The sequence below is a fragment of the Liolophura sinensis genome, chromosome 6, assembly GCF_032854445.1.
Source record: "Liolophura sinensis isolate JHLJ2023 chromosome 6, CUHK_Ljap_v2, whole genome shotgun sequence".
NCBI classification, from domain to species: Eukaryota; Metazoa; Mollusca; class Polyplacophora; order Chitonida; family Chitonidae; genus Liolophura; species Liolophura sinensis.
Window position 1 is genome coordinate 45,750,878 of NC_088300.1, and position 126,252 is coordinate 45,877,129.

At 43.1% G+C, this 126,252-nt stretch overlaps 4 protein-coding genes across 5 annotated transcripts in view; 3 read left to right on the forward strand and 1 right to left on the reverse strand.

Moving 5' to 3' along the window:
- Window positions 1-13,381, forward strand: part of LOC135468031 (uncharacterized) — a 21,978-nt gene extending 8,597 nt beyond the window's left edge. Inside the window, exons 2-6 of the mRNA XM_064746039.1 lie at window positions 6,238-7,552; window positions 8,309-8,388; window positions 9,108-9,242; window positions 9,710-9,992; window positions 10,785-13,381. Coding sequence (XP_064602109.1) covers window positions 6,238-7,552; window positions 8,309-8,388; window positions 9,108-9,242; window positions 9,710-9,992; window positions 10,785-11,050 — 2,079 coding nt within the window. The 3' untranslated portion in view covers window positions 11,051-13,381. The remainder of the gene's footprint in view (window positions 1-6,237; window positions 7,553-8,308; window positions 8,389-9,107; window positions 9,243-9,709; window positions 9,993-10,784) is intronic.
- Window positions 13,382-19,142: 5,761 nt separating this feature from the next.
- LOC135469119 (uncharacterized) lies at window positions 19,143-26,811 on the forward strand. The gene is made up of 3 exons (XM_064747650.1): window positions 19,143-19,413; window positions 25,304-25,513; window positions 26,347-26,811. Exons 1-3 carry the CDS (start codon window positions 19,356-19,358, stop codon window positions 26,535-26,537), a joined length of 459 nt encoding a protein of 152 aa, XP_064603720.1. The 5' UTR covers window positions 19,143-19,355; the 3' UTR covers window positions 26,538-26,811.
- Window positions 26,812-40,349: 13,538 nt separating this feature from the next.
- LOC135468468 (arylsulfatase B-like) lies at window positions 40,350-51,407 on the forward strand. The gene is made up of 14 exons (XM_064746747.1): window positions 40,350-40,460; window positions 41,173-41,284; window positions 41,743-41,794; window positions 42,132-42,235; window positions 43,669-43,775; window positions 44,525-44,598; window positions 45,023-45,127; window positions 46,212-46,275; window positions 46,605-46,702; window positions 47,138-47,277; window positions 48,035-48,084; window positions 48,616-48,739; window positions 49,419-49,591; window positions 50,654-51,407. Exons 1-14 carry the CDS (start codon window positions 40,355-40,357, stop codon window positions 50,824-50,826), a joined length of 1,482 nt encoding a protein of 493 aa, XP_064602817.1. The 5' UTR covers window positions 40,350-40,354; the 3' UTR covers window positions 50,827-51,407.
- An 8,086-nt stretch (window positions 51,408-59,493) lies between these two features.
- Window positions 59,494-104,159, reverse strand: LOC135467908 (probable methyltransferase-like protein 24). 2 transcript variants are annotated; one of them, XM_064745832.1, is made up of 7 exons: window positions 104,052-104,159; window positions 100,536-100,624; window positions 99,296-99,424; window positions 98,693-98,767; window positions 67,631-67,769; window positions 65,754-65,790; window positions 59,494-59,761 (listed from the first exon to the last, which is right to left on the reverse strand). In XM_064745832.1, exons 1-7 carry the CDS (start codon window positions 104,133-104,135, stop codon window positions 59,631-59,633), a joined length of 684 nt encoding a protein of 227 aa, XP_064601902.1. In that variant the 5' UTR covers window positions 104,136-104,159; the 3' UTR covers window positions 59,494-59,630. The 2 variants fall into 2 exon arrangements, with proteins under 2 accessions (XP_064601902.1, XP_064601901.1); XM_064745831.1 differs by lacking the exon at window positions 59,494-59,761 and having other exon boundaries at window positions 64,746-65,790.
- Between the last annotated feature and the right edge of the window lie 22,093 nt (window positions 104,160-126,252).

The window sequence follows — 126,252 nt, forward strand, 5'->3', positions numbered from 1 at the left end:
TCAAGGTATCGACAAGTTTGTGTATCCTTTGGTCAGATGAAAGTATGGACAAGTCTGCGTATCCTTCGATCAGATCAAATTATATACTGGTTTGTGTATCATTTGGAGAGATGAAAGTATGAACAATTTGGTGTATCCTTCGGTCCGATCAAGGTACATACTGGCTTGTGTATCCATCGCTCAGATGAAAGTATGGACAGGTTTGTGTATCCTTCGGCCAGATCAAAGTATATACTGGTTTGTGTTTCCATCGGTCAGATCAAGATATCGACAAGTTTGTGTATCCTTCGGCCAGATGAAAGTATGGACAAGTCTGTGTATCCTTCGATCAGATCAAAGTATATACTGTTTTGTGTATCATTAGGTGATATGAAGGTATGGACGAATTTGTGCATTCTTAGGTCAGATCAAAGTATATACTGGTTTGTGTATCCTTTGGTGAGATCAAAGTATATACTGGTTTGTGTATCCTTTGGTCAGATGAAAGTATGGACAAGTTTATGTATCATTTGGTGAGATGAAAGTATGGACGAATTTGTGCATTCTTCGGTCAGATCAAGGTATCGACCAGTTTGTGTATCCTTTGGTCAGATCAAAGTATGGACGAATTTGTGCATTCTTCGGTGAGATCAAAGTACATACTGGTTTGTGTATCCTTTGATTAGATCAAAGTATATATTGGTTTGTGTATTCTTCGGTCAGATCAAAGTATATAGTGATTTGTGTATCCTTCGGTCAGATCAAAGTATATATTGGTTTGTGTATCATTTGGTCAGATGGAAGTTTGGTTAGATTAGTGTTTTCGTCGATGAGGTGAAAAGCATGGATAGGTTTGTGTATCCTTTGGTGAGGTGAAAAGTATGGACAGGTTTGTGTATCCTTTGGTGAGAGGAAAATATGGACAGGTTTGTGTATACTTTGGTGAGAGGAAAAGTATGAACATGTCAGTGTATTCTTATTGTTGAGATGAAAATATTGGCAAGTTTGCTTTTCGTTATTGATGAGAGGAGAAGTAGAGAGAGGTTTGCGCATTCTTTGATGAGATAAACGTATGGACACGTCTGTGTATCTTTTTGTGAGATGAGTTTTATGTATCATTTGATGAGATGAAAGTACTGACTGGTTTGCGTATCCGTATTGGCGACATTAAGTTATCTACTGGGTTAGGCACCCTTGGGGTGAGCTGAACTTACGGACAGGTTTTGCTAGAGTATCTCTGGAACAGCATTAAGTTATGGACTGAGTTAGGCACCCTTTTGATACGATGACGTTATGGGCAGGTTTAGGAGTTGTGTCTCTGGAACACGATTAAGTTGTGGCCGGGGTTAGACACCCTTGGGATGGGATGAAGTTACGGACAGGTAACTCTTGATGAGATAAAGATACGGAGGAGTTTAGGTGTGGTATCTCTGGAACACGATTATGTTCTAAACTGGCTGGCCATCCTTAGGATGACATGAATTTATGGACAGGCTGGTTTTTTAGAAAGATGAAGTTAAATTAAGAACTGGTTGTGTACCCTTGTCATAAGACGGAAATGGGACCAATCGGTGTACCCTTAGAGTTGGGTTAAGTAGGCATATACGTTTAAGCTTACATGTTAGAATAATCATGGTGAAATGTACACATATGTTTAAAATGTGACCAAGTTGAAAGATTGGATTTACCAAATACAACTTAAGTTTGTTGTAGGATGATGATGTACGCATAGCTATGTGTCCTTGAATTTGTTTGGAATGAAGGTGAAATGAAAATGAATGATGTATCTTTGAATTTGTATGGAATGGTGGTGAAATGAAATGTGTGATGTATCCTTGAATTTGTATGGAATGAAGGTGAAATGAAATGTATAATGTTTCCTTGAATTTGTATGGAATGAAGGTGAAATGAAATGTATGATGTGTCCTTGAATTTGTGTGGAATGAAGGTGAAATGAAATGTATGATGTGTCCTTGAATTGGTGTGAAATGAAAATGAAAACAAATTGTGGAGACTGAAGCAAAATGAAAACTAAATACTTTGTGTGGATTGAAAATGGAAGCAATGTTAAAGATTCTCCATGTTGTAGATTAAAAATGTGTTCAGATTTATGTTTAACTTCATGTGTAGTATGTGGTGGTAACATATGATGTTCATGTTATCATGATTTCATGAAGGATAGGTTTCATCAAACGCGATGTATCGCGGGTAGCAAAATGGAGGATGTTTCTCTGTGATATGAAAACGTGTGACATATTGACACAGTCCGTCTACACCAAACTCGTTCTAGTCGGACTTTGTCTCCACCACGGATACATGCAGATAACGTTCGTGCAGGAGGACGGTGCAATTCGTGACATTTAAGCACATTTAAGGTGACGTGAACTCCACGAACTAAAATCAATACCAGTGAATACATCAATCCAAAGTTTCCCAGACACCGACGGAGTACGATAATAGGGGGGAAATTACTGGGTCGTGGTGCGCCGGCATGCAGTCTCCCTAATACCTGAGCGACAGCCCAATTTACCTGTCGCTCGCTGGCTTATTGCGTCTCTGATGCATCTAGTGACATGAACTGCTGCATCGTGTGCAATTTGCTTAGTTTTGCTGCTTCAATCCCTGAATGCTCCGACCTGCTTCCGCTTTACTCCGTGAGTAAATGTCGGGTAGCCTTACTGACCTAGAGTTTGACATCTGACTTCTTGAGCCACATCGGATTCCGCTCGGGGAACCTGCTGGGTGCATGACGAGTGTCAGAGAATCTGTCAGGGGCAGGAGCTGTCCACATCGGAAGCGGGATGGAGTGCATGTGCACTATAACAAAAAGTCAAGCATTAGAAAATGGCTATACAGGATGAACCAGTTGAGACTAGTTATTACATTAAGTTACGCTATTATATTCAGTAATCGACACTGGTGTGATTTTCAAATAAACAGGCATCTCGACGAGACTGACACTCAGATGCCCCACCCTCCCTTCCTCCCCATCACAGTCTTGGTTGTAGTTAATTTTTTTTTACAATTAACCCAGGATATTTTTCAAACCGCCCCAAACACTCGTCTTTTTACACCGTCCACGGCTGCAGTTCAATCATCTGTTTTTTCAACGGCAGTTGGATTATATCTCTATTATATCGTGATAACTACATGTTTGTAGCATTTCTCCACATCTGACTAATTATATTATCTTGTGATAGCTAGGATTTGCTCACAGCTGACTGACTATATTATTTCGTCGTAACTAGGGGTCGTCTACAGCCTACTGATTATATATTATCTTATGATAACTAGGGATCGTCTACAGCTCTATGATTATATTATGTCGTGATAACTATGGATGGGTCTATAAATGACTGATTACATTATCTCGTGATAACTAGGGATCGTCTTCAGCTGACTTATTATAGTATCTCTTGTTACCTAGGGATCGTCCACAGCTGACTGATATTATCTCGTGATAACTAGGGATCGTCTACAGCTGACTGTATTATCTCGCGATAACTAGGATTGTAATCATAATACAGTAACTGGGATTCGCCCATTACTGTCCTCGTTATGACCAGGATTCATCTCCGAAAGTTCATTTATATCACCTTTCTGTGATAGCACTCCGATTATACACTCCTAAGGTAACTAGAGGGTTATTCCGATTGAAGTTGCAGTGAGAAAGAGTTCCCCTTTCAAGTTCCATTCCAACGCTTAAGCGTTTCTGGTTTGTTTGATTCGCTCCTTTACTCTGCATTCTCTTTTTTTAACCTAGGTGTTACGTAAGAGAGTAATATTTGATCCCAGCTTAACTTGAATGCGTTATCAGCTAGCACAGGCAACCCGTTAGAAAACTGGTGAGCAGTGCGCACGCGCGACACTAATGTGGAGAAGATTTCTCATATCGTTATGTTGGATTTTCGACTTGCTCCCCCCCTCCCTCCCCCGCCATGTTAACACTAATTTAATTTCCACCTATGTCAGGGATTGAGTTTATATAACCTACACACAGCCTAAATGGTATTGCTTTTTTAAAAAAAAAACACTATAAGATAAAGAAAACAACGCTGTGCAAACATTTGCTTCGGTTAACAAATGTTAACCATAAACTAATTTTGCGTACTTTTTTAAACACTTTAAAAATGATACTTATTGCTGCCTCACTTGGCGCTCAGCGCTGAGAGGTCAAAGCAAGGACGCTGGACTGGTTGGCAAGGTATTAGTATAATGTGACTGGGTAGGGTGTCATGTCTGGTGTCTTCGGCATCACTTTGGCGGCATGGACCCGCCCTGCCACAAGAAAACACAGCATATGTACGCTAGCCTTCTTCATGTGACTGAAATATTGTTAAACCGACGTTAAAACCGAGGATATACCGCGTTTGATAAAATCGTTTTGAAAACATAGTAACCACAGCTTAATATGTTATCACAACATCCCACACGTGTCTTTTGAATTTTTGAAATATATTTAACAGAATGCTGCAAAGACAAAATACATTCTAGCACTCATTCTGTTATTCTGTTAAATTTCACACATTGTTTTTGAAAGTACATGTGCATATGTGCGTGCTGCATAGTCATCATACTCGCGCATATTATTTTTCTTCCAGTAAAACTGTCAAGGTCCCCTAGAACCGCTTATATCTGGTAATACAGTGAGCACTTATTTGCCATCTAGCACATTTCTAACGAAAAGCATAAGGACTAGTGTATTGGGCCTGTAGTTTTCGTCTGCTTCAGCCTTCACCTTTCATCATCATTATTTTTCCCTCATGGAAGTCATAAGTTGTCTGCATTAATACAAATCCAATGCCTGGACCTTATTACCTCCCCTGTTCTAACGAAACATGTCAATCGAATCAAGCGTCTGGACTACGTTAATACCAGCTATTATACCGTGACTATACTGTGCCAGGATAAAGCTTGATTTCCGGTGCCTTCGGCATGGCCCTTCAGGGGAACACCACTGTGCACATATGTTGTTGCTGAAACCCGCATATAGAAAGGAAACAATTTTATTTGGCTGGGATGATTATGGTTGATTATGGTTGATAACAAATAACAAATCAAAGCATCCTGCATGAAATTAGATATCCTGCATATCCTAGATAATGCGACTGCTTGCATTACGGATCTTCATGGTGTGGCGATTCCTATTGGGTTTTGTACTGAACTGACTTCTTTGCACATATCGAAAAACTTCCCAAGAAGGGTCGCGTGAATTGCTACTATTAAAGTATTTACATGATCATTTAGAATAAAACCCTAACGGAAGTAATTTCACAAACAGGTCATATTTCACCGGTTGCGTGTGGTCATTTGTCAATTATAACTCTGTCGTCGCTGGTCTTGTTTTATTGTCTATACTGTAAGTCTTTTATTATATACGTATGTGAAAATTGCATGAGTGGGTGTAAGATTGTTTTGTCATATTTTGACATTATATGGATTTATGATTTTAACATTCCATGAAGCACAGGTCTGGAGGATAATGATAACAGATAACCTTGTCCCGGTTTCTGCTTGTACTATGATTTCTTGTGTTGTCATTTGCTGTGTAACAGTGTTGTATCGTGAATTTCCCCTTGTGCCTACGCTGTAAATTTATATTTAAAACCCCAACATTTTCCTTCTGAGTCCCTTCTGAGTCCTGAGTCTGACGCTAATGTTATCACACAATATACCCTGGCCTAACTATATTTTGTAATTTTTTTCACGTCCTGCAACTTTTTAAACAGTTTATTCGTCATGTATTTTATAGGACAAAGCATATTTCAGGTAACTGGCCATAGTCGACCACGAACTTCCAGTCGTTCTATAAGTTCTATAATACATGACAGGAATGGATAATAACTGATTTCCTCAGGATGCCTGTCAACGCAGTATGCGGATTCAAGAACTTTTTTGGCCTTCAGTGTTGGTGATCACTTAAACGTATTAAGGGATATGGGTGAAACTGTGGCAGGGAAACTCATTGCTCTACTTCAGATCGCTCAGAGCATAATGTGGCATGTCCCATTAAAAACATACCATGGCAGTACGGAAATCCTGAGGAATACAACGACATACTGTTGTGATAATCATTGAAATAAATGTCAAAAGTGATGTAAAACAAGAAACGAGGCAAGTCGCTCATCTCAAATATGACATCATAATGAATACGGTTTTCCAGCTTTACAAACTAAGCGATGGTATTACTGCAAGCCAGTTTTTGTGATAACTAATTTATTTTTTTCTAAAATAAGGGCTGTGTCATGTGTGTTTCAGACATGTGTAGTGTGCCGCCCTGCTTCAGATGACGCCACAGACTTCGTTATTGACGATGCTCCTGTGGCGGAGTCAGGCTCTGGTGGTGCCGAAAAGACACTCCCTAGTGCCATTCATCCAGTCATGCTTGCCCCGGGGTCGGGCGAGGAGGGCACGGGAGCGGGCAGCGGTGACGAAGATGGGGAGGATGACGTGGCCTCTTCTGGAGAGGAGCTAACAAGCGGGTCAGCCTCAGGTGCCCCGGGTATCGATGTAGAAATTGCACCAACAGGCAATAAGTCAACACCTGGATTTACAACTCTCCGAAAGGACATTCCATCTTCGACGACTGCCCGTTCAGATGCGTCCTCAACCAGTGACCTTGTAGGCACGTCATCAACGACTGACCTTTCAGGTGCGTCATCAACGACTGGCCGTGAAGTTGCGTCATCAACGACTGACCGTGAAGCTGCATCATCAACGACTATCCGTGAAGCTGTGTCATCAACGACTGTCCGTTCAGATGCGGCCTCAACCACTGACCTTGCAGGTGGGCCATCAACGATTGACATTGCAGGTGCGTCATCAACGACTGGCCGTAAAGCTGCGTCATCAATGACTGATCGTGAAGCTGCGTCATCAACGACTGACCGTGAAGCTGCGTCATCAACGCCTGTCCGTGAAACTACATCATCAACGACTTTCCGTGAAACTGTGCCATCAACGACTAGCCTTGCGAACGCATCTACCACGACTGACCGCTCACCGCCGTCCACTTTACGTGGAACGTTTATCAATCTGGAGGATGAAAGTGGCAGTGGGGTTGAAGACGACCCTGAGCCAGAATCTACCACTGAGTTCCCTGAAGATGTGGTATCAGGATCGGGCATCGGCTGGCCTCAGGAAGAGCCTACTGACCGGCTCACATCTGAACGCCCGTCTGACGGGCTTAACGCCACAGATATTCCCACTTTGTCGCCAGAACTAGAAATCAACGAGGGCCTGGAACTTAACACCACAGATATTCCCACTCTGTCGCCTGAACTAGAAATCAGCGAGGGTCTGATTCCTGTCACAGTGGCAAAGACACCAGTACCTACTCACGTAAACAGGACGATGATGATTAGTTCCATGCCCACGACCACATTTCATTCCACTTCTAAAGAGGCGACCTTGCCCACTTCAACCACGTCATTGCGTATAGATGAGAACTCAGGGGAGACAACTCCTGAAAGCGGGAGCAGCACAGACTTACCGGTGCTAGATGCTGACAAAACCACTGAAGGGCAGGCTTACAGTTCTACACATGCCCAGAACCACACCAGGCATATTGAAGGTAAATGAGAGATCAACAACATTCATTAAATAGAAAGCCTTTTATTAGATTTAGTCGCAAAAAGCAGGAACATTTCCAACAAAGCTTCCTGTCAGTACTTGCATTTTAGTGATTTCGTGATTTAGTTTAGTTTTTTACTGGATTAACCATGTATACGATCTCCAAATGTTTGCTTGTTGTTCGTAATGTTCCATTCTTCTTTTTAATGTAACTCTGGCGCCTGCGTGGTTAAACTGAATGATACCAATGTGGTTTATTTATTTGTTTATTTGATTGTTGTTTAACACAATACCCAGTACTTTTTCACTTTATCGGCAGTATTATATCGGTGGGGGAAACCGGAACGATGGCGTTAAACCACCGACCTTTGGTAGGTTATTGACGAACTTTCCCTCATGTGACGAACAGACATATAAGTCATACTGGTGGAAGCCAAGTGGTCTTCAACGAACGTTAGATTGAAAATATATTCATTTAAGTATTCCTATTGGCAAGCCTTAGATACAGAGAAAGTAAGGACAGGACAAGTGGGAAGTGAAGCTATTCCTAACAGCTGGCACGCTAGATGCAAGCTCATTCCCATGCATGGACAAAAAAGTTGTACATTTCAGAATTATCAGAAGCTTTCAACATTTTATTGTGACCAGTCCCTCAAAAGCAGAAAGAGCGAGAGAGTAGCTGACTAATGTAAGCTTTAGACCGTGCCTTCAGTGTTATTAAAATGATATTAATCGTCAAGATTTGTTACCTCTTCAGGTCGCAGAAGGCGCCCCGGTCATCACAGCACTACTCCTGAAATTGGTTATGAAGACGTCTCCGTGGCGGAGGCCAAGAATGTAATTTGACTTTGTAAAACATGTTCTAACTGTTTCACAAATTATAGATATTTGATCATTATCATTCCAGATACATGAAGGCTCTTCGTGGCTTTGTTATTCTGTATTTCTGAGAACGTCTATATTTATTTATTTGATTGGTGTTTTACCCCGTACTCAAGAATATTTTATTTATTCGACGATGGCCAGCAAACTGGTGGGAGGAAACCGGGTAGAGCCCCGGGGAAACCCACGACCATCCGCTGCCAGACCTTCTCACGTAAGAGCATGAGCTGGATTTGAACTTACAGTAATTTGAGAGAGACGTATACAGGGCAGTATAAGTATACACCTGTAGCTGATACCATCATCCGGAGTAATTGTGTTATTACTTTATTTATTTATTTTTATTTCGCTTAATTTTAAGTTTAGAGTGGTTTATACTTCACTCCCACGTCGCCAGATCGAGGTAAATCGCTGAAGGCCTAAATGTTTCAATTGCCATCATAGACTTGCCTCACGCTTTAAATAGTGAAAGGGAAGTGTGGATTTTCTGGCATCGCTCTCCAAGGCGACTGATTTAATGGGAAAGTAAAATGGTCAGGGTCGCCGTGTCAACTAAACCATGAAGTTCACTGCTAATTTAGGATGATGCATTGTCTGCCATGACCTTAAGTGCCGTAGCCGTTGGCGATTTTTTTGATAACCAGAATTCAGTTTTGTACCTTTGTTTTTTCCAGGAAGATGACGATGGCAAGAAAGTCTCGTACTTTGCCGTCATAGCAGCAGCCCTTATATCAGCGATAGTATTTTTTGCACTAGGATATTTGGCTAGCATAATCAAAGATAAACGTCGAAAGCTCACCTTGCCGTGGGTAAGTACACTCACAAAATTCTAACATTGCCATGAATATGTTTCTAGAGCATTTACTGTGAAACTCTAACAAAGATGTGTACATCTAAAACATCGACTGAATTACATTTGGTAATATGTTGTAATCGATTGTGATTTCGTGCTACTGATATACATATTGCCATGTATGCCGTATTAAAAACTTTAAATGAAGTTATCTGTTGTCTCCTATTGGTCTGAATTTTTTTTCTGATTTTTGAGGAGACTTCTGTTTCTTTGTGACGAGTCATTTCTATGTGATGGGTATAGAAAGTGCACATGGGCTATGGTTAAAGTTGATAAGCCTAATTAGTAATACTGATGCCTTCGTGAATCTTCAGGCTGCATATCGCCTTCAAAAAACATTCCAGGATGTGACAAGCTTAACCTTCCGTAGTTATCAGAATTAATATATTAAAACCATTGTTTTCGTTGGTAATATTGTTACAGAAGAAGGATCGGGTAACTCTGGAGATATCGACCCGTGACACTGGCAATGGCAGCGCCACCCAGGTCTACCGGGACACTAACCCCGACCGACTCACTTCAGTGTATGACCCAGTAGACTCTGGCAGCCGCAGACCCAAACAGAACGGCTCTACGGAGAGAATGCCCACAAACGACCTGGCGGAAGTTCACCCGAAACCCACACACCTGGCCGAGCCCGATACTGATCACGTGGCGAACGAGGCATCCCCTAAGATCTCGACACCTTCCGAAGAGGTAGCACCAGGTAAGTGCTAGCTTAGATATGATGTTTATAACATCGGGCTACGAGATCATCCACACTTGCTGAGATACTAAGTGATGTTAGGTCAGATGACGTTCAAAGAAAATGGCTTCTGTTTACTGGTACCAAACAGTTAAATAACGGTGCACATCTGTAGACGTCATATCAGGTACTAAATACAAATCATTGGCCATAAGGTCGTTCCAGGTCAATAATCGCAAGACCAATCTCCAAATCTTTCAAAAACATGTCACCAAAGAAATAAGAAAGCGTAGAGTAAGAAATTAGGACGGAGTCATGTCAAGAGAATCAACCAACATGCCGAAAAGACCGCAACGTTAGCATTCCACACCATGTATACACCGCTCCAAACCCTGCCATGGCTAATTGTGAATCACACATTTTCACTTTGACATCTTGTCACCAATTTTGAAGGTCGCTTGTGGTCTGAGACTTACAGCCATGGGATAATAAAGGCAGCTCTGAAGTACTAAAAAACTAAAAAGTACTAAAAATGTTATATATTACTGAAATATAATGATGAAATTATATTCACTCTTAAAACCAGCCGCCTTCAAACATACACACACACACATGTGAAAATTCTTAAGCACATCGTTAAACGAAATACTAACTAAAGTCGCTTTTAACATTGGACAATCGTTCAACGAAAAACTAAACAAAGTTGCTTTTAATGTTGTACACTCGTTGAACGCAATACTAAATAACGATGCTTTTGGCTATTTCACTTATTAAACGAAAGACTAAATGACGTTATTTCTGACTGTTGCGCAGCTCCTTCTTCCCAGAACACCGCAGATGAAATGAAGTACATAGACGAGACGGACGACGACATGGAGGCTTCCGCGGCCTCTACCCCGCTCCTGCCCGGCCAGTCTCAGGAGGAAGGAGAACGCGGAGATCTGGCCACTCAAGTCCTCAGCACAGTCGACAAGAATCTAAACACTGACTCGGAGACTAAGGCCCCACTGCTAACGGATTCGACTAAAGACAGTGCTTCTAAGTCCGCAGGTTCCCAGGGAAATCCGCCACCTGTTTAAATTCACCAAACCTGAAAAAAAATAGTTTAGGGTATTCGGTCGGAAGGAAATGGGTTCAGGGAATTGTGGGAAAACATGGATGCCCAGGCACTTGTACCCCGAAGTGCTGGAAGGTGAACCAACTTGTGACATTCCAGATGAAGTGCTAGTTAATCAGCGTATATGCATAATTTAGCATCGATGAGTTACATTTGTGGTAAAGACAACTTATTGTCAGTATTACTCGAGCTGTTTAGACTGACGGATTATAATTGATGGCAAGATTTTCAGAACGCTGTTCAAGTAGTAAGAAAAGAGATTGGTAGACAATATGGTGTATTATTGACCCATGTGTTGTTTGTCAGCTTCTATAAGGGTTATATATACACAGAGAGAGGGAGAAAGAGAGAGAGAAAAAAAGGATATGCATGTTTCAGTGGAAGTATTTTTGTTGATTTGAGAGTGTGTGCAGCAGATTTTTATTTTATGGTTGTAGATGCACCGTTTACGATTATACCGTGGGCTGAATTTGTCATGCACATTGGCACTATTTTCTAGGGTTGAAACCTCGCAAAAACATCGTGAGTAAGAGAGGAATATGTTTTGGCTGAGTATTTATGAACTGTCGATTTTCATCGTCCGTGTGCTTCATTTTCTTTTTTATTTTCGCTACTCTCTTAACATGCTAAATTGTCAACATTGTTAAAATAATACATGTTAAATCCTGTAAAAAAATACGAGGGCCATTATTCTAAAATATGTTACGCACCTATATAATAATTGAATGTGTGCAAGTTTTTTAACATTTATAATGTGGAACACATCACTTAATGCGACTTAAAAAATTGACCTTCGCTTGTTCTTTGGCACAGTCGAGCGCTTTGGACCTTACACAGCAGTCGGGTTGAGTTGAGCTCACTTCAACTCTCGTGTTCGCTGAGCTTTAGATATTCCCGATTGTTCCCCTTATGCAATTGAACGGCAATTGATCGGAATACAGAAATGTCAGGGGTAACAAACTCATTTTCAAAGTGGGGGCTACGCGTCAAATTAGGCGACCCCCTCCTTTCCATTCGTATATAAGTTAAATTAGAATGCCTGAGCACCGCGTAAAACGCTTAATAATTACGTAAATGTATCGTTGTTCGTTGCATAACAGAATGTGTGGAAACATTTAGCATTAATGCTCAGACGTGAATGATTCATTGTCAGCGCTGTATATTTTATCACTGCATGCTAGTCTTGCCTATGTATCGCATTTCACAAATGTGATGCTCTCTTAAGGAGTTACACATCCGTTTTGTATTGTCACGCATTGGATGTAAAATTTCATGACTGCATAATGTCACGACGAGTGCCTTATTTTACTCCCCCCCCCAAAAAAATTATTCCAGAAACGTTTTCAGGTTATATAATATCAGTCAAGAATGGATGTCGGAACTGCTGTACTGTTAATAATCTTACTTGTGTGTAAATAAACAGAGCTTGAGTTAATATATGTGGAACGGTTTGCTAAGAAAAGGGGGCAATACATGTAGTGTACATGTAAATATGGCAGATATGTAACACTGGACAAGAACAATGACAGTATACAAAACGTCCACATTTGGTGCAAGGTAACATGATGTCCAGTTGGACTGAAAATTCTCAGTGCTCTTCGCTTTAACGAGCGTATCTATAGATTTTCAGATACAAGAGTTGTTACAAGGGAGAGGCTCACAGTTGAAAGGTCCTTTCTCCAACTAATACAGCTGACATCATCATTTCCACCTTATTAAACCTATATGTATTTGTTAAGGTTAACCAATAAAATTCGTGAAGTTCTTCCACGTCATTCAAGCTAATTTTATGTATACCGCACAGACGAATTTACAGCGATATTGGATCTCTTGGTACGTCGTATGCGTTAATTAGAACCATCTGCGCCATAGTTATATGTCATACTGTACAAGTGAACAACCTTGCAGGGACTTACTCTCCCTGTCAGTGTATGTGCAGACATTTCTTGTGGGATTATTGACTGTAAGAAATACTTCTACGGAGAAATAAAATTGCCTCGCTAAAGATACTATGTAACAAATGTTTTTATTCGCTCTCTCTCTCTCTCTGTTCATTGGTTGATTTTGTTTCCCTGATGTTTGTTGATTTATTTTCTGAGACACCGTGATGGTGTTCCCTGTAGCAACTGGCTGGTTTTAAATGCCTACATGCTATATGCTTCCTCAGAGGAACGAAATGCACAAGACACAAAACAGGATGGACCACCCAGTCTTAGTACACAACTACTGAACTGTTAATTGGCCTAACTCAAGGTGATGAAGGCAAAGTACCCACAGTGTGAATTCGAAAACTAGTCAGATTCTAGCAAAGAGGAAAAATGTTCGTTTGTTTGTTTGATGAAGGTTTAGTCTCGTTTTTAGCGTTATTTAGGCCATGTATCCCGACGGTGTCTTCTTGTAACAGGCCGGATCAAAAGCAGACATATTTATAGCGTTGTCTCACTGGAACCCAACACCGGAGACACAAGAAACGATTCTCCAACAAGTCAATTTATATTGCCACCAATACTTGGTCATTTCATTTTATGTAGAGCATCAAGCGAAGTAATGGCAAGATAACCGATGGTAAACTTTTAGGGTTATGACTTGAAAACATATATTTTTACGTCGGAGGCGCATAGTAATGTTGGACTTTCTATAATTCTATTAGGAATTTGATTAGCGATCCCATGCACGTCAGGAATACAGATAGTGTCTGCCCAACCGTAATTTCTTGATTGTTTTTTTTTTTTGACTGGTGCTTTTGGCCGTGTTCAAGAATATTCACAATTGTTGGCAGCTGTGTGAAAAGTTTCTTGGATAAGTTCAGCACTACGTGAGAGGTTAGAGCAAGGAAATAGGATTGGTTGGCCCCGTGTCAGTATAATGTGGCTGGGTTGGGTGTCATGTCTGGTGTCTTCGGTATGATACTTCAGTGACGGCAGCACTTTAGTGGCATCGACTAGCCCTGCGACAAGAAGACACAGTATGTGTACAAACACCTAATGACTCTTCGTCGTCAAAATTGTTAAGTACGACGTTAAACCCAAAGCATTTATTCATTCATTCTTGGGTAAGTCTTTCTGTTAAGTACAATTTTATTTCAGGCCGACTGTCAGTTGTGCACAAATATACACCAAAAAGTGTCACGTATACTACAGGAACAAGAGCAAAACCTAGCTTTGGAAGGAGTTCCACGAGTCCTTTATTACAGCTTTTTTATTTTGGGATGAAAAGTACGCTCTTTTACTCACTTGTTCGCCACGATTTGACCCGAATACTGCCAAGGAGCCATAATCATCCATTCGTTGATTCGTTTGTGTACTGGAACGACTATTCTGATTGGTAGGCCCTACTCAAGGTTGGCCTCTCCAACAAAGAGATGTTATTTGATTGGCTTGGACGGGTCTGGAGTAGACAAACTACTGTACTAGATCTGGGGTCATCTTCGTGAGGCGCACTTAGCATTATTATAAAGTAGTCCTTATAGATTAGTGCATTTCGTATCTCTGTTACACACATTGTCATGGCAGTTAAGGGCTTACCTAGCGAAGTGCACTTCATAAAAACAGGACCTGGTCTAATGGGGCTAGGCCTTGACTTCACCTGTATTTATGTGTTAAGTGATTTGAAACGGAAACCAAATACATTATAAACAACATGTATCCACCTTGTAAAATTTTCTGAGAGCAAAGGACACGTTTTAATGGTAAAGGAAACTAACTTCTTTAAGGATATTTTAAGAAAGTCAAACTTCGCCATCATAGTTTTCACTGATTTACTTTGTCACAAACAGCGGGTTTTACAATCAGTCATCAGCAGGGTTTACAATCAGTTCTTAGTTGACCCCACAACCAACCAATCATCAACGGTTTTAGCAATCAATTATCAGTATGTTCTACAATGAATCTTGAGCAGGTCTTACAGTCATTTATGTTTAGACCCAACCATCAGTCATTAGTGGGTCCTACAATCCAACCGAAGAAAGATATTAACAGCCGAAAAACATGACCATAAAAGATATCAGTCACTCTCTTTATTACTATACCTGTAAGTACAAAGGCAAATAAAGTTTACAGGATATTTGACATATTTAGCAGGCACCATACGTAAGTGCCTTGATTTCGTTGAGATAATTTTATTGGGGTCTTCCGCTGTGCTAAAGAATACATCATATATACGACGAGGTTTTATGGATGACCACACATAACACGGACCAATAGAAACCAGAGCCATTACGCCGGATATCTCACGTAACGTCAGGCCTCAATGGTCAGCGTATACATTGTGTCAAACAAATTTTTAAAATGGCAAACACAAAGGTGTCTTCAAGCTCATGAATAGTGAGCATTGCTTTCAAAGCTTTTTGTATATAGGAACACACGGGAACAGTTACATACATGTAGTTGTCTGTTGATCCATTCACTTTTCTGTCAACGAATGCCTAAGGCTTGCTATGCACAGACTACAACTAAGTACATATGGCGCCTTTACATTAAAGTTATACTTTCACCCACCCCCACTATTTTCCTTACGTAAAAAACTAAACATTTCTAGATTATATTTGATTAACCCAGGCCTGTACGATGCACAAGGCTTCTTGTATTTCGAAGCCCGTACAAACCCTCGTGACACCGACGCCATCTATATCTATATACATGTATCTCCATGCTGAGATAAAGGTCTTTGATATCTCCCCGGGCAAAGAAAGCGCAACGGCATTCATCATTATTTCAGATCCAGGCTAACCTATTCAGAGAGCTTTTCAACCCACTATAAACCTCACTCCCTGAATGAAGTTGACATGTGAATAAAACTGCAATAATAGTCTAGTCCTGCACTTATGCTGTCAGTCACATAAACTATGGGTGAGGACATGAGGAGGTTATGTTCCTTTACAACAAACCCTAACACTGTGGGTATAGGGTTATAAAATGATTTGTAACTGCACTCCTGCATTATGCTGGTGTCGATCACGTATATGAGGCCACATTGACATTTACTGCACATAAAACAGAAGGGTAAATATATATCTTGCATCTTACCAAGTAATAAATGCTGTGTCAATGTGATATTCTTACACACGTGCTAGATAAATGGTACCTCAGTCGATCTTGCGCTCTAATAAGGCCTACATCTTGTGGCCGCCAGTGTTCATACCCAGATTGATCTCGCCGTACTTGCAAACTGAAGGCATGTGTCATTTCATTCTGTCTTTTCATATACTCACTTTTACATAAGACAAGTTTTCACCAAGTCCTTGTGTTATGTATAGTCAACATTACTTCGGTCTTTTCACGAAGGTGTGTTAGACCCTGTTATGAAATAATAACACCCACCCTGTCACGTAATAAAATAGCACGCTAGCGCAGCGTAATGACCCAGGAGCCTCTCACCAATGCGATCGCTGTGAGTTCAAGTCCCGTACATGGGAAGGTCTTTCAGCAGCCTGCGGATGGTCATGGGTTCCCCCCGGGCTGTGCCCGGTTTCCTCCCACCATAATGTCTAAGTGAAATATTCTTGAGTACGGCGTAAAACACTAATCAAAAAAATAAAAATAAAAGTCACGTAATACAAATTTCTGTGTAATGCAGTATCACCGCACAACGTAATATAAGTTGCTGCGTGATGTAATTGCACTTTTTGTAACAAAAATCAACCACTAATGTAATTTTTTTTCAAACGGTGTATATATGTATGGTCCTAATACTGACAAATATATAATGCTGCCTCACTGGCACACCATGCTGTAGACTTCCACCAGACATGACGTCCTTCTCATGCGTTCACAACTTATGGGTAATGGACCAACCAGTGCTTGGTCTAGTGCCCCATCATGGTTTGAGCACCAGGCGAGGAAAGCATAATATGATCTGGGGGTTTTATAGATAGGTATGTACTTACGGAAATACTTAACAATCCTTGACTGAGTGGAAGTATTTAGAGTTCTTGTTGTTCCTTTCTATACTTGTGTCTACGTGAGACTGAATATGGCCGGTGTCTTGAGCTGTAAGGCAGCATTAGAAAGCATCAGCCCTGCATTATGATCGGCATCATGTATAATGTGTGTTTCTACAATCCTAGTTAAAACATGTGCATTAACTGCTGATCCTGCTCTTTATATGTAGCTATATAATTATACAGAAACATATTTTATCTTTCCTGATAAAGTGGAAGAATACAGTGTTTGTACTCATTGGCCCATCATTGGCCCATCACAGCTTAACGGCCTTTACGGGCTGACTAACTCAATGGTTGCTGTCAACAGATCACTACACCAATATCAGAAAGCTGCATGTTCGTGTCCAGTTCCAGTTGGTTTTGCCCTGGCTGACATTATGTTAAGATGTTTGGTGAAGTAACAGCGCTATCTATAAACAGCCGTCATATATGTGATATATGTTTATCATTACGGCGTAAAACATCATGAAGAGTCAAATAAATAAAATCAATAATGAAGCATTGGGTGCAGCTTTTCAGTGTCCTTTTCAATACGAATTCTCGGCAAGAAAGGTGAGATGATTCCAGTTATATGCATTATATTCGCTCGAGCCTACACACTTACATACCTTTTGCTCTCAGATGGGACTGGTGTGAAACAGTTTATTTTTTCGTTTTTTTAGAATTTTGGGCCAGCCATCGGTTGAGAGCAGTCACGTGCAGCATGAGAGCTCATACCACACTGCACTCGCGTGATCCCGGCCAAACAGAGCTGTCAGAGTAATTTCAAGTCAGAGTAATATCAACATGTAGACGAAAACAAACTGTCCGCGATTTCACAATATCATCAAAACAAGTAATGTATGCTATTTTTAGTAGAATACTTACAATTTAGTACAAGGCGGAAAGGAGGTACTATTTTAAACTTCAGCTGAACACAGCAGTTTTCAAGAAGATCACAGGTTACCTCGGCCTACCTCTGCTCAGATTACTGGTTCATTTCTAACCAAGCAGTAACATCGGTGATAGGGCTTACCTGTATCAGACCAGTTTAAATATCCGATACAAATCTCCCTGTCAGCCTCGGATATCCCCCAACAATAGCTACAACTTACACGTACAACAGGAATTTTTGAACTCGGCCAGTAAGCTGAATATCCACTGCCAAACAGTGATAGAACTCAGTCATTTTACATTCATATCTTCTACAAGCTGAACTTTCCCATGTCAGCCTATATGCTGACCTGTACTCACGTCACGCTGTCACTTCATCTCCCGTAGCCTATCCCAACTTCATTTTTTTTATCTTTTTTTAGTTCACATGTCAGGCTCGATTGTATATCGACATTTCATTTACTAAGATTGGGTAAATTATTTGATAGGCTGTATAGTAGTCTACTTGATAACTGGTGAAAGTTATGTGCTGAGGTTACAGAGATTTTAGGTATCAGTATTTAGCACATATTGCCTTTTTCCTTGCCGGGCTCAACCAGTCTATCGGAAGGATTTATAAATAGTACCGATGGTCTATGAAAGTTTTACTTTTTGTTTGGTACAACTTGTTGAGTTTGATATTTTGTTGCTGGAAACTGACGGTATGTGTTAGATGGTTTAACCTATGATTGACACCGACAACACAACATTGCATCGAGGCGAAGCCGAGATACAATGTTGTGTTGTCGGTAATCCTTGTCGATCATAGGCTAATTTGCACATAGGCCACCCCTGCGTGTACTGCTTCAAATCAGTTTACCCTTAAACGTTCTGAAATTTCACAAATATCGTTTTGTTTGGTAATATCATTATAAGTATTCTGTACGTTTTACAGTCATACGTCTGTGAAACATGACTGCAATATACGCTTATTTTCGAAATCAGGATATTTTGTGTTACACCTTACATTTTTAACGCCGCATTGCACATTGCCGTCACTGTGGTTATGTTAAACCCTAAATGTCTCTAATCCTAACGCTACTCGTAGAAACAAATTTGTAACCCAATCCCTGATACTGAATTTTATCCTGTTTCCTGGCGAAAAAACCACATGACCGCGAAGTGTGAAACTTGTAAATTATCCGTGACGAATAGCTGTGACGTCACGCGGCTTGACCCGCTTGGCTGCATGATCACTGGCCCAGGACCTTCGTTGTTAAACACAGCGTGTCCAACTCTCAAGCTACGAACTGATCGCACCCGGCTCTAATTATAGCTACCCGGCTGGCGAGCCCCGCTGGCCTTACACCGGTTCTGCTCGTTCAATCTTCATTGGTTTGTTCTGGCTACGTAGACGGCCGGTCATCGCTGCAGAGCGTTAGCGGATGCGCAGAGCACAGCCTAACTCAGGGAGATGGATACTTCAGCTTACCTTGTCCTTGCCTTGTTTCTCATCGCTCTGGCATCGTCAGGTAAGGCACGCCTAGTCTTAAATAACGGTACAGTTGTAAGGCATTTGTAATTATGAAAGATGCAGAAGTTTGCGAGAGAAGAAAGTCTCCGCCGTATGTAACAAGCGCATGTCAGCTTGACACAGGCTCCTTGAAGACGCCATTTGTAAGAAGAAAGTTATACTTTTCTGCCGGCTTTTGAGCGGAGTGCGAAAGTTGTCGGATATACGAATCGAGATTGCGTGTGATATTGAGACATATGTTATTATTAAAATACTGATTCCTGCTGAGTAAGTTGATGAAGTGTTCATTATATTTGTAAATTGATCTTCACGGTCGTCAGTTCTTTTTTCATCTCCGCAAGTAAAGCAGTGCAAGTGGAGGGGAAAGTAGAAAGCGCTGGGAGATGCGCAGTCAGGCTTCTGTTTCTTAAACGTTCACGGGAACGACCATTTACAGCCGAGCAGCAGTTGCATCATGCAAAATAGCCTTCACCTCAGATTTAAGATGTGATAATCCATTGATCATTATGTACTTGTGTTGGCTGAATTGGAATGTCCCCGACATTGTGCCCAGCGGCTGTAAGGCATTGCTGCCGCGAGTTGGCCTATTATACATGTATGTTTTGGCCATATCACATGATCACTCGCACACAAATATTTCACAAGCACGGTACCAACTTTTTTTTACAGTGATTTGTATGCCGGATGCCTGCTCACAATTTTCACTGAAAAAAAAGCAAAGCCAGGCTTGTGGTACATTAATCATATCACGTTTATTTTGTAATGCATACCACCTGTGTCATGCGCGATGTGGTATAGGGTTGGCATCCGGGAAGAGACGTGTTTAAAAGTCAGACGTGTAAACACGTAAGAAACCCCGGTACACCTGCATTGTGTCACACACTTTGGCATATTATAATCAGATAGGCCTATATATATATATATATATAAAATTTTATTTTATATATCTGTATATTCTGATCTTAAAAGATGCATAAGACAACCTTTAATTACAACCTAATCATTTTGCTCTCATTGTTGGTACGACCTAGATGATTATCAGCGCAGTTGACGATGCTCGTGTGGCCAATTGTTGAAGACCACTTTGGTGCTTTCGACATACTGTATCTAGATGTCACACGTGGGAAAGGTGCCATAGGTCAGTGATTTAGCCTTGGCAATCTCGGTTCCTCCATGTATATACCTTACTACCATCATACAAGTGAAAAATTCTTGAGTATATGGCCTTAAACAACAATCAAATCATAAATAACAACATTAAACAAGTGACATGTTGTACTGCGTTGTGAGCGGTTAGCAGTGTTTCAGATACCACGACCAGTGTCATCAATATGCTGGGTCAGTTTTACTGCATGTCGTTTAACTACGTCCACGTGACTCGAATCGTCTTTCAATCTAGCAGCCATTTCATGCATACAAACTCATTGTAATTCACTTCAGTTGAACTTTCAGCTAGACTTAATCTGGTAAACCCTTTACGCTGATGGTTTCATAAAAGTTCTGTTTGTAGCAATAAGCAAATAGATAACTCCAGCCATCTTCGCACAGGCGTATTCATTTTGCACCTATTACAATTTGCTGACGTGATATTCATATTGGCATTGGGCATTTGTTTTACATATGCATCACCCCTGTATAAGAGGGGCCTCCGTGGTTCAGTTGGTTAGCGCGCTAGCGCAGCGTGATGACTCAGGAGCCTCTCACCAATGCGGTCGCTGTTAGTTCAAGTCCAGCTCATGCTGGCTTCCTCTCCGGCCGAAAGTGGAAAGGTCTGTCAGCAACCTGCGGATGGTCGTGGGTTTTCCCCACCATAATGCTGGCCGCCGTCGTATAAGTGAAATATTCTTGAATACGGCGTAAAACACCAATCAAATAAATAAATAATAAATAACCTTTATAAGAACTACGGCATTTATGCAGCTGCCAGCAACCTGTGGATGGTCGTGGGTTTCCCCCGATTTCCTCCAGGATTCCTCTCGCTATAATGCTGGCCGCCGTTGTATATTTGAAATATTCTTGAGTGTGGCGTAAAACATCAATCAAATAAATAAATACATACATTTATGCAACTCCACACGGATCATTGACTTTCTCACTATACCCCGCTGTTTTTCATCACAATGGCTTGGCAAACCGCCTGTGGCAAAGACCCTGTATAACAGTGACTAGCCCATACATATTCCGGCAGCATAAAGGCGAGGGAGAACCGGAATAGGGCCAGACCGAATATATGTACGCATGAAACTATAGTATCAGCATTAAGCTCGTCAGCATCGTGTTACTCTAGTTTGACATTTGCCGGTGCATATAGACCCCAGCTGCCAGAGGGATTACCAACGCCGAATGATTATGAATTCGGCATCGGGGAAATTGCATTGCTAATGTTATTTCTCCTACCCTCTTATGTATATCTCCACGGGCAAATCTACAGACAAGCGTATATACATAGATTAGACAGGCAAATGTCAAAAAAGGCCTCATAAATTATCAGATGGACTACTATCGTTTTCGAAATTATTTGTATGCTTTCCATGTTTTTGTAGTAACTGTAGTAACGTGACCAGTGTAATAACTTAGGGCTCAACTTGTCGATGATATATATTCTGGATATTGCATCATCAGTCATAACTGTCATTGGACGCCACCAGTCACACAAGATAAATAACCAGGCGAAGCCCTGATCAAGTGACGTGAGTTCGATCCTTTCTCTGGGCACAGTGTCTATTTACAGGTGTTTGACGGTAAATGTACTGGAATTCTAAGGTTTTCAAGGGGTTGACTCTGTCCAGCCATTGGAATCGGATTTCTGTGAAGTTAGATGTACGGGAACTTGCGAACGAATTGGAAGTGCCATGGGGTCGAACATGTTTCTAGTCCCCGTGCCTGTAATTCTTTGATGCTAGATGTTAATGAATACGCTACTTTTCACTGAGCTATACGTCAATCAACTTGAATCTAAACCAGCCCCATGTTTTACCTGCTCATATAATTCCAAGAAAATATTCACATTGTATCAAAAATCTGCCCATGCATATTTTCGTATGAAATACCTCATCATGGCTACAAAACACGTTGACCCACTTAGCAAAGAGCATATTGGGTCACGTACACCTTTAAACTGTGCTCATCTGTACATTTACCTGGTGAGCATGCATACATTACATGACAAACCTTCATGTCAGAGAGAAAACTAGGGTATAGAGTATACGGGTTAAAATCCCAGTGACGCACGTTATTACAATATGAGAGAGTAAGACCTGTGGGATGAGTAGGCTACGTCACTTTTTGTCGGAGCCTCGCACACAGTAAGGCGTCCAAATTGTCTAATATATTTGGGATATTACCGTAGACTATAAAACATTAAGATTAATAATTTTGCCAATTGTAGGCAAGGGCCTTCTTTGAGGCATACTATATTCTATCACTTTCAGTCCTATAATTTCGTCTAGTTTCTAGTAAAATTGGTGAGTGAGGCGAGTCGTCGACAGTATTGTCAAATATTATACAGGTGGTGCATGCTGTGGGGGTGGGACATTATAAAGATAGTGCATACCGTGGGATGGAACATCAGGAATTGTCAGCTCTCGGCAAGTGATATTCAATTCGGGCTTCGAATACCACTTCTCTTGAGCTGAGAATTCTTGATGTCCCGGCCCAAAGCATGCACCATATGTTTTATTGTACCGGAAAAACAGTACCTTTTTGAGTTGTACTTTAAATCGCCAAATTTGTACATCAATAAGGGAGCTATAACCACAATCCGGTTGTTCACGTTACGAACAAACAGACACCAGAGAGCACTCAAAGGGAGATAACTGCTGTGGAATAAACGCACGCGATCGTTGGATATTAGCATGAGGTCGTTGGATATTGCCTCGTGAACGTGGGATAATACTTTGTGAGTGAGACGTTGAATTCCTTGGCGATCGTTGTACATCATGTTTTTTGGGAATATCATGTGACCGTCTCTCGACCAATGGAAATTACCCTATGAGTTATAATAACAAGTTCCCCTCGCCAGATACCTGATAAACGTCCTGACTTAAAGCCGCGGCCGAAACGGCCAGAGTTGGCTGCGATTTCATTGGCCAGAGCCTACATATCGGCTGCGGAGAGCATATATAGGTATGCCGAAGGACCCAGCGAATGGGTCGAAAGGCTTACCGCGTGCACTGGAAATACTGCAAGTGTTTGAAATCCAGAGCACATTGTGTAGAGCCTGTAAATATACATCTTCACTCGTCCTTGAAAAAATAATAATAGTTACGTATCGCAAACACGCCGTCGTCCTATTATCATGAAAAACAATCTAAAATATCGATTTCTGAAGAAACACAAGTACACTACGGCGCAGATGTTTAGTTTTGTTACGGTACACCAGTGACACAATACACAACTCTTTTGTGCCTTAAAAATAAGGTGAGGGTAAATCCTAACGACATAAATATAAGAGAGCTTCTGTGGCGGAGTGGTTTGCGTTCTAGCGTAGTATAGTGGTTCAGGAGCCTCTCATGCACCAATGCGCTCCATCTTATTCCGGCTTCCTCTCCGGTCGTATATGGGGATGATCAGACTGCAACCTACGGATGGTCGTCGGTGTCTCCCGGGCTCTGACCCGTTTTCCTCTCATCATAATGCTGGTCGCCGTCGTGTAGATGAAATATTCTTGAGTACGGCATGAAACATCAATCAAATAAAATCAAATGTTACAAAAGAAATAAAACTGTACTATGTATACAACCTTGTTTAAATAATAAAGGAGCCATTTTCCCAGATGGTTATAATTTTCGAAAGTTAGTCCGCCGGTGGATACACTCAGAAAAGAAAACAGCAGACATAAACTGCTCTTCAGAAAATTGCCACATACTGAGTGATCTAAAAGTTGAAATCGACCAAAATTTACAGTGGTTGTATAGAAGGAGCTTTCCATTTAAATTAAGTATTGTTATATTCAAGACGTGGCCGTATTATGTTCCATTTCCTGACCTATGTTACCACCTCTGTTAATAACAACAATATACTTTAGTTGCTTTACTGCTTTTGTTTCATTGGTTGACTGGTTTAGACATTCTCCATTTAGATGACATCAATACCACATTGTCATTTGCTGAGGAGGGCGATGGTTTAAGAATTCACTTATACATATGGCAGGAGAGTGGGCATGGCTTTCGCACTGTAAGATTCCTTTTCGCTTGTAGAAATTCTGCGTTTATTGCTTTGGTGAGAATACGCCATTTGGGTCATTCTAGACCAGTGATATCTAATACATCATAATTAACATCACCGAATTTTTACATCTTATTATGCCTATGTCATAATGTTGTCGGCGATGGTCAGTAAGAATCAACTAAAACCACGATAAGATAAAGGTTAAGGGTGTGGCATCTTAGAAAACCACAATACTGCATGCATTGAGCTCGTATTATGCATGGACGTAAAGCACAATAACACGAGAGAGATTTTCCATTGTGTGTGCTCTGTGTGCATATGAATTTATATAAATCACGTGGCGTCCTCTGGTTTATTGGAATGAATGGTAAGGTTCATGGGAATGTTAATGGTCGTATTGAGCTCAGGTTGGGACAGAGCATACATCAGGGAGATGTTACATTGTTATTTACAGTAAATTACAAAATTCCTGATTTCGCGGCTCGCTTCTGTATTAGAATCTATGTCAAGATGAATGTTTAATGTGTTGAGCTTAAGTTGTGTATTCTTGTGACTCATGCATGCAGGCGAGCTCTTTGGTAATCTTGAACAGTAAACATGAACAGTTAGAATGAAGCCCTAACCGAGGTGAATTGAAGCCAGATTTGACCTGTTACCTTTAACCATCTGCCAACTATTCTCCATGCTGTAGGATATTGCGTTTTCTTGATGTTTTGTAGTGAGCGGCCTGAGCTGTTATGAGTGTAACGTGGAATGCCGGAACAACACGAATGCATGTATTGATAAGGACAGCGCTGACTTCATCAACGACACAGAATCAAGCAGTAAACGTATCTCCTGCGACAGTCCGGCTGAAGTGCAGGGTTGTATTTCCTGTATGAAGATCAGGACAGGATACAGGCGATATGAGCACCGCGGGGAATTTATAGGTAAGTAAAAGCTTCACAGTGTCTTCAGGGGAGGTCGAGAATAGAGGGACTATGCTTACGTAGCAAAACAACATGTCATCTTTTTATTAGATTCAGTCTGTTGGTGTCCCTTAAAACAGTGCAACAAAGAAGTATGACTTGGTGCCTGTGGAGTTGTGATCCACTTCATAACAATACAGAACGTCTTTCAGTCAAATCTCTGGATCTATAGTTGTTCAAAAGAATATAAAGATATTACCCTATTATTCGCTTTTCGATATATGTTGCAAGATAACTTGACAACGTAAAAATGAACTGAGGATCCTAGGAACGAAAATACGTATTTAAGGGTGGTCTTTATGTACCCTATTGATAATATATGTCGTTGGTAAGATCACCAAACTTTTTCCACTGCTTAAATTAAATGTCATGTTTGGTTAAAATTCTTGTGAACTCTGCGCCAGCTTTACATCACCACTAGACAAGCCTGGCCTTTTGAGCCTTTATCACGTACTTAGTCTTGCTTAGGCTTAACCTCACAACTGATGAGATTCAACTATAATCAACATTCGTCGATAAAGTTGTTTTAGGTGTCCGTTAGAATCAGATAGAGAATGAATCCGTATCAAGTATTAATTCTAAGAGAGGTTTGAAACAGAGTTTTAGTGCTTTCTAAACTTCATTTCCTGCCTCATCACAATGGTTCCAGTGACATTTGAGTTCTTCGAAATTTCTGTACGAAGTTTGCTGGTGGTGACATTGATGTAAACCGAATGTAAACAGCGGTGCGTGCGCTGTAATCAGTATGGTTACACTCCTGTATGTAACATCCTGCGACCATTTTCTTCCCACAGAGGGTGAGATAATAAGTAAAGTGTGCCAGAGGACACAGGAGACCCCTTACTCGGACGATACCTGTAAGGAGAGGGGCCCCGGCTGGTCGCTGGACGTCCTCTGCTACTGTTTCACCGACTACTGCAATTCAGCATCACGACTCACGCTCACGTTTCCCATCCTGGCTCTTCTACTTCACGCTTTAATCTAGGAATTCAAAAACGATTTTTGTCCATATTGGAGTATTCCTGCGTTTGCTGGCTGTACTACTGTGACGTGCTAGATCAAGGCCCTTAGATCAATGGACACAAACTAAAGTTTGTTATAGAATCTGACTTGCTTTATCCATCTCTCAAAAGCATTAAAGTAAAACCCACAGAAGCTGTTTCCTTAGCATGGCTAGTCAACCCTTTGTAGTAGGCGTTATAGTCGGTACATGTTCCTAAAATCCATACCCAATACATATGCACTGAAAAGTCACAATCGCACAATTTTTTTTTTTTTTTTTTTTTTTTTTTTTACTTTTTTGACTTTTTGTGTTTGGTGTACTATAGATATTTGTATGCATCCCCTATTGTCCACATATAAGGCAAATTGTCCGGAAAAGACCCACCTCTGGAAAGTACCAATGATAATGACATTGAAATTGCTGTTGCACTGGCAACAGTGTAATGACGTGGATTTGCATTGTTTTTGAACAGGCCAGAGACCAGCTGAACTACTGGATAACTGGATTGGTGGAACAGGGTCCATTTGATAGTGTTTTTACCTAAACTGCATTTCTGTCAAATAGACAGCCTGAACTCAACGCTTGTTGATAAAGATGTTGTATACAATTGTGACTGTATCTAATGTATAACTCTTGTCCATGTGCTCTGCGAACGTCCGTTTGTTTGTATATACACGGCCCCGGACAACGCACATCTGGTGTTGGCGTCTTACATGAATGCTGTTACAACATCCGTTTATTTACGTTGTGTATTAAGAAAGGGAGAACATGTAGTTTTTGCTTATGATTTATAAGGCATACTTTTTTTTCTTGGTTATGTGTGCAGAGTTAGAGACAAACACTGTGCATAACTGAGTTGCATGGCAACATGTTTTAGTCAAATACATATTCAAGAATGTATAAGAAAAGATCTCTTTGTAGCTTTGCGTAAATTCATAGAAATAAGCCAGACTTTAAAAAGTAATGTTTAATGATCGGCGAGTGTTGTGACATGGATCAGATGTACTTTTTTTTTTGTAAAAGGTCTGTCCATTTCTTTACAATTCATATCATTCCTTTCCTCTCGTTTGCTGTTTTAGACATTTACCATTGTGTGTCATTAACCCAGATGATTTAATTTTTCATATGAAAATAAAGTTTTTACAATTGGAATATTAAATGTGTGTTCTGTACCGATACTGTTGTCCACTACTGTCGTTTTGATTGTTGCTTGAAAATCACAGTGATTGGTATCAGTCTTATTACCAGCTATACTTTCAGTTCATTAGCGGAACCTTTAGTGCAAAGGCGATCAGGTCAATGTGATACAGTAATGAAATTGGGCATGTAGGACAGACACTGGATCTATGAAGGACCACAACTCTGCTAAAAATAACATGATCGACACAGCCTATAAAATACGATATTTTATGATTTTTGACATTTACGAGTATTTTATACTCTGACTTGTCAACCATTTAAGCTTATCGATACTGCCAGTCTCACAGATGTCAGATTTAGCAGACCCAGTTGAATTCCGGGGCAGCCCTTTGAGAAGAAAGTTTTTGATTTACTGGAAAATAAAGCTTACTTGAGGATCTGCAATATACTGAAGTCAGGCAACAAAATACCCGTTATTGTGAAAAAAAACAATATAATATTGTATTTTACAGGCTGTTTCGGACTAAACAATAATACAAGACACGCATATCTTCATATAGAGGTACATGATTTTCCAGATATTAAAATCATTCGAGAATTCGCCGGCAATGGTTTTGTTGACAAGGTTTCTTTATATGGGGCATTATGAGTGTAAGTGGGCTAGAAAGTGTGCAGCAAGGATAAACTCACTTGCACTTCTGGTAGTGATGATGTTTGTCTAAATATAAGCGTCATGTCCGACATTCGTATACCATTCGTAGTCCGTAAAGGGCGTTCCAAGTCGATAATCACAAGATCCATTTCCAAAACAACGTTTAACACTAGCTCCTAAAGACAAAGATATGTAAGAAATTATACAAATAGGAAATAAAGCCGGGAACACACAAGAGAGAAGCGGTCATCAGTTTTCAATGATGCCGGGCAGACTGGATATTCCAGACATGAATTCCTTATCAAAGTTCAAATTCGTAGTCCATGAATAACAGGTCAAATCACTGAAGTCTAAAATTCAGGTTGTCCTTGCTGACAAAACTTTTTTGGGGTTAATTTATCTATTTTCACACCAATGCTACAATTTTATTAAGACGCTTGTGTAAGACCTGTGTAAGTAATAATTCAGCGAAGTTGGGTTGTAGTCAAAGTCTTCTTTATCCGTAGTAGAATAGGCCTTAGGAAGAAACAGACAAAATGCATCTCAGTGTGAGCCGGTATGGGGAAGATTGTGACATGCATGGCAACAAGCAAGGGCCATTTGAAGCCGCTTATCCGCATACGACAACACACACAATGCACAAAGTTCATTACATCCTAGTAACAATTCCTCATCAACAAATTAAAACGTAACACTTCTCGTGGATAACGGACACAATTAGAACTTTAACTTTATAACCAAAATAAGTAAATTACACGGGACGGTGCACTTATGAAGGTTTAAACAATGAAGGTCCCTACGGGGGTCCCACACTCACCCCAACAACAATTTGTGGCAGGTATCCACTAGTAATGTGATATATCCTGCACAGTGCCTTCCTGAAGTTACTTTTGTAGATCTACGCACATTCTCTTCAACAGTCCAAAGAATCGTGAAGCATGCGAATGCGACATCTCTTAAATCAAAATCACAGGTTTAGTTCCGATGTGCTGTACAGAAACATTTGTCTAAAACGAGATCTTTGTAGAGATCTTTTCGTTTAATGAGTGTCACAAATCACTGGTATCTTCGAACACCTACACAACACGAACAGTTCAAAACTATAGCCACTCAGGGTGTATCGCAGATCAGACTGTCAGTAGTAACTTGCTACTCAAAAAACCCACTGGTAGGCGGTAGGCCCCCAGAATGGAATCAATCCATGATACGGTTGAACTGGGACACGTTGGATCATTCCATTCGGAATTATCACAGGGTTCACCCTCACATCACAATGCTGGAATTCCGGATGGCTTAATGTAGGATAGTTGAACGTAACAGGCAGTCTGCGATTTCTCAGAGGAAGGTATCTTGCCTCTTCCGTGTCATCGATGCTTCCGACTGACCAGCTGGAAGATCAGCCTCTTCGGTTGTTTCGAGTTGACTTACCTGAAAATCAGCCTCTTTGGTTGTTTGGGATTGACCAACCCGAAAATCAGCCTCTTCGGTTGTTTAGAGTTGACTTACCTGAAAATCAGCCTCTTTGGTTGTTTCGGATTGACCAACCCGAAAATCAGGCTCTTCGGTTGTTTCGGGTTTACCAACTGGGTTATCAGAACCAGGCCGTGGGGTGAACAATTCGGCATCTGCATTAAGTCGTTGGTCAACTTCGATATAATAACCTCCGCCATCGTCTTCATCCTTCAGCTAGGATTATTACACTCATTTAAGTTTGCCTTGGTTTTCTGGCTGTTGTTCCGTTTGGCCTGTACTTGGGGCATATCAAGGGGTAGACTATCACAGGGCATGAGCAAATTGCGATGAAGGACTGCTTTCACCAGTCTGAGACTCTACTTGAGCTTCAAACACAGGATTATCACCCACTTGTCTAATGACCTTGTATATGTGATCCTTCCAGAATGCTCTTAGTTTTCCGGGACCACCTCTTAGCCACCTCTTGACCGCCACGTCTTGACTTGATCACCGGGTTGCGAATTTATGGAAAACATCTGTTTGCCATCGTACTTCTTATTGTATGTTGCTAGCTTCGAAGAAGCTGTGGAAGCTTTCTCATACGCCTCTTTCATACCCTTATGCCATTTATCAACATGATCACTATGGACTGAACGTCAGGTTTGAGGTTTAAACATAGAGTCAATCGGTAGACGAGGGGAACGTCCAAACAGGAGATAGAACGGACTGAACCCAGCCGCATCATTTCAGGTAGCGTTGTACGCAAGTATAACTTTGTTCAGATGCTCCTTCCAGTTCGATTTGTTCGCTTCTGGCAGTGTCTTCAACATTCCCATCAATGTTCGGTTCATTCGTTCTACTTGGCCTTTTCCAAATGGACGAAATCAATGGATACCAATTCAAATGAAAAGGACGATGTTAAACTACCCAGTGGCGCACTCGTCTGTCGGTTGGGACGTTTCTGTTTCAGGCAGCGACACGACTTTTTAACATATTGTTCAATGCCTCTCTGCATATGAAGCCAGTAAAACCTACTGCGGGCTAGGTCAATAACACGTTCTGTCCCTAAGTGTCCCATATGTTACGGTATTGAAAACGGCAACAGAAAACAGACTCAGTGACTCAATATTACAATGTAAACAATGCTTTATATATAAAATGAGACGTACAGTTTTACAGACAGTTCAACAACAACAACAACATACACATCAGTATTACCGGTCTTTACAAGTTTCCAGTTCACTTTTGCATCCCAAGGAATGTATTCCAGGAAATCCAACGTAAAGACCATGGGATAAACACACAATTCACACAAGTCACAAATTGTCCTAGACAGGTACTTCGCCAGGTTAGCGAACACGAACACAGTACACAGGTTACACAGAACTGGAACAGTCAAGCCTTTGAATGACGTCACACCCGCAGAGCACAACACAGGGCAAATACAGGCATGGAGGTATAATCCACTTCAGATCAGTCACAGCTCCCGCAGAAGCTCACAAACGAGCCGTTCAGAGACGTAGAGTAATGTCACCTTGTGGCAGAACGAACGTCCTTTGCAAAACTGAAAACTTCAGTTTAGAGTCCTTGACGACCTTGTCGGTCAGGTGAGGTCAGCGTGTTAAACAAATTACACAGTCAACACTGTATAATCATAATAAAGATCCGAACACCAATAAACGTGACTTCCGCAGAAATTCACATAAACCAGACATCAGTACTACTGTGGTACACAAACGGTGCCGGCATAAAAATCTGTCCTCCCAAATGAAACTGGCATCACCAGCTCATATACATACAATGGACTCGATACGAGAGCGTCGCACACTCTCCTGGCTCCCAGTGGATGCAGCAAAAATACCTCCACTCTGCACAGAAAACACGGCTTATATACGTGCCAGGTGGATTCAACTATTCTTAGACACAGAATTAACAGCCAATGAACAGCCAGTTAAATAAACAGAGCCTTGAACAAGGTGCTTTCAGCCAGGTCCGCGCTGTACATATATAACAGGGCCTGTTATGCTTACAACATATAACACAAAGGTCCGAAGACTAACAGTACATGAAAACGTTAAATAGTCATACATAACACATATCATGGTGAAGTTCTTTGTACACTACATGACGATACCTCTCTGGCAGAACTAACTGGTGTCTGTTTACAGTGGACCGATAGAGCAGCCCATCAGAGTCTAAGATTAACTGCCGCCATTCTCGGAACATTGCGTTTTCAGGAGATGACATATTTCTTACAGCACTTTTACTTGGCATGGCACCATCTCCTTTGTAGTCAATAATCGTCTTCATGACTGGGTCGTTATTTTGCGAAGATTTCAGTTCCTTTGTGCTGAGAGGCTAGCGACACTGCAGGAGATAGGGCAAGCTGGGACAGAGTTTGATGTCACAAAACAAGTCAATACCACTGATTCCTCACTGAGAATTTTTGATGACGAAAGGATGGCATTCACAGCTTCTGTATATTGGTCTATATCCAGTGGCATCCTCGAAAGAGTGTCCGCTACTTGATTCGTTCGACCAGGTCAATATTTGATATTGAATCTAAAGTCGGACAGCTCAACGATCCATGTTTGTCCTGTAGCATTCAATTTTGCTGTTGACAAAATGTACGTGAGCGGGTTATTGCCGGTTAAGATTGTAAAGCTGGGAGCATACTACAAGTAGTCCCTAAGTTTTTCCGTCACCGCTCAATCCAAAGCCAGGAATTCTAATTTGCTTGTTTGTAGGTGGTAATTCGTTCTGCAGGGTTTAATGTCCTTGATCCGTAGGCGATTACCCTTAAGCGATCGTTCTGACACTGGTACAGGACTGCACCCAATTCATCGTTTGATGCATCAGTGAACAACAGGGATGGTTTATCAAACTGGGTATGCCATGACGGGCGGCTGAGTAAGACAATCGATGAGGGTCTCCAGCCTTGTCTGGCATTCGTCAGTCCACGTGACTGGGTCACCGGATGGTCGTTGTCCGCTCTTGCTCATTTAACTTCCCTCGCTTCTTTCTGTGTTGTTTCTTGTTCTCCTCAGAAGATGTCGGTAGTTTCAGAAGATCGTGCAGTGCTTTGGCCACCTTCGAGAAATCACTTATGTACTTTCTGTTATGTCCAATCAGTCCAAGAAGTTTTCTCAAATCACCTACTGTTTCAGATCGTTTCGTCTTGAATGCTTCTACCGCTTCTGTTTCTGCAGGGTTCATTCTGTACCCGGATTCAGAAATGTGCATTCCCAGGTATCTGACTTCCCGTTTGAACATCCCACATTTGTCAGGCCGTAGTTTGATGCCAGGTTTTTGGAGGCGGCGAAGTACTTTTCGAACATTCTATAATTCATCAAAATTCATCACCTTCCAAAGTCTCCTCCATGCATTGCTGGAATGCAGCTGGTCCATTGCTTAGACCAAATGGGATGCGGTTTCATTCGAATAAACCCTATGGGGTTACGAGCGCAGTGAAAGGTCTGCTTGATTCACTCAAAAATCTTTGGTGGTAGGCCTTACACTGGTCTAGTAAGCTAAACCATGAATTTCCTTGAAGTGAGTTCTTGCGATTATCGACTTGGAACGCCCTTTACGGACTATGAATGGTATACGAATGTCGGACATGACGCTTATATTTATATTCATTGCATCTTGGATTCGTGGTATTGGATAGCGATCCGAAACAGTTTCGATTTAATTCTCGGTAGTCTACGCATAGACGCAGTGCACTACATTTCTTGCGTACACAGACAACAGGAGAGGCATAATGGGACTTGGAAATCCAACCTATTGACAAGAGACCTTGGATGTACGCGTTAACCTCATCATACAGTGGTCTTGGGATGGATGAATAAACTCTGTACGGGTTCTGCATCTGATAGCTTGATGTCCATTTTCAGGCTAGCTATACAGCCAGCATCATCTTCACTTCTGGAGAATGCTGCTGATTCCTTTCTCAGCATATCCCTAACTACACTCTGCTGATATTCATCAAGATGACTGAGGTCAACTGTGGGTTGACACATGTAGACATGGTGTTTGTTTGTGATGGAGCAACTGCTGTGATCGAGTCAACCAGTATAAGTCTACCAAGTACTGTCCGGTGGTATAACAATGTCTCTACTTCCACTGTTTTACACGGGAATGTTAACATTACAAGACAACCCCTTGGACAACCACACAAACATTGGTCCATTGTTGAACAGTCAGGTAACACACTCTCTGGATCAAACAGGACAGGCATATTCTTTTCGACTGTTCTAGCATGTACTCTACACTCCATTGTAGTTGTCTTTCCCTGTAGAACTTTCACACTTTGCTGTCCTGCTGCCACCTGGCATATCTCTTCTGGAGAACTTTCCTGAACCAATTTTACTATAGTCTGTACAGTCTTAGAGTTTACATGGGGCAAGGCACATTTCATACAGTCCAGGAAATCGGTAGCTGGAAGCAAATGTGAGACCCAACTGTAGTACTCTGCAATAACATTAAAACCTATTACTGTGTTGTCCATCGAGTACTTGCTAAGCAACATTGGTACTGTTATCCTATTGCTTGTACCGGTACCTCCTGTTTTAAATTCCATCTCAACCCATCCTATGTACGGAATCAAACCACCATTTGCTGCCTCGATAGGGAATGTTCCATCCAGTTTCTCTGTAATGGGTCTGATTGTCTTCTCGGGGAAGTGCTCTTTCAACTTGTGGCTCCTGTGAGCCATAATATACTTGTATGAACTTAACTCAAGATACAGGGAATGAGACATATCTGCCCAATGAGTTTTGCAAAGTTGTTTTTCTTTGCGGGATGAACATAGCAATGACCAACATAGAAGACTGTTAATACTGATACTTGGGACTTTCTAACTGCAACATGTTCCGGGCCTCTGTACGTCCCTGGTCGACGTAACCCCTCCGCCGTTTTCTGACTCCGATTTGGACACTCAAACCGACGATGCGACGAACCTCCACACGCCCAGAAATTTGTACAAGTCTTCAATTCCAGCTTTGCGACAGTTGTAGCGCCCACTTCTTGTTCGGCCTCGTTCATTGGTAGTGTTAACGTTGGTCTGGCGTGGCACAAGTATCTCTTTAATAGAGGCAATGTCTGCCGTCAATACTTTCAAAGCAGCTAACTCCTCATTTATCTGTTTAACTTCCTCGGGTATCTTGTTCTTGTTCTGTGATTGTTTGTTCGGTACAGGTTGCACAGAATGTTCTGTCTCCGTTTCCATAGAATGTACCCTTGCGCTGGACCGACTGTTCTTTAACTTCTCATTTCTGTCTTCTTGTTGAGCAGCTATGTTGAGCCTTTCTGTTAGTTGCTCATGAGAGATGTTGGGGTTGTCTCTCAGTTCAGTCTTTATTTCTGCTTGTAGTGATTCGCTGCTTAAGCCAGTTTCCAGTGTGTACAGACAAGTTTCCTTGATCACTGGGTTATATTTTACACTTGACCTGACCTCTTGTGACCTCTTGAATCTTAATTTGAAGGTCAAGAAGACGGATTAGGAAATCTTGTGGTGTTTCATGTGTTGCTTGTACCTAAGTGTTCAAGAGTTTGAACAGGTTTCTCGGAGGTTTGACTTCAAAGTGTGATCCTAGAACGCTCCTCAGGTTAGCTAACGTCAAGTCCTCCCTCCCCTCCATAGTTCTAATAACACCATCAACAATGTCATTTTACTTGTACCCCCTCTTTATTCCATTCTCGATTTGCTAAATAAGACTGGAAAATGAAAGTTTGTCCTTCTGATTTGCCCTTCCCATTTGTCCTGAGATTTTGAAATCCTTCCGGAACAGAGAAAGACCGGGACTGATGCCAGTACTGGGTGGGGTTAGATTGTTTTGTTCATCTCTCATTCATGTTGTCGATGTGTTTTTTGATTCTGTCGTTGTTTTACAAATTTTCTCTATTGCATCTAATACATGCAAAAGAGTTGAGATTCCCTGATTTCCATTTCTCCTACTTCATCGTTTTCAGTTACTGTCGTTATCAGTTTTATGAGTTGTAGTTTTCCTTTAACCTCATCGCTTTATATTTTGAGATACATGTACTCCACAACTTCAACTAATTCGTCCCTAGTAAGTTTTAGTAGTGCTGTTATTTGTAGCTTCCATTTCATTCACTTATTTTCATTGGTCATACTGTTCAGGTATAATTGTGTTCAAAATGCCCTCCAAACGCCCCAGCTACTCTGGGTTCTCTACCACAGCCCTGTTAATCATAGACAGTCTCTGTACATCTATCTGGTCTCTGTACAATCACGTCGGGGCCACCAAATGTAAGACACGGAATAATTTAGTAGAGTTGAACTGTAGTCAAAGCCTTCTTTATTCGTAGTAGTATAGGCCTGGGCAAGAGACAAACAAAATGCATCTCACTGTGAGCCATTATCATACGGGAAGATATGGACCATTTGAAGCCATTAATCCGCATACAACACAAACACTGCACAAAGTTCATCACATCCCAGTAATAATTCCTAATGAACAACTTAAAATGTAACACTTTTGGTGGATAATTTACATAAGTAGAACAATTTTAACTTTATAACAAAAATACGCAAATTACACGGGGATCTGCACTTAATGAGGTTTAAACAATGACGGTCCCTACGGGTGTCCCACATTTGACTCGATCGACACACAGGAGGATATCAAAGGTCCAGATACGGGACTGCAGGAATATATATACATTGTGCCTGCTATAGCATCGAGAGTTACCTCCCGTAGAATGGAGGGTCACGATGGCGAGTAAATGAGATTAATGTTAATTGATTCGTTCTGATGGTACCACATGATGAGCTGACCTCTGAATACATCCCGTCTGGATGAAGGTCGTCACAACTTAGGCTCGACCAAGGGAGTAAAATTAGTTCTCTCTTAGAATACTCATAGGATGTTAATCCATGAAAGATACACCCGCACAATAAATTTTCAACAGATTTTTTTTTATTAGAAACAGCCAGAAACAGAAATGTGTAGGCCTACTTTATACTGAGATTACAGGAAGCCACGAAAGTACTGCAATATCAAACTACTCTTATACTCTAAATTTTTTTACGTGAAGACAAGCCTCAGATGTCTTAAGAAGGCCTATTGATATGTACAAAATCTACCTTTACCTCATGCCTTTTAACCATACGACCATTATGAGCAGTTTTGATTCGTTTTTGCCTTACTTAAGGGTTTTGTGACCAGTATCCGACATAGTAGGCCTACCGGATAAGGAATTTCTCGTTTAGCAAATTAGATGTTTGAACCTGTTTATGAAATGTGAGGCTTTTAGGCTGTCAAAACAAATCGTTTTTTTTTTTTTTTAATAAATTTTCACACACTGTGCGCCATGTATCATTCAAGTTTAGGAAATCCCATCCTACCTTCTCAGAATGACGCTTCGTATCGTTTTAGCATTTGAACAGGCTATCGGATGTGTGTTGCAAGAATACGAATGTAACATTAGATATCTTAAATCATGTTCATCCAATGCGCCACTTCACAAGCTCTTCACACAGGCCTCTGAATTCCCAAACCTGGCCACCCCATTTTTAGTAATCAGCACCAGCTGCTGCATAGCGCTGTTTGCAGTTGTGGCAGAATGGATGTGAGTCACCACTGATGGGAATCATATTTATGATATCATATTTTCTAACTCCTCTGTCAGAACTACAATGCTCTGCACACACTTTGTGCTTATGCTGAACCACGGGACACAATGGGATCGTAACAAACATTTGTTCCCTGGCTGATCATCCACTCACAACGGATATGCATCTCATGAAAACAACACCATCTCTATAAATTGATTAGAAGTTTCATTATTTTATGTATCTACATATACCTTTTCATTCAACTTCTTATTGACTTACTTATCTATTTATTTATTGATTTATTTATTTATTTATCGTTTACACATGATCTGAAGTTTGGCTGCCATTCGAGCAATAAACGCGCACATCAGACTTTATCGGTGATAACTTGATTTTGAGGGCCGATTTCATATACAAAATGTGCTTCGCGAAAATTAAAACCCGCGGATACAAACAGGCAATGTATATTACCATTCTGTTATCCATTTCCTTTGTTATCTATTTATTTTATTTATCTGTTGTTTTACCTATTTGTCCAATTTTGTATTTGCACGAATATATTTACTCGAATACACGTTAATGAGTGTATGAATGCAGGTGTGTGTGTGTCCGTGTGGGCTGTGCGTCTATGTGTGTTTAGTTATCCCCGCATACATAAAATAACAAAGTGAAAATATAAAAAAAAGCCTCATCAATCAAAATACTACATCTCTTTTTAATATATATTTACAGAAACTGCATATAATGTGAAACGGACTGTTTTCGACACCAAAGGAAATTATTAAGAAGGGCAATGAAGAAATCAATATTAATAAATTCAAGGACCCGTGTGACTAATGGCCTACCAGACAGATTAAACAAGCGACTCCACAATTATAGGACTTCCCCTTGCTTCATTCAGATGGATGAAGCCTGCTATCCTCTCTCCTCTGAGAGGAGTCTCACTTGTTACAGGGATAGGTTTCCAGTACTCTGGCTTTCCTGAACGGCGTTCGGCATAAGTGACAAAAGCGCTCTACAACCATGTCACATGGGGAGGAAGCAGGGGAACCATTATCTATCAACACTTCTACTTCTATTTCTGTTCTCTAAATAGTTCTTCATTTCAAATGTTATTCACAAATGTCATACAATAATTAAGCTAGATAATTCATGTATATCGTTGTAAAAAAAAACGCATAGCACTAATTTTCATATGTAAATAGACAATTTCGCACTGTAAAACAAACACACACAAAAAAAAAGCAATTACCAATGTAAATGATTTTTTAAAAGCGCTGATAAGACGGGCACGATATGCGAAAGGGAAGTGGCCCTAAAACCAGTATTTCAACATTGTATATCATAAGTACTAGTACATTGTAACATTTTCGATGCAATTAACAATATGTTGTTCTCTAAATAGGAATCAATGGCTTGTGATCTAATTGCACTACAATATATGTGTCAAACACATCTTATTCCCAATTTCAGTAGCTCTTCATGCATTTGCGTCATTGGCTGGTCTGTCTTGGTTTAATGCGCGTCAGACTTATTTATCATGAGATGAACTCACTTCAACAAACCACCACCGTGGAGCGACCCACAGTGCCGCAACAAATAGTAACATAGCGGATTTGGATATCCCCTGTTTAATCGAACAAATGCATCAGTTAATTCTATATCCATGAACTCTCTGAACAATGCAGTGTCTGTGCGCTCAAGTCCAGGATTTGCTGGTTTTCTCTCAAAAACAGCAAGCAAGTTAATTCTACTCTGCATGGAAATCTATTAAATTTCAGCTGGGTTTATGTCCTCTTTGTTGGAAAACTGTCTCTTGGGCAAGATATACTATGTGATTTACGTACTGAGGACAAACCTAACCTTATCCTGCATCCCGTGACTACTGACATGTATACCATACTAATATTTATCTCCAGACACCAGTAACACCATTTTAGTTACTACACAGGGTTGTTAAAACAGGCATCGAAGAACCATGGAATTATTTTTCCACGTGTTTAGTTGATTTGACACTCAACAATGTTTGAATTTACAGATTTAAGTGTTCCTTCTTTCCTCTCAACTTCGCTGACATCAACACAGACTTCCCAGTTCCTTTGGCACCATTGTCTCTGGGCACATTCCACAACCCCATCTCCGCACAACGGTCATAAAATACTGTAAAATTGAGAGTTTAAGAACTCTCTCATGGGCAAGATCCCTTGTAAATAATTTACATATTGAAAACAAACCTCGCCTTATCCTGCATCCCGTGACTATTGACACGAATACCATACTGATCTGTATCTTCAGATACCAGTAACACCATTATAGTTACCTGAAGTTCACAGTCACTCTCAGCTGGGATATGTAGGCCGAACTGACGTTTAAGGCCAACAATAAATCGATGGAGGGTGCCAAGAGAGGTAGAGAGGTGGTATCCTCGTCAGTAAATGCAAAAGATGTCAGCTTCTGTAGCCTTTCATCAGCAAGTGTGGGGGATTCAAGTGCGGTCCCAACCTATACTTTTCTTTCATGGGGTCAGAAATCTGACAGGGGCTCTTGAACCAGTGCTCAAAAGTAAATTAATATTACTCCTGCAGGCTTAAATCTGAATGGCGCTTTATTCTTACTACGTTCTAGTACAATTTTGATCAACTTTGTCCTGAAGACGTTAATCGCTTGCCATGGAAGCAAACTGGTTCACATTTTTCATTATCGAGATCATTATTTTATCATTAGGTTTATTAAGATTAGGCACCACTTTAATGAAGTCAATCGTGCCTTGAAGTGTTTTTAAATAAATAAATACACACTATTATGCAAGCATGCAGGATCGAATAGTTAGTGGATGCTCCGTGCATATACGTGGGCTCAGATAACACCAGATAAAAAAATCGAGGAATAGGCATACCGTACCCGTCAAGAGCCCCAGCACGTGCTCTGAGCAGAGGTAGTTTACAGGGGACAGTCGGGGTCTGAACGTTGACAATGGCAGGTGCTTTCTGGGAACTGACTGTGTTTATTCTGTTGGGGTGTGCCAGCCAAGTCTGGGCCACCCGACCCCACATCGTCTTCATTGTGGCTGATGACTTAGGTGAGGCAGTTTTGACTCACGATTTATAGCTAATCACATTTTATCGTCTGATTATCACTAAATGCAGTGTTCTTGGCTGTGTCATATAGATGTAATTCTAAAAACTGACTATGTATGTATGTATGTATGTATGTATGTATGTATGTATGTATGTATGTATGTATGTATGTATGTATGTATGTATGTATATATGTATGTACACTTGGAGTTTAAGGTTGTACTTAACAATTTTTCAGTCATATATGACGAAGAGGAGTCATTAGGTGTCTGTACATATACCCTGTGTTCTTGTGGCAGGGCGAGTCCATGCCATCAAAGTGCTGCCACCACTGAAATATCACGCCAAAGACACCAGCCGTGACACTTCACCCAGTCATATTATACTAACACCAGGCCAATCAGTCCTCTTTTCCTTGCTCTAACTTCTGAGTGCTGAGCTCCAAGCGGGGCAGCAACAAACACCATGTTTTGTCTTTGGTATGACTGGTACCGGGTCCGCCGGCTTCAAGGTGGACGCTCTAGGCATTAGGCCACCGAAGCGATCCCAGTAACGGTGGTTTGCGATCTCTCAAGATTTGACTGCAATAATCATTCTACATAATCATTCTCTACGATTCAGCGAAATAAAAACCTGACTGGAAAATAAATCTGTACTATGAAACTTGTTATACTAAGTGCATATGTCCAATGTTATTGTCTTGATGATATTCAGGCTGGAATGACGTTGGCTGGCACAATCCTGCGATGATCACCCCAAACCTGGATCGGCTTGCTCGGGAAGGGGTGATACTCAACTCCTCCTATGTACAACCTATGTGTACCCCGTATGTATATACTCAGAAAAGAGCGTATGTGTACACCGTATGCTATCAGTTATATAACGATATTAACATGACTTAATAAAGATGTTAGTATCTACATCAAAACGTTGTGTTAACAAACCAAGAAGTTGTATATCCATAAGGAACATTTTATTGGAATATTTCCTCACCAACTTCGAAATGACATCCGCTGGAAGCAGTTACATCGTTCGTATTCAATCAAAATTAGCTTATACGTACGCCGTATATACTTCACTGAAAACAGCGCACACCATATGCATATATACTCAAAAACAAAGTATGTACACATCGTATTTATGTATCAAAAGACAGCATTTCAAAATTACAACCCCAGAAACCAAAAGGTTTCCGCTGACTTAAGTTGCAAATTTCAAAATTATTATGAGTCCTTGTCACTGTATACGCCTTGCCTTAGACGCCAACATTTCCATTCACTACAGGTCCCGGAGTGCCTGGATGACTGGACATTACCCGTTCCACACCGGAATGGAGGTTCGGTTTCTTTTTGTTTCATGTAAAATCAATTAGCTTTTTCTCCCTCCATGCTAATTTACTTTAAGTATCATGTAATGATCCTGTAAACTTTTCTCGGTCATTGGAATTTCATACAAGTTGAAACGTCTCAAACTAGTAATATCCCCTTTACCAAAGCGCTCTACAATGTCACTATATTAAAGCTTTATAAAGGGTTGCAAAGTATGTTTATGATTATCATACTTAGACCCTATGCCTTTTTCCAAACTATCTGTCTTTTGATAGTATAATTTTGCCATTTGCTAAACTACTGAGATATTTAGTATTAATACCTGTGTCTCTTTCTTTCTTTTAGCACTGGGTTATAGTTCCCACACAAGCCACAGGTCTTCCACAATACTACACATTGCTTCCACAGCGGCTCAAACTTCTTGGATACCAGACACATATGGTTGGGAAGTAAGTCCAGGGAGTTATTCCGCAAATAGACCTTATTATTCCTGTAGATCTCCGTAACATGGCACACCGTAATCTCAATTACTAATTACTACTAATTGCTAATGTGACAACCGCAAGTGCGTACATATTGCTACTTTCCAATATTTGGAATACAACAAATACAACCCGATTATGCAGACAGTGTTTATTTTGAAGCTTGGAATACAGCAAACGTTATTTAAGGATAAGAAACAGATGACTCAGTGGAGACGGAAATTGTGAAGGGCTATATTAAGTGAAAATGTTTAGGACCCGTTCACAGCGTTATATCATGTTACTTTGAAATGCAAGGGGAATCTAGAACGTTGGTATGAAGTAATCTCTGGTTAAGACAGCCGGTATTCCACAACCGTGGTAAAATATAAAATATAGGACAGGAATGCTTTCCATTCATTTCCCAAAGGCTACTCAGGCAATCCAAGGTTACACTGACGTATCGATCCACTAGCCACAAGAGGTCGTCAGAGGCGCAACTGCCTCCAACAAACTTGACGTCCGTGGAGTCAGAAGCTCTGTGGTACAGCGTCTTGCCTCAAACAATTTGCCGTGACTTCTGAGACACGGGGATATCACAATGAATGTGCAAATTCTGCAAATCTGCGCTGACATGAAGGCCATATCAAACCCGCCTTCTTTCCCCCATTTAGCTCAGGCATTTTTTATAAGGCAGATCTTTAGTGTTTACTAATTGGTTATTATACTTTAAGCTGCGCTCACCAGAGTATTCGTGGAATTCGACTAAAAAGATCAAGCTACATTTCATACACGATACGAATTGCATGAAACAGCGTTTGTTTTGTTTTCATTTGAAGGCTTAGCACCACAATTCCCATTGAGTGAACGCGGCTTTACTTTGGCCCAACCACTAAAGTCGCTTGGAGTGATTGACTGCATGGGATTTAATGTCGCACTCAACAATTTTTCAGTCATATGACGACGAAGGAGTCCTTAGAGTGTATCTAATGTGCTCCTTGTTGAAGGGCAGATTTCTACCGCTCTTTTATCTAGTGCTGCTTCACTGAGGAAGTTACAACTTCCTATTTTTTAAGATCTTAGGCGTGACCTGACCCAGGATTGACTCTGGATCTTCCGCCCCCGTAGCAGACGCTCTACCAACTATCGCTTGAAAGTCTATCCATCTGGCTGCCGAGTGCAAGACTCAGTCCCAGTGCTTTTTGGCCACAGTGAGATATACAGGCTGTAACCTTGACATTCAGATCGCCGTGAAATGGCACCAATGATGACAACACAAGGTTAAACTTGAAGCCAAAATATTTGTTGATTTTCATCCCTGTGTATGGAAACATTTAACAGATAAATACATTTTGCCCTGATGAAGGATATCATACAGTCAGAAAGGAGTTCCAATGAGTTATCTACCATGATACTTGTAGGTGGCACCTTGGATTCTGTGACTGGGGGTACACTCCTACATACAGGGGCTTTGACAGCTTCCTGGGTTATTATGAGGGTATGGAGTACTACTACAACCATACAAGAGGTAAGCTACCGGCTGGCAATGCCACCATGTCCACTCTGAGCTATATTGACTGGCAATCCTACCATATCCACACAATACGCGAGACTACCGAATGACAACCCTACCATATCTACGCAATACCTGAGACGACTGAATGACAATCTTACCATATTCACATAATACCCGGGACTACTGAATGAAAATCGTACCATATCCAAAGGCACCCTAGAAAACTGACTGATAATCATACTATATCCACACTGAATTATGAACAACTGACAGACAAATTCGCACGCATTGTTTGCACAATACCCGAGACTACTGACTGACAATCCTGCCATACTATATCAGGGAGAACTAACCGCAGGGTTCATCTCTGTTTAATAAATTTTAGAGAGTAGCCCGCTCGTTTAAATACCCCTGTCTGTCCCTTGACCAGTGAAAGTCGCGCGTTTGAATCCAGGTTTCGCCACTTCGTCTCCTGCTTTACATCTGGTTTGTTCTGTACCTGGCGAAGGGTTGTCGTTTGTATTGAGTCCCGCAGTTTCCTGCACCCATAAACCTGATCACCATGGCATAAGTGAACAATTTTAGAATACGTCCTTCATTAAGGTTGAAATCTAGAAATCCGTCCACATGATACTATGGATGCTTTAACTGACTGCAGGCTATTAGTGATTGAATATCAGTTTTATTGAACTATATACATTTTATGAAGGAAAGCATATATGACTGAAATGTAACTAAATCTGAACGTTTTCTACTGTCAGTATTTAACACCATGAGCGGTGTGGACTTCCGGGAGAACGAGAAACCTGCCGACTACAATGGCACCTACTCCACAGTACGTCCTTCATCCTTCCTTCCCTATCCTCATCCCTACAAATCTAGCTGCTAACGCAATAAAAACCAGTTGTAATTGCGTTACGGGCATTCATCTAGAGAAAAGTTTTGTACCCATAAGGTTGAAATCCATTACAACTTTAAATTAACAGGCTTTAATTAGAAATAGCTGCTGAGATACTCTAATCACTATTCCGTTATTGATAGCTGTTTTAATGATCTTCATTATGGCGAAGATATATATGTAGCTGACGTAAGATAACCACTAAGAGTTAGTTCTTGAAGTTAAAACTGTTCCTGAATGTTCGGAAAATCCACAGACTAGTTCCAAGAACCACTGATGTACAAGCACCACATGTAAGTTGTTCAAGCATGCACATTAAGCGTGTTGGGCACTGGCTACAAATACACGATTTCCCTTTCAGCATCTATTCGCGAAGAGAGCTGTGGACATCATTTCCCAGACAGACCCAAATGGTGATCCGCTGTTTCTTTACTTACCATTCCAAGCCGTACACTTACCCCTGCAGGTAAATTAACACACCCATTGATTCAATACTCCACCTCAGCTATCGTCTGATGGGTTGTGCCAGGTAACGTTATGTTGCGAGCTCCAGCGGTTTCTCCAGAGCTTTAATCGGTCCCCACCGCCTCCCTCCAGATAAACCTGTTTTCCGATACATTTATAGAGATCAGTCATTATCAGGTAAGCTCAACCAGGCACCAGGGTCCCGAAGTTGTCTTAGGATTAAGACTTTAACCTTACCTTCTAAATATTTTACTACTCTATAAATGTGACTTACCTTAGACATTCGATAGTCAAAGACTATGAGTTCTTTTTTACGTTAATGACAAAATTGAAAATTGAAAATATAAGAATTTAAGTTTAAATCCGTGTTCAAGAGAAATACAAGTCTGACTTAAATCTAAGATAGCTTCGTGATCTTGAGGCCTAGCTGCGGGATCAGGAAGCGATTCTAGATTTAAATTAAAATTTCACACCACTTTAAAATTGTTATTTCTGATGTAATAAAGTCAAAATATTGCTTGACAATGTACATTCTAGGTATGTCATAGTACAACAAATTCCAGATAAAATAACGGAAAGGAACGAAATTGAAATTAAACTTTTCACTTAAGTCCAAGAACGCCTCGTTATCCTGGGGTCAGGAGTCCTATTTATCAATGCGGAAACCACAGGACTTATACAGGAAATTTATATACTCCTGACTGTTTATGGGGCCTTGTTGACAATCAGCGGTGGGAGACAGCCGTGTGGCTGTTTCCGATGTCTAACGTTCGTTGCTGCTTGTCTTGCACCAATACGGTGTGCATATCAGTGCGTCACATGCGGGAATGTTCGGCAGTAATTTGCCAAAGGTGAGTGGTTTTTCCCGGGCACACCGGTGACTTACACACATAAAACTGACTCTCAGGTAAAAAAATTGTGAGTATATGGTTCAGCAACAATCAAATACATAAATAAATGTATGACCTTCAGTTAAGTCTGTACGTCAAGAGCCCTGTGTATGTACGTATGTACGTATCAATCATGCACGTCTTCAAAATGATAAAGCAAAATATAATGACCAATTCTATATAAAACGTTTGCAGGTTCCTAAACAGTACGAGGACATGTACTCAACCATCCATGACCAGAACAGAAGAGTCTACTGTGGTAAGATGATCTAACAAATGTGAACATGTGTTATATGTAAAGACCCAGGTTAAAGTAATCTATTTAATTATATTTTTAATTCACTGGAGAATAATAAACCATCATTTGGTTCCCTTTATATTGCGCTTTCCCAATATTTCACACACACGGTAAAAGTATGACAAAATATTAATAAATAAAAAAGTATTAAAATTTTTTTGAATAGATTTGTGAACTCAGAAACGTTTGTTTTAAGTATGTTTTAATTTCTCCATACATGACATGTGGACATATTCCTTCAACCTTTGTGCACACCCCTATGTAACATATAGGCTATACGTTTTGGGCAGGAATGATGTCCGCTCTGGACGAAGCTGTGGGTAACATTACAAACGCTCTGGACAAAAATGGGTTTTTGGACAACACAATCATCATCTTTACAGCTGATGTAAGTTATCAGATTACCATTCCAATCCTTTCTCACTGCGAAACGATATTTACTATTACAGCTGGTTTTAAACTTTAGGTTACGACTAACGAACAGCACTAACAACATGTGCTTGGATGCATCTCTTACTGGTTGTAATATACCTTACTATATCAGGAAATCTATGAGTGCCTGGTGACATGACGGATGACTTGAGATAAAAAGTGGGCCATTTTCACATCGAGTGAGCTGGCAGTCGATCATTCCTTTATTTCGTGGATTAAGGATATTCGAAAATCAAAAGTTGCGTGACTTAAATTCCTCCTACATACAGAGGCCGTCTTGGCACTGGGGATAACAGCTTGCTCCATGGATAACTAATTTTATATCAGATAACTATATATATATTAGTTAACTAATTATATATTAGATAACTAGTTTAACTATTTACTTCAGAACGGAGGCCCGACATACGCCGGTGCCAACAACATGCCGCTCAGAGGGGGGAAAGTCACTCTGTGGGAAGGGGGAACGAAGGGGGCGGCGTTCGTCTACAGCAAAACGCATTTGAATAAAACCGGATACGTCAACACAGGGTAATCTCAGAAACTTGTGACCTGCACTTGGAGAACGATGTTTGCAATTCTGACAAGGTTTACGGGATATGCATACTGTACAGGACAACAAACTTAAGTTGAATTTTTGTGAAACTATTCACTGTAAGCTACTGATGAATGCAAGACAAAAAAACGTCAGGGCCACTGACCTCCGTGACACAGGAGCCTCTCACCAATACGGTCGCTCTGAGTTCATGTCTAGCTCATGTTGGCTTCCTCTCCGGTCTGCCAGCAACCTGCGGATGGCCGTGTGTTTTCCCTAGGCTCTGCCCCGGTTTCCTACCACCATAATTCTGACCGCCGTTATATAAGTGAAATATTCTTGAGTATGGAGTAAAGCACTAATCAAATAAATAAATAAACGTTATTTTAAGAAATTATGATGATCAGTCTATGACATCGATTATGATGGTCAGTCTATGACATCGATTATGATGATCAGTCTATGACATCGATTATGATGATCACTCTATGACATCGATTATGATGATCAGTCTATGACATCGATTTTGATGATCAGTCTATGACATCGATTATGATGATCAGTCTATGACATCGATTATGATGATCAGTCTATGACATCGATTATGATGGTCAGTCTATGACATCGATTATGATGATCAGTCTATGACATCGATTTTGATGGTCAGTCTATGACATCGATTTTGATAATCAGTCTATGACATCGATACAGATGATTTATATTTAGTTGTTGGATCACTGGTTTAATCTGTAGGATGATGCATGCCGTTGATTGGTTCCCGACAATCTTGAGCGCGGCTGGAGAGCCACAAGGTACGAGACACTATTCTGCTGGATATTGTTATATGATCAATGAGCATATTGCATTTAGTACCTTGGTGAAATAATTCATAGGACGAACGATCCATCGGTCTACCTTGCACTGATTTAAAAACCAGCTCAGTACGCATCAGTGTCATTTAGGCTATAAAGATCATGTTGAATTTTGTGAAAACAGAGGATCAAAGTGAGATAAAGGCGTTCAGTGGCCGTTGCTAACAGTAATTCGTGACTAGATGTTGTCCCTTGTGAAATTAGGAAGTAGGCACAAGCGGTTCACTCTTTTCTTCCTTTCTCAGATACGTTACGATTTCTGCACAGCTTTACTCGTTAAGCGATTAGATAGTTCACAAGCACTGCAGCATAACAGCAGGGAATACACAGCTTGGAGACGGCTTGTGGGCGGGATATGTTGAGCAACCACGCCCACTTTCTCCGCATATACGTCGCTGAAATTAAAATATTTTAAACAGTACCTGAATTGCCCACCGATGGCATCCTACAAGTGAAATGTGTGTGTTACAGATGGACAAGGCCTCGATGGCGTTGATCAGTGGGACATGATTTCCGCGGGGACTTCCTCAGCCAGGGAAGAGTTTGTCTACAACATCGACCCTCTGATCCCTAACGCAGCCATCAGGTTGGTGTGTTGACACAGCAGTTAACAGAATATGGGTAACCGTTATATAGAAGCTTGAGACAAAGTCTTGGATAGACTGACAACATAAGACAACCTGTTTCTCATCCCATTAGACAACGAAAGAACTTTGAGAAGCTGTCAAAGGTTAATCGATCTGTGACGGTAAGGTAACAATTTGCTCGCAACATTCCACAGAAAAAACACTCTTAAGTGCTCGACCAATTTGTGTCGTATACAAGTGTCCAACAAAATACTTCAGCGAGTAGTGCGTACATGCGGGAAACCATTACTATGAACAAATATTATTCTGGAAATGTTTGTAAGTTTCTGACTAAGAGGTCCATAAGGCCTCGCTGGCCATGCTATGTAAACCCATCGGCTTAGACCACTAAAGCCAATGATGCTCTATATTTGATTCGATCAGCATGACGTTATTTGAGAAAAATATTCTTGATAATCAATGAAAACAACCCCCCCCCCTCCACACCCATCACCACACCATCCACTCAAAAAACAAAACAGGGTCTCTCAACCTCTCACAAGCACCACGGCACCAAAGCGATAAGGACAGTTGTAATTAACCACTGCATTGTGGAAAGTCTATGTATATTCTGTCTACTATATTATGTAATAAGATTTATTCTTTGTACAAGTATAAACCTGAATGTTATGCTTCCAGAATGGGTGACTACAAACTGATTCTGGGAAGCCCGGGCGTATTTCACGGCTGGTATCCTGTACCTAATTTTGAAGGAGAAATTCATACGAATATCACATCAGACATGGATGCGTTATCTGCCACAGCCAGTTTATCCTCCTCACTGAACCAAACACTGCTGTTTAACATTGCTGGTAAGCATGAGTATGGAACTTGTATATTAGACATCTACACTACCCATTGTTTCTGGAGGAACTACAAAAGTATCTCTTCACTCCCACGAGTATTTCACATCCTTTATTACGGTTAAAGGCGACCTAGGAAAATCGTATCATCTAGTCATGCGCTTTGGAAAACTAATACAAAATCTCAATTGTGACAGTGGAGCCAATTGTTAATTGATGCAGGGATGATATTTCCTGTCGAAATAATTTAATAACACGAGCATCGAGTTCTCCAAAATATAGTTAATATTTTTCACTTTATAAACAAAGGAATATCACACAAGAAATAGGAACGAAAATATGGCGTATTATCGTCATATCCTTTCCTCTCTTAAAGTTTATCACCTTTTTAGACCGTTATTTCAAGATACGTTACCAGGATTGGTCAATAGTAGATCATTCAGCATCTTTCAAGGCAATAAATAATGGTGCCAATTGTGTTTCTTTAAATGCTAACATCCAGTAACGATTTTCAACGATTTCTTAGTTCCTTGGTGGTATGTGTTTTACGTCGTTTTGGGAATTGTTCTTGCGATTATTGACCTGGAACGTCCTTATTGGTGGACGGCTGGTATACGAATGTCTGATTCAACGCATAGATTCACACTCCGTTCCCATGTTACAGAAGCAAGCAAGTTTAAGAGAACAGGAATGTATATTTGATTTTCCAATTCTTGTTTCTTATTTGTTGAATGTATTCCTACAAAAAACAGGATTCTGCTTATGGACTAATCATACCCGAGGCCTTTGTATTGTTTTATGTTAAATGTGATGAGAACACAGCATTTGAGTGGCTCTAGACCAGTGACGTCTAATAAACTCCAATTAACATCCAGGCATTTCTGTGCCTAAACCTGCCTAAATCATGGTGCTAGAGTTCCTGTGAATTTGTTCTGCATACACATTTACACGAATAGTCCTTCTCTGGTTACATGTCACCATTTGCCAACTATCTCATTGTCGTCGTGGCTTTAGTTTTACTCTCTTTGATTTCGCCTTTTATTCTATTATTTTTTTTCTTTGACTTTGTAGAAGATCCAACGGAACACCATGACTTGTCACAAAAGTATCCAGATATTGTGAGCAAACTGCGCATGCGGCTTGAAGAGCACTGGAAATCCTTGGTACCTCCTCGTAATCCACCGTTAGACGCGAAAGGTGACCCGGCGAACTTTGGTGGTTACTGGACCCCAGGCTGGTGTTAACAATCTACTATAATCCATTGCTTTTATCATCTAATGTCAGTAATGCCATTTTAAACAAAGCTTAAGCACATGTATGCAATAAAGTCAAAGAACAAACTTACAGTTAAATGTCAGGTGTCTAATTCCGCTTTCCATCCGCCGAGCGATATTTCCCTGTGGATTAAAGCAGTCCGTTCAACGTGAGCTTTGGTGTCAGGAGCACTCGAAACTGGTCATGACCGCCAACCAATTCAGGCAGCCTTGACAAAATTCGTCTGGACATGGGTAGGAAAGTAGCTCTGCTAATCGATTTTAATAGGTTTTACCCCCGTCTTTAGGTTATCAAATTCAAGTGCAACTGATTTAGACGCAGACAGATCCTTTACAAAATTAGTGACAAAACGATCCAAGTCAGCTATACCAGTATTGTTCATTCGATTAGTACATTGTTTCTAGCGGAATTCTCTGTGACTGAAGCAACTTTTCACAGTTGTTTTTCTTCCACAATTTTGTAGTTTTGAACGAACGTGATTTATATTGTTATTCAAGGCATGTTTCGCTGATAGTAACGGGTGCAGGGGGCAGGGATGGAGACATTACCCTTCACCAGGAATCTGTCAAACGTGTTGATATATAAATGGAATCGAAGCCTAGAAAGCGGGATTCGGGAATGCTACCGCAGTGGTCAATGATCTCTCGTCAAGCTACCCTAGCCAAAGGGAAACAACATCTCTCTTGACTTTGTCTGGAAGATGTGGAATAATAATGTCTCTGGAATACATGATATTTGATGTAAAACGATATAAGGAATAAAACGAGTTCCGCAATTGCATATTTCTGTTGTGATTTTTTTTCTTTTTCAGTTCTTTTTGTTACAGTGATCTTAATTATTAAAGACCTCATTATATACTCGGACACTCAAAGGTGGCACATCAGAATGTTTGAGTTGGATCAGCTAAATACAAAAATGAATTGCATTTGACACCTAACTAAACCTCATTGGCGTAAGAAAATTATAAGGGGAATCCGTCACTGGTCTAAACTCCCGCCCGACGAGGTAACATGCAAATGAGGCTGTGCAAAGATTCCCACAATATGATGGGCTAAAAGCGAATTATTATATAGGTCTAGTAAACCACATACGATCATTGTTTCTATCGATAATGCATTATAAAGTATTCGTAATTTCCAACGGTCTATACGTCAGAACTGAAGCTACATGGTAGGCCACATAAATACAACACAATATACTGTGTTCTACATACCAAAGTTCGCTGATCATCTCCCGTCGTCTGGACAACAAGGGGAGGTAACCCAGTCAAATAAGTCAGTGATCGGCCATGTTTCGAACTACAGCGACTTGACTAAGTTAATCATCGAAAGGAATCGCGAGTAGAGAAAACTGAACATTCGATTGTTCACTCACAGTCAGATATATGTCAGCAGACATCTGAAAGGCTCAATTTCGTGTACATAACGTCTGAAATAACAGAACAATTTTTCGCTGTCGGTGGTATGTCTCTTTAAGTAACTATTGCTTATAGCCTAGCTCTCCTGTTATTAACTTCATCTTGACCACAGCACAATAACTCAATTAGGATGCAAACTTGAATGGCATACATTGAAACTCTATACCCCCATAAGGCAGAGGTCTTCGTGGCCTCGTGGCTAGCGCAGCAGAATGTCTCAGGAGCTGGTCACCAATGCAGTCGATGTGAGTTCAAGTCTAGCTCACACTGGCTTCCTCTCCTGTCGTACAAAGGTCTTCTAGCAACCTGCGACTGGTCGTGGTTTTTTTCCGGACTTTGCCAGGCTACCTCCTATCATAAAGCTGGCCGCCGTCGTATAATTGAAATATTCTTCAGTACGGCTATGAATTAAATGAATAAATAAACAAACATAGGGTTAAGAGCTGTGATTTGTTTATATCCAAGTTCCGTTCTTCCGATGTATTCCAACATGTGGACACCGTTTAACTAAAGCGTAGCGAGTTTCTCAATAACGAGACTTTTTCTTAGATCACGTGGGGAAGTATGTCATTAAAAAGTATAAAACAAATAAATCAATAAATTATAAACCTCAGGGCGCTCTAGGCACATTTATTAATGTCATTTAATCTCCATATGTTTCATCAGTCCTACCATGCATGGAATTTCTGCAGAGCTTACAGTCCATTCTCTGTATTATACACTTATAGTGGGTATAGTGTCAGTTTTATAAATATCACCTAGCTACGGTGCAATGTTGTAAAACTCATCAGGGTACGACGTCACCTGTATACAAAGAGGGTATTGTTTTAATTTAATTCCATGAAAAGATCTCCAAAGTATGGTGTTGTGTAAGGCGTCAGTTTCACAAGCCTCGGAACTTCCATAGGTGTTATAGGTGTCTCATCATGAGCAGATAACTCTTTTTGACAAGAGACTATGTGGCTTGTAGGTGCTGATATAAATTATTTTCGTACGGCTTTATCCTCCACTGACACTATACGGCTAATCTGTGTTATTTTATGATACCAGTAACATCACTGTAGTTACCTGAGGGATATGTAGGCCGAATTCGGGTTACAGAACAACGATAGATCGATTGAGGGTGCCACTGGTCTCTCGTTGCTTATTTAAACACAGGCCAGATGATAATCCCGAAACCGAACTGAACTGTTTCCGTAATCAGCAGGGATAGAAGCTTGGCCCCGACCCCATCCGATTTGTTCCTGTTCTAACACCATAAATCCAAGAAGAACTCGAAGTGTAAAGTGACTGAATTAGTTAGGTTAAATCACAGAATTAGGCCTACAATGTCTAATCACGTTGACACTATTTTTATAGCGATGATTCCCCGAATACTGGGGTCCCCTCAACAACGCATGTACAAAAGAGCTACACAAATAATATATAATTATTAACTGAATAATTATATAACTAATGCATCGATATGCATTAGTTATTTGATTGTAAGTACATACTTAGTGGCGTAATGATTAGTGGATGTTCACTAAGAAGAAAACACTGAGAAACAAACAGATAAAAAAGTAAAAGGCATATCCGTACCCATCAAAAGCCCCAGCACGTGCTCGGAATATAGGCTGTCTGCATGGAAGAGTCGGGTATCTGCACGTGGACAATGACAGGTGCTTTCTGGGGACTGACTATGTGGATCCTGTGGGGATGTGCAGGCCAAGTCTGGGCCGCCCAACCCCCCATCGTCTTCACTATGGCTGATGATTTAAAAGAGGCAGTTTTCAAAGTGTCCATGGAGGCCTCATTCCTATATCGCCCGGTCAACGTCCGTGTAGGCCTACTTGCACAGGAGCCATACGTTCAATTGGCTCTTCCCTTGACATACATTTGTGGACGACAGGATATTCAATGTTTAAATGTATGACATCGCATTCTTTAATCAAGAGTAGTTTCATGAGCAGAGCAGAGAAATATACATTTTTTATATTTTAAATTAAAGTGTCTCCCTGTATTCATATTTTCTCGTTTGATTATCAGTGAACTGCTCTTGGTTGTCTCATTCTCACTATGTGTGAATGTCATAGTCATTATGCTATGTAAACTGCTATTCTACTCATTAGCGAACAATATATTTTTAACACATCATCATTTATCCTTTTTTATGTAATTTTGTGATTAACATAAACCATCTATTCATTTGGTGACAGTTACATCTGACGAAAATCTCCGAAGCTATGTTAAGGCGGATTTGAAAAAGCTGGGTCGAAAACAGATGTTTTTTCTAAACGTACAAAATGAAGCTATATAGCAATGTTCTCCACATTCATGCAGGCTGGAATGACGTTGGCTGGCACAACTCTGCGATGATCACCCCGAACTTGGATCGGCTTGCTCAGAAAGGGGTGGTACTCAAGTCCTCCTATGCTCAGACTGTGTTAACACTGTATATAAACACACACAAAAACAGCTTACTTCTACAAGCCCGCTCCTCGTGTTATATGTCTTCAAGAAACTTTTTTAAAGCCACATATGGATTTTACTTACCCTGGGTATTTTATAGGTAGAATGGATAGGAATACAGACGGGAGAGGGGGCCTGGCCATGTTTCTTAAAGACGGCCTATCCTTTTCAGAACTAAAGTTACCTCCCTTTAACAGTATTGAGGCACAATGTTTTAATATTGCTACGAGGTCTGGTGCACCCACAAGTGTGGTTAATATATACAATCCTTCTAGCCGCATTGATAGAAAAGATTTTGATACTCTTATGTCTTATATTAATAGCACTTATATATTGTGTGGGGATTTTAACGCTTACGGACCCTTATGGGGTAGCATTACAACGAATTTCGATGGAAGGGTAATGACCGCTCTAGTTAATGATTATGAAATGTGTGTTTTAAATGATAGGACGGGCACTCGTGTAGATCCTCATTCTGGGAATCTGTCTCATTTAGACCTTACTCTTTGCTCAGCAGATATAGGTGTGTCTTTTAATTGGTTCGTGGATACCATAAGCCCTTGTCCTAGCGACCATTTACCAGTTCTAGTCACCTGTAATATAGACCATCATGTGAATCCTGTAGGCCAGCCTCCCAGATGGTGTGTGAAAAGGGCAAACTGGGATGTATACAAAGAAGAATGTATGAGGTCTTTTTCTCAAGATGTGTATAATAAGGATGTTGATATTTTTGCAAATAATGTACTTAATGCCACTGATGTGGCTGCGCAAAAATGTATCCCAAAATCCTAAGGTAAGGTGTCTGGTAAAACACCTGTTCCTTGGTGGAACGACGATTGTTCTAATGCTATTAAAAATCGGAAACGCTTAAAAAATCGTGCAAAACGCACTCACCTATACCAAGACATTGTTTTATTTAAACGAGCTAAAGCTGTAGCACAGCGGGTGATTAAAACAGCTCAGAGACACCACTGGCGACAATACTGTTCGAATTTAAATAATGAAAATTAATGAAAATACAAATACCAAAGAAGTCTGGAATAAAATAAACTCGATTAAAGGTAAAAGAAAATCAAATAACACCCCAACTATTGTTCATAATAATAGTAATTATGTTACTAATATTGACAAAGCCAATATTTTGGCAGACAGTTTCTCTTTCGTTTCCAATTCAAACAATTATTCTCCTAAGTTTATATCCCATAAGGAAAATATTGAAGAAATGCATCCTTTTAATAATATTCTTTTTGATGACATGCCAATTAACAATGATTTTTCTTTACTAGAATTAAAGCAGGCCTTATCCTCATGTTCGGATTCGTCACCGGGAGAGGATACTATTACATACTCCATGTTGTACAATTTGCCATATCACTGTATGACTATATTACTATTGCTCTACAATGCCGTTTGGTCTAGTATGAAACTCCCTGTTAAATGGAAAACGGCAATTGCTGTGCCCGTTGCTAAACCAGGTAAGGATCCCTCGTCCACATCTTCGTACAGGCCTATAGCCCTCACGTCCTGTCTCCGCAAGGTCATGGAGCGTATGATAAATTCTAGGTTGATGTGGTTTTTGGAGAAACACAACATACTTAGTCCAGTACAGAGCGGTTTTAGAAACAAACGTTGTACTACTGACCATGTGGTTAATTTAGAAACCTCCATCAGACACTCTTTTAAATATAAAGATTATCTTTAAGCTACGTAATATTGGTATTGGTGGGAAAATGTTGGGCTTTTTAAAAGATTTCCTGTCCGGACGTTTTATTAAAGTTCGAGTGGGACAGAGTTATTCTCTCGCATGGTTCCGGTGGAGAATGGGGTTCCCCAGGGAATTGTCTTGTCTCCCACTTTATTTAATATAGCCATAAATGACTTACCCAATGCCATATCCCCTAAATTAAATTGCACGCTTTTTGCTGATGATAAATCCATGTGGTTTTGCTCTAGGTCCCTTGCCTCCTGTGTCAAGCATATTCAGCAAGGTGATATTATGAAATGGAGCCGGGACTGGGGGGTTAAGTTTTCTGTCAAAACAGAAGCTGTTGTGTTTACACGGCGCCATACTGGTAATGTTTGTCTGACCATTAATAATTCGACGATCAAAATCTCCTCTTCTTTTAAGTATCTCGGGGTTATATTCGATAATAGGCTTACTTGGGGTAGACATATTGACTATTTGATAACAAAATGTGATAAAGTTCTAAATGTAATGAGGTGTGTATCGGGCAAATCTTGGGGGGCTGAGAAAAAATCATTACTACTGCTATATCGCTCTCTCATCCGTACCAAACTTGATTATTGTTGTGAAGCCTGTGATTCTGCTTGCATTACGCTTAAAGAAAAATTAGATTCTGTTCAGTGCGCAGCGCTGCGGATATGTACAGGAGGCATGCGCACCACACCACTTAACGTTCTACAGGTATTATGTAACGAGTGGCCATTGTCTATCCGTCGGCGTCTGCGCACCCTCAAGTTCTTTTTCAGGCTCAAATGTTCGGTTAATAATGCTTCGTCTCGTTTGCTCGAACCTTTCATTTATAACAATTTGCATGACTTAAATAGTTATGCTGGGTTACCATTTAGTTTGAGATCAAAGAACATATCTTCGTCTTTAGGTTGTGATAATGTTGCTTTGCAGTCCTCCCGTGTTCCTGATTTCCCCACATGGAATCTAGAACCTCCCTATATTTCGACTACTCTGAACGATGATAGAAAAAAATCTGATAATCCGAATGTTTCCTTACTATGTGCTACAGAATATATACATACAAACTTATCCCAGTACTTGCAGGTATACACTGATGCCTCCAAGTGTCCAGACAGCAACAGAGTTGGTGCAGCCTTTTGTGTTCCAGAGTTAAAATATTCCAAATCCTTTAGATTATCCAATTTTGTCTCAGTATTTACAGCAGAACTTATAGCTATCATCTGTGCTCTTCAGTATCTCCTCGACCTAAAACCCTCCAGGGCTGTTATACTTACCGATTCTTTATCTTCCTTGTCTGGTATAATTCTTCATCACTTGTGTTTGAAATACTACATTTATACACCACTCTTCATTACCAGGGCGTCTCTGTGAGTTTTGACTGGGTGCCAGCTCATGTCGGCATTGTTGGGAACGAAATGGCAGACTCCCTGGCGAAGAGAGCTTTATCCTTTTTTGATATATCCTTTCACGTGCCCTTAAACATTAATGAAATTATGAGTTATGTTACACCTAAGTTTGTGGATATTTGGCAGCGGCAGTGGGATGAATCTAATAAGGGGAGGTTTTTTCACCAGTATAATCGTTCTGTTTTGTTAAATTCACCAGTATCATTACGTTCCCGACGAGATGAAACGCTAGTTTTTCGCCTTATTTCTGGACATGTGCCTACAAATACGTATTTATTTAGAATGAATCTGCACCCATCTGGGTTTTGTGATAGATGCCAAGTTAACGATGATATCGCTCATCTCTTATTTACGTGTACCCGGCACTCTAACGCTCGTCGTGTTCTTTACCGGGACTTACGCTCCATTGGCCTTAGGCATTTTACCTTACCATCTGTTTTAAACCCAAAAACGAACCGAAATAAGACTTTCCAGGCCCTGGTCAATTTTCTTAGCAGATGTCGTCGTTTTTAATAATCCGTAGTATACAGAATATAACACTCATATGACTGTATAAATATAATTTGCCTGAGTATTATTAATTATATGAAGGTATATTTTTAGTGTTAACATGGTTGGATCGGCCTATCTGTCGCTTTTATAGTGGTTGTCGTTTTTTTACCCATACAGAACTGATACGAGCTGACGCTTCTAGTGTTTTTGTCCAGGTATTATCTATGTATACTGTTCAGCTCTTCCTATACTATACTCTTTGTTCCGTATATGTTATAACATCTTGAGTGTTCTAACGCCCACCTTTTCCAAAAAATCTCTTTAACCCATGTGCCTGCCCCTCTTGTACTGTAAATATGGATTGTATAACTACATTAAGTAATGGTCATCATAGTGAATAATGACCCTTTACAAACACTTGTTTTTTCTTTTAGTCATCAAGCCCAAAATTCGTCGGCTATTATGCTACAAATGTTGCAAGCTACAATGTCCATACCACTAGTATTGAAATTTCTTCTTTTTGTTCTAAATAATATACTCTTCCTTTATATATTATCCAGGTTAAAAGCACTTTCAATGACGCCAGTGCAAATCAACCCCCCCCCCCCCCCCCTGCTTACTTCTACACGGCAACCATTATGTGTACACTTATTAACAGCGTATGTGCACACTGCATGTCGCCAAAATAACCTGTGCGAGTCCATTTGCACCCTGTATATATATATATATATATATATATATATATATATATATATATATATATAGATATATATATATATATATATATATATATATATATATAGATATAGATATATATATATATAGATATATATATATATATATATATATATATATATATATATATATATATATATATATATATATATATATATATAGATATATATACATATCCAAACAACAACATCTAATACCAGACTATGTATATCCAAACAGAGACTGCGTGGTATGTACTGTAACGGCATAAGTATAGCATTAGACGTACTGAAACAACAGCCCGTGTGGACACATTACGTACATAGGCGTCGAACAATCCTTTGTGTCTTCATGTCTTTCTTGTCAGTTATCATTTGTCGAGTGGTAATATAACACAAGGTTAACATAGGCGTATTACAAATTTGGGAAATCAAATGGGTTTTATTGACCAAATTAAACTTTTCCTGCAGTGTTATAATTATTGTAGACCACTTCGGTAGCCTAATGGTTAGAACGTCCGCCTCGAATTCGGGAGACCCTGGATCAAACCCGCGTCGGGCCATACCAAACACTCAGCGCTTAGAGATTAAAGTAAATAAGCTGGACTGGTTGACTCGGTCTCAGTATAATGTGACTGGGTGGGGTGTCAGGCCTAGTGTCTTCTGCATGATACTTCAGTGGAGGCAACACTTTGGCGGCATGGACTCGCCCTGCCACAAGAAGAAACAGCATATGTACACACACCCATTGACTCCTCGTCGCAATATGACTGAAAAATTGCTACGGACGACGTAATACTCCCAGCGTACACACATACATTATCACTGTAAGCCACTGTCCGTCTAGATGTGATTGTCACACCTTACATCTCCTGGAGTTCCTGGATGACCGGTAGTTATCCTTTCTACAATCAGAATGGGGGCTTTGTTACGTATACACAGTTAACTCCCCCTGCTTTCATACAAGGAAATGTCCGCAGATTTGCTCTAGAATATAAACACAGAACAAGCATAGACGGTCACCGCTCTTGGAATTCCACACCAGAAATCATGCAGTAATTTATAACCATCATGAAAACCCCTCTACTTTAGCACTGCATGGAGGGTTACTAGGATTTTATCAAGTTTTAATAACAATTGTGGTTGTTTGATACACTGCTCGCTGGCCGTCTGTTTCTTTAACCTCTGTGTGACTTCCCACACAAGCCACCACAGTACTACCACAGTACTACACATTGCTTCCACAGAGGCTCAAACTTCTTGAATACAGGCTCATACGGTTGGGAAGTAAGTTCAACAGCTTGTTTCACTAAGTGATTTTGGGCTTCAGAATAAGATTGTAATGCAAATTATACACTTAGATATATATTACCAAATCGATAAAAGTTTGACCGCTGATTCTGTGTTGTGATAGTACAATTGCAGCCAAGTTAAAGGCATCCAGCTTCATACACGACTAAGGCCCCCAAACTCCTCCGCTATCCCTCAGCTCCAGTGGTTTCTGAATTCTCGCCTGGTTGATGTGCTCTCATCCTTGACTTGCTTTCTACGTTTTGATCACTAATAACAAGGGGACTGACGTCAGCAATGTCAGAATCTAAGCGCCAAATCCGACATTCGTGTAGCATTCGTAGACTAAGTCACGTTGGTAATTGCCAACGACCAAAACATCTGTGCGGAGCTGCTTTCGATATTTTTATCGTACATTTATCATACGATGTTTTCTATGTCATTATTATCGCAGTACCATTGCCCTATATGTGCGATTATCGTACTTGTACCACATCTTTGTGAAACTGTGCCCAGTTTCCAAAGGAAGATGAAAGAAATAACAGATGATGAATAAAGCTGGAAACAGGTAAGAGGGAAGCAGCCAGGAGTTCATAAAAGCACAATGTTGATGTAATAATGATGTAATGATGTAATAAACATGGATGTGTATACAGAGGCCTTCACTCACGGGACGACTGTTGGCAGAACACTGGGGCGTCAAACCACAGCCATCTAGGCAGTGCCATGTCAACAATTTGACTATCCTGGTATGGCTGATAAGATAAAATGTCTACACGAGATGAATTGTACAGACACAACCTGTATAGTTGGAATAATCTGACGATGTCAACCTCACTGCATTTAAAACGACTTGTCGTTTATATTAGGACTGGAAATTTTTAACTTTTATATACCCTGCAAACTGAAGCCATTCCAAAGGCTAGCATACAGTCGGAAAGCGCTCCATTGAGTTATCTACCCTGATACTTGTACGTGCCACCTTGGATTCTGTGACTGTGGGTACACTCCTACATACAGGGGCTTTGACAGTTACCTGGGTTATTATGAGGGTATGGAGTTCTACTACAACCATACAAGAGGTGAGCTGTAAGCTAATGATTGATACTTCATCTAGCTGGGACTACTGACTGACAAACTTCTAAATCACCAGGGGCCTCCGTGGCTCAGTCGGTTAGCGCGCTAGCGCAGCGTAGTGACCCAGAAGCCTCTCACCAATGCGGTCGTTGTGAGTTCAAGACCAGCCTATGCTGGCTTCCTCTCCGGCCGTACGTGGGAAGGTCTGCCAGCAACCTGCGGATGGTCGTGGGTTTCCCCCGGTTTCCACCTACCATAATGCTGACGGCCGTCGTATAAGTGAAATATTCTTGAGTACGGCGTAAAAAAACAATCAATCGAAATCACCATAGTAACAAGGAACACTGACTAAAAGCTACCACATCCGTACACTTGTGGCTGTGACCGGGCGTCACTTTCGGCCCGGTCATATTTTGGTAGTTCTGAACCAAAATGCTCAAGCTCACCGTATGAATAGGGAAGTATATTAGAAATAACCGACAAACATGTGTCAGTGGGTATAATAGCCAATCCAAAAAGCAAAAGGCCACATACCTTTCCACACAAAGGATAAAACGCAATAAAAACACAATGATCAGGCAGTCCTAAGCAAAACACGTATAATACAACATTAAACGATAAAAATTTGGCGAAGACCCGCCTCCTTATTCTGTGTGTTCAACAAAGAGTGCCAAGGGATGCTATCAACAAATACTGCAGTTTTCTTGTCAAAAAGCTTTCCGTACAGTCCGCGACGTAAATGAATTCTATTGATGTCGTTTTAACTGCTGGAAAGAATTTGAGGTGGTTTCATTATTTACGGCTGAAACGAAACACGCTCAAAGACGGGGGAAAGTGCATTGATTAGATAGCATAAATGCACATCAATAATTTAATTGAAATTAAATTTTTTATTTTTTTTTTTAAATTGAAATTTTATTGATGTATTTTTATCTGCCGGAAACAGATGGTTTTACGCGTGAATACATGGATGTCAACTCTCATGTATGTCTTGGCCGAGATAGCTGTTATCTATTCATTTGAGGCATACTTTAAGCATTTACATAGATTAGAACAGCATACAGATTTACGGCTTCTAAGACATCTGTGCACACGGTTTTTAGAATGTACTTCAGAACAAATCTGTTTGAGAACAGTCGTTGTTGTAGGGTTGTCGGTATGTGAAGACAGAAAGCTGTGTATCTCCGACCAGCGTGTGGGCATTTGACCGAGTTGCTCAAACTATATTTCACATGCCACAGCGCATATAATCCGTTCTTGACCACGATTTAACATAACCCTTACACTGCTCACGTGGCGGGGCTTACAGGATGTGGTGCAGTAAACGACCATTTTGGGAACAATGTTTAACCTACAAGTTGTTAAACGTTAATGTGGAGTAATCGAAACACAACATTCAGTCATCGCCAACAACAAAGTACACGATGACAATTTCTGGAAAGGCACTAATTAACCACAACAAGCTAACAGGGTCAAATAAACAATATTTCAAGAAGGCTGATGGAATGTATATCGCTGAGATTCCAATGTCCATACAGAAGTCTCACAGAGAGTCTCAAGGAAAGCTATAATTAAACCAAAAAGTTATATACCTTCAAGAAATTAAAGATCCGGACAAAATATTTAATACACCTAAATGCATGCACATACACCCCATACAGAGGGAAAAATCTCACATTATGAGATACCTAAAACCGACAAAAAATTTTGATCACGAACACTGGCTATAAGATCGGGTTTAAAAAGCTTTAACCATTAAGTATGTGAATACTGTTTGCAATATTGTCTATGTAGCTCCTATAGCATACTTTCCTAGACCTACCGCATGAAAAGAAATACTATAATTTTATTATTTCTATATCCTTTATGAAAACAATCAAATTTGACATGATCCTTGATTAGATTAGAAGTCATCCAACTGGAAAACAGCATCCAAAAAGGATTGACAGTTTACACATGATAAGAAATGGTGTTTTATTGTATCTATTTCTCTGCCATGTGAAAGGCATGAAGGGCTTTCACAAACCATATTTATATAATATATAGTATACATGTGTACTGCGTAAAATTTTGACTTTCTGTCCTGTTTCGGCACAAAATGCTCAAGCCACGAGAGCTTAAAAGCCTTTGTTTAATATACTAAAATCCACTGAGGGCCTGCGCTAGCGCAGCGTAATGACACAGAAGCCTCTCACCAATGCACCAATTCAAGTCCAGTTTATGCTGGCTTCCTCTCCGGCCGTACGTGGCAAGGGGTAACACCAGCCTGTGGATGGTCGTTGGTTTCCTCCCACCATAATGTTGACCGCTGTCGTATAAGTGAAATATTCTTGAGTACGGTATGAAACACCAATTAAATAAATGAATAAATAATATCCATTGCAGTGACACCATTATTTATTTATAAGGCAGACAAATTATTTATCACAGATGTTCATATAACTAGTTTTTGATTGATTTGATTACAATAACGCTTGCATAGCTTCTTGGTGTTGGGCTCAATGTTTCATTTATACAATTTATTTAGACATCTTCAAATATGTATTTCAAGGACTTCACATCTGTTTATACATAAATTAAATGTGATGCTGGAAAATGTCTCCACAGTGGCATTAAGATGTTTTTATTAGCATTTAATCGGAGAGCTGTCACATTTTCATGCCTTTTATAAAATTTTATTGCGGCTGTTGCAGACTTTCATTCTTTAATGAAAGTGTCCTGTCATCTGCAAAATATACACTTTTAACTTGTTCCCCTGCAGTGTTTAGCTGTCAACATCGTCTGCAGTAATGCAAGATTTACAACTTCTGTGCAAAGAACAAATACGTACGGCGACAATGAACTGCCTTGTTTAACACGGCTATAATAGTTGTAACCAGTAATTAAGTTGACACAACAGCTGTGTTTAAGAGGAAACTTTTTCCACAAAAAACTTGTTTCTTCGATAGCTGACAACATGTTTTCGAATTTAAAAAATGAGGTATATAATTTAACGTCCATGGTATGTTTTGTTTTCTTAATGCAACTTTTGACACTATTTGTATGTTATGTGCAACTATTAACAGCTATATTGCAGTCTATGTCGGATGTTTAACATGGACCCAAGGGCCCGTAGTTATCAAACGTCTTATTAAAGACTTAAGTCAAAAGTTGTAAGTGCTTAAAAAGCCAAGTATAAAACGGGAAATAACTCATGTTGTGCTTGGTACGTGGTTCTGCAGTGTGCAAATTTTAAACTTCCTAGAGCAAATGTATATATATATAAAGGAATCGCAACCCCATCCGCAAGCATGATATGTGCCAATCATCAGTTCATTATCTGGGACAGAGATGCAAAGACAATGGAAAGGGAACTGAATTCTGAGAAAAGATGGTCATTAGGCCACTATTATATCAATTCATTAAATCCTAGAGCAAAAACATTTTAATTGTAGCTGTGTTTGAATTTTTTACTTAAGTCGTAAGAAGAAATATGGGCCCAGGTATCGCTTTAGGGAATGTAGTAATTTTAAGTATTACTAAGCTGCAAATCTACAAGTTGGAAAGTTTATTGTTATCATACGGTTCATGTTCATTTTGAAATAACAAGAATTCAGTTAGATGTAGTTTGGCCTGCTGACAATATTTTTTCTGGTTTTATGTTTTTTCTTCGATGTGTTCTTCAAAGGCAATTGTGGCAATACAAATACATAAGATGTGCACTACAGGCACAAAATCAACTGTAACAAATGTACACAGGAATAATAATGGATACCTTGTATACATCAACTTTATGTACCTACACTTTTAATGTGTGCCAAACTATGTACCTGTGACCCACATATTGTTTACATCGCGAGATGCCATATAATTATTTTCGGAGCTATATATTTATTTGTTGAAATAATTTTCGGGGCGGACTAAAAGAATTTTTGAGGTTAGTGGAAATTATTCGGGTTCAAACCATTTTAAAGACGATAATATGATATTTCTATTGATGTATGATATTTTTCTCTGAAATTGCTCCGCTGTTTCACCGTAAGAAGGAACAGATACCTATTGCAAAAGCACACATCCCTGACTTACACGACATTACATGCGGGCAGATAAATCATCTGAAGTTCGTAACAACACACCCAGAGTGGGGTCTCTCTGTTTTTACTTACAGGTTTCGTGGTCAGAGGGTTTTTGTGGGCATAAAAGATCCTAAAACCTCGATCTCGTAACCGGTGTAAAATTTTTAGTTTTTTGATAAGGTTATACTTATTATCGTCAAAGTTATGGGTTTCAAGTAACAATTGCGTCACATTATTCAGGGAGCCATCCCTAAGGGCTGTATCCAGGCTAGGCCACTCACTGTCTTCCACGTCCATCTTCATAACATCAATACGCCTCTGGAAAGAAACACCACCACATATTACACTACATACCGTGATAAAGTATTAATACAGTTTCACTTTTCCCTCCTGAAGGCGACTCTAGCCATTTTTAAAAAATACTAAATAGCTGTTCTAATTCTGACTTTTTAGGCTTCCAAGCTGAAAGCCAGATGCCTATTGTTCTTGCTACAATTATTTTCTTTTGCGAACAAAAATGTATATCGCAGCTGTTAATTTCCTACACAGTTCATTACTCAGTCGCTTGGGTTGCCGGCTGGCGTATAAAAATTTTCCCACATGTGACCCAGTTAGCCGCCATATTGGAGAAGTACGGAAATCTAAAAGAAAAAAAAAATTAAAAAACTTCTTCTCCAGAATCGCTAATCAAATTGCCTTAAAAATTGATAAGTATGTGCAAAATTATTGGAGGAATCAGGTAGCAAATTTTATCCAGATCAGTAGAGAACTGTGGACACTCGCAATTTAAGTCGTCTAAGTCACATTTATTTTTGAATTTTGAAAAAACGATGTGGCAGTTAGATGCAACTTGGCATGTTGATGACGAATTTATTTTTTTCCTTGCAATGTATACTTTTCCTGTAAATTACAGTTAAAACCCAAAGTTGTGCGTTTTGGGGTTTTTTTTTATTTGTCACTTTCGAAGGTCACTTGAGCAGGTACTGTTTAGCTGATAATCAGTAGCTAGATGCTATTCTTCAAGTTTGTCTCTGGGACCCTATGGCTACGACCGCTAGTTTTGTTGCAATATTCGTGTAAAAAGTTGCTATATGCAGTCACGTTAAATCAAGTTTACCGGTAAAAAAACCAGCTAACTGACCATTCCCTACGGAGAGCACTGAGCTATGCTAACAGGCAACCATTACTGCTACGAAGCTGGCGTATCAGTGGCATAAGCGCGCTTAGGTTACTTGGGTGATCTATGCACTATTTCCTCAGCAGAAAGGTACAACCTGCTTAACCATCAACAGGCATGTACACTTATCATGTAACACGATTTTATTTTCAGAGCTGTACTATTTTCATCAAAAAGTAAGACTAAATACACATCTTTACCGCCACCAACATTTTTAGCTTCATCAGTAGAACAATGGGGTGCAATGCTTGCCCTGTTAGCTTAACCCGAAATAACAAGCTTTGAAATGCATACATCAAATGATACGGTTCTATGGGACAAAAATGAAGGACATGTAAAAAACGGTGAGCTTTAACTAAATTTACAGGAAAACTTTACGCTGTGGGAAAAATATAAAATCAGGTCTTGCTTTTTCAATATCTAAACACGAAAAACGTGACAAACTACCAACGGTGAGCTGTCAGATTTCTAAACCGATTTGAATAAAACTTGTAAGCCCGATACCGCCCAGCAGTCTTGCACATACATATCAATTTTTCATACATGTGCATGACTGCACTTTTCATTTTTTAATTCTATACTTCTCCAATATGGCCGCTAAGTGAGTCACAAGCGGACAAAATTTTATCCACCAGCAGGTTGCCCAAGACATTTAGTGATGAACTGTTTAAGGAGTTAATAGCTGTGATACACATTTTTCTCGCAAAACGACAAAAGTAGTTTTCGGATAAGAAAAAGAATTTTAGCTAAAACAATAGGCTATTAGCTTTCATCATGGAAGCCCAATGTCTTAGCAAAAACAATAGGTTTCCAACTTTTGGCCTGGGAATCTAACAAGGATTCACGAGTGTAAACAGAGTGAGCTTGTCATATTCAGTGAACTGAAAACAGCCTTTGGTATCAAGAGTTCTTTTAAGTGACCTAAGTACAAAGTGTTTTCTCTTGGAGGATAATAAGCAATAAAATTAACATATAACCTACATTGGTATGTCCCAACATCCGTCTTATTTCGGCTATCGTCTTCACTGGCCAGCCATTATTGATGACGCTGTTAGATCCGTATACACCTAAATGATGGAAAGAGACCCTCTCACTCCGCCGCATATCTCCCATCTTCATGCTGAGTACAGAAACACAGAACATAACTTGTGTAGTGTCAAACCCAGCTTTGGGCACTGAGTTTGGTGATAATTACCAGCAGCTACAGACGAAATAATGGCAAACCTCAATTTTAGATGAAAAACTCAACCAATCAAATGATGACAGAAAGTCGTTGGTAATACTTCCAAGCCTTAGGACTGAAAAGTTTCGTGGATACCCATTGAAGGTCTAGCTCATGCTGATCTGTGAGAAAGTAGGTGGTGAATGTACGAGTACTCCTTGGGTCGCGCAAACTGTCCGATGCCGATCTTGCCAATTTTATGATTTCCAGTCTGGCGAAACAGCAAGGAAAGAAATCGGATGAAGAAGTGAAGAATCAACCCGAGGTAAATATGAAGATCTTGTTGAAATTGAGAAAAATAAAACATTTCGTGTCTGTGGAGAAACAACTCTCAATGGAATATTTGCTCAAGCAATGAAAAATGAGGGTTTGAAACGGGAATTGATGCAGCTAAATAGAGAATTTTCAAACATGAAGTTCCTCGAAATTAGAGACCGAGGTATGAAGTGGATGGTAACATCTTCCAGAGTAATGGAACAGAAAACACTGACACGCAATGGAACTGTTGCTGAAAGCGTCAACCAGGCTGCTGTCACCGAGAAACACAATGTGCGTCTAGAGAAACAGCAAGAACAAATAAATGGGTTACTGACTTAATGAACGCTACAACAGAAATCCAGAAAAATACAACAGCAGACGACACCAAAATGAGACCCCAAACCTGAGAATGCTGTGCACTCAATCATTTTCGTCGTAATTTCCCTAGGCTGCAGAACAATGATCAGAAAGATTAAATGTTAGACTTGTAAAGTATACGGTGGAGAGCCACGCCATGGACATGGACTTGGACGGTTCAATCTTCCATCAAGCAGTTGTGGAATGGCATGGCGATACGCTACTTGATATTGTACAGGTACGATGCCCAAGTGTCAGCTATAACGGAATCGTGTTTCCGGTAACATCTGTCGCAAACTGAAGCAGAAGTAGTCATGCATCCAAAAAGTTCTACCCATCTACCCATTCCTCTTCCTCTTGCTTCATCCAAGAGAACTTACACCTGTTCGGATGCCTTTATGAGAATGGTGCATTGTTGGTTGTGAAAGATTTCGAAAACAGGATGTTCTGTGTGTTATTCGGTTCAGTATTCTACGTTTGGTCAATGACAATGATAAAACTGGTGGTAAACCGAGCAAGTTATGTAAAATTCTGGCCTTGTTTGAAGAATGCGGACGGTAGTAAAGTGAGAGGTAATGCTGCCAGTTAGATCCACAGTTGTACAGATCCTTGAAACCATCATCAGTGCGCTAGTCAATACCCGTTCAGTTCGCCAATTTTTCAGATCCGGAAGTGTATCTCGACCAAGAACCCCTGTTGGTGTCCTTCGTGTGGCGAACGAAGGACCAAGGATAGACTTGGTGCTTGTTGACTTGAACCAGATTGAAGCTCGAGGCCGTTGTCATTATAACTCGCAGACCAAATAACTCAACAGTTGATCTTAAAAATGAACACAGGAGACCAGCTGACACAGATGACACAACTTTAGAAACTAGTGGACAAGCACGTGCCGGCGTTTAACTGGTCGGATGATGATTTAGTGTACTGTGCAGAAATCGAATATAGTATCAGAATAAGGAACAACATGATGAAGATTGCGCACCGTGGGGTACCACCGTATTTTTGGACAAAGGCCCGGGACTACCTTCAGAAAGCCCTCAACAATGGAGCCATAAGAGAATGTTCGAGTCTCCGGAGTCCTTGTCCGCAAAAACGATGGTAAAATGAGACTAGAACTTAAAATTTAAAGACAGTAAAAATCACATATCCTCTACCACGAAGACTTGAGACACTTGCTTCAGGACATTGGCCCTTAAGATCAACTTACTGATCACGATAATGTGAAGAATCAAAGGGATGAGTCTTGTTTGGATGAGGAGGGCGATCTTGGATATGCCAAGAAGGACCAAACCAGACTGGAACTGTGGACCGTGGGTGCAATGAACAGGTTGCCGACGAGTGTCAACCCGCTTATCTTAACCTCTCTTTATTTATGTATATATTTATTTATTTATTTGATTTGTGTTTTACGCCGCACTCAAGAATATTACACATATACGACAAGGGCCAGCATTATGGTGGGAGGAAACCGGGCAACCCACGACCATCCGCAGGTTGCTGCAGACCTTCCCACTTACGGACGGAGAGGAAGCCATCATCAGCTCAGGGTTTTGAAGATCCACAAGTACTAGGAACACCTTAGGTACAAAAGTCTAATACTGTCGTGGATAACGGGAAAACTAAGCCTGCGCCCTCCAAAGCTGATGAGGATTACTTTCCATTGCGTTGCAGCACTGCAGCTAATGTCGGATGTCATACAAATCGTCTTCTCAGATTACTTAGTAAAGAAGTAGACAATGTTGATCCAAATATTCTTCTTAATACAACTCACCCTAGTGGTAGCTAAAGTTCATCTTCTCAAGTAGTGCATCAGAACATAAGTCAGTGTTGTACCCATGTCGTGCAAATGATTGATGCATTTTGATTTGATTTTTTTTTTGTGTGTTGGCGGGACGAGAATAACTAAGGGGGGATGTGTGAGGCCTGCTGCGCAATCTCTATGTTGATGTGGTGCTATGAAAGCTAGCTTTAGACTGTAATATTACAACGGTTCGATGCCAGCTATTGACCAAACGTGGCCGTGTTGGAAAAACTCGAACTGAAGTTTTGATGCTTAACTTCGGGTTACTTTCTAAGCCAACGACCAAACAGTATGTGGGTTTTACAAAGAATACATTTGGGAGCACTCAGAGCATAACGTTAATTGAGCCCTCAAGCGATTCATTGTGATATCAGCTAAGGCCAAAATAAAGCATATCAAGAGTAGTGGTATTCCCCAAATGTCGCAATCGATAGATAACATGTGTGCCGTGGTTGACGTGATACGACGTGTAAGTATATGACGTGAGAGATGGGTATTGAATGGCGCCGTGTTTGTTGGATACATAGGATCGATACGTGTATTCGTTGTAATGAAGAAAATAGACCGATAGAAAAGAATTGTGTAAGAAAAAAATTTTTTCCGTTGGTCGCACTCGAAAACTGACATATTTTTAAAATCTTTTAATGAAGGGTTAAAATAAGAGTTAATAAAGGGTTACCGTACCGAAAAAGTTGTTTTAAGTTTACGCGTACAATACTATCGTTCCACCGCTAAAACGAACCGACAAACTAAATACATTAGCTGGTACGGAAGATGCACGATATAAAGGAAAGAGAAAAATACCTGAACCACGCTGTCGAGTTGATTAAATATACTGATAAGTTTTAGATCGGGGAAAGGGCGGCCTTCTCGGATATTCCGCGTTCTCGTTCGGTGTTGTAGTTTTCGTCTTCCGTATAATACGTTAAGGCTTTATTATCATCAGCGGCATTCGTCGGGGGATTGGTCCCGCAGCTGTGACGTCCCTCCGTCGTTCTGGTGTGTGAGGGGGAAGTCGTCTTTGGCCGGTAAACCGAGCCAATCGATGAGTCCATATGTCACGGGTCCGCTATTGTTACTCGAGGGTCGGCTTTCAATCTCCACAACACTGTCTGTCCATGCAAAACAAACACGGCGGTTCATCCTCACATGAACACACAAAGTCTATATGTACGCCGTCTTCAGTTTCCAAATAATAATAATAATAATATTCTTCTTCTTCTTCATAATTGTCACGACTATCATTAACTTCATCGACAGCGTGTTGGTATTGGTCCGTATTATTCGGATTCTGTTGTACCATAGCACGTTCGCCCCCTTCTGCGATTTCTGTGAAGTTCAGTCTTGTACGGACTGCATCCAGAATTTCTCTACTGTAACTCGTCTGTCCGCGGAGTATGACCAGTCTTCCACGCACTGCATCAAAAATTTCTCCATTGTGACGAGTCCCCGCCCCCGTGGTCATGCGTAAGTGGGAGCATCCACAGCGAAAACTCTAGGAGGGAAATATCGAATCGGTAGACATACGTCGGGTTCCGCAGCTGTGGCGAGTCCCCGCCCTCCGTCATCCTGGTGTGCGAGGGGACGTCGTCTTTGGCCGGTAAACCGAGCCAATCCATATAACCAAACAAAACTCCGGTAGTGTTTATATTTCGTGTCGAGGAAATTCCGAACATTAACGAGAAAATGGAAGGACAAAACCGACCAATGGATGTCAAATATATCCATTGATCTATATATATATATATATATATATATATATATATATATATATATATATATATATATATATATTACGATATAATATATACGTAATATCCGTATATTTATTTTTGATACTTATTTTTAAAAAAAGTTATATTCATCAACTTTTAGGTTATTGGACGATCCGGAATTGAACGCGTTATTAGACGAGATAGAAAGTGTCCTTCCCTCTACTTCTACCGATTGCGTTTCTCCTATGGACGAGGATTCTGGGTATGATTTAGTACTATTTCCGTATTCTATTACAAATGCAGAATTTTAAAAATGCACACTTTAAATTTTGAAAGCGAATTCTTGACAGCTCCAACAATAAATGACAAGAATAACAATAAATCACTTTGTTGAAGTTTTTATTTTTTTATTTTTGCTAATTCTTATTTTTTTTCTATTCTTTTTGCGCTAAAAACAATGTTTATGGATGACATGGATATAATGAGACTTTTCCATGACCAAGGTCTACCCGGACCAAGTCTGGTCGGTCGAGAAAGTCGTCCTAATAGGGAAGTACTTTCGCTATCGCCGGGTGTACCGCTGAGAATACCAACGGGAGAGTCACGGATACAATGCCAAACTTCTGACAAACCCGTAGAATGTACAGCGTGTATGTACAGCGTGTAATCGTACGTTTCGTAACGCGGAATGTTTTGACAGGCATAAGCGTAAAGAAGTAAATCGTGTAACGCGGGAGTTGCAGTCGTCTATTTGTGAAACCACTTGGAAGTGAAAAGAATGTTTAGTTACGCTGAAGTATAAAATCTGCTCACCTCAGGATCACGTGTGCTACGAATCCTACTGTCGATATTGTCGAGTACTCTATACCGACAAACATTTTTGCTTCATCCGTACCTCTAAGGAGAAACCCCCTCATAAATGTTATATCTTTTGGGATTTCGAATGCTCGCAAGATACCGGTGTACATATACCGAATTTTGCGGTAGCTCAGAAAACTTGCTATAGTTGTATGGATCAGGATGTTATTAATTTAGATAGTTGTTGCACAGTATGCGGAGAAAAGGAAAAAGTTTTCCGAGGTCCAAACACGGTTAATGAATTTTGCTCGTGGTTGTTTTCACCCGAACACAGGGGTTACATCGCACTGGCGCATAACGCTAAAGGTTATGACAGTATTTTTCTTTTAAAATACTTGGTTGAAAATACAATTGTTCCAACGGTTACTTTTAGCGGAGCGAAGATTATGCAAATCAAAGTGGAATCTTTGAACATTAGAGTGATCGATAGTTTTAATCACATTCCGATTAGTCTGGCTAATTTTCCTAAAACTTTTGGTTTGTCGGAGCTTAAAAAAGGCTATTTTCCTCACTATTTTAACACATCCTGTAATCAAAATTACGTCGGTCCATTCCCGTATATGGAATATTACGGCCCGCAGTCGATGTCGGTCGAAGGCAGAAGTGATTTTTTGGATTGGTACGAGAAACAGAATGGTAAAGTTTTTAATTTTAAAAATGAAATGTACGAATATTGCAAGAGTGATGTGGACATTTTAAGACGTTGCTGTTTAAAATTTAGGGAATTGATCATGAGTCTTTCTAAAGCAGAAACTACAGCTATCGATGATGGCGAGGAATCCGTAGGACTTGATCCCTTACGTCACTGTAGCCGGTTTATGTTTCGGCATATTTAGAACCTTATTTCTTCAACCTTACACCGTAGACCGTGTGCCGGCAGAAGGTATTGTAGCTCGCAATCAGTATTCCGATATATCTATTAAATGGCTGATGTGGGAAATGCATAAAGCTCGCGTCGAAGGTAGGACATTACGCGTACAACACGCCCTCAACCGGGGCGAGAAAAAAGTAGGCAATTACCGTCTCGACGGTTTTGATCAGGAATCCAATACCGCGTATGAAATGTTAGGTTGTTACTGGCACGGCTGCGATAAATGTTTTGAGCCGGGTCAGTTCAATTCTAAATTGAATGCAACTATGGAACATTTGTACAACAAAACCATAAGAAGACAAACGGTACTGGAATCTATGGGGTTTAATTATATTTGTAAATGGGAGCACGAATTTCGAAACCAAATTGAAAACAGCGATGAGCTTAAGAGTTCAAACTCGGCTGGATCCCAGAGACGCCTTCTTCGGCCGTCGAGCGAATGCCACTCATCTATTTTACACAGTCGACGAAGGTGAGAAAATTAAATACGTGGATTTCACGTCTTTATATCCTTTTGTAAACAAGTACAAAAGGTATCCAGTAGGGTACCCCGTCGTCATTACGAGTGAATTTGATCACATATCTAGTTACTTTGACTTTGCAAAAGTAAAGGTACTCCCTCCTAGAGGCTTATACCAACCGGTGCTGCCTTATAGATGTGGCAAGTTATTGTTTCCACTCTGTCGGACATGCGCAGAACGTCTACTTCGGCGTGTTCGCACGACGATGAACGGCGAGCTCTCACGGGTACCTGGGTAACGGTGGAGCTCCAGTACGCTCTTCTAAGGGGTTATAAATTATTTAAAATTTATGAAGTTTATCACTTTCCGAAAACTCTAAAATACGACGGAAAAAACCCAGACAGCGGTCTCTTTACAAAATATATCGACACTTTCTTAGCGGTGAAACAACAGGCATCTGATTGGCCGGAATGGTGTCAAACTGAAGAGGATAAAAATAAATATATCCAAAAATACAAAGACCGCGAGGTATTCAGTTGAACAGAGATTTAATCGACAAAAACCCGGGTCTTAGATCTGTTGCAAATTATGTTTGAACAGCTTCTGGGGGAAATTTGCTCAACGTAATTGTTTTCCTCGTACAACATTCAGGACTGAAGCCGGGGACTTCCTCCATTACTTGTCAGATTCTGAAAACGTGTGGATAATTTTCGTCTTTTGTCAGACGAGATAGCGCTCGTAGAATGCACCACACTTCGGAAGCCGCCGAAACAGGCCCATCGTCGTATGTGTACATAGCGCTTTCACCACCGCACACGCTCGGCTGGAACTGTATAAAGTTTTTGGAAAAATTGGACAGGAGGGTTTTATATTACGACACAGACTCCGTTGTATTCGTAAGTCGGGCTGGAGAGTACAAGCCCTCCATTAGGGATTATCTAGGTGAACTAACTGACGAGACAGAAGGTGATTTTATCACTACGTTCGTTCCGGGGGTCCGAAAAAACTATGCCTACAAGACTCAGTCCGGAAAAGAAGTCGTGAAGATTAGGGGTTTTTCTCTAAATTATAAAAACAGTCAAATTATTAACATGTCCACCGTGACAGAAATGGTACGTAACATGGTTAAAGGTATTGATAACTGTACGTGCGGCATTCCTACCGCGCGATTGCGACTTATGCAAAGATCCCACATCGGCCAAAATTACTATCGTTAATGAAAATAAAATCACCAGGGACAAAATCTCGATTTAAAATTGTAAACAGGCGCGAAGAAAAGGACTACAGAGTGTGTTATACGAAGAGAGTAATTCAGCCGAATTTCGATACGATTCCATTCGGGTTTTAATGATTGAGGTATTTTACACCGATTTTTTTCGGGGGTTGTTTTTATACGTGTATTTTTTTCTTACAAATTATCTTATCATTTTTTATATTAATCTGTCTTTTTATATATGTGTATATTATCCATATATATCGCAAATCTATATCGGTAATTCAGAGTGAATTAAAAACAAACGAACAAACAAACAAATGCTGTTTTCGAGCTTTTTTTGTACTTTTATTCGTAGTTAAGTCCACCACCACCTTTGCTAATCACGAAAACATTCGTTGCGCAATAAAATCGTTATCCATAAACAAAGTGTCCGGTATACCGAAATGTTTTACCATGAAATCGTGAACGAGGATATCATTATTTCTTACGTTCGAGTCAAACATGTTAACTACTGTATCCATAGATATATTTCTACATCTATGTAATAAGTAAAATACGCAGTATTGTCCGCACACTGTGGTAAAATCCCCTTGTAAACGGGTGGAATTAAAGTCCCAGGCTCTGCAGAATCTGTCCATGAAAGTTATGAATTCCTCATACCGAGGTTCTCTCCCCAGTGAATCGAAATATTCACCGACCGGTGATCGTCTATATATACGGACACCCAGTGAGAGCCCCCTCTGTCACTCCCGTCCTCGTTGAAAATATACGCTGCGGGATAAGTCTTTACTTTGTCGGGAATTTCATCCCTAGGTAATACGCCTTGGAATACTAACTTTGTGAAAGAATCGGATCTCAAAATGGTTTCCATTTGATATGTATCCATTTTTTTTACTTTAGACGCTGTAATCGTAAAGCACATTTCTAGCTCGATCCACGTAAATAATGTTGGAAAATTCCGCGTAGCAAACCACGTTAACGGTAGCCGGTAGCGGTTGAGCGAAATGAAGTTCGAGACGTAGACTGCCCTGCTTTACCAGGTTGAAATGATGTCCATCACTCAGTTCCGGAGTTAAGTTGAAACAAAATAAGCAATACCCGGACTTGAATGCTTCTCTACTCAGACCGTTCCTTTCATCCTCGTTCGCTTGTCTGGTGTTTGAAAACAGCCCGAAAAAACTCCTTATGTAATTGTTGTTTCTAAAGTCGGGCTGTAACGGCTTGGCCGTCTATGTGAAGGGCCACAAAGTTTACGTTAAAAGGTTTAAAATTGTAAGGATTGGCCGTGTAACTTCGTTAAACGCCGCATTTTCCACAAATCCTATGACCAGTCGTTCCGGCAAATCTCCTAAAAAGAGATTTTCTTTGTTAGAAGTAGATGACCTTCAGGGATTGAGAATACTTCGGTTTCCACTCGGCGTACGGGGTATTTCGCCGTTCCCTTCTCCAAGGCCTTATGTGTCCTACTGCACGCCGGGATTTAAACTGACCTTTCTTACGAACAAAGACACGTCTTGTAGTACTATTTTATAATTAGGATTTTCTCTGCGGGTCATTAACGCGAATTCAGTCTTACTTCTAACCAATCGTATGTTGAGACTGACACCGTTCAATAGATATCTACTTTGCATACACATGTCGAGATGTAGACGACCCATCAAATCTACCGTTTTACTTTCAGCCGTAAATTCAGATCGTTTGACTAATCCTAAATTCGAAATTATAGAGTCCATTTGTCCCGCTGTATCCTCAAACCATAGAGGCGATGACAAGTGCGACGTTTTCGCCTCCTGACCGTAAGACAGCAAGGTTTCCAAATAAGCCCTGTAAGGATAAGTATTATTCGACGAGGACACTAACTTGTCGTTCATGCTAAAATCAACCTGACTAAATAAAGAGTGTAACAGCAAGTTGACGGGTCCCACGTTTTCATCCTCCTCCACAGGTGAACCGTCTGTGTGCACTATTTTTGCATTCACATAAATGAAACTGTTGGCTAGATCGGTGTAGTCGTCTCCAGACCCGGGTACTGTGAACTCTACAGCCCCAGTGTCCGTTATGGAAGATATAGGCCGAAATTCTACCCATCTGCCGCTTTCAACGCTGGTCTGCGTCGGAGGTACTGAAAATAAGTCGAGCTCCGAGTTGGCGCATTCGCAAGATTGAGGATATATCAGAGCCATATTTTCCACTTCTTTTTTAGTCGAAGATATCTCCAGCAGTTGTTCTCCTACGCTTGGCTCTACTCGAACTGACTGTCTTGCCGTTACTTTTACGTTTTATAGCGGATTTCCGCCGAATCCCTGGCGGACCATCGCTCATACCGTGTACAGCTGAATTCAATAAGTTGGACCCTGCTTCTCTAGCTCTCCTAGCTGCAGTGCGTTTCACGTTTTGTCCTCGCAAAACATCGCCGGCTAACTGAAGACCGGATTTTAAAGCTTGCTTCCTACGGACTTGGCTCCCTTGGTAACGATGGGTAATACACTACGAATCAATCCTCCCAACACGCTCCCGATCCCGTGCCCTCTCTGGTTAACGCTTCCGGCGAACACGGGTATTCCACTTCCTATTTGCCGCGTGTAATATTCTACAAATTTCCTAGAGTCGCGGTTATAAGGCGTCCTCATTTTAAATAAAGTTCGGAGATCATTTCAGTCTAAAATGTAGTGTGACGATGGTCCTCCCGTACTCAAATGGAATATCTTCCCCGTGTCCGTCTTTAATACTATTTCAACTGTAGAAAAGTGTTTCCTTTGAAGCGGAAAATATTTCACGTTTTCATAAGTTCTAGCGATATAATCACCGTGTTTACCCTGGATCGGGACTATCCTTAAAAGAGGTAGCGAGCTGTCACCAACCACGTAACTTTCAATCAAGTCCGTGTACACGTAAATGGAGTTCATTCCCATGGAATGAACTCTATTGTCCATCACTCTATCGCCGTGATATAACCCCGAGGCGTACTTATCGTGCGTCAATCCCAACATTCTTCACCGGCCCGGATAGCACAGTTGGTAGAGCGTCCGCTTCGGGACCGGTAGATCCAGGATCAATCCTTGGTCGAGTCACACCTAAGACTTTAAAAGTTGTAACTTACTCGCTTGGCGTTCAGCATGAAGGGGATAGTGCAACGACTGGTTGACCCGTATCAGTATAATGGCTCGGGCGGGGCGGCTTACTTGCCTTCGGTAAGTCGTCTCAGTACTAAATAAAAGAGCGGTGGAAATCCGTCCTGCAACAAGAAGGCACATTACACGTGCATGCACCCCAATGATTCCTTCGTCGTCATATGACTGAAAAATTGTTGAGTATGACGTTAAACCCCAAGCACTCACTCACTCATCCAACATTCTTCTTAAATTCGAACTCATTTCTACCAGCATATTTCGCGGAACCACGAGGTCGCATTTTTTGACAATTCATTCACGTGAAATTTCATTTTCCTGTCTCCTGTAAACGACACTACTTCTATATGAGCTTGTAGTTCGGCTAAAAGAGTCTTGACCGATTTATAATGTCCGGGGGGTAAAGTAATTCTCTGATGCGAGCCTTTGTCGTCCGCTTCTTCTATGATAATCCAGAATGAATAAGGTTGGACGTTATACCAACTATGGGTGTAATGAATTTCCACTAAGCCGACTTCCCATTCTCCTTTCAAATCGATTGCACGTGGTAGCTGGGTGGTAAAGTGGGTTAAAGTGTTTCTAGGGTAATAGTTAACAGAGGAATTACTCGGTAATGTCAAATACATACTTGTCGGATGTTTCTCGCTCGTGTGTGTGTGTGTGGTTACTAATGAACTGCGCTTTATAATCTAGTAGCTTTCCAGCTTAACTCTTTTGAAACAGACTTGGAACGAGTCGCGGGTCCTATAGGACTGTCAGCGATTGTTTATTTTGTGTCCAGAGCAGACTGTCGACGAGTCATCCATTCCCATCTCCTTTTATTACCCCACCAGTTCTCGCGGTACATTCATGTCCGTTAATCCTCTCGCGAAAATGTCCCAGCCACGCGGTGCTGAATGTTGACGTTGTCTCACCACGTCATTCACTAGATCTACCACATTTGTGCCGGCTATTATTCGATTGTTCATCAATAGCTCTCCTTTATTGTTCCAGCTCATGTTACCGCGTGACTTCATCAAATTAAGCAAAAGTTCAGCTCTCTTTTTCATGCTCGAAGGTACACTGTCTAAGATAGTTGTTTTTATATTGTCCGGGATAGGCTCTGCGTGGACGCTTTCCGGTCGAGTGACTGGGCCGTCGGCTATCTTCACCGCGATAGGCGGCTGAAAGGAGCTATACTTGTCTTTAAATGACATGTATTTTTGAAGGGCTTGATTGTATAGTTTCACCTTATCGCCTCCCGACAGTTCTGTTCTTTGTAATATAGCGTTCATATCCTCGTCGAGGTTGTTCATGGTACGAATTGTAGAATTGACTAGGGGTTGTTGTTGTTGTTGTCTTAAAGAGTCCAGTAGTCTGGGTTCTATCAAAGCCATTTTTTTAGCGTGTTCCATTTCCGAAAATACCAGACACGATAGGTCCTAATACCGTAGCTGCTAATGGAGATAGGAGGGCTCCCAAAAACCCGCCTTTCATTAACAGTCGTTTTTTCTTTTTCTGACTGATGCTTTTTTTCACCAGAGTTCGAAGCCCTCGCTTGTGCTTCGACAGTTTGATCTTTTGAGCCTTAGTGATTGGCACGTTGCCTTTCAAAAGGTTTTTCGAACATTCGCACAAACAGTCGATCAATTCTTTGTCGGCTCCTTGAATTATATTTCGAGGCACTTTTCCTTTCGTTTTCATCAAAACCCTTAAAATAGGTGCGTGTGTCTGTAGTCGTTTAGACATATCGTCGGAATGAGTCGGATGACTGGAGGAGTCCGCTCTTATACTTTTTTCATATAAACGTACTGAATTTCTCCCGGGAAAATGTTTGTGCGCAAACGCAGATGTTCCGGTGTGTCCTGCTTCAGATCGATTAACAAGTAGCCGTATGCTTTGGATGTAGCGTCTTTAAATGCGTCTTGAAAGAATCTTGTATCTCCCGGATACATTTGCTTCGCTAAATGGGTTATTTGCAATGCGTCTCTGGGATTTTTAAATACTACCAGATAGTGAGTATTTAGACTTCGGTTGAATACATTTTGGGTGATGTAAAACACACTCGCATTTCTGTGATGACTGCCTTTCGTGAAAAGGTTTGTTACGCAGCGATTCGTCTCAGACATGAGGTCATCGATGACGATGAGTTTTTTATCCTTCGAATCCAACTGCGATAGTACACTCAGTCCTTCGTGAAATTCAACCCGAGGTAAATCTTCAAACCCCGACTGGTACTCTCCATAACACCAGATTATTCTGTCGGGAGGAGGGTTCATGAGTTCCGAAACATTGCGAATAAACTCGGTTATAAAAAATGTCTTTCCGCTTCCAGACGGACCCGCTAACACGCACGAAAAGGGTTGTTTCCACCTCGTGTCCATTCCGAATTGTAAAGTGCGGTAATTTCAGTGTTCAGCTGTGTTTTATAAAATTTCCAAATGCTTTCACCCGCAGGGTTTCTTAGGTTTGAGCAAACGTCACGGGTCATAATTTCCAACACCCACAGACGGCCTTCGTTCATTTGCTCGTCCTCGAACATGGCACGGACTACTCTACGATATTTGTCCTCGTTATCAACAGCCTTAATGTAGTTTGTCCATTCTGGGTGACTTCTGCAGTACCGCTCAAACCGGTAAAACTCGAACAGATTTCGAACATAGCGAAATACGCTAAACATTTTTGCAATTATTTTTTGTAACGTCCAGGATAAACTCATTTATCTTAGGAAGATATAACTGGAGTAATTCCCACTGGGGTCCTGTTAACCAAATACCCCTGATGGTTGGTATATCGTTTAACACGAATCTACTATCGACTCGCACAGCGGCCTGCACTTTACAAACGCTAACGGTTATTCTGCGGTCGATTTGAAGCGATCGAGGACATAGAGATTCGTTTCGTGACGTCACTATCACATCTGGAGTTGTAGTTTACGTAGCGCAACGTGGCTTTTTTCTAACCAGAGTAGTTGAGAATGTACGTTTGGTTCTGTTTTGAGGAGGAGGTTTGAGGGGGGGGGGGGGGGGTTGTGGGTTTGCCCAGCCCGGCCGGGCTGGAGGCTGGGGGTGACGTCACCCTCTGACGTGGTGGGTTTTTTTCCTCGCCGGGGCTGCCTGGGGTATACTAGCGTGTAGTAGAATAGAGTACAGTATAACAGTAGAGTATAGGGGTATAGGGGTGGGGGGGAGAGAAAAAAAGAGGCAAAACGTCGGCTTGTAAAGTGGAGTGGGACAGCTCTTGGTCGCCAAAAACGGACCAATGGGTGAGCGGGTACAAAAAGACAGGTGCAGCAGTAGCAGACCACTGACTCATGTACATAGTATATCAACGCACTGCTATTATGTAACCAAAATATTCATGTGTTAAAAAAAATAAATAAAACACTGATTTGATGGGCCACGATATCCGCCAGGAAACTGGTCCTAAAAACCAGTAATTAAAAAAAAATAGCAGACCACTTCACCCGAAGACACCGAGCGAGCGAGAGAGAGAGAATATGAAGACAGACGACGATACGAAGCTAGAGTATGATACGAAGAAAAAAAAGAGAGAAAAAGACGCGATTCCTCAGGCCCCGCTTGATTATGGAGGTTGAAAAGCCATGGTATTGCATGAATGGCCGGTTATCTCAATCGGCAGAGCGCCGTGCTAATAACGCTAATGTCAATGGTTCGAGCCCCATATCGGCCAGTTGAAATTTTTTTCATTTTTGTTGGTGGGCATTGAGTTTTTTTCATTTTCGTTTCTTTGCATACTATTTCGTTTTAAATAACGACGAGTATGTTGTATTTGGGAATAGTCTTTCAAGTCCAAATGTTGAATCATGTGCATGTATGAGTAGTTACTTTCCGTATTCAGCGTTGGCCATCTCAGACTTGGTGACAAAAAGGGTCCGTTTCCAAAAAAATCATGAGCACAATAAATGCAATAAATGTACAAATGTAAATCATGTACATGTACACATGTATGTAGTTATGAGCGAATGTATTAATATTCATTAAGAAATGTAAACAGTTCCAGGTAATCGTTCAGAACAAACACTAATTTATTCCTTGAAAGCGATACAGTTTCTTGTTGAGGACTGATAGATCCGTTATCGTTATGAATAAACTGAATAATTTGTCAAAATCTGTTAATTACAAATTATTTTCACAAGCCATGTCTTTTTTATTTTATTTTTTATTTTTATAAAAATTATCTTTGAAAAAAAAAGTTTAAAACACGGTTAAACACGGTCGTGGTATGGACATCTTTGTCTTGGGCGAATAAATTCCATCCTAACAGATATACTTACACTTTTGCTAGCTACAAGTCACAGTAGCCACAGTAGGAGTATATCCTATATCAAAGCAGTGATATGGATTTTAATGGATATGGATTCAATGGTAACGCACACGTTGTAGTATTTCTGTTAGGGGTCTCCCCGACCAGAGAATCCGGCGAAGTGGCCGCCTGGCCTGTGGCGGAGCGCGGACCTCGACGAAATCGGTCCGAAGAGCCGCACGGCTGTTGAGCGACGATCAGCCTGTCAGCCTGCCTAAACTTTGTTGTCAGCCAGGCAGGCATAGCGTCCAACCGACCATGCTGTTCACCGTAGACGGCCTTGTATACAGCGTTTGCTGAATGACCTACTAACCCACTAGCCTACCTCACCGTCTCCCTGCCTTGACTGGTGACAATTTGGGACTTTACATTGGCATCGAGTCTTTATTTAAAATTATCTTTGAAAAAATCAAAACAAAAACCACGTGTCAAAACAAAAAACCACGTGTCAAAACAAATCACAGCCGACAACATGGTTTGCCTGACTGCTGGCTGGCTGTAGAATAGGATCGCTCAGCGTGTCTTTGCAACAACGTTCGCCCAGAAAGGCTCACTGCTGCAGGCAGAGGGTCGGTGCTATGAACAGTAGAGCCTGTCGACGCTGTGTGGCTCATCTAAGCCCACAAGTATAAACGGAATGTGGTCGGTTCATGTTGCAACACTTTTAATGTCTGAAACTGCGAAAAAATGGGTTTGTAGATTTCATAGGCTGTGTTAAACTTGGTCTGTTTCTGTTCATTTTACTTGGGGACATCACCATTGAGGACAATGAAACAGGTAATCATGTTTAAAAAAATGTAAACAAATTAGAGTTTGACAGTGATAAGGGACGATAGCTCTCGGGTATTTCACCGAACTCTGGGACATGCTTGCGAGCTTGTCGGGCCTACAGTTGGGCAATTCGGTTTGTCGCTTCTTCGTACTATGAATGGTCCATTTTTCGATACTTGAGATTCACGGGTGGACTGATTTCGCAGTGGCACAGCGAGTGCTACATAACCGTATGCCTCCAAGTTATCAGCTTATTTTGTTACCTATATGTTGCCTAACGCGTTTCTGTGGTCATATTCTCTGGATTTGGTGCCTTTTCTATGTAAATTTTAATAAAACAATAATTATTGGACATCATAGATGGCGCTGTACGGCTCTTCTAAGCCCAGTTGCCATCATGCTCGCTAGGTCAAAACCCACGGCTATTCGCTTCCGCACATACATGAAAAAGTATGACTACCGATACCAGTAGATAATTGTGTGACATGATAAGCTATTCTATAAGACAATCCAGAAGCTAGAACCACGCGAAAACAAAATTTGTTTTTTCTGTTTTGAATATTACACAGGACAATGCCTGTTGTCAAATCGATGTCAGCGATAGTAGATTGGATTTGAGTCATTTTCAGCCACCCAGATAGCCTTGGTGTTTTTTGCAGAACTCATGTGATGTTTTTATGTACAACATAACGCTAGGCATGCAGGCCGTCGACTGAAACTGACATATTTATCATACGAGCATGCAGTATAAAGACATGCCATATTTCGTTCAGCGAATTTCAGGGGGAATAACTCTGGGACGCTTGTTGACACGACTATAGACGGGGAACAGCCTTTGGCACTGTATTGAGTGAGTCGACAAACCGCACGGCTGTTGAGCGACGACCAGCCTGCCAGCCTGCTTAAACATTGTTGTCAGCCAGGGAGGCATACCGTCCAGCCGACAGTGCTGTTCACAGTAGACGGCCTTGTATACAGTATTACCAACCCGTCGGGTTGTGGGTGAACCACAGCTGACAACGATATGTATTCTGAACAATTATGAACGGGAATACCTATCTGGATGGTTCCTATGTATTACGTATTAAAAAAAATTTTTTTAGGGTAGAGACAAACGGGGGATTGGGTCAGTGTGTCAGTGTGTCATGCTAGGGCTGATATCTATCTGAATGGTTCCTATGTATTAAAAAAATTTTTTTTAGCGGATTGACGATTCATTGAAGTGACAGGGTCTACTGCATGTGGGCGACATGTACATGTGTTTTCTACGTCGTGTAGGTGACGTGTATAGTATGTATAGAGTATGTATAGGGTCTACTTGGGTTATAACGCCCAACGCCCTATCGGAATGGTTCCTATGTATTATGTATTAAAAAAACATTTTTTTAGGGGATTGACGCTGCATTGAAGTGACAGGGTCTACTGCATGTGGGTGACATGTACATGTGTTTTCTACGTCGTGTAGATGACGCCTGTAGTATGTATAGAGTATGTATAGGGTCTACTTGGGCTATAACGTCTACACCCTTCTATGTTACAGAGACCAGCTTCATCTACCACCACCACCACCAACGACAACAAACCCAGCACGAGTAAACCTAGAGTGAGTTTAGAGGTGGATGCATCGCTGAAAGAAAAGAAAGTCCAACGAGCCAGTTCGAACCCGACCCGGTACACCCTCACGAGGGTGTCTTGCCGAGCGGTGACAGTGACGTACGGGAGTTGTATCAGCGGCATTGGCAATCGATCCAGACCCATTTTCATCGCCACAAGCCGGTTCAAGACTGTTATAATTACCGGCTGAGTGATCTCGGCGCTATCCCAGCCTATGTAGACGAGATTTACGAAGACCAGCCGACTACCTTCACCATAAATTACAGCTTCGGGTATATCCTCCGCCACAAGGAGACGGGACAGGTGCGGTATTATTACCCGAGCACCAACAACGCCCGAGTACTCGACGCACCGTACCGCGTGGCGAGACGGGCTGACCTGCGAGGATTCCACACCCAGCATCTCCTTACCCAAGACCCGCTTACCTGGGCCCAAAAACAACGCCCCAATACGAAATGGACCGTGGACCTCATCACCAACGTGATGTTTTTTGTCCACAAACTCCCACATCAGCCTATCGGTAAAGGTGGGATAAGGTTACCCTCTTACCTGACGGGAAACACGGGGTTACATACGTTGGTGGGTGGAGTTAATGGTCCTCACAGGGACTACTTGTGTTTGTTTCGGTGTCTAGCCGTCCATCTAGACCAGGCCGACCCCAATAACTGCGAACACCAGGCTAGGGTGTATTACCACAGGTATCTGGAGGAAACGGAGATGGAGCAGAGGTATTTCTGCGGGGTACCGCTCACGGTGGAAAGCCTGTTTCAGGTGAACATTCAAGTCTTCCAGCTCATCCCCATGGACAAGTCGTACTCAGCACAACTCATTCACCGCAGTGCCGAGCGCTATCCTCCCCCTACCCTGCGGTTAAACCTGTACCAGCGCCATTTCAGCTACATCAACGACATGGGGCGTTATGCTCGGTCTTTCACCTGCCAGGTGTGTCATAAGAGTTTTCCTACACTGCGGGAGTTACGACGGCACGGTCAAACGTGCACCGACGCCATTCGACGAAAGTACCCGGGGGGCGTCTTCCGCAACCAGCACGCCATTTTCGAAACGTTGACGGACATGGGGATTGAACTCCAGGACGGTGACGACAGCATCTTCCCGTACCGAGCGTGTTACGACTTTGAGGCGTACTTGGCCCCGGTGAATCCGGTGGACGACGCGGCGACTGGATCGACGGAATGGACAGCTCAACACATCCCCATGAGTGTCAGCGTCAACTCTAATATACCGGACTACGACCAGCCCGAGTGTTTCATCTCCATTGGCGATCCTCAGGCACTCGTCGAGGAAATGATGGCTTACCTCAACGACATCAGCGAGATCAGTAGCGCCTATGCTTACGAGCGTTATGCTTACATCCTGGACGCGCTAGACGAGCGGATCGATCCCAACGAGAAGAAACCGTCTTACACGCGACGGGTACGGACAGATTCGTAACAAATATGGACCAGCTCCCCGTCCTCGGCTTTAACTCGGGCAACTACGACCTGAACTTGATCAAACAGCAGCTTTACCCACACCTGGTCCAGAGCGGTGATTTGGAGTATGTGATTAAGCGGAACAATAACCACATGGCCCTCACCACACCGCAGCTGAAATTTCTGGACATTCGGAGCTACCTGGCCCCGAATTACAGTTACGACAAGTGGGTGAAAGCTTACGACTGCCGCGTGACCAAAGGGAAATTTTGTTACAGCTACATAGACTCCCTGGTCCTGCTGGAGGAAACGGTACTCCCACCTCAGCATGCTTTCGACAACGATCTCACCCACCAGCCGTGTACGGACGCAGAGTACAAGACCCTACAGACGGTGTGGTTCGATGCCAAAGCGTTATACCTGTACTGCCTCACCTATGCCGGCGGGTCACTGTATCCGTTGGCGGCGTCGGGACGGGGGAGAGAAGTTCGTTCCCTCCGGCACCGCCACCCGTCTGGCTGAAAAATGGCTGGACTGGCAGTCACACCAGCTGGGGGTATCGATCCTTCACCGACTGAACCACATCGAGAAGCGGATCGGTGACCGACAACTCCCCGTAGACGGGTTCGCCTATATTGACGGACAGCCTACTGTTTTCCAATACGACGTGTGTTATTTTCATTACCACGGCTGTCACCTGAATCATCCCCGCTCGGGGGAGGTGCGTTACAATGAGCGGCGGGGGTTAAGCCCCCAGCACTTACGGTGGATGCAAACGACGCATACATCCGATCCCAGGGCTATCCGTTGGTAGCGATATGGGAGTGCGAGTTCCACCACCAACGGACGACAAAACCAGCCTTACGGGCCTTCCTACAACGGTACGGCTTACCCCCGACACAGCGACGGCCCAAGACACAAGCTCAGCTCATGGAGGCTGTCGTTCAAGGCCAGTTGTTTGGATTCGCGGAATGTGATATCCACGTGCCGGACCACCTCAAAGCGGACTTTGCTGAATGCCCACCCATCTTTAAAAACACCGAGGTGAGTCGGGCTGATATAGGCCCCGCCATGGCAGAGTTCGCGGCTGTGAATGACATCATGCCCGTACCCAGGCGTATGCTGATCGGGAGCATGTTTGGTAAGCAAATTCTGCTAGCCACACCTTTCCTCCAGTGGTATCTCTGTCGGGGGTTGGTCGTGACACACGTCTACCAAGCCATGGAATACACACCGGAGCGAGCGTTTGAATCCTTCGCAGACGCCGTCACCCAAGCCGGGCGCGAGGGAGATGTCGACCCGACGAAAGCACTGATCGGGGAAACGATGAAGCTGTTGCGGAATTCGGGTTATGGAAAAACCGTCACCAACCAAGACCGACACGTGGATGTCAAAATCTGCGATCTGGCAAAAACACGGAAATTATTGGAGAGTGTCCGGTGTCGAACCGTCGACCCCATCGATGAGGAGACCTTTGAAGTGACGAGTAGCAAGAGGCAGAGCGGGATACGTGGTTACCCCGTCGCGACCATTACGACCACGATAAGCGTACACCGGGGCTTTTCAAAGTCGAGTGGACCGGTGACGCCATCGTGAGTTTATGTTCCAAGATCTATTACTGTTACGGCGGGGAATTCAACGCAAAAGATAAACTCTCCTGCAAAGGTGTGAGTTCTCGAGGCGTGGACAAGGCCGTGTACCTCTCTGTGCTGCGCGACCACCAAAGCGCGAGTGGCGTGAATCGGGGGATGCGGATGCAGGGGAATACGATGTATTCGTATACCCAACATAAAGAGCTTTCACGTACTTTTACGGGAAGCGGAAAGTGCTCCCCGACGGGGTGAGCACCACCTATTTAGATCTGTAGAACCGTGCTATGTATACCCTAACACCCTGCTCCTGTGCTCCTGTTTTTTTTCATGTGTTTGTCGTTCACAGTGGTACATACGTTAAAAAGTTAAAACCACCTAGCAGGGGGCGGCAGGCCGGCAGCCGACACACTGACCGACTTGCCGTGCCTACTACATCGTCATACATTGTTGCCGAGCTGCGCCTTGCCGTCATACCGCAGACGGAATGGCAACAATGTATGACGCAACAATGTATGACGATGGATGACAGGCGGTGACTGGGTCAGTGTGTCAGTATGCTATAGCTGGCCTGCTTAGCCTGACTAGGCGGATGATTTTTTTTTTTTGTTTTTTTATTCATTCTTGTTCTGGGATCCTGTTGTGTTAGTACTCATAAAAATAAGTCAAACCACCACGGTATGTGAGTCTCATAGTCTCTTTTTTTTATTCCATACTGTATGGCGTAACAGGCCGAACAGGGGAAACAAGAACGTAGAATGCATAACAAATCGAACTGGGAAGAAAGAACGTTATTTGATGTATGTTTTACAATCCATGGTTGTTGAAAAAAAACGAGGGATGGATCCCAAACTGGCGATCCACCCAATCGAACACCCGTAAGTCGTTATCGTAGGTCGTACACGATGTGTCCAACGTATGTACAATAGCATCCATGGAACGACCTCGAGCTCACTGGGTTAAGTAATACACACAATACTGACCGCACACGGTTGTGTCCGGACTCTGCAGCCGCCGATCGTTCCACGTCCAGTGATGTGTTCCCCGGTTAAGGCAAGCGGTAATATCGGGGTAGAGGGGTGGGAGTCCGTAGGAATCAAAGTATTCGCCCCGGAGATGGGGTGGGTTGGACCACTGGTCTATGAAGACGGCGACCCAATGTTGTCCCGGGCGAAGGCACGTGTCTGTGTTAATGATGCAGGCCCAGGGCGTGTGACGGGGGAAACGGGGGCTAGGGGAGGGGAGATGGTCCCGAGGGTAGACAACGCCCCCCTCCCCCACCACACCCCGGGTAAACACGTCTGTCTGTAGCACACGTCGCAATTGTACCGTGTCCATGTTGTTGTTTGTTTTGGCTGTTCAACTGGCGAAGTCACAGAGCACGTTTCGGCTTTGGTCTATTTCTATGATATTGCTGAATTCAGCTTAGCGCACCACGTTAATGGTTTCCGGCAGTGGTTTGGCAAACCGCATCTCCAGGCGCAAATCCCCTTTTTGTACCAGGTTCAGTTGGTGATCGTCGTGGAGGCTGGGGGTCAAGTCGAAACAAAACAGCGTGTGGCCTTCGTCGAACGTGGTGCGCTTGATATTGTTTCCCTCGTCGTGAAACGCTTTCCCCGTGTGGGTAAAGAGGTTCATGTACGTTCGGATGAAATTCTCGTTCTCAAAGTCGGGTGTCAGGGGCTTAGTCGGAATCTGACGGCCGCCGACGTACAAGGCGACGAAGTTTGTGTAGTAGTGTCGGAAACGGAACGGGTTTTTAGTGTAATCCCCGTCAAAAACCTTGTTGCTCACACACCCCACCACTAAACGTGTCGGTAAGCTGCCCAGAAATAGGTTTTGTTCGTTGATGAGGGTGTGACCTCTGGGGACGGAGAAATACTTGGTCATAACGCGGCGGATCGGGTACTTGGCAGGGGCTTTGGCCAACGCTTTCAAATGCCCCAGTTGTACACCGCTGGTGATTTTCACTTTACGCACAAAGATTAATACCTCCTCCAAGCGGGTCTTGTAGTCGGGAGCGGCCTCACCAGACATCAAAGCAAACGAATCCTTAGCCGGGGTGAGATGGATGCGGACAGTGACGTTGTTGAGCAGGTGTCGGTGTTGTAGGAACATGTCACAATGCAGGCGACCCAGCATGTCAACCGACCGACTTTCAGCCGTGCAGACCATCCGATCGTCAAACCAAGCGTTGCTGTCATCCGTCGTGTCAAACTTCCCTGGGGTGTCCGCGTACCACAAGGCAGCGGACAGCTGGCTCTTTTTGGCCTCTTTACCGTAAGACAACAACGTCTCCAAGTAAGCGTGGTACGGGTAGATGTTGGTGGACGGGGTGATGAGTTTATCGTTCAGGGAGACGTCGACCTGCCGCCACATGGATTGTATCCACAGGTTAGTCGGAGCCACCTTCTTGTCAGCCGCCACAGCCGTACCGTCCCCATTTAGGATTTTTGCCTTCACGTACAACATGGTGTTGGCCAAGTCCAAGTAAGTGTCACCGTCAGCGTTCGTGATGACAAATTCCACAGGTCCCACATCACTCAGGCTGGCGATGGGGCTGTAAGCATCTCAGCGACCTTCTCGAACGCTGGTGTCGGTCGGGGGTAAGGTCCACAAATCAAACTCACTGCTGACGGACGGGCAGCACTCGGGGTGGGGAAGAGCCATGGCGTGTGTGTGTGTGTTTTTAGCTGAAAATATCCGGTGCGGCTCGAGCTTTGATGTGTCTTCTTCTGGGCTTGACGGTACGTCTTTTAAGTCCCACGTGTCAGTAACGAGTGGGCATGACGCGTGGAGTCTTCCGTTTTATAGGCTCACCCAGTAACCGCTGCCGGGCGTAGCGACTAGCTTTGACCAGCAGCTGTTTTCCGGTCGCCAGACCGCGTCGTTTCAAAACCTGTTGTGGTGACAAGCCCCCGCTCAGCACGTCCCCCACGACTTGCAGTCCGGTTCGTAACGCCGTTTTGCCCAGTGCTTCCACAGCCGGCGACGTTAACAAGGGTTGTGGCAGCAGTTTGCTGAGACCGCCCAGCAAACCCTGACCGTGCTGGACAGCCACACCCCGAAACACAGGTAACCCACCTCCGCCGGCTTGTTTGGTGTAATAGTCGATGTAAGCCTGCTGTGATGCCATTGTTGCAAGGGTAAAGCACGCCGCTGTCGAAAGTGAAGTGTCAGCACCACTTTACGGCGTTCAAATGCGACGGATTGACCCGTGTCGTCCCTAATATCAATTTCCACCGTCGAGAAATGTTTGGACTGCACGGGGATGTATTCCACGTGTTGGAAAGTCTTGGAGACGTGCTCCCCATACTTCCCTTCCGTGATGACCGTCCGCAACAGCGGGGCCAACTTGTCTCCCACCACACGCGGTTCGATAATGTCCATGTACACGTACAGCGTGGGTGTGCTGATCTTTAAATCCTCGGCACCGACATACATGAGGTCCGCCGGTCCCATGATCCACGCGCACGGTAAATTCATGAGCTGCATTAGACGTGGTCTGAAACCAAGCCCCAGTGGTTTCCCAAACCGCACGCTGTATTTCCGTTGCATATCGTCGAACTCGAACGTTAAGTCGCCGGCGTGCTCCTTGAGATCGCGGATCTCTGTCTGGCTTAACAATTTGGTCAACCCCCAGGCCAGGTCTTCGGGTGTCGGGTAGTAGCCGGCTGGTAATATTAGCCTATGCGTACCGTGGTGCGAGTCCTTTGGGGAGTCTATGGTATACCACACTTGACCTGTCCGCACGTTAAACCAGGTCCGGGGATACTGTATTTCGACCAGCCCACATTCCCAGTCACCTGTCAAATGGATGGGGCGGGGAAATTGGGTGGTGAAACGCGTCAAGGTGTTGCTGGGGAAGTAGTCGAGCGAGCTGTTAGTGGGTAGTGTCACGTAAAACATGGTGTGGGTGAGGTGATCTCCCTCGGGTGGACTGATCGTTTTGTCATCTGGTGCAGGTATTTAATTAATACGGACTCCACCTTAGCGGGCGTATGATAGATGAAGCGGGCCGGAGTTCGGGTCGCTGGCCTCGTCGCGTCTTCTTGGGTCGCTGGGGTGTGGTGTGTGTGGTGGTGGTGGAGGGCCTGGTTTTTTTCTGTTGGCTGGTTGGGGGTTCTGGCGATCGGGGGATTCCCCGTCTCGGCGGGTGTGCTCATTTTTTCCCGCACCCAAGCCCGGTAGTGATCACGGGTTTAGCGCTCGTGTGAGGAGACAGGGGTGGTGGGGTGGGTGGGCTGGGTGGTCTGGGTAGGGGTGTCTATCAGCGCCTTTTCCGCCTCACTCAAACGACGACTGAACGTGGGTTTGGGACGAGGTGGGATCGAACTCGGCTGCTGCCCGATTTGGTATTGATCTTGAAACGTCCGGTACCGTTGGAGGGTGTGGTGATATCGCTGTATTTTCGCCTCGTCCGAGAGAGTCCTGTCGTGGAGGATCGAGGCCATCTCTTGATCGAGCGCGTTGAGGGCTTTCACCGTACTGGGCACGGGGTATGGGGAGATGGGGTAGGCTGGCTGGGCTGGGGGTGAATGTCGTGTGAGCGTCTCTAAGAGCCGTGGTTCGACCAAGGCCATTTTCTTGGTGTGCTGCATTACCTGCCACCAGCTATAGCCTTACTAGTGACACCCTTAATGACACCGCCGACAACACCCCCGAGAACGGCTGGTACAATGGCTTTGGCGAGGAGGGGAGCGAGTAGCAGTGGGAGAAATCCACCACGTTGAACAATCCGTCCTTTCTTATGCAGGGGAACACTTTTCTTCACCAAGGTGCGAAGACCCGTCTTGTGTCGCTGTAACTTCACCTTCTGAGCCGGCGAGAGTGGAACGTTTCCAATTAACACATTCTTAGCACATTCACACAAGCACCGAAGTAATCCTGGATCGTTACCCCGCAGCACAGCCTAACGAATAGAGGGGGTGGCTCGCGCGAGCAGGGTTAATAAGGGACTGTAACGTTGGAGACGGCGTGACCTCATCACGGGTAGTCGTCGTGAGAGCGACTGACGCGACAGATTGTGCGTTCAAAGTTTTATTATGACACACTGACACACTAACCTAGTCACCGCTCGCAACAATAATACAATGTTACCAGTCAGTCAGCTGACACGTCAGCCAGCCCACCAACCAAACAGACCACCAGCCAGCCAGCCAAAACAAACTGATGTGATAGATTGTAGGTTCAAAGTTGGTATTATGACTTGGGGAGATAAGCGTGTTGAATCTCCCCGGGGAAAATATGGGTGCGAAGTCGCAAGTGATCGGGTGTGGTTTGCTTGAAATCCACCAGCAAATACCCGTGAGGTTCGGCGGTGGCATCTTCAAAGGCCCCTCGCACGTACTGTGTCCGCCCTGGAGCCATTTGTTTAGCGATCGTGGTAATTTGAGATACATCTCGCGGGTTTTTGAACAACACCAAGTAGTGTGCGTTCAGACTGATGGTCCGTTGGTCTTTGGTTTTGTTAAACAAATTCTGCACGATGTACACCACGCTGATATTGCGGTGGTGACTGCCTTTGGTGAAGAGTTTTGTCACGCGATCGGGTGGGTCGTGACGTGGGAGTTCGATTCCCAGCTCGGGGTAGTGGCGCTAGTGGTGGTGTTCTCGGTATTGTCAAACCGAAGGGCAATTGACGGTGGTTGGGGTGGCGATAAAGGTGTCCCGATCCAACGGAAACGCGTCTTGTTCAATTGTCCTCGTAGATATTGAAGGGTTGACTGGTCTTGGAGAAGTTGTAGGCTGAGTTCCGCGGCCAATCCACCCACTAAAGCACCGATGTACAAGAAAACGCCCAGTATGGCTGCTACGGTCCCTTTATTCTCATGTAAGCCTTGTATACACCGATCCATCCCTTGAGGTAGGTCAGTCGGAAGTGGTAGCGACCCCGTTATCCTCGAGGGTGGGAACGGACAATGCGGAACATTTCCGTGCTCCAATCCTGAGGTATGATTTTTCGAATTTCCCTTTCACTTTACTGATACGCACGAGATCACCGACCCGATAACGGTGGACCGAGCGTTTGGCTGTGGGTGGACCGTACAAGACTTGCCGGACTTCCTTCTGGTTCTGGGGGGTGACGTCGATAGGGGCTCGTCGTATGCTTCGGTGGTAGGCTTGATTGTAACCGCGGACCAGCGCCGGTAAGGCGTCCAGGTATCGCCGAGTGTTGTGAGCGGTAAAATATTAGTACATGCGACCTTTCAAAGTGCGATTGAACCGTTCTACCACGGAGGCTTTGGTTTCGTTAAACGTGTGAAAGAAAAACATCCCGTTGTCCTTTAAAAAGGCTTGAAACGGTCTGTTCAGAAACTCTTTCCCCTCGTCCGTTTGCAGGTATAACGGTCGGCGACGGGTCTTGAAAATCTGTTGAAACGCCTCGATCAAACGAGCCCCGGTTTTGGCCCGGAGGCATACCAGGCATACTTTGAGAGCACATCGATGCAGGTCAGTACGTAACGGTTGTTGTTATTCTCTTTGGCGAACGCTGTCATGTCGACCAGGTCCGCCTGCCACTGACTGTCAATACCCCCAACCACCACTCGGTTACGGGGGTTATGGCGGCGTGCAGGTCGGTGGAGTGTGTACGTGTCCTGCTGAGCCAGCCAAGCCGACACACTTGTTCGACTCACTTTGAGTCACCGTTGTCGAGCTACCTTGAGCAAGTGTTGAACCCCGCTGTAAGCCGCTGGACTGTCCGGGTTATAATACAAAGCATGGGGAGCGGTATCGATCGGGTTTGAACCAAGGCCCGGCGTGACTGATTTTTTTTTCGCCGTCGGTTGATGCGAGTGACGCGAGTGGTGCGAGTGAGGCGAGGCATAATCCGACATGTCGTCCTTGCTGCTTGGTGTCTGTTGTGAGTAATGAGTGACCCTGCCCCAGACCGCCTACATATAGTATAGTAGAGTAGAGTAGAGTATAGTATCCATGTTTGGGTGTGGTGTACAGCTTAGTCGATCCATCCATCCCTACCACAACCAGCAGGTAGACAGACAGGCAGATCACCCAAAAAATCCCCACCGACAGGCTCTACGGTTCATAACAACGACCCACTGCCTGCAGCAGTGAGCCTTCCTGGGCGAACAGTGTTGCAAAGACACGCTGAGCGATCCTACCCGCCAGCCGGCCAGCAGTCAGGCAAACAATGTTGTCAGCTGTGCTTTGTTTTGACACGTGGTTTTTGTTTTGACACGTGGTTTTTTGTTTTGACACGTGGTTTTTGTTTTGATCGGCTGCGCCTTGTATACATTGTTGCCAGCCAGCCGGCCAGTGCGCCAGAAAGCCAGCCAGCCAGCCGGGAAGTAGACCCTTATACATATCACCTACATGGAGTGGAAACCATATCTACACACCATCTACATGTGATAGAAAACACATCTACATACCACCTACATGGAGTAGACCCTACCCCCTCAATGAGGAGCCGATGGGCGAACCTAAATTTTTTTTAATACATAATACATAGGAGCTATCGGGATAGATATCAGCCCTAGCATGACACACTGATACACTGACCCCAGTCCGTATAAAAAAGAAACACAAAAACCTGGGGTTGATTCCATAGTGAAACAGTATTATTATTTACAGCAATGTACAGGTATGTAACACGGAGCGTTGATATACCTCTGTGTGGTTGGGAGGGAGTCGCACTTCGTACATTAACGTGGGACGAACAATCTCTACATAATACGCTTGAATGGGTCGGGAATCCTTGACATGCTGACAGACGTCTTCAGTGTACGCTTGCAGCACCTGCAGTCGTCCCTCATTCACCCTACCATCAGCAAACATACCCGCTCACCCATTGGTCCGTTTTTGGCGACCAAGAGCTGTCCCACTCCACTTTACAAGCCGACGTTTTGCCTCTTTTTTTCTCTCCCCCCCCCCTATACCCCTATACTCTACTATTATACTGTAGTCTATTCTACTACACGCTAGTATACCCCAGGCAGCCCCGGCGTGGAAATAACCCACCACGTCACAGGGTGACGTCACACCTGCCAGCCCGGTGTGACGTCACCCCCAGCCTCCAGCCCGGCCGGGCTGGGCAAACCCACAAAAAACCTCCTCCTCAAAACGGAACCAAACGTACATTCTCAACTACTAACCAGGCATATAATAAAACGGTTAACATGTTGTTAGCTCATCATTTCTACCAGCCTGTATTTTCCAGAAAATTCTATCCTACATGTAGTTGTATTTATTTATTTATTTATTTATTTATTTATACACTGCGAAGAATGACTCACCAAATGCAGTTTTCACCGAGCGCTGACATGAGTTTATGTTTATCGTTATTAAGTTAAGTATCTTATACAATTAAATGTATAATACAACTAAGGTATGTTTTGCATTAATTCGATGTTTACAGAACTGTAGTCATATTATGCAAAACAAAAGAGTGATTAATTTTTTTTTACTGTTCGATTATTTGGCAGACTCATCGCGGACAGGCGCGTTACAACGGGGAAATTTTTGATGCAGTGCGTGGAAGACTGGTCATACTCCGCGGACAGACGAGTTACAGTAGAGAAATTCTGGATGCAGTCCGTACAAGGCTGAACTTCACAGAAATCACAGAAGGGGGCGAACGTGCTATGGTACAACAGAATCCGAATAATACGGACCAATACCAACACGCTGTCGATGAAGTTAATGATAGTCGTGACAATTATGAAGAAGAAGAAGAATATTATTATTATTATTTGGAAACTGAAGACGGCGTACATATAGACTTTGTGTGTTCATGTGAGGATGAACCGCCGTGTTTGTTTTGCATGGACAGACAGTGTTGTGGAGATTGCAACGCTGAAAGACAAAATTAACAGTTTATTTTTTTAATATAATTCTATGGTGATGTTTTTTCAACCGTTCTGAATACATTTTTTGAATAATTTGAAAACGTACAAATACGAGTTGTGGTGCTTGTTGTTACTCGTTAATATTAAAATACAAAAGAATACCTCCCCGTGTTTTCGAAGGAAAACACCTATTCAACAGAATCGATTTGTTTTGAGGGAGTTTTCAAGACGTGCTCGGGCTATAGGTAACGGGTGGTTACACTCCAGCGGGGTATTAAACCGGTCGTGGAAACTCCCGCAGGGGTCAATAAAGCTTAAGCCCTTCCTTCTTCTTTTAGGATGCGGCGAGGACCGGGGTCGGGGACATGAAAGCCGACCCTCGAGTAACAATAGCGGACCCGTGACATATGGGCTTATCGATTGGCTCGGTTTACCGGCCAAAGACGACTTCCCCCTCGCACACCAGAACGACGGAGGGCGGGGACTCGTCACAGCTGCGGGACCAAACGTAGGGCTATCGATTCGATATTTCGCTCATAGTTTTCGCTCGGTTTAGGCGCCGGAGTCAGCGTGGATGGATGTACTTTTTACAAGCGACGACCGGTTGCATTACTGTACTGACAATCCCCCGACGAATGCCGCTGATGATAATAAAGCCTTAACGTATTATACAAAACACGAAAACTACAACACCGAACGAGAACGCGGAATATCCGAGAAGGCCGCCCTTTCCCCGATCTAAAACTTATCAGTATATTTAATCAACTCGACAGCGTGGTTCAGGCATTTTTCTCTCTCCTTTATATCGTGCATCGTTCGTACCAGCTAATGTATTTAGTTTGTCGGTTCGTTTTAGCGGTGGAACGATAGTATTGTACGCGTAAACTTAAAACAACTTTTTCGGTACGGTAACCCTTTAGTAACTCTTATTTTAACCCTTCATTAACAGATTTTAAAAATATGTCAGTTTTCGAGTGCGACCAAGGGAAAAAAAATTTTTTTTCTTACACCATTCTTTTCTATCGGTCTATTTTCTTCATTACAACGAATACATTACAATATCGATCCTATGGATCCAACAAACACGGCGCCATTCAATACCCATCTCTCACGTCATATACTTACACGTCGTACGTCAACCACGGCACACATGTTATCGATTGCGACATTTGGGGAATACCCATACTATCAAGGTGGTAAAAATAGACTTTTGAGTTTATGAACATAAAATACCCTTGGCTCATTATATTGTGCAACAGAAACGGTATTGCTACTAACAACAGAACACGTTTTTGATGGTAAGGAATTCTCTCCAACATGAAGTGAAAATTTAATGAAGCATTGGTATCGTGGCTCCGGTTGTACAGCGATTGCACATCTTACCTCTATGTATAAGAGAACAATCAAACGGAACTCACTGTGAGGCATTAACTGCATATATTATATTATTGACTAAAGTGAGATAATCTGCTTCTGGCTGAGCCCACTTAGATTTATTTTCCAAACTCTTAAAAGGTTACAGAAGGGATGCTGATTGACTGACCATGGAGATATTCTCGATTATACCATATAGTAGGGCGTAAAACACCAATCAGACAAATAAATATATTTACTTATAAATGTATTATTCTTACCTTGGATCAAATGCGTGTACCTCGCATCCATAATGTTCAGCTATCATGTCATCAAAACTAAAATCGTTGTTTATCCTAAAACAGAAATAAATATACCTACATAAAACATTTAATAGCAAGTAGGTTTACATAGGAGTCTATATACTGGCGTTGTGAACGTAGACATTGGCATCGAAAAGTTGCCACGACTATTTAATAAATGTCTGCGGTTCAAAGGGATTTCCATCGATAAAGTACACCCATCATACACTGCCTCGGTATAGGTATATAGTTGTTGGTCGGTTTATAGTTACAGATGTTTTGTCATGAGTTAAGCTCTGTTCTAATTATCGCCTTGTTCAGATATGCATGCTTTCGTCGTACACTAACACTTTTCTTACAATAAACTGCATATTCTGTTGAGAGGCTCTGCTCCCCTTCGCTCTGTAGTATATAGTTACCCGAAGGAGTATATCAAACAACCGGCTTCCATTAGCCTTATAGTATATAGTTACCCGAAGAAGTAGACCAGACAGTCCTGCTTCCTTTAGCCCTACAGTATATAGTAACCCGAAGAAGTGGACCAGACAGTTTGTTTCCCTTTGCCCTATAGAATAAAGTTACCCGAAGGAGTAGACCAGACAGTCGGGTTTGGGCCTGACAGGCTCGTCATCACACACCTCCCAGCCTCCGTCACCTAAATTCCCCATGCGAAGCATTACGTTGCAGAGGATTTCGTGGTTGCTGCCATAACTGTAATAAGACTTGAACAAAATTATAGGGACAAGAAATTAAATTAGCCTTTATTAATATACCTGTATTTCCTTTTTTTCCTAGGTCAGTCTTACGTCATAATGTGAGGGCATAGGCGCAGATAAGAGAACGGAGAATAGCACTCCGAAGTATATCTCACTTAAATTTAACAACAACTTTCCCATCATCGTCTTGCGAGAAAGAACCACTAATCATTAACCCAATTAAGTCAGTCTGAAGACAGCCAAGACTTCAAACGTGATATAAAACGCTTGCTCTTCGAACTAGTTTTAAGTGAAGGAGAATCTATCTCATTTTGACTTTTTGGGCCATAAACTAATTAGCCTTCTTATTAATTTTCAAAACTCACGGATTTCCAAAGCGGTTCGTTCAATCAGGACCTGTTGGATCATTGTGTATTTATTTTATGTAATGGTTACACGTAAGTGGGAAGGTCTGGCAGTAACCTGCGGATGGTCGTGGGTTTTCACCGGGCTCTGCCTGGTTTCCCCCCACCATAATGCTGGTCGCCGTCGTATAAGTGAAATATTCTTGAGTACGGCGTAAAACACCAATCAAATAAATAAATAAATATAATGCTTACAAAATGTAATGCTAAATGATACTAGAACAGCACTAGATGTAGTACATGATGTAGCAAATAATACACTTAAACAGTAAATGTGCCTACCATTTGACACAATTTCAGCATTTGTAAGGTCTAACATCACAAAAATGAAGTTGCCCCATGCATGAACACCAGGTAAGCACGTCGAAAGTTATACATTAACTGGTCAGTTAGACCTAAAATTCCAGTAGTACATAGAAAGCAATTTTTTAATGAAAATCATTGCTATCTAAGTTTTGTTTCTTTGTAGATGTAAAAGAAATAAGCTGACTTTTCACACGAAAGACGTACTGGCTTATTTAGATGTACTTGTGTAATAAAAAGCACATTTTAGTTAAAAAGGAGGGTAATAGTGAATTTCTGTTGATGTCCCACTTCAGCTGTACGTGCATTTACCATCACAGATATACTGTGCAGTGAAAGTGAAAGAGAATGACAGTTAATGTATAAAGCAGTGTGAGGTTACATTCAATGTTTACTTACTCTCGATAGCTGATGCGCAGCGCCTCCAAACTGAGTTTATCTATAACCTCTATGTCCGGTATGTGACCACTCTTTGCAGGGCACAGATCCTGTAACAAAACAGCAAAAAGAAAATTGTAAATAAACAAATGTAACTAAACGCTGAGAATGTAAACGACTGTACATTTGATGAAGCAAGGTGCATCTTGTTGTGATCACATGGGGATATGCAGATATCCACATTTCACACCTACAACATCGGGAGTGTACTTCAGTTTTATGTTTCTGACATGAATGACACAAGCCGTGGTTACATGTACTCTTAACCGGTGAAGACCGTGGTTACATCCTTTTCAAATTTCAAACTGGCAGTCTGATGATAATTTATGATAAACGCGCTACAGATATATGCTGATCTTGTTTTTCTGTTGGCGCAGTCTCTGAGCTGAAGTTGGTGGGAAAAGTACGTCCAACTCATCTAGTACTGAACGCATTATGAACCAATTATTCAGTGAGGTCAGTCTGATAGGAAAGTATATGCAAGGCACTACCCATCTGACATTTCTTCGACATTCGTGTACCACGCGTAGGCGAAGGGGAATTCCAAGTGTATAATCGCATGCCCTCAGCTGCGCCTCTGTTTAGTAGATCGCTCGATCATGCCTCTGACAGCATTAACACGTCACTTTTAGAATTATTCTGTGGTAAATCATTCAACAGCTTTCAGTAATCCGAATGGAATCTGTGGATTGGTTTTCGATTAATCCTGTTTTGGGTTTCTTTGAAGGGAACTGTAGATCGGTTCGGTTATTGCCCCTTTGGCTTCGGAAGTCGATCGGGAAGCGGACATATTTACCGTTCGTCTTCAAACAAACCACGCTGCCTTGGACATGTCACTGTCGTGCTCACCTCATGAATAGGTACTGTACTTCCCTTCTTTGTTTGCTGACATGTAAGCCGACAATCAGCACAAGGAGTCCTTTATCGTGACAACGGTTACATGTTAAAATGTTTGCTGGACATTGTTGCCAACATGTGTCACCCTGCGATCTGCACATTTTCCCTTAACGCTATACTGCGGCGCTTGCTTTGACCTTTATGAAGTTTAGGGTAGCGGGCAACATGAGTTGATTATGTCAGTCTTTGGTAAGATTGCAGTTGAAATTTCCGTGACACTTGTTTGTTTACCAAGTCATAATGATCACTATACTCTTACAGATTTCTGGTGAATGGCTAATTAACCTCAACTTCCCACTGAAGTCCATGTCCGTCCGATTCCCTTCGGGATGAAGTGATATATTGATCTGTTGAACAGCGAACTGACTTGCACGTCACCATCACACTGGGGGGAAGTACCAATAGGGATGAGACTGTAGAAATTTCTCTCTCCATCCTTCCCACGTGCACTCAAAAGCGAAAGGTTCTGGAGGATGGATTTGACAATCAGATGTAAATCTGTTACTTGTAAGATCGCAAGTATGAACTGGAGTTGAGGAAACATTACCAATGATGGTGTGGGTGGGGATGGGGTGAGGTGGGGATGGGGTGAGGGTGGGAATGGGGTGGGGGTTATGTATAAAATTAAGCCATGATCCAGGGCCTGCCTACGAGAAATGACTGTCCAGGAAAAGAAGTTGTAGTTAGCTAAAGACCTCCCAGATCCCCCGTTTCTGCGACCTGCGATAAACCTGGCTTAACAGCACAACTTTTGTACTACATAAAAAAAGTACAGATTTGCTGTTTATCCAGGACTCAAACTTGATTTTAACCATTAAAAATGATTCTTCTATTGTCAACTGTACGAGGACGACAAGAGGTTCCTTTGCCTTTCGCCTTTGGGCTGGAATAGTCTTCAGCCGCTCCCACCCCCCCATAATAGTTACCTACATTAGTGCCTGAAACAGCTCATGGGACCTTGCGTTGTGGCTATAGGCACCCTGAGTCGTGAGTTCGAGTCTCACTCGAGCAATTATTATTGCTGGTCTTCATTTATCAATATTCAGAATTATTATATAAAGGCAATGAAATGTGAATATTGAGACGATACCTGTCAGAATGGAATTTGAATCCTTACACTCCTGAAAGCTTAAATATTAATGTGAGTAAATTTTACGCTGGGGCGAGAACGTTGAAGCATGAAAAGAAAACCATCATAATTGCCATTAAACATCGGCTCGTAAAATAATTTAGATCACCCGGTCGGAATTATAATACTAAAAGTTGCTATTTCAGTGAATCAGTGAAAGTATAACTAGCTGTCACTAAATGAAAAAAGAAGCCGTATAGATATTCTTCCCCATCATGAAGCAGATGATCTGGGAAAACTATACCATTCACTTGGGAAAGGTAATGGAAGAAAACCCCCAGGGAAACCTACACAAGTTTCATTCCAGTGTCTGCTTTATTATATGTACAACGTGAGTGATGAGAGGACCAGCCCCGACACCGCTGGGGGCAGAATGAACAGCCTAAAATATTCACTTTTCATGCTGTTGTCCTCTCCGGTCGTATACGTATCATCAGTCGTGGATTTCATTTTTGTCAGGGACAGTGATTTGCTTTTGAATCATTTCTGAGATGAAAAGAAATATTTTATATTGCTTGAATTTTATTAGGATCGATACAGCCCCAGAAATATCGCTTTAACTGTCTTATACACGTAACATATATACTGACACAGTCAGCAAACAACACCTGCTGAGTGTAATTTCGGTGAGGTGCGAAGTGTAAGTCCAGTATACCTATGACGTTCAGACAAATATTGATTCAACATTAGGATAATCCCGATGTCAGTTATTATTATGCTTGCAATAATCAGTGATAATGAAAGCACCTGTGACAAATTTCTATTTCCAATGTGTATTTATTCATTTAAGTATTTATTTATTTGATTAGTGTTTTACGCCGTACTCAAAAATATTTCACTTATACGACAGCGGCCAACATTATGGTGGGTGGAAATCTGGCTTTCTATTTATATATGCAGATGATGATCATCGATACGGATGCATTTAATTTACAGACCTAAGGAGAGTCCTAACAGAGATTTTCCTTTCTTCTATATCTGTATTCCTGAGTATGGCGTAAAACACCAATCAGTATAGTAGATCAGATGTACACTAACCGAAAACCTTAGCTCTTCACTTTCTCAATAAAAAAAATTTCCATGGAAACTCAAGACGTAGACTGCTTTAGCGATGCTCTTCTTGCGTTTTGTACTTTATGTTTTTGAAAAACTTAACCTATATCAGAAAAAAACATCAGTAATATTGCATATAAAGGTCGATATCAAATTATTAAATTAAACAAATGACAAATCGGAGTACATCATTTCATTATAAAACAATCCAACAAATCATACTATGTTTTTCATATGAAAAACAGCTATGTAATGCCATACTGGTTTTCGTTGGTACATAAAACATAGTATTTATAATCGTATTATGTCCTTCTATCGACGATATAAGGTGACCTAAACAGATCAAGCATAAAAACAATAGGGATGAATAGATCTAAAATCAAACGGATTCCTCTTACCTTTGGCGGTGCTATATGGCATATCACTGCTGGTATGACATGTGAATAATTTAGCAATGTCACTAGGATCATAACGATGGTCATTGCCACTACAATAACCTTAGTTTTCATCGCATTGCTTTTCAAAGGAAGTGATGTTCAAAACACACTCAATAGGTCTACACTCGTGCGGTCGTTTTCTTCGCGCTTAAATTATGCTTCTGTTTCACGTGTGTCAAGCAAACAGTCGCGCAGCATAGTAAGCCACACCCACTAGAATATAAATGTATTGATTAGATCTACACATACACTTGGCTCCTGCAGAATTCTCCTATCAGAGGTTAACACCTCGCCTGACAACATGTGCTGACGAGATAGATGTTTGATTGTCATACACTGTAAGAATTGAATGCAAATTTACAATATTGTTGCAGTAAATCATGTTGTAAATATTTTACACCATTTTCCAGCGCAATTCTGCGCCTATGTGGTGTAATTTTACTCTAGACGGTGTGTATTTATAGCATTGCTTGTAAAACTGTAGCCGTTTGACCATTTACAGCTGCACTTTGTTGTAAGTGTACACTGGTTTTCTAGGTAGATATGTAGATTTTGTTAATTTACAATGGAGTTAGCTGATTATTTACAATGGTATATGTGGAAATATACTACTATTTTGGGTGTAAATATTAAACAGCACGTCTTGTACATCTACAGTGAAAAGAACTGGTCACAAAATTGCCAGCACTTTTCACTGTAAAATTACAGCGATATTTGTTAGAGTGATATACCGTATAGAGTTTGAGGGCAACCCAGGTTAAACGTTTATTCCTTAGGCCAAAAGTGGTGCCCCAGATACTTAAAAATCTGGGAGTTTTGAACGAATATTTCTTTGGGCTGAACTTCTAGCATCGAGAACATAATCATGTAATTTAATCATTTCCTCTCATGCGTTCGTCATTATGACCATTTATGCCCAGTCCATACGGGTCACATTGGTGCTCAAAGTTCTCAAAACTCGCATGGTGTCACATAATGGGACATATCGATTTAAACATATTTGTGCAGCCTGAAATACACGTGAAATTCACGTGGCCGGTGAATGTTTTATTTGCATAAATACAAGGATTGTTTCAGTCAAACAATCATATGTCATTCAGTTCTGCAGGTGTTTAAGCAGTGCATGAATAATACTGTTCATTGCTTTCCTATTACAACAAATTAATTTTGCCGCTTTTGAAGAAATTTTGTTCGCATTGTTATTTATAGACCAGTTGACATGGAGGATTTTTAGAACTGGTATTAAATTTGATCACATTATTAGTATCCATGGCATGAGTTCGAAACAGTCTGGAGCCATTATTTGACTTATCTTTCGTGAGAAAGTCCGTCATAAGCATAGGGAAAACGTATAACTTTTTAAAGACCGTGTCTGATATCTCAAGTCTAGACTTTTGATTCAAATAAGTCTGGTATTGCTGTTAAGTAGATTAGAGCGAGCGCTAAAATATCATCCGTTTATACTCCAGAGGCAAAACGAAACTCCTTCATTTGGCTCGATGCATGGGGCAAAATGAATCGTGAGCAAACAAAAAATGATATTGATTCACATCAATAGTATCTAAGAGAAACTGAATGCCGAGCTAAGAGTTTTACAATGTATAGGTAAGTGAAAGCTCACATGCTTGGTTCTAGGGAATGGCACGCTCAACTATACAAGAAAGAGGCCCGCAAAGTTAATCATTTCGTTTTGCCACACTTTCCCCTATTGTTTGCTTGGTTGAAGTACACGACAATTAAAGCCGTTATTGATGAATCAGATTTTCCAAATGTTGTATTTGTCGGTGAATGGAATGCCGACATAAACAAACCCTTTGGAAAAGAATTGGTGACTTTGGTGAACTGATGATCGATTTTTAACTTTATCTGACGTTAATATGTTGCCGTCGGACAAAATCACGTATCTGTAAGTGACATTCATCTGTCTGCATTCTGGTTGGATCATTATGCTGGTTCGCGTGATGTCCATAACTTTGTCATATATGACGTAAGTTCAGATCATTGACCACTAAGTATCTTGTTTGATTGGGATTTAGCTCCTGAAAAAGTCCACTCCTTGTTTTGCAACCAACTGGAACCTGTTGTCCGATTATAAGTTGAACTGTATAAAGATACAGCTCATAGAAAACTTTCGGAGATACAACCTCCTGTCGATGCGATTTTATATTGTGGTCGTGACTGTAATTGTTAACACAGTTGTATCGTATCTGAGTTTTACCATGACATTGCTCAGGGGGTTATTAGGTGGCAGCAGAAACTGTGAAGAGTGCGGTACATTGTAGAGGTACTATGGAGAAATCCTACTGTATGTGTCAAAAGGTGTGTGTATCATGGCCATGACATTCACGAACAAGGCAGAAAACTTTGTATTAGAGTGGATGTCATACTTCGCAAATTCAGGGAATGAACTGAAGAACTTAAAATATTGTTTAGGTTGTATTGGTCAAATGTTTATAGTTGTTTACTATGGTCATTACATTCACAGAAAAGTCTTAACAAAATGAAAAAAAAAAGGATTTAGGTGGATGAAGAACTTAAAATACAGCTGTAGTACTAGTGAAATGTTTGTCATGCACAGGGTAATGTCTTTTGAACAACTAGTACGCAAAACATCATACTCCTTAATTCTTAATAACAATTGAAACCAGTAACAATCAAATGGTAGCTGCTGTATGGACTGCAGATGTCCGTCTCCATTCAGTAATTTGTGCTAAGTGTAGTCATATTCCATATTAATACGTTGTCTCCCTATAAGCTGTCATTATATGTAATCTCAGTATTTATTTATTATCATGTATGTTTGTATTCTATGGACTCATGTCATGTCTAAAAGGAAAAACTCCCATGAAAAGAGATCGGATTGGAGTTTTCCCTTTTTTTAAGTAGACGAAAAAAATAGTCTCGGGTTGGAGTTATTCTTTTGCTTAAGCAGATGAAAAACGTCCTCCCCCCCCCCCAAAAAAAATCTTGGGCCCGAGATAATCAGCCAATCGGATTACGACTTGGTTCGTGGTTGATAGTGTCACTTACATGTGTGTTAACAAAAGCACGAAGCAAAAAGTAACCCGATTGGCTTATTATTTCGGGGCCGAGATCCTTTTCTATAAAGAAAGAAAAACTCCAACCCCGTCTTTTTGTGGGATTTTTTTTTCGGTCTGCTTTTAACATTTAAAAATCTTTGGGGAGTTCTTCTTGTTGGTAAGTTCTACTCTATAGTATAATTAGAATTACTTTAATTATCAACAGTATTTTAGCTCATGGTTCGGTATCTAGCACTAGTTAACTCCCTTGTTTCCAGTCCATTTAAGCCTGTTACAGCCTGGACCAGCGCCAGTATTATGTTTGGCATTTGTGCATTACCCACACTCGGGCTTGAGCGCTGTTTTTCCTCTTTCTTTCGGCTCACGTGTTGTATGTACATGGTGTTGTGATAGAGCGATTAATAAAGCTCATTATTGATTTGACGTGTCCAGTTATTCCTCTGTCAGCCTAACTTCGAAGGTAATATCCTATCCTACAGGCGCGGACGTCAGTGAGATGTTGTAAGTAAACAACCGAAGCATTATACGCAGTATGGCATATACACATCATGCACCAACAGTGCCTTGGAACATCTGTGGCTGTTTCCACATTCGAGAACTGCAGTCAAACCTCCAACATACACTGTCTCTGGATCCCAACTTTGCCCGCTTCCTCGTGAATGGCGTCTACTGGCTCAAGAAAATACGGGCTACACCCCTGCGTGGCCTTACCGCTGATAGTGAAGACGTCCATGAAAATCTTCGCCGTACAGCTCAACAGAAAGTAAAGATATTAGAACTCATGTAGGGACAAACTGCAAAAACCTTTTGCCCAACGTAGACTCAACTCTACGGCACATACCGAGATGGAAGCACGTTATCACAACTGACTTAACAAGTACCTTTCACCAAATTTTGCTAGCAAAAGACTCTATGAAGTATTGTGGCGTTGCAACGCCTTTCAAAGGTGTACGCGTTTACGCACGATCTGCCATGGGCATGCCCAGCTCTGAAACTGCGCTTGAGGAGCTTACCTGTCTTGTTCTGGGTGACTTATTGGAAGGTGGTATCGTAACGAAGTTAGTAGATGACCTGTATTGTGGGGGCAATTAGCTCGATGAACTTTTGTGTAACTGGCGACGATTACTGAAAGCCTTACAACAAAACAGTCTACAGTTATCAGCTACCAATATGGTGACAATGCTCGATTTAAGCCAGCCCTCGTCGAATTGACACATTATTCTCGTGTACCCCTCCAGCTACAATTTCATGGCTCCGGTCTTCCATCGGCACTTGTAAAGTTCTTGCTCGTATCATTCATGGTTGCGCGAGCCTGCTGACCCCATTCGATGCTGGGCTGCTGGACATACTCCCCAAGATAAGGTGACATGGGATGATAGTTCTCTACAAATGTTCCAGGCGGTCCAAAAAGCGCTTCACTCCCATCGCTCTATCGTACTCCCTCGTCCAGATGATCAAATTTGGATAATCATTGACGGATCCGTCAAACTGAATAGTATTGGGGCCCCATTGTATGTTACACGTCACGGCAAGCAGCCTTTGGCCGCATTCTTTAGTGCGAAGCTCCGTGGCCGCCAAGTCTCACGGCTACCATGCGAGACTGAAGACTTGTCAATTGCTGTTGCTGTTTAGTCCTCAACCGATCCAGTCAGAACACAAAGCGTGTGTCCTTCTTGACAGCAAGCCCTGAGTCCAAGCTTTTGAAAAGCTTTGTCGAAGTGAATTCTCAGCCGGTCCAAGAGTTTGAACGTTTCTGTCGACCGTAAGTCGTTATCAAACCTCGGTGCGGCATCCACAGGGCTCGGCCAACATCCCCTCTGACTTCTCCAGCAGAAACGCACCAGAGTGTCACAGCCCTCAGTGCCAAATCCGTGCCTTTATATTCACCAGCCGTGCTGCCTGACTGAGGCTACAGCCAGAATGCTCAGGCCTCCCCCGCAACAAAGTATTCGACCAAAGAAGATCAACTGCATCAAGAACGTCAAACGTTATACCTGCTCAGTGACCATTGCCAAAGACGTCCTATTAGTAGTCAATAGACATGACCCTTTCAAGTTATCTCGTGACTGCATTGTCATTCCAGAAGATCTTGCCAGCCTTACTGACCGCCCTCCATATTAAACTTCATCATCCCATCAGCTTAAGCAGGTCACTCATCGCTACTTTTTCGCCTTCGACGTGAACAACACACTCGATGCTGTGACCATTAACTGCCATCAGTGTTTATCCCTTCGCAAAGGATCTCACTATATTCCCCACAAGAGTACGTCTTCTCCGCCTGACACAGTGGGCTTGAGGTTTGCTCCCGATACACTTAAACGGGAACGCCAACTGATCTTGTACGGGAATGTGTCTTGTCCTATAGTCGCACTGCATTCGTCGAAGATGAGAAACACTCAACACTAAAGGACGCCTTATTAACCATCCTTCTAGACCTCAAGCCGCGGGATGGACCACCTGTTAGCGTCCGAATTGATACAGCTCCCAAATTTCAAGCTCTTCTCCAAGACAGGCTCCATCGCGACCATGGTACAGTCATACAATTGGGTCATCAACAAAAATATCAACAAAACCCTTGTTGCTGAGAAAGTTAACCAGGAACTGGAGGCAGAACTGTGCCGTCAATCACCTGACGGTGGTGGTCTTACATCCCTTTAACTGTCAACAGCTAGAGCCACGTTAAATTCCAGAATCAGATCCTGAGGTCTTTCCGCACACAAAATGTTGACCCACCAAGACCAGTAACCAGGAGAGCAAATTCCCCTGAATGGCCAAGAGATGATCACAGCCCAGTATTCCCAGCGGACATCCAACCATATCCACAGTGCGAAATCTAAGTGTCCCAAAGGTATCTTGCCACCTTCTGGACAAATATCCATTGGAGACCTGGTCAACTTAAACGCTGGCCGCAATAAACATTGTCCTGAGTAGTATAGGGAATAGGAGTTCTGGCACACCCTCCATTTAGCAAATGGAGGCTCCCAGCCCCTTCTCGCGAAAAGATATAAGTATAGTAGTATAGGGAAGAAGGGTTCTGGCGCACCCTCTATTTGGTAAATAGAGGGTCTGGCAGGAGGGTCTGGCGGCTATCGAAATTTCTCATTAGGTATACAGCGCATACAATGAATCATCATGGAATCTCCCGCGCTGGAAACGACCAGCCGGCCTCTTTGGGCGAAGTTAGTCGGCACGGTGCAAGACTTGCGAGGCTACCAAGAAGTCACCCGCAGCATGTTTGAAGACGGCCGCGTCCACGCGGGCCGGTTGCTCGGGCTAAAGCTCTTCACCAACGACGTGTGCGCTTCGGTGGAGCACCCCGAGCCCATGCGGCAGAATTATGAAAACCGGCTGCTGCCCGAGCTAATGAGGCAACAACCCTAACCCAGGGGCCATCCCCAGAACATCATTCGGAAAGAGCGTTTTTCAGCTCTTGCCGAGCTAGTTTTCGGCCGCGATCTATAAGCTGTTTTTTCGTGCTTTCATCGATCTCTACGACGTTGAATGCCTTACGAGACTTAGCGCGTATCTCCTGCTTCAGATCAGAGTAGTTCTTGAGCTACTGATCGACTTACCTGTACTCTACGTCTGAAATAACACCATCAGATAATGCCGTAGATACCTGCGCACGGATGCTGTTAAGTTTATCCTCAGCCAACAGCCGTATATCGTTATGTTTCTTGGCCTTTGCGTGAAGTCGGCGGCTAACGAATTTTCTGGCGACATTTAAGACACCGCAAGCTAGGGCCGCAGCTTCCATGGCCAAGACAGCAGGGGATGCAATTATTGTTGTGAGTAGTCCCACACCTGCAACCCCTAGTCCAAAACCGGCCTTGAGCATCGCCGAATCAAGGGCCTCGGCGGCTAAGACACCGCGCTGGTACTTTTTGTACAAGGCCCGGCGGAGATCTCGCTCAGATTCAAGCTGCCTCTGTATTTCGCTGATATACTGCAGGCGATGGGCGTACGCCACGTCCTCCGGGGGGTTTTCAACCATAATCGTCGGCGCGGTCGGGGGCCAAGGGGTGGTCATCAGTAATTGTCGGGTCTTCATCCGTGATCGCTGGGTACAGTCGTCCCATATTGTCCGTCCAACGCATCAACAACGTCGGTAAACTCTAAATTGTCATCGGGAATACTAACACGAAAGCTGCGAAGTCTTATACCGGACTCTAAATAGATGTCATTGACACTGACATCGCCCCCTGCAAAGACCCGTATATCCTCGAGAGAGCTCCGGATGACTGGGTCGCCCTGGGCCTGTAATTTGATCATAAGTCTGAGCTCCTTCCATCGTGCTCTGCAGGCCACTTTAGTCTCACCCCGGTAATCAAGGAGGAACGGCGCTGAGAGGCCACGCCAAGTATGATGTTGAAGATAAGTATAGATCCATGGTTTCGTAGCATGGCCATAGATATGGATTGCGCGCTAAGACGCACGGCCTCTACGCCCGGCGCCGCAGATAGTGTGAAGTAACCTCTTCCACCCAAAGCTATATGACAGTCGCTGGTTGGTACCCACGACACGAAAGAGGTTCCGGAGTTAAAAACTTTTTTCACCCGGGCCCCGGCGGTCTGGACCGTCATCGGGGGCACCTTCACATCTACAAACCAATCGGGGTCGCGAGCTCTGGTAAGAACAAAGCGGTCTTCAAAGCGAATTAATGAGAGTTTTTGTTCTTCAATGACCTCAGACGGCGACCTGCGCTCTTGCTCTACAGAGGATAAGACATCTTGAAGGGAAGCAAACGTGGCAGGTTCTGCTTGCCCCCCCCGGCAATATTTTTGCGGATGTACTTGCCACTTTTAAACTCAAAGGCGTAGATTTTTACCTTCCTGGCCTTGAAGTTCGAACTCCGACACATCTGCCAAGTCGCTTAAAGACAGGCACGCAGACCTGGGACCGGTTGCGTCCACCATACTCATTGCATTTCTAGGGTAGCACTGAGGTACCCTACATTAATATACTTGCCGTTTTTGTCTAAAAGTGCCACGGTCAAGTGCGTTATATAGTTGACGCGCAAGGCTTTGTACTGTGGGTTGGGAAATGAAACCGTCTTCCCGCAGTTTATCCAGAGCGTGGGCGACATTCGAAAACCCTTACGACAAGAGGGATGAGAGGATTTGTAGGGAGTTCCACGTAGATACGCACACAGACTGGAGGCGCAGTGGGGTGAATCACGGCCTCGGAGTGGCATAATGCCACCAGAACGGGCTACAGCCCCATTGGCGATGGGACCTTCGATCCGTGCAGGATGTCGTTCTCTAGAAAGCCTACAGCGCTCCACGTCGACTACATCGAGCAGGACGCCGAGGAGGCTTGGGCGGCGTTCATTGTCGACACATCCCAAGGATTCATGCAGCCGGGCGTAGAGCGCCTAAACGATTCCATCCGGACATACGTGTGGGCTATTCTAGGTGCCCAAGCGCAAACAAGGGCTCGTATTCTAGGCACGGGCACAGCCTTCGACGCGCAAAAACAGTTTGCCGCGAACGTTGAAGACGCTATTTCCTCTCCGATCGACCTTCCGTCTGCTATCAAACGCTACCAAGACGTGCTACAGTATGCCGGGAGCGCTGTAGACTTTGTGTATGGCATAGGCCTATATATGGCCCCCAGTGACATGCTTCTGCAGATCGGCCATGTGGCGAAATACAACAACAAAATCGTCGTGGCCACAGAGGACCAGAAGCTAGGCGCCAATGAGGGTGAGAACGCTAAAATGCCGCCCAAATTGCACAAGCGCGCACCTTCCCAAGGGATCGTTGAGCCACAAGAAAGCGTCCCACCACCCACCGCGCGCGTTCAGCATGTTGCTGCCGCCGGAGGCAAACAAGAACCCCTATTTCCAAAGCAAAAGAATCACGATGCCATCGTCATCACTGGGGTTGGTATCGGCTTACTGCTGCTGTGGACTATGCGTTAAATACTTGCGAAAAGCCACGAGCATTAGGCCACCTACTGCGACGACTAGAGCTCAGACATTATCGGCCAGCCACCCAGCCGCTTTCCCGAGAAAGTTCAGTAGCCAGGACACGATACTGCCAATAATACCCGGAATCGCAGCGGCAGCCTTCCCAGCCAGCTTGCCAAGGGCGCGCGCCAGGGACTGGAGATGCTTTTTCACCCATTCTTTACGATCACGCCCGTCAGGTGGAGGTGGTGTTGGCTGGATGCCCCCTCCGAAGCCGCCAGTCAGCGCCAACTTTATCGCTAGCCCCCAGTGTCGACATCGCCATCCCAATTGCCGTGAGAATGGAGACCACGGTTATTCCCTGCTCCCGGAAGAGGGTGCGGACGCGCTCAGCCAGAGTGGTATCCGTGTGTAGGATGCGATCAATCGTCTGCTTAATGCGGAGTATTTGCGTGCGAAGGGCTTTGCCCGTTAAAGAGGCTGCTTCAAGCCGGGTCACCCTCTCGTCCTCGAGATTCCTTATCAGGGTCTACGATCCTGCGCCGAGAGAGGCATCAGTGGCCTAATCCAACTTCTGTTTTTGTTTTGCGATGTCCTTATCGAGACTTGACAGCTTGGCGAGGTTATTCGCGTGTTCGCCTTCCGAGGTCTGCAGTGCCTTGTCAAGCCCCAGAAGTTCTCGCATGGGAAGAGGAGGGTCGTTTATCGTTTCAAGAGCCCGCCCGACCTCACTATCCGTCAAGCTTGTTTCCAGTGTGTGGACTGCATCAGGGGCCTTTTTCGCTGGTTGGCTTAAATCCTCAAGCTCCATGGTATCTGCCTCGCCGGCTGCGGCACCGAGTTCTGAACTCGCTGTCTCCAGGGCTGCGACTGATGCCGGATGCAACGATGTCTGTTCTCTTCTTTTCCAGTCTATAAAGCCCATCCCCCTTCCCCCTAACAACATTAATCCCTCCTTCATTGGCGACTGTTGAGGCGGCTAGCGGTTCACCTGTTCGTTTGTTGATGATGTCCAATTTGGGGTGGGCCACGAGTCGCAGACGCCCTTGGACAACCTTAAACTTCGTGAAATCGCGAAAGAAAGGGGTAAGGCTGGCATCCGCCTTCGCCAAGGCATCGTAATAATCATTCACGGTGGCCTGCGTCAGCTCCTTGTTGAAGGTTTCTGGCGGCCGCACCCCGTCTTTGTTGCTCGGGAACATCACCACCTGCACGGAGAGTGGTCTGCTCGTCGTCGATGTTGTTGTCCTCTTGGGCGTCGTCGAACGCCGGATTATCAAAGTCAAAGTCTGCCATAATCCTCGTATTGAAGATTGCAAGGTATACCTTCAATACACACAATGGATGCATACGGACGCAAGCTAAACCCTTTCAGAACACTCCGTAAGCCTTGGGGGGTACAAGGCAGTCCTTGGTCGTCACCAACAACCCGAGTACGATCGACCAGAATCAACATCTCTTGGTCCGCTTCCCCAACCTCGGCGCAAATGACGTCATTGTGCCCAGTACCGTGCGCTTGGCCTTCTCGATCACGATCAATTCATCCGACCCCGAACGCCACAGTGGTCGGGAATCTCGGACGCGCAGTAGTCAAGAAAACCACGATCAGAATCAGCGGGAATGAGGTAATGTCCATCGATGACTCTGATGTGTTTCATTGCTATGGCGACCTATGGCTTACCAAAACGAACGGTGGAATGCGGCCTACCGGCGAATCGGCAGCGAAAACATGCTTAACCTTCGAGTCGTAGCGGAGGACGCAAGTGACGGACAATGCAGGAAAAAAGGCCATCGCTCGCGCCTTTGGCAGCCGGTTCCACATCCCGCTAGACTTTGAGCTTCTAGATAGCCACATGCCAATTCTACCAGAGTGATTTGGCCGACCGACTGGAGTACGAACTGACGTTCAACGATTACGGCCGGGTCATCCAGGCAACAGACGATGCCGACGCGACTTACACCATCGACAACATCAGCCTGGAGTTCGATATGGTCACCGAAGACAAGCTCAATAGACAGATTCGCACCCAGTTTGCCGGGAGCGTCTCCATTCTGTATGATCGCGTCCTCCGCCACCGAAAGTTTGTGAAGGACAAGTCTGATACTCTCTGTAACATAATCCTGAACACGCCCGCGAGATCAATGAAGGGCATCCTCATGCTGTTCGAGACTAAAGGAACCCCGTGGAAGAGGAGGTCGGAATCCTTCTACAACCCGAAGATCACCAAAGTAGAAGTCACAAATAGAAGGGGTCCCAAATCAGCTGTACAGCCAGGGCATGCGGGCGTACCAGTAGTGGGGCGAGGTCCAGAGGTTCTTCGCCAGATCACCCCTACGGAAGCGGGACCCTGAGGTGGCCAGGGTCGTTAAAGACTTAGGCCTGGCAGACGTCTCCCTGGAAGAGTTCTGGACGCACAAGCACGCCTTCTGGCTTGACCTTCGGCCAAGCGGACGATGACGAGCTGCATGGCAGTGGGAGGCGCGTTCTGAACGCCAGCGAGGGGATTACGATACAGGTGACAAAAGAGAGAGAAGATCCCGGCATGTTGAACGTATATCTGTATGTGATCAAGGACGCAAAGCTGCACATCCAGAATGGTAGATTCGATAGCGGGCTTCATTGATGACGCCCACTGCGCGATTATCTGTGCGCAGACGAACAGCGGCAAAACAGTCTTCGTGCTGGACCTGCTTGAGGGCCCTTTCCGCGGTTTCTTTCATCACATTGTGATCCTGTGCACCACTCTTAAGCATAACGAGGCGTACGGGCGGCGATGGATATTGTCTGACCCTGATGTCTATTGTTTTGACCCCGGCGAGCGGCTCAACGACTGTCTGAGAGCTTTCTACAGATTGATCGATGGGGAGCGCACGCTATAACATCATCGATGAGTGTAGCGCGTAAAAGGCGATGAAGAAGAAACAAAAAATGCTGTCATTCATGGCTTTCTCGGGCCGTCATGCAAAGCAAAGCGTCTGGGTTCTCAATCAGAAATACAACGCCGTCCTGAAAGGACTTTCGCGAGCAGACAAGGTGGGTGGCTTTATTCCACTGCAAAGATCGGCACTCGTTCAACGAATGCCTGGAGGAGAACCACATCATCGAGGCCGAGAGCGAAAAGTTCGACAGAAGCTCAAGAACAAACCGCATTCTAAGCTCCTGCTAATGACTGATACGCCCGCCACATCTAAGATTATATATTAGGACGTAGGCGCCCCCTACGTATAAAGCATGGATACCGACGAGCTTATAGACGAGATTCTGGGTGCAGAGGAGTCCGGCCCCAGCCAACAGCCTGGCCCCAGCCAACAGCCCGGTCAAAGCCAACAGCCCGACCCCAGCCAACAAGATGATGCACGGCAGCTCAGGGATAGGATGGCGGCACTTGCGGTGGGTGGGCAGGCCAAGCGATATCTGGGAAAAGACGTAACAGCCGCTGAGATCGACGCCATGAGCGATGAAGACGTTGAAAGGCTGCACTCCGGTACGAGGATAAGCTCGGTGCGCGGATGGTTAACGGTCTCGGAGGTATGTTCTTGAGATCATATGTAAGGGCGGCCAGTTGGCTCCTACCAATCCCACCCGAGAATCGACCAATGCTCATGGCACAGCTCGCCACAGACCCATTTATTGAACAGGCGCTTAGCAGTGCTAGCTGCTGGCTATACTACTGCTATGGTAAGTACTTGGCACCGTTAACCATGGCGCTGACCACTGCTGAGCACTGCTCATTTGAACACCAATGCTGTCCTAGAAATGAGTCGTAGGAACCAGCAGAACATGAGTACAACGAATCCGGAAGGCCCGAAGGAAACGGAGGGGGTGACAGCGGATTCTACGAATGACGGCCCTGCGAAGAATCCCAAAATAGTCGCTGCGGGTGGAGCGGGTGCTGCAGCGAGAAAGGCCAAGGCTGAAAAGCTCAAGTACGAGCTTCGCGAGGCAAAGGCTGCTTTGCTTGGCGCAGCTCATTCCACCAAGAAACAGTCGAAGGAACTGGAGGGGGTGGCCGCGAAGGAACCTGATTCTACGAAGGCACATCAAATCACCGACTGGAAGGCGCCCCTGGCGTTATTAGGCGTTGGCAGCCTTGCAGTACTAGTGTTGCTACACGTGTGGCGCAGCCGCTATACAGCACGAGGTGCAGATATTACGCCGCATGCAGATATCACGCCGCAAGAAAAGAATCTCCATTTGAATACACGTCGCGACCCTTTCTATATAGAGCAGCAATTCCACTCCACCCAATGACGGAAAAGTGCTAGTCAACGCGGCCTACCACGCCGCTGTGGTCTCTCTCCTGGCTACTGGGTACGCTCGTCTCGGCCAGATGTTCCTGAAAGCCCTCCCGAAGCTGGACTTTACACCCCGTGACGTCGGCATGGTCATTGCAGATGTAGGCCTGGCCATGTTTTCGAAGGAACTGCTAATTAAACAGGGGCTCCTTCCTCCCAATATAATCAAGTAGTAATGGCCTCCATCGCAATGATGATGGGCGGCGCCCTCGTAAACGCTTTGGCCTTCAGCGGGAGCAGCTATATGTTGTTGATGCTGAGAAGTTCCGGTGTCAACGAAGAGCGGAGGCGCCATGACTGCGCTGTAGAGCAGCTCCAAGCCGCCCAGGAAAAATGGGCTCGAAAGCGTACTGAGCGCTTGGACTGGATCAACGATGAACTCCGCCGCCAGGGCCACGCTGTCCAAATGTTCCGGGATGTCGACGCTGCAATCCGCGAGTATTCCAGGGTCACGAGCAAAACTCTTACATGCAGTGCACGCGAGGCGCTGCTGGGCTCAGAGCCACAGCTCTCCGATTTCTATGTGCCTAGTGAAGATCAAAAACACCGCGAGATGACCTTTGTCATCCTGGGGATGTGTGTGGTTGGGGGTGTGAGTTACGAAATCGCAAAACTCACCAAGTAATCCGAACTGACTGTGCCGGACTCGCCATCGAGCTCCTCGCCGTATAGCAGGCACGATCTTAGTAGTGAGGTGGTTCTGCGCGCGCAAATATGCCGCGACGATTAACATCTTTTTCGTTAGGGGGCTGCTAGAATACCTTGATGACATGGCTAGTAAGGTGTCTGCTCGCCTGGCAAATATCTACTACAGCCCTCGTGGGTACTGGAAGGGCCGCGCGGCCATCCAGAAACTTGCCACTGCGGCTAAAGTCTACGAAGATGTGGTCCGGGCCTGGTTGAAAAAGCAGGCCATCTGGCATATATACCTGCCTCGTCCCCCAAAAATTCCGAGGCCTATGTTCGATGTTTCCACGGCGAATGACATCCACCAAGCTGATCTTCTATTTCTACCACATGATCGGCGAGGCCGGACGCTGTACAAGTACGCGCTGACAGTTGTTGATGTCGCTTCTCGCTACAAGGAGGCGGAACCTCTGGCTACTAAAGATTCCAAAGAAGTCGCTGATGCTCTCTCTCGCATTTACAAGAGGGGACCCCCTGAGATGGCCGAAGCTTCTCCAAGTTGATTCTGGGCGCTAGTTTATGGTGCGGTGAGCCAACTACTGGCCAAACACGATGTCACAGTCCGCCGAGGCCGCGTGGATATCCACCGAGAACAAGGCATAGTGGAGCGTTTCAACCGTACTCTGGCTGAGCGGCTCTTTGGACATCACTACGCCCAGGAGATGCGCCTCCCTCCCGAGCACCAGTCTACTGAATGGGTGGCTCGGCTGCCCTCTGTTGTGGCCGCTCTGAATAACGAGACAACGAGACTGATCGGTAAAAAGCCGAAAGACACCATCAAGGCAAAAGGGGTGCCCCATAAGCCTTCCTCGACGGTTCCAGGTCGTCCCGTTGGGACTTAATGAGCGGAAGATCCCCGAGGGTGTTGGCATTCGTTTATCTCTATCAGCCTGGAGAGCTGGAGGGCGGCCGCCGTCGCGCGACTGATCCTGTGTGGTCTCTAGAGATATATCGGCTTGGGCGCTCTGTCACAAAGCTAATGAACCCGTGCTGTACTATCTAGACGATACATCGGATGGCCCGCGACGGGGATTCGTTCGTGAGGAGTTGCTTATAGTGCCTCCCGATACTCAGCTTCCCCCGGATGGGGTTCTACGGCGCTAGTAGTTCCTTGAAAAGGATGTCCATTCCAGCCCATCCTGCCAAGGTGTGGACACCATCTTCGGCGATTCAGCGCTTACTATCGAAGGGGGACAGTGGAGACCTTATTCAGGTGCTGCCATAGATATGGTGGCGCTCTGATCGCAGCACGTCCATACCGTGTCGGAAGATCTTTTTCTCCAAGAGGGCCTCTTTGTACTGCTTATGGCGGATGCACTTTTCCACAACTCCCTTTTTCACGCCCTTGGCCTTCTTAATGTTGGCTCCATCTGCCTCCAGAATAGAGTACATCTTGGTGCGTAGATCAATGTATTCGGCGATCTGCCGCCCCGCGCACTCGTCTTCATTTTCCCCAAGACCTTCATATTTGCTACGCTGTGCAGGGGGTGGTCTTGCAGGTAATCTGAGGTGTTGTACAGGTTTGCATTCTCAGCTATATCCCTATAAACATCCTCAGTCTGACTCTAGAGTAGCAGACTATCCGTGTCAGTATAGAGGAGCTGGCAGCGCTCTCCGTACTGGGCCTTCATGTGGTTGTAGTAGAAGTCGTACATCAGGTGCTTGGAGAGATCTAGGATGCTCATGCCCACGTAGATAGGTCGGTTTAGGACTAGACGGGTCTTGTGCATCTGAATCGCTACGAGGTCATCATCAAATATGTTTGTCCGTGCAAAGCTCGGGTTGGCTATCAAGCGTCGGAGCTTGTCGTCTATCCAGAGCCTACCAGCTTGACGTCCACACGCTTCCGAAGGTTCTCCATGGTTTTTCTGAAGACCGAGTTGTTCATTAGCTTGTACAGGTCCTTCTCGAATTTACTCGCGGCCGTTTTTCGGAGCTCGGTGTTCATCCTGATACAGGGTTCCATCCAAGGGCTCTGGGCGAATCTCAGGGCCCGGTGAACCTTTGTCAGGCACATTCCCAGAGATAGATACAGCTGTAGGTTCCTTGTTGCGGAGATTGGGGACCAGTTTTTCGACCTCGGTAGGGGCTTTCTTGCCGAGAAGGCCGTGCTGATTGTCCTTATGTGCGTTATGTAGGTCGGCCGGATACTCTAGGTTGACCTCGAGGATGCAACCAGAGGGACTGTCGTGGGGGTCGTAGCAATCGTTTCGCTGAGACGCCGCGCGTCATCTACCCACTGGAAGCCGCCAGTTGGAAGGAACTAACTCATAGCCCAGCCATATAGATTATTGGCGTCTAGGCATTGGATGTAGCTGTTTGGACTTTCTGGGTTGTATCCCTCCACCTGCAGATTAGGCTTTGGCGCGTCGCTTACTTACCATGGAGATACCTCCTCGCAACCCCTTCTCAATGAAGAGATGTAGGTCGTAGTCGGTCAACAGCTCCAGCTCTACCCCGGTCTTCTTGAACAGTGCATCCCACGAGAGACCTGGGCTCGTAAAGTAGTGAGCAGGGTCCAATCCATACTGCCGTAAACAAGTCTTCCGGAAGGCCTCAAACACATCGGCCAACAGGAGCACGTCAGTGCGGCAGTAAAGGTCTGTGTAGTCTCCCAGATTGGTGCAGTCAAATACCTTCCATACCTGTTGAGCGTGGATGTAGTCCTCATCGCTAATGCCTCCGACTTTGAGCTTACTGTAGAAAGCCTCTTTGGGTAGAAGGCTGGACTCGTCGAAGCGCTCCCAGGAGTCCATATACTCATAGGGGTAGACACCCTTGCGCATGAGTAACTTACGTTTTTCTTCGGCAGGCTCATACCGGGCTGTGATGTGGAAAGCCTCAGATTTATTGGCCTCTACCAGGATTATCAAGGGAAGTCGGTAAGAATTGAACGCTGTCGATAAAGCGGAGCTGCCCCAGCGAGAAGGAGATGTACTTTTCCGTGTTGTTGAGGATGCAGGAGATGCGGCCCTCCACCTTACTTATGGCTTGCATCAGGAGGTGCCCGTCGTAGGCCCGTAGGTTGTGGAAGACTACCGGTATGGCTGTCTTGGGACCCAACCGCAACTTTAGGTTGCATGCGTTATGGGCCGCGCCTCTGTACTTGCCGGTGATATGGCAGTGATCGCGCACAGAATCGACGCCTAGAGGCTTCTTACACACGTGACAGGTTGCGGCGTTGTTGTGGGCCTGCCAGTCCTGGGGAGTCATCCTCATGGCTATAGGGTTCCGTCGCGTCAGAGCCTCTGTATTCCAAGGGGGGAGGTGGGGGGGGGGGGGGGGGTGCGGCCGTCGCAACGCACCACAACATAGCAGTAACTGCAGGGCTCGTGGTCCTGAGTCTTTCGAGTGCTGCTCTCTGTGGGCTGGGCGGCGGGCCTTCAAACTTTTTGGTCAGAGCCTCGAAGTCAGCATATATGATGAACGGTGCCGGTAGCTGTTTGTGGTGGTTCTGAAAGGTGAACTTGTTTTCCCCCTCCTGGGGCATTTCCACCCTCATCGCCGTCTGGCCAATCCCTCGGCATTCCGGCTTATGCGCCTCGAGCAGATCCTCCCTTGTGTAACCGTGTAGAAAACGCTCGCAGAAGTGTTTGCAATGGTGTGCCTTACTTTCTTGGAACAGGACACGATTGAGATCTTTTATCCACGTATAATGGAATTTGCCCGCCTTCCCAATCAGCAGCAGACTGATTCGGGGCGTGTCGCCGGGCTGCTTGCTGAGACGATGCACGGTCACACCCTTGTCCCACCCGAACACGTTGATGGCGAGGTCGTTCTTTTCCTCCACTTTAGGGATCTGAGAGATGGGCGTGGGGGCGTCGATCCCCCCAAAGTCAAGACCATCATTGGTGGGGTACTTTGTTGGTCTTTGAGGGTTTCTGGCGGCTGGAAATAAGGCAGACCGGAGTGCCCATCGGAGGCAGTCGTCGTCTTTGTTCTTCACATTGATGACTGCTTTATCACTCACAGCTGCAGGTAGGGGATGTAGGACCCGCCTCTCAGTGGCTGATACCTTGCAATGTCAAGCCAGAGTGTTTGCACGCTATTGACAACCCACCCTGACCCTCGCTGTGTCCATTTTTCCAGCACCTCCTGGATGGTGGGGAAGGCCTTATCTAGAGCCCCGTCAATGTCACCAACCTCTAAGAGGGCCTCCTGTTTGCTGTGGAGTACTGGGCTGGTATACTCTTCACTGCCATTGGCGTTGCCCTTTCGCAACTGAACCCTGAGGCCTAGTTGGAACTTAACCCCGTTGAGTGCCAGGATCTCTTCTAGCTTCTGGCGAATAATGGCTCGAACTTCTTCTAAGAAGGCTACTGGGTCCGTCCAAACGCCTTCGGGTATGTTCATCTGCCAGACCCGGACGAGATTCCTTATGGCCCTGCCTGTGTTAATGAATTCTAGTTTCTTTTCGCCTAGCAATTCATCCAACTCCTCGTTACTGAGGAGGTTCTTGACGTCTTGCTTCAACTCCTCGTTACTGAGGGGGTTCTTAACGTCTTGCTTCAACTCCTCGTTACTTCGTGAGTTCTTGCTGGCTTGCAGCCGCTTCAACTCAGCCACAGCCGTTTTATACCTGTCGAGGATCCCCTGCAATTTCTCCAAGGCATTGCGGGACCGTGGGTACTTGGGCCGCACACCTAGGAGCGTCTCAACTCCCCCCGTAGTGCTCGCGCTTTTTGATGGTGGTTCATTGTACGCGTCGTATGCCTAGTGGTGAATTTCGAGTACTGATATCTACCTGGTGGTGCTGTTTCTTTAATTGTAAATTTCGATAGCCGCCAGCCGGTTGAACTCGTCCAAGAAAGCCTTGCACCTCTGTCGCCTTTCCCGCATCTGGGCATTATGATATCCACAGGCCATGCAAAGCCGAAGTCGGTTTTTAACACCCCGACCACAGCTAATACATGACTGGGTGCCAAAACCCTTCCGCAGACTGGCTAAATGAATCCCGCAGAGCTCCCACAGAGCTCCGTGCAGCCGATGGGTAGCCACCGGCACTTATTGTAACCCCTTGGCATGTTGTATACACAGTTGGTATAAAAGCATGCCTGGTGCAATTGGTACGTCTAATAGAACCCGAGAAGGGGCTGGGGGCCTCCATTTACCAAATAGAGGGTGCGCCAGAACCCTCCTTCCCTATAGTACTATACTTATATCTTTTCGCTAGAAGGGGCTGGGAGCCTCCATTTGCTAAATGGAGGGTGTGCCAGAACTCCTATTCCCTATACTACTTCCAGTGAATGTCGTGTCTGTCAGTGGTGCATCTTACGAAATTAACAAATTCACAAGGTGTCAACTTCGTATAACACGCTATAGCACTCGGATATCTGATTGCTACAGAGTGCCTGCCTCAGAGCTTCCACCAATTCAGACACCAAGATCAATTGGTGCTAATCCTGTTCCATTACCAACCTCTCTCCCGTTTATCCCTCCTCGCCGCCTGATTACAACCCCAGTCCCGCCTCTCCAACTCCAATTGCATTTCGAAACTCTGTAGCTATCAGTGTATTGATAAATGCTCTTCTAGATATGTGCAATGGGGCACAAAAATCCCCGGAACTTGAGGCCAGAATGACCGATGATATCTTCCCTTATAACACATGCACCTGCCTTCTTGGAATTCTGCTGCATGTGCTAATCTTGTTTCGATTAACATTTGGGACACAATCATTCCCGCAACCACATATCGGAATGGACAGCATTTCCTCTCAACTGTTAACTGATTATTTTAACAAATTAGACTCTTCCACATAAATTATTGTTAAGTTGGCATTACCAGTGGTCCAATTCCTGCATAATCTTACTTCACCCATCAAACCGATGTCTTCTGGTACATGCTATCATTTGTCTCCTTTTATAAGTAGCGAGGCAACGCTACTATGTTTATATTTTGTATCAGTCGGATTCTATTTTGTTAAAAGTACCGGTAACGTAACAGTTTCTGTCTTTCCTTTTATTGTAGTATATTTTACATCCTGTGTCATACAAACTGTAATGGTACTCTGTATGTGATGATTGTAATGCTGTTTCACCAAAATGCTATAAGGTATACATTCTTTTCCTATTTAATGTGAGATGCATTATCATACGGAGAAGTCGAAAAGGTGGTCACAACAACATTATGTTTGTTAGTTGTGTATTACCCACAGTGGCGCTTGCGCGCTCCCTTTCTCTATTCCTGCTGACGTTTTGTATGTACAAGCCGTTGTGATAGACCGATTAATAACGCTCTTTACTCTTCGGATCTGATGCCTCCAGTTAGTCCTGTGTCAAGCTAACTTCGAAGGTAATACCCTACCCTAGGGAGCAGAGCAAATGTCACTTATCACTATTTATTGCAAAAAATCAGCCTCATGTCCCAGTTTTGTCCGATACTTTGTAAATTACCGGTACAGCATAATGACAAGCCATTTGGCCTATATGAATGTGTTGAACTGTCCGGTGTGGGAGCATAGGGCCTACTAGTAACCTAACTTTTGTAAGAAGATCTTGCATCCTAACAAAAGTAGAAACAAAGAGATTGAGAAGGGTATTGGTGAAGGAAACTGCTGAATAGGCCGCAGTTTTCTGCATAAGCCTCCATATGGGGTAACGGGAAATAGAAGTTCCGAGTATTGTCGAGCTATTTTACGGAAACATGGCGCATGAATAACAGGAGATGCCCGAAGGTCATGTACACGGGGAAGTCTTGGTCCTGCGCACGCATGCAAGGCGAAGCATATCACTAAACTGACATACATGGGACGCAGAAATGGACACAGACCCCCATTACAACTTCCGTTTTTGGGTAGGGACGATTGTAGTTCTGTGAATTTTAGGGTATAAAGTCTTTTTTTGCTCCCAGGCGTCCATTTTTGGTGCACAGGTGCATGCTTGGTATTAAAATGCTGGAAACTGTCTAAACTTTGAGGGGGTATGAGCTTTATTGATGAAAGTTTGAAATTCTGGGTGAGAGGACACAAGGTGTGAGGTAGTGATGAGGCTGCGAGTGACGTCCCCTTGGTGTTGCTAGGCACGCCTCCCAGCTGCCGACATGGAAAGGTCCAGAGTTTGACGGTCAACCTATGTCAAAATTTTTATGGCTTCTTTCTCACAGGCTGGGCCAGGTATGCACCAAAGCTTATTGGCCACGGAATGTTTGGGACTGAGCTACAGTGCTACACGTTAACATTGTCGCTTATGGAAAATTAATGGGGGTCCGAGGCCAAATGGACAGGGGTTAGGGGTTATACAAAGCCTTCGTATGCCCTTAGTTCATTTAGCGCTGTCAGGATTTGTGGATGTCAGAGGCCCATTGATTGACATAATTGTGTAGCGATATACGAAAGACTGAGATATGTATGGTTTGTTTAGTTTACTCTGCCCTGGGAAATATATGGCCACTGGAATGTAACCATTCCAAAGTCATGGGCTGTTTACGGGTATTTAGCGCTGTACTCAAGAATATTTCACTTATACCATGGCGGCCAGCATTATGGTGGGAGGAAACTGACCAGAGCCCGGGGAAAACACAGGAACATCCGCACGTTGCTACCAAACCTTCCCACTTACGGCCGGAGAGGACCTTTCGGCTTGAAACCCTACTGATATCGTTAGGATCAGTATTATTCTCCACAAAACTGGGTCACGTTTTTCGATGAAAACGGTCAGTGAGATATTCATGAAATTTCAGCCTGGCCATAATGGATTTTAATGACAATCCTTTAAGATGATACTTCTAGACGAATGAATCTACTGACAAGAAAATAATATAATATAAAAGTTAGAGTTGTGTTCTGTACAGTTTTTGCACATAATTATAATTAAACTAAAATATTTATCCTCTCTGCCCAGGATTTTTGCCAGCAAGTCCAGTTCATGCTGGCTTCCTCTCCGCTTGTACACGGGAAGGTCTGCCAGCAAGCCGATGGTCTTGGGGTTTTCCCCAGGCTCTGCCCGGTTTCCTTCCACTGTTGGCTGCTGTCGTATAAGTGAAATTTTTTTGAGTATGGTGTAAAACACCGTAAATAAATAAGTAAATAATTTGTTATAATGCTTAGCAAAGCAGTATTCCTTCGTTCGTACTCATCGTGCATTGAAGCACATTTAGCTGTGGTTGAGGTTTTTGCTAGTACTTTAATATACATTGTACATCTCTGCTATGGGTGTCTAACGGATGTTTTACAGTGAAACAAGGTTATTATTTTACGCCAAAGGAGTTTTAGCATTACATAGAAAGAAG

What these genes read in the sequence shown, in the direction of transcription:
- LOC135469119 (XM_064747650.1), top strand. Translation starts at nt 19,356, where the DNA reads ATGGATACTTCAGCTTACCTTGTCCTTGCCTTGTTTCTCATCGCTCTG. An exon ending in CATCGCTCTGGCATCGTCAG is followed by an intron (nt 19,414 to 25,303) that starts GTAAGGCACGCC and finishes GATGTTTTGTAG; the next exon opens with TGAGCGGCCTGAGCTGTTAT. An exon ending in GCACCGCGGGGAATTTATAG is followed by an intron (nt 25,514 to 26,346) that starts GTAAGTAAAAGC and finishes TTCTTCCCACAG; the next exon opens with AGGGTGAGATAATAAGTAAA.
- LOC135468468 (XM_064746747.1), top strand. Translation starts at nt 40,355, where the DNA reads ATGGCAGGTGCTTTCTGGGAACTGACTGTGTTTATTCTGTTGGGGTGT. An exon ending in CAGACACATATGGTTGGGAA is followed by an intron (nt 42,236 to 43,668) that starts GTAAGTCCAGGG and finishes TGATACTTGTAG; the next exon opens with GTGGCACCTTGGATTCTGTG. An exon ending in CTACTACAACCATACAAGAG is followed by an intron (nt 43,776 to 44,524) that starts GTAAGCTACCGG and finishes TTCTACTGTCAG; the next exon opens with TATTTAACACCATGAGCGGT.
- LOC135467908 (XM_064745831.1), bottom strand. Translation starts at nt 104,135, where the DNA reads ATGACCATCGTTATGATCCTAGTGACATTGCTAAATTATTCACATGTC. An exon ending in GTACACGCATTTGATCCAAG is followed by an intron (nt 67,770 to 98,692) that starts GTAAGAATAATA and finishes TTCTGTACTCAG; the next exon opens with CATGAAGATGGGAGATATGC. An exon ending in GGATGTTGGGACATACCAAT is followed by an intron (nt 65,791 to 67,630) that starts GTAGGTTATATG and finishes GTTTCTTTCCAG; the next exon opens with AGGCGTATTGATGTTATGAA.